The sequence below is a fragment of the Eleutherodactylus coqui genome, chromosome 2, assembly GCF_035609145.1.
Source record: "Eleutherodactylus coqui strain aEleCoq1 chromosome 2, aEleCoq1.hap1, whole genome shotgun sequence".
NCBI classification, from domain to species: Eukaryota; Metazoa; Chordata; class Amphibia; order Anura; family Eleutherodactylidae; genus Eleutherodactylus; species Eleutherodactylus coqui.
The window spans coordinates 294,440,787-294,584,965 of NC_089838.1; the positions used below are offsets into that span (position 1 = coordinate 294,440,787).

Consider the following 144,179-nt stretch of genomic DNA (forward strand, 5'->3'; position numbering starts at 1 on the left):
TTTGCACATTAACAGGACAAAATTCACTGCATATCCGCAAAATGAACAAAACAAGCATTTTGTCTCAGTTTTACAGCTTTTTTCTCCTACAGTGTTTGCCGTGCAGGAGAAAAAGTGTGTTCAATTTATTGTGTAGGTTGTATGGATCTGACGATACCAAACATGTGGACTTTTTTTTTAAAACAAAGAGGGGAAAGAGACCCCAATTTCTTTTTAAATTACCGTATATTCCGGTGTATAAGGCAACTGGGCGTATAAGACGACCCCCCAAGTGTCGCCTTATACGCCGGGAATACGGTGTGAGAAAAAAAAACAGTACTCACTTCCCGCGGCGTTCTATGGGCAGGCTGTCGCTCCCTCCTCGTCACCGACAGAGCATTGCTTTCTGGATGAGGGGCTTGAAATCCCCGGCTCTAGAAAGCTAATGCTGTGATTGGCTAACTCAGGCAGCGACAGCCAATGAAAGCCGGCGCTGCGTTAGCCAATCACAGCCATTCAATGACATCATTGAATGGTTGTGATTGGCTAACTCAGGCAGCGTCAGCCAATCACAGCATTAGCTTTCTGGAGGAGGGAGCGATGGCCTGCAGCAGCGCCACAGAACGCAGTGGCAGGTGAGTACTGCTTTTTTTTTTTGGACACCCTTTTTTTTGTATACCCGGCGTATAAGACGACCCCCGACTGCAGAGCAGATTTTTCGGGGTTAAAAGCTCGTCTTATATGCCGGAATATACGGTACTATTTTTTCTGTGTTTATTTTTAAAACTTTTTTTTTAACATTTTTTATGTCCCTGTGGACTTATGATCGCTATGATAATACATTGCAGTACGTCTGTACTGCAATGTAGAATCACTAATAATAGCGATCATTGGCCCTCCATGATTACAAAGCGAAGGGCCGATGATGTCACAGAAGAAGCGCCTTCCCTTTGCGAACCCTTTTACATGCCACGATCAGGATCAATTGTGGAATGTAAGGGGTATAAGAAGGGTGGATCGGTGTTCTCACCAATTTCAGCTGTTGCAGTGGGAGGCCAGTTGTGACTCCCACTGCGGATAGTGTGGGCTCAGCTTTTGAGCCCATTCCATTCCTAGGAGATAAACTTACGTCCTGGTGTGTTAACTACTTCCCAGCCAGGACATAAGTTTACATCCTATAGTGTTAAGGTGTTTAAGTGGTTGTCTGGGTGCGGATGACGTTTTTCTCGCTGTAGAATGCCAGTCTTTTAACAATAAAGATTGGGAGGTTATTTTAACCCGACTCTGTATGCTTTCTGGATGAAGGATCCCATTTACTTGCTGCCTCTCCTGGTGGATGTTTGGAATTTGGAATAGCGGATCCCAGGTGTCCGGGTCCGGATTGGGGCTTGCAAGACAAGTACGTATCTTGGAGAGTACTTCTTATTACGTGGTGTTGCTGTGACTTGTGTGTATATTTGCTGCAACCATAGAGACACATAGAACTGCACAGGAGCTGTATACAAACAGTAAGAGATTGGTAAACAGGAATATTTGTAGAATTGCTTCATTCTGTATTTTAGATGCATTGGATTAATGAAATCCTAGGTTGTAGAAGTGTGTTCACCATTTAGTAAGTTATCCTTCATCTGCTCTGAAGAGTGGAGGCCCTTTCCCTCGTACTGGACCAGCCATACTTCATTATGACACCCTAATGAGTAAAGGCAATGATAAGTCTTTTACACGTTTTGTTCTATGTTCTTCATTAGTTATGTTTCATTCTTGTCAGAATATTACTAATACTATGGTTTAACTAAAAAATGTGTAATTATTTCTTGTTAAAATTTTAAATTTAACAATTTTAAAAATGTTGTGACTTATTTCTCACGCTGCATCAACTCAGATGGTCTGCCTCTGTTGTGGATGTTGTTTGGGACCAAATTAGCTGATAATTGCTATTAAATGTAAGCAAATCTTTCAAAAATTTGTATTTTTCGCTTTTTTTACTTATGGGAGATTTTTTCTATTATGGAATTAGATTTTGCACAATGGACAGTAGAGGTAAAAACACAGCCCCATACTCCAGTATTTCAGCATCAAATGACTTATACTAGCTTATATACCCATTGTCCCGGTGGTGGGACAGTAACTACATATTTGGTCCGTTTGTCCAATAGTAACATTCAGATGTTGACTATAGTGAGGATCATGTTGAAAACCTTGTAGCAACAAATTGGAATGCTCGGCCGCCCCAAATGTTTTGGCTCTGACTTTCTCATGCTGTTTCTGATGCTGTTTCAGGGTCTCTGCAGCCCTCGATGTCCTGGCTCTTTCCCACTTATTCTCAGGCTGGGTTCACATGGGATGGAGATCTTGTGGAATGTCCGTACGGACATTCTATGAGATTTCCGCAGCAGAAAGGCTACTTCAAAGCCTATGCAATTTGGCACGGGTTTTGAAGCAGCTTTTCAGCTTGTTTTCCGCTGTGGTAATATCTCCCCAAAGAGAGTTGGCAGGGTAGGGGGGGATACAGTTGACACGTGCGGATTTGAATTGTCAGTTTCCGCACGACTTGTGCGCAGCGGACTGTTGGCACCGTCTGAACAAGATTTTTGCAAATTTCGGCCACTTTGCTGCTTAGTCTCGGTTTTAAAAACACAGGCAGAATTTCCGTGTGGACCCTCGACGGCAATTCCGCCAAGTGGGAGCCCAGCCTTAAAGGGGTTGTCCCGCGCCGAAACGAGTTTTTTTTTTTTCAATAGCCCCCCCCGTTTGGCGCGAGACAAACCCGATGCAGGAATTAAAAAAAAAAAACGTCCAGTACTTACCCGAATCCCCGTGCTCCGGCAACTTCTTACTTACCTAAGTAAGATGGCCGCCGGGATCTTCACCCACGGTGCACCGCGGGTCTTCTCCCATGGTGCACCGTGGGCTCTTTGCGGTCCATTGCTGATTCCAGCCTCCTGATTGGCTGGAATCGGCACACGTGACGGGGCGGAGCTACGAGGAGCCGCTCTCCGGCACGAGTGGCCCCATTCAGAAGGGAGAAGACCGGACTGCGCAAGCGCGTCTAATCGGGCGATTAGACGCTGAAATTAGACGGCACCATGGAGACGGGGACGCCAGCAACGGAACAGGTAAGTGAATAACTTTTGTATGGCTCATAATTAATGCACAATGTACATTACAAAGTGCATTATTATGGCCATACAGAGGTGTATACCCCCACTTTGTTTCGCAGGACAACCCCTTTAAGTTGTTGGTCATGTTGTTCACTTGTTTCTCTCACTTGCAGTAATTTCACTTCCTTTGCTTTCTGCTGCTCTTGTCCGAATGGTTTCCGTTTTTCGGAGGCATTCCAGATCCAACACACTGAATCAAAAAGCATCTTATTTTACCATATTTTAGATTATACGATATTGAAAATGTGTAAAAACAGTGACCCTCCAGGGTTGGAGCAAAAAATCACTGGAGCAGGGTGAACACCAGATGGTCAATTGAATTTGTCACTGTAGGGTTCAAAACTAAAACATAACTTTTATTGAATATTTATAAAAAAAGAACTTGATGAACAAGTCTCAAAAAAGACACACATAGAACTAAAAGAAAATACTCCTTTGACAGGGTTCCCAGAATTAGTATATAGAACGGAATGACCGTATTCCGGGAAAGAAGATTTAAAGCTATGGATTCTTGTCCAGAGCTTTAAAAGGAGTAGACCACGAATGGTTCAAACAATCAACGGTTTGCTACAGAATTACGTAGTGTAGCTGTAGCCGTTTACTTAAAGGGTCAACCTAGCTATTACGTTCAGATGTTTTCAGAACACCGACCACCTAGAGAAGTCCCCGTAGCACTCCAATTAAGGGGTTAAGGGCGAGCACCCACTGGCGTTTTTTTACCTGCGTTTTGCGTTTTTCCTGCACAGGCATAGAGATAACATGTGTTCCTGTCCACTGGCGTTTTTTTTGCATTGCGTTTGCGTTTTTAACATAGGAACTGTCAGTTGCATATGTGTCCTTATTTTTCTCCTAATGCACCCATGAAAGTCAATGGAAATTAACGGAAAAGCCGCGAAAACGCCGCGAAAAACGCGCGGAAAAATCACGGGAAACGCGGCGAAAACGCTGCGTTTTTTTCCCGCGGAAAACGCAATCGCCAGTGGGTGCTCACCCTAACTCGGTGATGTGTTCAAAAATTAAGAGACTTCACACGTTACCCCAGCCTGGTTTAGTGCACAGGGGTATAAATAAATCCCTATAGGTTGCACTCCAATAAAGACTGAAGGGTTTTCTCAGCAGAAGAAGAAGGTCCAGTCCCTTCAGATTTAGTCCACTGGATATAGATGAATCCCTATGTGGTTATATCTGATAGAGAATGAACCATCAATGACCCATAACGTATTCCAAAATTGATTGGTTCCACTCCAGACTAGGAGGGAATGGGTAATCCATCAATTATATGGAATAGTTGTAAGACGTCGCTTTTTAAAAAAAAAAAAATAATAAAAAAAAAAAAAAATTAATTGAACCGCGTAAAAAAAAAAAAAAAAAAAGCTACGGGGACTTCTCTAGGTGGTCGGTGTTCTGAAAACATCTGAACGTAATAGCTAGGTTGACCCTTTAAATAAAGGGCTACAGCTACACTACGTAATTCTGTAGCAAACCGTTGATTGTTTGAACCATTCGTGGTCTACTCCAGGGTCGGAGAAACAAAGATGGCCGAACAGCTTCTCTGACTACCTGATGCATCGGTAGTCTAAGACACTGCATGCTGTTCTGATTGGCCAGTGCTGCTCATGTGGGCAGTACTGCCTTAGAATAATGATGTATACTAATACGCAGTGTGCATCAGGTAATCAGAGCAGAGATGCAGCCATCTTTAATTCTCCCGCCCAGGTGCGTTGCTTTAAGCTGCTCTAGTAAACTTAAAGCTGTGTTGTGATTGATTGCTAGAAGCAACAAACAGCTGAAGCTTGGCAGTAGTTTAAGGCCGCCTGCAGACGAGCGGGTCGGATCCGGCGGCGAGGATTCTCGCCGCGGGACACGACCCCAACGCCTGCAGGGACGAGCGCGTACTCACCCACGCCCGGCGGCCCCGGCTCTTTCATGCGCAGACCGGAGCCGGCAAGCCCTGCACAGAAATAGGACATGCTGCGGTTTGTTTGCCGCGCGATATTTCGCGCGGCCAAACCGCGGTCGTCTGCATAGGATTGCGTTTGTTAACGCAATCCTATGCAGTCTTTGAGTGGCGGAAATACCGCTGCGGGACGGGGGCGGGGCTAAGTTTCCAGAATTAGACCCGCCTCTCCCCATTGCAAATAGTGCAGAGGGGCGGAGAGGAGGCAGAGAGGGGGCGGGAGCTCAGTTCCTGCTCCTAGCTCTTCCATCCCGATATATGTTCGTGTGAATGCAGCCTAAGGGTATGCTCACAAGAAGCAGAAATGACATGGATTTTCCATAGTGGAAAAGTTGGCGGAAAACTCTGGAGTACGCCCACATCGGAAACGCTGTTAAAATATGCAAATTTGTAGATTTTCCGGCAGTCATGTGATGCGGAGGTGGCATAACACTGGCGGTGGTGCTCAGTAGTTGTCGGTGTGCACCGCTCTCTGGGTGCAGCAGTATTGGGAGTCGAGAGGAGCGCTGCGCAGACGGAAATCAGCTCATTCTAGTGTGAGATGGCCAGAACAGGGGCTGCAGAGGAAGAACGTCCTGCACCTCCCTCACCCCACTCCATTCTAGCCTGCTTAGTAGTGAACACACTAGACTAAGGACCACAGAGGGAGAACCTCTTTTCCCCGACTACACTCTAGCGCTGAGCTGCTGCTACTTCCTGTTATGAGCTACTTCCTGTCACCCCAGAGGCCCCGCCCATCACGTGATATCTTCCTACCAGCAGCAACTCCATTCTAGACATAGCCTGGCGGAAACCCCGTAGCTGTGGAGACGAGACTGTGGGGGTGAGAGCCGGGTGGGAGTTGTAGTCCTAGGAGGCCCTTCCTGAGTACAGTGGAACTACAAATCCCAGCTACTTCTGTAAGATCCTACAGCAGGCAAGTAGTCGGTAGGGCATGCAGTGTCTAGTAGTTCTACTACTAATGTGAAGGGGCGTGATGCAGTCTAATAACAGATAGTGCTGGTGGTGATGATAGCACTAAGGCCTCATGTCCACTAGAAAAATACAATCCGCGCAGATTTCTGCAAGATTCCGCATGGATTTGCTTTAAATGGTATTTGTTTTCATGCGGATATCTGCACCTATTGATACAATGTGGCCGATCTTCGCGGAATCCGCACTAAAATGGAACATGTCGCGTTTTTTTTTCCGCGCGTGAAAAATGCAAATCAATTAAAATGCCGTTTGCAGGTGGAAAATTCCATTTAATTGCCTGCAGATGGCCGATGATCTTCCTGCGGGCAAAGCTTCACCCGCGGGATCCGCATGCAGAATCCGCAATTCAATTTCACTAGCGGACATGAGGCCTAAGGCCCCCTTAATACGAGTGAGTGCGCGTTTGTTTGTGCATGAGCGTTGCATTTTTGCGACATGAACAATGTTTTTTTGCGCACATCGGCGTATTTTACCGGACTTTACACAGAAAATGAAAGCATTCTAGAATTTATTTTTTTTCATGACCGAATTCCGTGCACAAAATCCGTTAATGTGAATGAACCCGTGGAAATCAATGAGTTCTATTCTCTCCGTATCGGTCACACACATTTTTGCGCTTGTGGCGTTGGCCTTAGAGTTGTAGCGTGTTGTTTAACCCTTTCCAATCCATTTATTTTTCCTCATCCATTCTCCCCAGCTCCATTTAAAAATTGGGGAGAATGGATGAGAAAAAATACATTATCCCTTCACCCTCCTGATCTGACAGAATTCAGGAGGGTGTAGGTGCTCACTGCACCGTGGGGGGGGGAATGCAGACGTAATACTTCCGCATTCTCCCTTTAGCCTCCCTGCTTGGCGATCATGTGACAGCTGGGGGTCAGGTGACACTGGCGGTCACATGATCGCTGTCCGGAATCTCCATGCATTACATAGCGCTAATTGAGCGCTATGTAATCTGTAAAGGAGAAGGCAGAAAGGGTTAAAAGGGTTTTTGCCTTCTCCTCGGGGGTCCTCGATAAGGACCAGTGCAGGAGTGCGTCTGCACCCTATGTGTCTGACGATTGGGTGCAGATACACTCCTGCACTGCAGTGTCGGGCCTGCCCCGACATCGGCGCTGTGGAGGGAAATGATGATGTCGGGGCAGGCCTGACATTGGATTAGAAAGGGTTAAATGATGCCATTTTGGGGTATATAATATGGTTTTACATTTTTGAGGGTTAAGAACAAACCAGTTTTGTGGGTTTTGCGTTTAACGATATTTGCCGTGTGGTATAAATGGCGGACTATGTCCCGGTAGTTAGGCTGTATTTACGCGGGTGATATGGACATATGCAATATGGATGGACGCGGCACAAGTCCTATTTATTTATACACCTGGCTGATTTCTCACTTGGATCGAGAGTCTGCGATACAAAAAGCGTAGCGTGTAATATATTTTTGGGGGCGATGTTGCATGTTTTTTTTTCTATAGAAAGAAAAATAATTGTACCGCAGTCGCAGGTAGACACGATTTGTCAAGTGAGGGCAGTGCGATTTATTTTTCCTAGTGAAATAACATGCGATTTTCACGCGGGTGAGAATCACGTGCAGCGATCCATTTTTCTTACAAACGTGGGTAAAATCGCCGGTTTACGGGAATAATATTGGTCCAACTTTCTTGTTCTGATATCGCAGTCACCGGTGTAAATACGGGATTATTCCAGACTGACATATTGATGTTCTTTCCTCAGCACCCTCGGTAAGGTCATCTCGAGTAACTGCCCCTCCGAGGGGGGGGGGGGGCAAGATATCTCTCACTCCCTGCTCCCCTCCGCTGCCTTACCCCAAGCACGCTCGGAGGAGAAGGCAGTTACTCAAGATGAGCGAGGCTCGCGCGACTAACTGACCTTACAGAGCGTGCTGCTCACCTCTAGTCATCAATATCGCATTGGTGGGGATCCACCGCCCGACACCCCCGCTGATCAGCTGAAGGAGCCCCAGCACTTAGCGCCACTGCTTCTTCCCAGGTGTGTGATGTAGCATTCATCAGTCACACGGCCTGAGAGCGGCTCGCCTCAATTCAGGTAAATGGGGTTCAGCTGCTATACCACGTACCACCACTATACCATGGATGGTGCTTAGTACGGTATAGACTGAAGCAGCTGTGACGCTCATCCAGGTGCCACTGGCATTGGTGGGGGTCTCGAATGGTGGACCTCCACTGGTTAGATATTGACGACCAATCCTAATATGTAAAGCCGCTCTCACGCAGGCCTTTTTTACAGCTTTTGAAATGCAATCGTTTAGTCCCTGGATGAGCGAATTCGGGGACCGAGCGATTCTTGTTTGCATGAGCCAATGGCGATCTGCCTGTCTAAACGGGCCGCATGAATGCGAACAAGTTGGTGGTGACGTCACTCGCTCGTTCTAGTAAGTCTGCACACGAAGAGGTTTATATAGCGGTGCGGACTGAAGACTTTTTCTGAATATTGATCAGTCCTACAATAACTTTGTCTCCCTCAGGCTTGCGTTAGATGTGTGGCACTGAAAGGAAGATATTCCATTATAGACCATTTATATATATACTAGCTGATATACCCGGCTTCGCCCGAGTTAATTTGGTACTGGTGTTTATCTGGGGTTCACACGGAAAATCTTCTGAAGTCGTGGTTACTTTAGAGATACCGGAAAAACATATGTTCACCATTTTGCATAGTTCTCTGCGTTACCCAGGAAACACCACGTGGAGGTAACCATGCGATGTTTCCTTCATATAAAATGACATCAGGAAGTGAGAGAATTAGATTACGTACATAAAATTTGGACGCTAATTCTTTTGCGCATAGAATTGAATAATCGAGTTGGGACCCATTAACTTTTCCTATTTATGACATAATCAATGCTCGTGCCAAATTTCCCGTTTCTATGACACCGGAAAGTGAGAAAATTACATTCCGTACGTAAAATTTGGACGCTAATTCTTTTGCGCATAGAATTGAATAATCGAGTTGGGACCCATTAGCTTTTCCTATTTATGACATAATCAATGCTCGTGCCAAATTTCACGTTTCTATGACATTGAGAATTGAGAGATGTAGATTATGTACGTTAAATTTCGACACTAATTCTTTTGCGCTAGAATTGAATAATCGAGTTGGGACCCAATTACTTTTCCTATTTTGGAGATAATCTATGCTTCTGCCAAATTTCATGTTTCTACAACATTGGGAAGTTGGAGAACTTTTGGCGAGTGAGTGAGTCAGTGAGGGCTTTCAGCTTTATATATATATATAGATTGTTTGAATTTAAACTACGCAATAAAGAGTATCTAGGGGAAAGGTCATTCCAGGCGCCGTAGAAAATACTAGATCTAATTTCTGTATGTACTAAGGGACATATGTCAAGATAAGATAAGAGTATCAAGAAGGGCCCACATTTGGCTTAGAAGCTCTACCAAGAATATCAAGATATATAAGCAATAAGCAGTGTCGATAGTATACTGTAAGGCTGGGTTCAGACTTGGCGTATTGCCATCGGAAATCCCGCGGTTTGACCGCAGCCGAAACCGCGAGATTTCCGACGGGAGAACCGCTGCGGAAAAACCCGCGGCGGCTTTGAAGCGGCTCGGCCGCTCGCTCTTACGCTACGGCCGGCGTTCCCGCGGCCGAAGTAAACAATAAATAGACATGCATCTTTTGAAGCTGCGGTCGCCGCAGCCGCGGATTCAGCCAGGCTTACCGCAGCGGATTGGCCGTCTCAGAAATCTCGTCCACATGGCTGGCTAATCTCGAGATTAGCGGCCGCAGGCGGACTTGCCCCGGCGAAATTCCGCGGCAAATCCGCCCTGTGTGAACCCAGCCTAATAATGAAATGTAACATAGTCATGGTGTGTGTGTAATATATATATATAAATAAATTAGTGGGAGAGTCAGCTCAGGTAGAGCGCGGAGTTGCAGTGTGAGCGGCAGTCAGAGACCACAGCAGCAGATAAGGTCCATACAGGCTTGGCCTGTGCTTATTAGAAAAACACAAAAATAAACAAAGCAGAACCTTAGCTTCAGGCACAAACAAAATCCTGCTTATCCAGAACTTAGGCTGCCTGCAGACGGCCGGGTTGGATCCGGCTGTGAGAATTCTCGCAGCGGGACCCGACCCGAGCTCCTGCAGAGAGCAGCGTGTACTCACCTGCTCCCGTGGCCCCGGCTGTTTGATGTGCCGGCTGCGCAGACCGGAGCCGGCGGCTGGGGAGTGAGATTTCTGTGCGGGGCTCGCGTTCCGCGATTTGTTTGCCGCGAGAGATTTTGTGCGACCAAATCACGTCCATCTGCCTAAGATTGCGTTTGCTAACGCAATCCTTTGGCAGCTTCCACGGGTGAAAATTTTGCGGGAAATCCCGCAGCGGAATTTCCGCCCGTCCGCAGGCGGCCTTACTATACAGAGTTCTTCCCTGTCTCAACGTGCAGCTTGCTGCAGCCGCAGAAAAAGCCACACTATATCACACAGTCCAGTTTCTTCCCTGGGTTAGGGATAGAGCGTCCCGTGAGACCAGCAGCGTCCAGCATGTAGCTGCATCAGGCCTCTCCTCTGTCTGCCTCTTTGCAGACTTTATGGGCTAGATAATTACCCAACCTCTACACCTGGGGAGTTTGCCTCTCCCCGTATTAAGACCTGGAGTGGAGGGAGTGGAATGGACAGCCCCACTACCAAGCCTGCCATCCACTCCAAAAAAGCAGGCTCAAACACATTTTTACAAAACCTCTCCAGCAACTCACTTTACTAGAGATTACATTTCATTTCCTTGTATTTCCTTGTGTCTGGGCATAACATCTGACCCGAGGTGGAACCTAACGACCATCCATTACTGTCCCCACTATATACCACGTGACCCTGTTTTTAGTTATGTGCAGGGACACATATGTTAAGATAATATAAGAACTTTTAAAAGTTTTACTGCACAACTTGGAAATATGTCAAGAAAGTCAGAATGTATCCAATGAATGCAATATAATGTCTAAAGTAACCAATCAAATGTTGGATTGAGAACCGTCCAATGATGTCGTGAGACCCCAATATATGGGGGCTATAAATAAAGGCTGCCTGACCCTGGTCACGTAGGAATTCTTTGCTGAATCCATAAACTGTGTGGGCTCTGTCATTTAAATCTTCCATCATGTGATGTCATGGGTCATATGACGTCACTCACAGGTACTCAGCCGTCCTTAAACGGCCATACATTTTTGCCATAACAGGCACGTTGCGCCATCTTGTGTGAGAGTAACCTTGCATTAATTCCTCTCAGTTTTTTTCACCAGTTTGTGACTCCAGGATTTTGTCGGTTACTTCCTTCATCAGACTCATTCCGAAATGCGCTGTGATGTCATTTAAGTTGAGGTGTGATAGATTTCTAAAATGGTCTTGAACAAAAACTGTCTTTGGTTGCCATAAGTAACACAGCTCAGCTTTCATTCCTCACAGCTCTGAGGTAACATGAAAGCTGCGTTGTGATTGGCTGCTATGGGTAGCAGTCATAGCTTGGCTTTCATTCCTTATAGTGCTGAGGTAACATGAAAGCTGTGCTGTGATTGGTTGCTATGGGTAACAGTCACAGCTCAGCTCTTATTCCTCATAGCTCTGCGGTAACATGAAAGCTGTGCTGTGATTGGCTGCTATGGGTAACAGTCACAGCTCGGCTGTCATTCCTCATAGCTCTGAGGTAACATGACAGCTGCGCTGTGATTGGTAACAGTCACGGCTTGGTTCTCATTCCTAATAGCTCTGAGGTAACATGAAAGTTCCTTCACCCGGGGTATTGAGCACAGTGCTGCTGGTCAGGTAATGTCATCTCTTAATCACTTGCGCAGCGGCGCTAAGTACGGACCGCCAGGTACCGGGTGAAGGAGTGCGCCAACAGCCTAAGGCTTTGGAGGTGACGGGAGCGCTATATCTTCTGAAATTAGCTGCGGGTACGCTATTTTGGTTACAGTACTGCTGCGGATATTCTGCCCGTGTAAACATACCCTAGAAATCCACATCTTTATTGGAAACCCGCCATCATACTTTCTGTCTAATGACGACACATCGCAACACTAGGATCGCTGCGGAGTATTCCCCGGGTATCGCTCAACCGCGGGGATAGACTTGTTGAGCATGGACGCATCTAGCGCAGTGTACATGCCGTAGGGGTGTATCTGTGGGTAATGCCCTCCACCCATATTCAGGGTAGTCAGTTGTCAAACGGTCAACTCTGACTGTTCTGTCATCTCTTGTTTGTGGGCCCGATGTATGTCCACCATCAATGAAAGATGCTTCATGTTAGTAATATCCAAGCAAACAACAAGATTACTTGGCCTGATCACTGCCACAATCTGTTTCGGCAAACCAGACCGCATATGAAAACATTGGGGACACATATTGCAAGTATTCACATCTGCGCCCAGGGTTCTGCTTTTCTCATCAGTTTGGGGAGCAGGAAAGGGGAATCCCCGTGGCCGAACGGTTTCTTCTCTGGGCGGAGCCAGACAACGCACCTGGACCCCATTGACTATAATCGGATCCGTCTACTTTCCAACCAACCAGCTGTCTGACTTGCAGTGCTTTTTCTTTTGATACTTTGAGCCGGATCTGTGATGGAACCTCAGGCCGGAGGCTTCGATACAGATGTGAAAGCGCCCTTATAGAATGATGGCCCGGCCGGGCCTAGTTGTGGAACCATAGTAGGGGTAGACAGGAAACGGGGAGGAAGGGCAGGGGAAAGGGGAGGCCTTCTCTCGTGGGGACAGCATCTGAAAGAAATAGAGGCTCTATCTGATGATGTTTTACAGAAATTGTTTTAAGGAGTCTGGAGGTCTACTTTTTTTCAAAGAAGGGAGGGTATGTTTTCTCCAAGGGGGCCAGACTCCGAAATCCATCCTGTCTGTCTGTCATTATTGATAATAAATACCAGGTCATTCACATTTCATTTCCACAAAATCTACAAATATCTTATGCCATGAATGGACGATAGTTCAGTAGCTAAGAATAAAAAGGAGATTGATCTCTGAGAATCGGGGGTAATACTTGCGATACATTTATTGAATAAAGCTTCCCAAGGATCCTTTTGTATCTTACCAAGTAGATCAGGGAATACACTCTGATCCAAAGTCTTAAAACTCGGGGGCCGGACCAGCAGATGTGGAGCATGTTACCTGGGGATGAGTATGCTCGGAAGAAATTTGATGGGTAACCTGATATTTGATTGGTGATTCTGGAAGGAACTAGATACCAGTGAAGTAAGATTTTAACCCCTTAAGGACCCATTTGGATTTTGTTTTTCAATTTTCGTTTTTTTTCTTCCCCCTTTTAAAAAAATCATGTATTTTATTCAACCATCGATTGTAGATATTTGGGGGCTTGTTTTTTGCGTAACGAGTTGTATTTTTCAATGGTACTATTTAATGTACAAAAAAACTCTTAAATTCTAAGTGGAGTGAAATAGAAAAAAGAAACGAAATTCCACAATATTTGGGTGCGTCTTGTTTCTACGGTATCTGTCATTTTGGTTTTTGTATGTTTTTATTATGTTTTTAATCTATTTGTACCCAGGACTGTGACAGTAACCTCTAGAGGAAAGAAGGTTTATACAGCAATATAGAAGGGGGTTCTTTACTGTAAGAGCAGTGAGACAATTGAACTCTCTGCCTGAGGACATAGTGATGGGTTTTTTTGCGCCCTTGTGAGCACAAGATTACAAGAGTTTTGAGTGTCAGGCGGGGCTCACATGGGCTAGTTGGATTCCGCATAGAAAGACCTGCGATCATTCACAGAAAATAATTGCGAATGATCGTGGAAGATCGCAGATACAAACGGTTTTCCATGCAGATGCACACTATGCACGGAGTGTCGTCTGCGCGGAAGAAAGCTCTTTTCCGCGTGGACCATATGCTCCAGCCGGCATTTTGGCTTTTTTTTTTATTATAGAAGTTACGAGTGTTTCCGCTGCTCATATGCAATGTTAATTGTGTATGGGTGACGGAACACTTGTATCCATTGCACTTTGATGGGGGTTGTCTGCCTGGAACACGCGAAAAAATGGAACACTCTGCAAAGCTGCGAAAGTTTGTCCCAATTGGTGCGTATTACCGTGTGTCGTCTGCGTGGGTGCCGACTGCGAACTCCACAATTTAAATCCGCCTGTGTGAGCCTAACAATATTACATGTTATAGTTACTGATTACTTCAGAAGGGTCTGTGATCGGGGATTACTCTGATGACCAGCTTCAGGAAGGAATTTTTCCTCCTAAACTGAGATAAATTTGCATCCACCTCATTGGGGTTTTTATCTGCCTTCCTCTGGATCTACATTAAGAGGCAATAGGCTAAACTGTATGGACATAACGTCTTTTTTTAAAAAACATTTAAAGGAGATGTCCCGCGCCGAAACGGGTTTTTTTTTTTTTTTAAACCCCCCCCCCCGTTCGGCGCGAGACAACCCCGATGCAGGGGTTAAAAAACCCACCCGCACAGCGCTTACCTGAATCCCGGCGGTCCGGCGTCTTCATACTCACCTGCTGAAGATGGCCGCCGGGATCCTCTGTCTTCATGGACCGCAGGGCTTCTGTGCGGTCCATTGCCGATTCCAGCCTCCTGATTGGCTGGAATCGGCACGTGACGGGGCGGAGCTACACGGAGCTACACGGAGCCCCATAGAGAAGAGGAGAAGACCCGGACTGCGCAAGCGCGGCTAATTTGGCCATCGGAGGGCGAAAATTAGTCGGCACCATGGAGACGAGGACGCCAGCAACGGAGCAGGTAAGTATAAAACTTTTTATAACTTCTGTATGGCTCATAATTAATGCACAATGTACATTACAAAGTGCATTATTATGGCCATGCAGAAGTGTATAGACCCACTTGCTGCCTCGGGACAACCCCTTTAATGGATCTGTTATAAACTGAAAGCAAGCCCTAATATGAAAACAAAAGTCCCTACATCCCCTCCCCCCCCATGGGTCACCAGAGGTTGTATAGTGCAAGAGATAATAGTAACAGGCTGTGAGCTTTGCTCTCACTTGCAGCATCCTCCTCCCTTACACAGATGCAGAACCAGGAGGTTAAGCTTTTTCATGCTGCTCTCCAAATCTTGCATCTAAAAGTACAATAAATATTGATTCTGGATGTTACTATGATGCCAGACTTAAGGGGGTTGTCCGATTTACCATTTAGCACCCACTGTACTGAAATAAAAAAAGGAAGTGTACTTGCCTGATCCCTAGTGCCATGATCCTGTACTGCACCCCCGCTGTGGTCCTGGCGTTTGTGCGCTGATGCCAGTAGAACAGTCAGTGACATTACAGCCTCTCACCGCGACCATATTGCAAAACTAGGATGGACCATGGAAAAAGCTTGAAGATACCAAAAAGGATATCTACATGTGCTTCATCGACTACATCAAAGCCTTTGACTGCGTCGACCATGACAAGCTATGGCAGGCCCTACAAGAGCCGAGCGTATCGGCACATCTAGTCAAGCTGATAAAATCACTTTATATAAATCAAGAAGTCACTGTGAGAACACAGTATGGGGACAGATTGGTTTAGGATTGGCAAGGAGTCCAACAGGGCTGCATCCTCTCATCCTTTTTGTTTAACATTTTGTGGAAGTGATCATGTGGAAAATGGTCCTAGACAAAATAGGAAATCGGGGTGACAATAGGTGGAAGAAACATCAACAATCTCTGTTATAAAGATGACACAACTCTGCAGAAACAGAAGCCGGTCTGAAGCCGCTGATATATAAGATTAAAACTGAAAGTGAATACATGGGCCTCTATCTGAATTTAAAGACTAAAAACATGACAACTGCAAAAAATGGCCAAATTCCAATCAAAATTGACAATAAGCCATAGAATGTGTGCGAGACTTCATCTTCCTTGGCTCAAAAATTGATCAGGTTGGAGAATCTATGCCAGAGATAAACTGTAGGATAGCATTGGGGCGAAGTGCGATGCTAAACATGGACAAAATCTAGAAAAGTAGGGATGTCGGCATAGCAACTAGATGCAGGATAGTGCAAACCACCGTATTCCCCGTAGCCATGTATGGATGTGACAGCTGGACTGCGAAGAAAGCTGATAGATGGAGGATTGATGCGTTTGAGCTGGGGTGCTGGCGAAAGCTGCTGCGTATACCTTGGACGGCGAGAGTAACAAATAGAGAAGTCCTGAATCGTATAAGACCCGATATATCACTGGAAGGGAAGATGGCCAGACTCAGACTCATGGAGTTTGGCCACGTAATGCGAGTAGACTCGCTGGAAAAATCTATAATGCTTGGACAGATCAGTGGCAAAACACGACCCGGCTGCTAAAGAACACAATGGCCGATACTGTCAGAGTGGATACTGGATATCACACAACTGAAAGAAGCAGTGCAAAACCGAAAAACATAGAGGGGGCTCACCCTTAGGGTCGCTGAAGATTGTGAACTACTAAACTGCTTACAACAAGCGCCTCTCATTGGTGACCTCATCTGGACCACAGCGGGGCTGTGGTAGGGAGCTGGTAAGTACATTGCCTTTTCTTATTTTCATACAGTGGGCGCTAAACAAGGTATGTTTTGTGTATCCAGACAACCCCTGTAATTTGTATCCCTTTATATCTTAATTGTGGCAAGTGTTTAATATACTGACATATTCAATATATCCTTGGTAGTTAAACAGTTCAAAACTTTTCTTGGCGAGTCTTAGGTTTTAGGCGGAGAAATGCTGTATACTTGTAAGTGCTGGGAGTAATGCCGGGCCGTATATGAGCGGCTGCAGAATATTATTCTCCAACTATGTGCATCGAAGTGCAAAGCTTTTCTATCTAGAACTATCAATCAGGTTAAATGTCAATTTTTTTTTTTCTCATTCAGCAGAAACAGACCGAAACTCAGAACAGAGACATGAAGAAGCGCGAGGTTGCTGGGGATACCGGAGGTAAGTACTTTTGTTTACCGCTGTAATGTAAGTTATGGCAATCATTTACAAAGTGGTTGTCCCACCATATCAACATATCGCCTGTCCACGGACTTGTAAGTATCTGATTGCTGGAAGCCCTAAGGCTTACAACGGTGGACCGGATTCCACATACAGGAGGCCCGCAGCGGATTTAGTCTGTGAGCTCGGACGGCAACCGTGTGTGCCTGAATTTGCTGTAATGCGGAATCTGCGATTGGTGACCGCACGGAGGATCCGTTACAAACCGCGGTCATTGAAAACCATGTAAACTTGTTTCTTCGCTCACACTTGCAGATAAGGATTGCGTATCCCGCGAGCGGAGGAAAAATTGCAGGATGCTCTATTTTGCCACAAATTTTTTGGAGACGATCTTCATTGAAGTCAATGGAGGCTGTCCGACCCGCAGCACATATGCAATTAACATTTTGTATAGGCCACGGGCACCCCTGTCATTACTAAGTGACGGCACGGGAAATGCAGACCTTCAAAAAAAACGGTACTGCACATGACCGACGGCGAGCTTGGCACGGTGATCCGCATTACAGGTGAAGGTACGCAGTGTCACCGGCTGGGCTCACAGCCGGAATCTGCTGCAGGCCTCCTGCATGCGGAATCTGGTCTGCTTGAGTGAGCCCAACCTAACTCTGGAGTTAAGAGGTATTTCATTATGTTTGGTAGTACCATAGAAATGATTGGGGTGGCTTGACTGCCGCTCAGTTTATACAGGGACTCTCAGAACCTTTGTTCTCGTGATTGGTGGCTATTGCAGAGTCAGGAGCCCCAGCGATCAAATATTTAGCACCTATCTGCACCTAATAAGTTCCTAACATGAAACTGGTGTCCATTCCTAGGTGCTGATTGGCCAACTCAACCACCCAAGAAGTTGAAGACCGAAGAGATGACCCTTCCTGCAGCGCAGTAAGATGCATACATAGGGGCCATGTTTAGTTGCACACTGACTAAGAATCGCCTTCCCCCCAGGTATAACACTTCTGTTGCTGTTTTTTTTTTGTAATCAGACCCGAAGTTGTGAACAATTATGGATGGCGAGGTGATACCAGCAAGATGTTCTCGTGTAGCTTATGTCAATATCATACCCCCGACGAGGAACAGATCATGGAGCATTTCAACTCCTCTGAACACAAAGATATCCTTAAACATTTGTTTATCTTCTTTCCCCAACACAGACTGGACTTCCTGCAGGTGAGAGAGAAGCCTATGAATATGTCCTGTGCAGCTTCCCAATCCGGGCAAGGAAGTGGTTAACTGCAGTTTCTGTATTTCTAGGAATACTTTTTGTATGTGAAGGAGGAAATGTCCATGCAACAGAAGAACAGCGACATGCCGCCCATAAGAGACAAATTTAAAGGTATGACCGGATACTCTTAGCTGACACCTTAACTGGGATGCTTTCCTTGATTTCCATTGACGCTCTGATACACAGTAGGGGGATCGCTACTCTTCAATTTGGTTATTTATGTCTCAGTAATTGGCGTAATACACAGAGCCATGGACATAAGTGCCTATACGCAAGCTATGGCTGCAGAGTATCCCTCAGTGTCAGCTGTGCTATCTTTCCTCCTCACACCCAACCATCTCCACCGCACTGAGCTTTGATGTCTGCCTATCAGCTCAGCCTGCAAAAAACAGATCTGATTGGCGCACGGCACTCCTCTAACCCCCTTTACAAGTGCACAGCAACCTCTTATTTGGCACAGGCAGCCTGGCTGCTTTGAGCTACTACTTTTTTTCCTTTTCATATATATAATACATATATATATATACCTCTCCGTGCATTTTTATTATTCCACTTTTGTTAAAGTAACCCTCCAAGAAGATACTGAAAATGCAGATTTTCCCCTTTACTAAGACAGCACTTCTTCCTTAGAGACAGCAGAGCTGTGTCTTCAGAACCAAACTGGGCTGCTGCAACATTTACAACACTATCTGCATCCAGCACTGACCATATTGACAGCAGCATCAAGAGTTAGCTGTTCAATGCGGATCCCAAGCGGGGAACACCGCTGATTGTCTATTGATGACGTAGCTTGAGAATAGGTCATCAATAGAAAAAATTGCTCCATCTCAGACAACCTCTTTAACTTCCTGAAGCACAATGTTATGTGTATTTCTTTGTTATCCGTATCATTGGGGGACACAGCAAAGACTGTGGGGTATGGCTGGTGCCACCAGGAGGCGGACACTAAGGAAAAACGTGTTTGTTCCTCCTAACAGCTATACGCCTCCTGCCAATACTAGGCTAACACAGTTTTAGCTTAGTGTCCATAGGAAGCAGACCTTCTGTTCTGCAGGTCCTTTGCTGTTTGGATCGGGAATATAAGGGGATACAGTAGTTATAGTAGCCCAGACCTTGCTCAGATTGTGTGCAGCTACCATGACCAACCCCAGAGGAGAGGCTCTGTTTATTCCTTCTATCAACTATACGCCTCCTGCCACCACTAGGGTAACACAGTTTTAGCTTAGTGTCCATAGGAAGCAGACCTCTTGTTCTTTGCTGTTTGGACCGGGAATATAAGCTGATACAGTAGTTATAGTAGCCCACACCTTGCTCAGATTGTGTTCAGCTACCATGGCCGACCCCAGAGGAGAGGCTCTAAACTTGGGGCTGGCCATTGCCACCCATTTTGCTTACTCCTGCTGTAATACTAAATTTCCGTGTGGTCAGCCAGAGCCCTTCTTCACAAGCCGTCTATCACTGAGACCCGGCAGTGATCAACACTTAAAAGGCTTCCACTGCTCGGGTACCGAACCGGAATGGCCGCAATCCCTGGCCTTGGCAGTGTCGGACCTCATGAAGGCTTCCAGGCCCATTGAGCAAATGTAAGGTAGGTTGGGCATTCAAGACCTACCTTACATGACTGAGGTTAAGCATGCGTCCTTGGCAGAACAGGCAATGGTCAGATTCCCCATGACTTAAACTCCCTTGCATTCATTGAACTCTTCCGCTTCACTGACGCCCCTGGAGTTGCGTTCTGAGGACCCGTCTAAAGACCATTTCTGTTACGAAGGTGAAGTTTCTATTCGACGAGGAGCAATAGTCCATGTTCGACAGTCTTATCGCGGCTTTGAAGAAAATGCTTCCAATCAAAGATTTAGGCGCCTCTCCGTCTAGAGTTTTTTTTTTTTTTTTCTTTTCAAGTAGCCAAGGTATTCACACTCAGCTTTTCCCATAACGTGGAATTTGCTGAAGTTCTCACCAAAGAGTGAAACATACATGACAAACGTTTTTCTAAGCCTAAACGCTTTGACGTCATGTTTTCCTTCCCAGAAGATTTGGTTAAGAAATTATCTGCCCCTTTGGTCGACCCACCAGTCTCTCGTCAGGTGAAATGTATCACACTGCCAATGGCCATCGCTGCTTCTTTCTAGGACCAGCACAATAGAAGGCTTGAATACTTCATTAAGTCCTGGTTTGAAGCTGCAGTGTCAGCCCTCGTACCGTTTTCGCTTTCTCCTGGGTTAGCAGAACTTCGTCGAAATGGGCAAGATAACTACACTGCGGCATCCTTCCAAGGGCTCTTTCCAAAGACTTGGCGGAGATAGCTCAGCAACTGTCCCAAGCCGGGAAGTACATCTGCAAAGCCTCCTCTCTATGCCCAACCTCTTTCAGTGATTTGCAATCCTTTTGGACCACTTCCAGCTTGTGGCCCTACAGTTTGGGTTGGCCACAGTTCCCTTGCTCTTTACAAAGGTCCTTGTCTCCTTGGTAGCGCTCCTTCATTCCCCTATCTGGACGACATCCTGATCAACTATTAGGGCCAACATCCAGAGTCACTGCATTGTCTTAGACACCCTCGTTCGCTTTGGCTTGATTATTGTCGCTAGATCAATGCATCCTTCTACTTCTGCTGGTGGCTAACTTCCCCCGACTTAATATAGGGTCGATCATTCCTCCCTTTCCAGTGGAAGCTGGTGATCATGGATGCCAGTGTTCAGGGCTGGGGAGGCATCTTCGGCACCTTGATACCTCAGGATCGGTGGTTAGGCTTGATCTCCTCTCACCTGATCAACATTCTGGAACTCAAGGACAACCACTTTTCACTCAATTACTTCACCCAGATCCTGGGTTCGCTTACATAAATAATCAAGGCGGCACCTGAAGCACCACATCCATATTGGAGACTTCCAAGATCCTAGAGTGGATGAAATCACATGTACCAACACTATCTCAGCAGTCCACATCTCAGGAGTGGATATTTGGATCATAGACTTCCTCAGCAGGAAGTGGTTAGTGCTGGGGGAGTGTTCTCTACATCATGATGTGTTCAAGGACATCTATGCCAGGTAGTACACTCCAGACGTGGACCTAATGGTATCCAGTTTCAACCACCAGTTTCCAGCATTCGTATCTCAATCTTAAGATTCCCAAGTCTTGGGTGCAGATGCATTGGCGATACTCTGGCACCACTTCTCTTTCCCTTACATCTTCCTGCTGACTGCATTGGTTCCCTGGCTGCTCAAGTAGGTCAAGTTGGAAGGCCTTCCATTAATCCTCTTCATGTCGGACTGGGTGCACCGAGCATGGTACGTCGACCTTGTCACCAACTTCGCCTCTGCAGCCCAGATGTAATCTTCTTTTACAGGGCCCAGTCCGCCACCCGAATTTAGCGCCTCTGCATTTGGATTCATGGATTTTGAGACCACTGCCTTAGTGGCTCATGGGTTTGCAGACCTCCTCATTTGTACTATGATCAAGGCCAAAAACCCTCCTTGTCCAATAGTCCCATATCCATTACAGGGTTTTGGCTGGTGTGAGTGTGATCATCTGCAGCTTATGCATTTTTGCTTAGCCTACATCCTCTCCTTCCCTCAAGATGGTTTAGATTTGGGGCTAAGCCTCAGCTACTTAAAGTGCCAGGTTTCTGCTCTCTTAATCCTCTCTCAATATCCACTGGCATCAAGCTCACTCTGTTCCCCACTACCATCATTCGCTCACCCCATGGAACTTGAATTTAGTTCTAGATGCATTACAATCGGCGCCCTTTGAGCCGGTGGGTGACATCTCCTTGCACCTTCCATCCAGCCTTCTTGCTACTTTAGGCCCATATCTGAGCTGGCTGCTCTCTCTTGCAGCTTTCTTTTTCTGATGTTTCTCCCGGAGGAGGCAGTGCTTCTTCCAGTTCCTTCCTACTCATGGTGGTATCGTCTTTCCACCTCAATGAGCAAATTATCCTGCCTTCTTTTTGTCCGACACGGGATGAACCGGGAAAAGGTTATATCATGCTATAGAGCTTCTCCTACTGCTTGTGTACAAACTGTTTTAACTTGGTGGCTGTAGGAGGAGCCAACACTCTTTTGCCTTAGTGTCCTCCAGCTAGTCGCAGCAGCTATACCCATGGTCTTTGTGTTCGCTAATGAACGAAACGAAAAAAATATTTTACAATGATTAACAACATTCTTGTTCTTGTGGTCTTTTTCAGGAATAGGTCAGGAACATTACTTGCATCGTATCCAGGCTGCACACTGTCGGGCATGTGAGCTTCTCATCCCAGATGTCCCGGAACTTTTGACGGCGCATATAACATCACCCACCCATAAAGAGAATTGCAAGGTAAAGACCAGCTAGAATACAGAGGTATATTCACACGTGTTAGGGTTGTCACAGACGTTTCTGCGGCTGAACATTGGTTCTGTGTGTCTGAATGGTGCTGTTTCTGTAACTTGTGCCCACAGTTCAGCAAGCTCAATTCAGATGGATAGTGCCGGTCCAGAAATTTCTGCAATAATTTTGCCTCGTGTGAAAAATTTGGCACCTCTTTGGCTGTCATTTAAAGCGGAAACTGAAATCTTCACCTGCCACAAGTTAGCATAGATTTGTGCAGATTTCTGCCACAAATTCTAGTACGGCCAATTCCACACAAGCGTATTTATGGATCCTTGATACGGTTGAGTCTTCCAGCCTGACGGCAGGTTTATTTACCAGAACTTGGAGCATCATAGAAATCTAGGAGACTCTGACTTTGGGTCTGTACACCCAGGGTCACTGCAGAACACTCATCATTATTACTGGTGCATAAATACACCCTTAATCTGTTCTTGTGAAACTGGCCTAAATCTGTTGAGCTGTGAGACCCCACCCCTTTTCCCAATAAGAGCCATAAGGCTTTCACAAATCCCCCTCTTATATTTTTACCTAAAAAAAAGGTCTTATTTAATTAAAATAATATAAAGTAACCCCCCCCCCCCCCATTGTTCGTCTCACCATAGCAACACGTTCTTTCTCGCTCGTTGCATTGGGGGACACAGCCAAGACCGTGGGTATAGCTACTGCCACTAGGAGGCGACACTAAGCACAAAAAAGTGTTAACTCCTCCTGCAGGCTATACCCCCTCCTGCCGACCTGAAGCTAATCAGTTTTTAGCTTAGTGTCGTAGGAGGCAGACGTCTTTGTCTGCGGACTTCTCTTTTTTACTTTTTACTTTTTCTTTTTGATTTTTTTTTCCTCGCGGAATGACCAGGGCATAACGGGGAGGCAGGACTCTCCCCGTTAACCCACCGAGGGCGGCGAACAGAGGTGATATGTAACCCTCTGTTGTCTGCCGGGTCCCCTCAGAAGACAAGGAGGCACACTCGGCCACCAAACTGAGTGTGACCCGCCAGCCATAGAGACCCCCGATATCCACGGTCCAACATCCCTTCCCCACAAAAGGAAGGCGATGGCGGGGAGGATGCTCTGCTGGAGCCAGGCTACCACCACTCGCACATCGGGAGGTAAGTATGCATTTTTCTTATTTTTTTCCCTCCCGTGCATCCCGGCCCTGGCTACCCCTTCTCCTCTCCTCCTAACTTAGCAGGCCACCTCCGTGCCCCGTGGCAGGCTGACGGCTCCCCACCATGCTCCCCGCAGCGTCTTCTCCCCAGTAATCACCGGTCTGCCCCGCGGTCCGCTGCCTTGCCTGCCCCGCGGCCTTGCCTGCCCCGCGGCCCGCGGCCTTGCCTGCCCCGCGGCCTTGCCTGCCCCGCGGCCTTGCCTGCCCCGCGGCCCGCGGCCTTGCCTGCCCCGCGGCCCGCTGCCTTGCCTGCTCCGCGGTCCGCGGCCTTGCCTGCCCCGCGGCCTTGCGTTTCTCGGGCCGCGGCCTTGCGTTTCTCGGGCCGCGGCCTTGCGCTTCTCGGGCCGCGGCCTTGCGCTTCTCGGGCCGCGGCCTTGCGTTCCGCCGGGACGCGGCCTTGCCGTCTCCGGGCCGCGGCCCGGCTTCTCACTGGAGCTACGGCCCTTGCCTCCAGCGGCCCCCAGTACTACTCCGCGGTACGACGTGGGGCGGAGACTACCGGCGGTGCGGCGCTTACCTCACGTGGGTCGCGCTCTCACATCGGCGGCCCGCGGCACGCCGGCGGCGACTCCTGGGGCTCCCTGTCACCCTCTGTGGGGTTCCCACGCAAGGCTACCGGCGGTGGATCCGGGGGAGCCGATTAATCCAGCTCCCGGCTCAGGCCTACACAGGCATGCCTCCGGGGGCGGAGCTTCATCAGCGCGGGCTCTCTCGCCCAATCAGCGAGCTGCGCGCCAAGAGAACAAGCCCCGCCCCCGCTTCCCTACCCAGAGCGGCCATCTTCTCTCCTGGGACTCGTGGTGCCACAGCAGCGTGGGTGGACACAGCCTGGACAGCCAGAACCCCTGTTGGACCGGGTAGGCTCTGCCCTAGCGGCAGCTCTACTGCACATCTCCCCTGCATTATTCCCCCTGCAATTTTTTATTTTTCTCAGCAGAGGCAGGTTGCGCAAACCACGCGCTGCACTATGTCCGACTCCAGAACTCAAGAGTCCAGACAGGGGACAGCCAGAGCGACGCGCTACGTTTTCTCTCGCTGTAACACTAAATTTCCTTGCGGGTAGGTAGAGCCGTACTGTAATGACTGTATCGCTCCTAGGCAGGCGCCCGTACAACCTAATACAGGCCCCCCGCCCATGCAGCCCTCACCCTCAGCAGAACCTGAGTGGGCCCGCTCCCTGGCGCAGGCAGTCTCTAACCTTACGCTTGCGTCTACCGCAATATTGGATAGGCTGGACCGCGCGATTCCCCCTGGGCCAGACGTGCGCAGCGAGGATGACACCGTCAGAAGAGACTCGTCTCGTGCTAGACCACGGAAGCGTATTAGACGACCAGGGTCTCGGGACTCCTCGGGATCTCCGGCATCACCGAACCGTGCCGACTCTCCCGGGGCGACTTCTATCCCACCCTCTAGGGAGAACAGTGAAGCCGAGGCCGAATTCTCAGACTACCTCTCGGACCTCGACGTCGAGGACGAGCAGTTGCCTAGCCTCTCCGAGACGGTAGACAGTCTGATAGTGGCGGTGCGGGACACTTTCCAGCTCCAGGAGCAACCCTCCTCTGCGCCAGCGCCGTCCTTTTCTTTCCGGCGACCCAAGCGCTTGCCCAAGACGTTCCCACCCCATGACGACTTTGAGGCGGTGATGGATAAGGAATGGAAGTGCCCGGACAGACGCTTCGTAAAGCCGAAGCACCTGGACGTCCTCTATCCATTCTCAGAGAATCTGACTAAAAGGTGGACGCCGCCGCCTACAGTTGACCCGCTGGTCTCCCGCCTGGCGAAGCACACCACCCTTCCCATGGCGGATGCTTCATCACTACGGGATACACGTGACAGGAAGATCGACGTGCTAGCTAAATCGGCCTTTGAGGCAGTGGGGTCTGCTCTTAGTCCTACTTTCGCCTCCACTTGGGTTAGCAGGGCTATCGCCGAATGGGCTAAAGCCGAATGGGCTAAACAACTGCGCAGAGGCATACTAGACGGGTCTGCCCCAGAAGAAATGGCGGACATCGCTCGCCAAATAGAGCAGGCGGGCAGATTCATCTGTGAAGCTTCCTTAGATGCAGCAAGGTTTATGGCTCGAGCATCGGCGACGTCGGTGGCCACACGGCGCATCCTGTGGCTGAAGTCGTGGGACGCGGACGCATCCTCCAAGGGATCCCTGACGAACATCCCCTTTGTAGGACTACGACTGTTTGGAGCCAGGCTAGACGAGATCATCTCAGAAGCCACGGGGGGCAAGAGCACGCATCTCCCTCAAAACCGGCGGAGACAACCACCGCCCCCACGACGCTCCAGTTTTCAATTCCGTTTCTTTCGCCGGAGTAGCCCGCGCGCACCGGAAACTAAAAGAAGTACCCAGGACCAGGCCCAGAAGAGAGGACCATCATTCAAGCCCAGGCCATCATGGCGTACCAAGGCCCAGCCCCCAAAGACCATGAGGGATGGCCCTCGTACAAAGTCATCCGCATGAAAACCAGCCCCCACCCAGGGTGGACAGGGTGGGGGGACGGCTTTCCCGATTCGCCGCGGTCTGGCTGGCACAGATATCGGACGCCTGGGTACAGGAAGTCATCACGGAGGGCTACACAATAGAATTCGCCAAATACCCTCCCGACCGCTTCTTCAGCTCCAGGATTCCGGGATCCTCACGGAAGAACGCTGCATTGCTTCAGGCAGTCCAAGTTCTTTTAGATCAAGGAGTCATAGTGCCGGTACCAAGTTCCCAACGATTCACAGGTTTTTATTCAAACCTATTCGTTGTACCGAAGAAGGACGGATCCGTGAGACCGGTCCTAGACCTGAAGAGGTTGAACCAATATGTGAAAGTGCGTCGCTTTCGCATGGAGTCCATTCGAACAGTAATCGCGTCCATGGAACCGGGAGAGTACTTGTCATCGATCGACATAAAGGATGCCTACCTCCACATCCCCATCCGACCGGTTCATCAAAGATTCCTCCGGTTCACGGTCCAAGCCGAACATTTCCAATTCACCGCGCTTCCATTCGGCCTGGCAACGGCACCCAGGGTGTTCACAAAGATCTTGGCGGCAGTGGTATCTCTTCTCCATGCCAGGGGAATCGTCGCGATTCCATATCTGGACGACATAATGATAAAGGCCCCGTCATGGAGGGACAACATGGAGAGCCTCCGCATTACGACGGACACGCTGAACAGGTTCGGGTGGATCGTCAACCGTCAGAAATCGTCACTATCACCGGCTCAGAGCATGGAGTTCCTGGGCCTTCACTTCAACACGATCCGGAACCGGGTGCTGCTTCCAGCTCCGAAGCGGCGCCTACTTCAGAAGCAGGTTCGCTCCTTGCGCGCCCGCCGCACAGTGACTATCCGTTACTGTATGAGGGTGCTAGGGCTGATGGTAGCGGCCTTCGAGGCAGTACCATTTGCCCAATTCCACTCCAGGCCCCTGCAGTGGACTATCCTGTCGAGATGGGACAGGTCGGTGACATCACTCGAGCGAAGAATCAGGATTCCGCCAAAGACGCATCGCGCCCTACGGTGGTGGCTGGATTCCCCACAGATACATCTGGGCCGATCCTTCATCCCCTACTGGTGGCAGATCCTGACCACAGATGCCAGCCTCTCAGGATGGGGAGGAACCTTACAGAACCTGGTAGCCCAGGGAACCTGGACACGACAGGAAGCCCAGTTACCAATCAACATCCTGGAACTTCGGGCCATATTCCGGTCACTGCAACACTTCTCGCAACAGCTGAAAGGTCTCCCAGTCCGGATACAAACGGACAATGCAACAGCGGTCGCCTACGTAAATCATCAGGGCGGCACCCGCAGCAGAGGGGTCATGCAAGAAGACGCGGAGATCCTGGCTTGGGCCGAAACGTATGTTCCCGCACTGTCGGCAGTTCACATCCCGGGGGTGGACAACTGGATTGCCGATTATCTCAGCAGGGAGACGGTCGACCCAGGCGAATGGGAGCTACACCCCGAGGTGTTTCATGAGGTTTGCAAGCGGTGGGGGCGACCGGATGTTGACCTCATGGCGTCCAGGTTCAACCACAAACTTCCGAACTTCGTGGCAAGATCAAGAGACCCCAGGGCAGTAGCCGTGGACGCGCTGGTAGCTCCGTGGACGGGATTCCAGTTTCCATACGCGTTCCCGCCCTTTCCGCTGATCCCCAAGCTCCTCAGGCGAATCAGGAAGGAGGAACATCCAGTAGTGCTCATAGCCCCAGACTGGCCACGTCGGACCTGGTACGCAGAACTCGTCGACCTACTGGCAGACGCCCCGTGGCCGCTTCCTCTGCGAGAGGACCTGCTCCTACAGGGACCCCTCTTCCACCACAGTTTAGCCATGCTACGTTTGACGGCGTGGCTATTGAGGCCGAGGTCTTGAGAGCCCGCGGATTTTCGGAACCGGTCATCAGGACCATGATTAAGGCCAGGAAGCCATCCTCGGCCAAGGTGTACTACCGGGTGTGGAAAAACTTCCTACTATGGTGCGAACAACGTGGATTCCATCCGATGCGCTTCTCCCTGGCGCGGCTCTTGTCGTTTCTTCAGGACGGCCTGGAAATGGGACTCAGTCTGAGTTCCCTTAAGGGTCAGATATCTGCACTGTCCATACTCTTTCAAAGGCCATCGGCTTGGTCAGCCGTGCGTACCTTTCTTCAGGGGGTTGCGCATGCCGCTCCACCGTACCGCTCACCGCTTCCGCCCTGGGACTTAAACCTGGTGCTCGATGCACTGCAGTCGCAACCGTTTGAGCCGCTGAGGGAAGTTCCGACAAGGATACTCTCCTGGAAGGTGGCTCTGCTGGTTGCTGTGACCTCCATCCGCCGAGTGTCGGAAATTGCAGCATTATCGGCAAAACCACCATTTACAGTCTTCCATCAGGATAAGGTAGTTTTGCGCCCGATCCCTTCGTTCCTGCCCAAGGTGGTCTCGGACTTCCATTTAAACAAGGTTATCGTGCTGCCGTCGTTCTGCCCAGCCGCGGTTCACCCAAGAGAGAAGACTCTTCACAGGTTGGACTTGGTGAGGGCTTTAAGAATTTACCTAGAACGGACAGCGTCGTTCCGACGGTCTGATTCTTTGTTCGTAATCCCTGACGGACCAAGGCGGGGCCTGGCGGCCTCCAAGGTGGTCATTTCTCGCTGGATACGTCTGGCCGTGGTGGAAGCCTACCGCTCCAAGGACAAGACGCCACCGTTCCGGGTGACGGCTCACTCCGCAAGGGCGGTGGGGGCTTCATGGGCAGTTCAAAATGGGGCCTCAGCTGCTCAAGTATGCAAGGCGGCGACGTGGACGTCGCTGCATACATTCTCAAGATTCTATCGAGTGCATACTTTTGCCTCATCCGACGCCTCTCTAGGACGGCGAGTCTTACAGACGGCTGTTAACTGACCCCATGGACATGTGCTCCCACCTCAGGAGGGACTGCTCTAGAATGTCCCACGGTCTTGGCTGTGTCCCCCAATGCAACGAGCGAGAAAACTTATAACTATGAATACTTATTTAGCACAAAATTATTGAAGGGGTTTTCTGAGCTTAAATAAAAAAAAAAAACGAAAGAAGGTAGAAAAAGCGCTGTCAATGAAGTCCCCACTAGTTTGACCTCCAACACTTCTATGCTGTTCATCACTCACATCTAATCTCCGGTGTTAGTAGGCATCTATGCATGTGACTGCTTCAGGGTTAGTGATTAGGCAAGGGGTCCTTTGAGTGCTGAATAACACTGCTGCAGTCACTAGATTATTTGGACCGGTGACATTGAATTTGGGGGACTGTTGGAAAGATAAATGACTTTATTTCTCTTTTATCTGCCCCTTGTAATTTATTTAAATCTCTCTGAAAACCCCTTCTAAATGTAAAATGCAGTTCAGAAGGACGAAGCACCATGTGCAGAGGGTCTGGACTGTCTTTAGACTCTTTCCATTTTTTTCATTTTGCTTTGTTTTGGCCTTGTGCAAATTTATAAATAAAAAAAACTAATCCCCCCCCCCCCCCCATCATTCTGCACTCAATACCCCATAATGCAAAGTGAAAACAGGATCTTTAGAAATCTATGAAACTGGAAAAAAAATAAGAAATTAGCATTTTGTATTGACATAGGTATTCAGGCCTTTTGGTATGCCACTTAAAATTTTTGATAGTTTTTCTTTAAATGTTTCTACACCTGGATTAGTTTCCACTTGTGAATAAATTTAGTTTATTGGGCATAATTTCAAAACACACACATGATGTCTGTATAAGGTCTTACAGCCCACAATGCATATCAGAGCGAAAACAAGAGATGAGGAAGAAAGAAGGTCCTGCAGAGCTCAGAGACAGGATTATGGAGGCACAGATCTGAAGAAAGCTTCAAAATATTTCTGCTGCACTGAAAGTTCCCAGGAGCCCAGCGGCCTCTATCATTCTTACATGGAAGTAATTTGAAACAACCAGGACTGTTCCTAGAGCTGCTGACCCTCCAAACTAAGTAATCGAGGAAGAAGGGCCTTCGTAAGAGCGGTGACCAAGAACCCAATGGTCACTATGAGGTCCAAAGATCCTGTGTGAAGAAGGGAGAAACCACCATCACTGCAGCCTCCACTAATCTGGGCTTTTTGGCAGAGTGGTCATAAAGAAGCCTTTCCTCCATAAGAGATGCATGAAAGCCACTTGACGTTTGCCAAAAAAACAACATTTGAAGGACTCTCAGACTGTGAAAAACAAGCTTTGAGATTGATCTTTTTGGCCTCAATTCTAAGCAATATGTATGAAGCAAACCAGGCGCTATTCATCACCTGCCCAATACCATCCCAACAGTGAAGCCTGGTAGTGGCAGCATCTTGCTGTGGGGGTGTTATTAGCGTCTGGGACAGGGAAACCGGTCAGGGTTCATGGAAAGCTGAATAGGGCAAAGTACGGAAATTCTCTTAATTGAAACCTGATAGATCGCACGAGGGACCTCAGACTGCGCGTAAGATACACCTTCCAACAAGACAATGACCCTAAGAACACAGCCAGGACAGCACAGGAGGGGATTAGGGACAACTCCGAGAATGTCCTGGAGTGGCCCAACCAGAGCCCTGACTTGTACCCAATCAAACGTCTCTGCAGAGACCTGAAAACGCATCATCTTCCCCCAAGAAGAGCAGCCAGAAGGGGTGTGAAGACTCCTAGGAAGTGAGTGAGGAGACTTATAAGGCCATGCATGCTCCTCTGGGTAATTATGCAAATAAGGCACCCTGCACACGGGCGGAAATTCCGCGGCCGGATTTCCCGCAGAATTTCCGCCCGTGGAAGCTGCCATAAAATTGCGTTAGAAAACGCAATCCTAGGCAGATGGCCGCGGTTTGTCTGCGCGAAATCGCGTGCAGAAAAAAAAAGCGGCCATCTCCATTTCTGTGTCACTCCTCGGCCACCGGCTCCGCTCTGTGCATGCGACGGCTGCCCGCCAGCTGGCACAGGAAAGAGCCGGAGCCGCAAGAGCCGGAGCCGCGGGAGCCGGTGAGTGCTGCGCTGCTCTTTGCAGGCACTCGGATCGGGTCCCGCTGCGAGGATTCTCACAGCCGGATCCGACCCGGCCATCTGTAGTCGGCCTAAGGAAGATGGAATAATACCTCTGCAGTCAGCTAATTTGTAACTGTGCAAGAAAAAAATAGCTGCCCCACTTGTGATTTGTACGAAAGATAAGAAGCATGCAGTGATTTTAGTTTTTTGAAATTTGAATTAATAGAGAAGTTTAAGGAATGTCATCCATGGCGAAGGAGTTTGAACATTATCGGAAAAAGGATCAATTAAAGTGCTCATTCGACATGCTGACTGAAGAGCTGAAGCCTCAAGTTTGAACAAACTGCAGAGCACTGCTGCTATCCAAGGGTGTTGTGGAGTTGCTTGAGAATGCACGTCTGTCCGCACACTGCTGCCCATACCGTTAATACTCTCCAAAAACTTTATTGCGGTGTTAATGCATCCCCCCTATAGTCCTCATCTTGCCCCATCGGACAGTTTGGTACCCTGAAAGAAGCCCTAAGGCCGGCTGCCCACGAGCGTGACGGGCTCCGCCGCGTAATATTACGCGGCGAAGCCCGTCACGGCGCCCCCCAGAGCCCCTATACTTACCAGCGGTTCCGTCTTCTTCGCGCCCGCATCACGCTTCCCCCCCCACCGCCGGCGCGTCACGTGACGCGGCCGGCCGTGTCACGTGACACGCCGGCCGCGTCATATGACGCGCGGCGGTAGGCGGGAAAGCGTTTTTTCACACTATCTTCCGCTGTGTTACAGCGGGAGATAGCGTGAGCGGACGGCTTCCATTGACTGCAATGGAAGCCGTCAGCGCGTACACCCGCGGCAAATAGAGCATGCCGCGGGTGAGGACGGGAGATTTCACGGTGCGTAATTCCGTGGTGGAATTACGCACCGTGTGCCCTGAGCTATTAGGTTCAATAGAACCTAATAGCTGCGGGCTGCGCAGCGGATTTTCGCCGCGTATTACGCGGTAGAAATCCGTTCGTGGGAAGGAGGCCTAAGAGGACAAAGTTTCAGGTCTGCAGAGGTGAAGACAGCGATGCATTCGTGGCTCTCAGCTCAGCCTGAAACATTTTTAATGAAGGAATACGAAAAATTGAGTAGATTATGTAGAAAAATAATGTATTTGTCTTTTCTGAAAGTTGATTAAAATAAACTTTACAGCCAGTGACGAATAATTTTTAACTCTCCATCATATTAAAGCATATTGTATAAGCAATCAAACAGCCGCTAGTTCAAGTCCAATATGGAGACTAAAAAGTTAAATTCTAAACATTTTTTTTAATTATTAAAAATAAAATCGTAAAAGTTAAAAAAAAAAAATCCTATTTTTTTTTAAGTGTTTAAAAGAAAAGATCCCCCTCAAAATACACATCTGTTATCACAGTGTCTTCAAAAGTCCAAACTCTTAAAATAATGCATTATTTATCTTGTCAACTTCGTAATGAAAAAAGTGTTGCAAAATCTTAGAATTTTCATTTTTTCCCCCCCCTCAAAAAAGAGATCAAAAAGTCATGTGAACCCCAAAATGGTACCAATAAAAACAGGCCCTCACAACTCTATTGGCATAAAAAATGTTTCATAATTTTTTTAAAGAAATGTTAAATGTTATTTTTTAAAAGTACGAAGTGCAACTAAACTCTTATGAACTTGTTATCACGGTAAGGGCGGGTTCACATCTGTGCAGGAATGCCACTTTCCTGCTCTGTTCAGGAAGAGGAAGGGGAAATCCCCGCGGCCGAACGGGTCAGTTTCTGGGGGGAACTGAACGTTGCTGAGCGGACCACATTGACTATAATGGGGTCCGCCTGCTTTCTGCCCTGCTGGCCTTTTTTGGACAGAAGAAAAAGCGCTGTGTGTGTGCGTGTGCGCGTGTGTGTTCCAACCCAGATGTCAAACCAGCATAATTGTGCTGACCCAAAGAAGAGTTATATCATTTTTTTTAAGTGGAGAGAAACAAACAAATTAAAAAAAAAAAACTAATTTCCCAACAGGTTCATTGAGCCTCTTGGGGTATTTTGTGTAGATGTTTGTTTTTCCTTTGTTACCTCCTAGGGGGTGATGTTGTGCCGGAGGTTTTACTTAGAGACAGGCATAGAATCCCGCTCCCAGCACTAACTGTGACTGACTTTCTTACTTGATTCCTAAATGTTGTGCCTTTTATGTCTCTCCACCAGACTACATTCAGGACCATAAAGATCAACAGCTATGCAGTAGCTAAAGAACTCTTCCTGGATGAAAAAATTTTGGAAATGTTGAAAATATACAGCCAGGTGAGTGACGGACTTGTCGTCCAGATGGAGTTGCTGCTGTATACAGTCCTGGAGTTCATGTCAGACTGGGGTGCATAGGGCTTACCAGTAGAATTGACAATGGGGTTCACACTACATCTACTGCTAATATTACTTGCTCATTTTTAGATCTTCAAGCCTTGATTATATTTAATCACTTTTTTGCATTGATGTAGCCACCATTTTTTTTTTTTTTTTGGAAAAAGGGATTGTTGTTTTTTGGTTTTTTTTCAGTGCCAGATGTGGGCAGGAGGCAGGTTTTGTCGCCACTCAGGGTTGGTTATGGGTACCATGGGCTCTGGACTTATTGGAAAGTACAGTCTCATAATTTCGCCACAACTTAAATACATCGCTGTAGTGCATAGATACATTAATAGAAATAATGCAATTTCATAAATACTGTACTAGGACCAAGCTTTGTACCGATATGATAACAGACCCAACACCGATAGTAATAGAACCATGGTCAATAATAAGATTCACTAACAGAACCAAGCTCAATGTTCCCCGAAGTCCTGAGTGGTTGTAAAAACGTTATAATTTTAAGCATACTGTATTTAATTTTTTTATTTGTTTGTTTTGAGATGTCCTGGAAGTCTCCGGGGTATTTTTTGCCCCCTCCATCATGAATACCTTTCAATTTTTGAACCATAAAGAGGGACAACTTTTAGCAGCATGGCAATGTTTTCCTCATTAGGTCATGCCCTTTTTACACCATGTCCCCTCACAGTAATAGTGCCTGTTAGTAACCGTGCTTCTCACTGACCCAATTACAGTGCTAGTATACCTCTAAATAATAGTAGATAGCAGTTCTACACACTGATAGTGATTACAGTGCAGTTACTGCCAGTGATCACTGGTGATGTTTCCTCTGATTGGTGATGTCCGTTTTTGTTTTTCTTCTCTCTAGTCCCAGACCACCATGAAGACTTCTTCCATCCACTAGTGATCTCTGTACACTCTCCCCATTCTGTCACTACACCTAATGCCTTTCTCGGTAACCACCCAGAAAGTAATGGTGACCTCTCCCCTTTATAATAGCCCCACCTCTCACTGCTGAGCCCGCACTTCCACCACCAGGCCTTGGCAACACTAATTCCTTAAATAAGCAGTAGAGCCATCATCATCACACTTACAGGGCTGCCTAATAGTGTTCTCCATACACATCATAGCTTGACTATTTTCTCCAGATGCTACTTTCATCACTGTACATCTGGAGCCAGGGGAAGGAGTTGAGCTATGCCGCATGGGCACACAATCGGGCCATCCTATGAGTATGAAAAGTGTTATGCAGATGAAAGGCGTTAGTGGAGTAGGGGCCTGGTGGTTGTCTTTACAGCCTGAAGTAAGTCAGGACATGCTGGAAGGTATAGTTCCACAAAATGGCGTACTACAGAGCACTCAGTGGGCTACCTGTAATCCATGATTTGCAGACCTGATAGGTCCTAATAAGTAAGAAAACTTCCCAGTAATACTAAGTCAGCTGCAGATTTCAATGAATAACCGGATCATAGCTGGAAACTTACAGGCCTTGTATTGTCTTTCCAGAAACAGAAACCCATTAAGGAAATAGTAGCCTGTTTATCGCAGGTTAACAGCACAGATTACGACGTCCTAGTCGCTGAGGAAGATGATGATGATGATAGTAGTGATGAAGATGCCATTGCCAATCCAGTGGTTCCTTGTGACCGTAATGAAGACTCCATTGCTGAGGCCAAGGCTGATCCAGAGGTTCGTGGTAACCGTAATGAAGACTCCATTACTGAGGCCAAGGCTGATCCAGAGGTTCCTGGTAACCATAATGAAGGCTCCATTGCTGAGGCCAAGGCTGATCCAGAGGTTCCTGGTAACCATAATGAAGGCTCCATTGCTGAGGCCAAGGCTCATCCAGAGGCTCCTGCTACCCATAAAGAACACGCCATTGCTGATGCCAAGGCTCATCCAGAGGTTCCTGGTAATCGTAATGAAGACGTCATTGCGGTTGAGAAGGTTGATGCAAAGGTTCCTATTATACATAAACAAGGTCCTGCTCACGAGAACAAAGGTAATAAGGTGCTTTTTTCCTGATGAACCAGAGATTTGCTCCAATAGACGAGGGCCAATTCATGAGATCGGCTCTTGTCTACCTAGCCTTGATACAGAATGATTCAGACTTTTTGTGGGATGAAGAGTTGTTCATGTGATCATTCGTCCCCCATAGAGAATCATTACTGTCAGCGGTACATTCTCCAGTCACACAGGAAGATTTACAGCCGACAACGATGATTTAATATTTTTTTTCAGCTGCACAAAAGATGCGGTCAGCCAACAAAGAAGAATTTGCTCATTGGTTGCCTGATCAAGCGCAGCTTTACACACGCCAATAATAATGACAGAACCCCTTTAATTGGTTATCTGAAGACCAGTGATCACGTGGCCCTGGTGTTGGTGACGTCAATGCTGACTCCCTGCACTTGGAAGTGAAGACAAATGGGGACCAGGAGCTACAGGGAAGGAGCGTGTGACTTTTGGAAGGTTTGAACAGTACGGCCACCTGCACACGGGCAGATTTGCATTGCGGAGTCCGCGGTGGGCATCTGCCTCCAGACTCCACAGCAAATACTGCCCCATAGCATGCTATGGAAATCTCCATGAGTGGAAATCCATTTGTGATATTTTTTGTTTATTTTATTTTCCTGCTCACGGGGGAGAAATTGTACCATGCTGCGCTTCTGTGCTGGCTATGCACAGACAGCTTCCATTCAAATCAATGGAAGCCATCCGTCCCCGCGGCACTTCCGCAGTGAGCCTAACGCTGGTGCCTACTGCGCAAGCACGACGGAGTGCCGGCCGGCACACCCGTAGCGCAGAAAGAGGACGCTGGAGAAGTACACAAGGATCACCGGCCGGGCACCGGGTCGAATTCCGTGTCAGGAATCCCACATGCGGGGTCCGACTCGCCCATGTGCAGGCGGCCTATATTGAGCAGCTTTAAAAATAAATACATTGACCCTGCATAACTTTAAGGAAATCCCATTCAGCACTGGTATACTGGGACAGTTGAAGAGGAGGAGCAAAAGGCCATGTACACATTACGATTGTCGCGCAAAATCCATTCAAATTAACGAAAAAGCCATCGTGCACTATTCATTTTTGTTGTACTTGTTCAATTTCAACCAGCATAAAAATCATCGCTTATTCGCGCATTTCTTGCTGAGTTTCAAATTTCCCTGCTCAGGGTTTCGCGAACAATTGGCAGTGACATTTCCCCCTATCGTGCGCTCATCTAGAAGACATTTGTCCCATGTAAACGTAGCGTTGGGGGCCGCTGAGGCCCTGTGATGTCCCTTATCTCTTAGGGTCCTGTTACACGGAACGACTGTCATTGAACTACGGCGTAGCAGGCCAGAGATCGCTCTGTCCGCCTGTCCGCCTCTGATCACACTAAACAGGCCTTTGTTCACACAAGCCGATCATCATTTGATTTTAATGCCTATAGAAACTGAACAATGAAGGAATTATTGTTCGCCGTCCAGTCACTGCTGGCATTTACACTGAACGATTATTGTTCAGGTTCCCGCGATCCAGTGAGATTTTGAAAAGGGCCGTTACTGAATACAACTTTCATCTGGAGCAAGGAATGCCCTTTACAGTTGGTCTGAGCCCAATTGCCCCCAGCAAGATGGCCGCCTTGTAAAAGTGTGCAAACGTGCTTCATGCGCTAATGTTTCAGAGTCGTATAAATGGGTCATTTTAAATAGAAGCCGGGCCACTCATCATCTGATTGCTGCATTTGGCCATTTGTTTTCTCTGTAGTAGCTATTAGGGAAAGGTACCATTAAATGCCAGCTATACAAATGAGTGGCTAATCATGGGATGCATGGGCACGCCATGTCTGCCAGAACAGGAGCTGCTCTTACATACCAGCTCTCTGTAATGGCACATCAAGGGGAATCTGAGTGAGAACCTCCCTTTATGTGGTTTCCACATGCTATACAAAAGGGTTATTTTGAGAATGTAGTGCTCCAGAAATGATTAGTGGGAGAAGCCGACTTGATCACGAGTGAGGGGGGTGATGGTTATATGACATGACGCTATGTGTCAGAAAAGCCCAGGAAGTGGAAAGAAGCGGAGGTCTGTGGTGTCACGCCATGGCTTTTTGATGAATGATGGAGGATTTGATTAAATCTGTGAGGGACCTTGTGGTTAGCAGAGAAGATGGCAGAAAGGTTACAGGCCTGGCGGGGTGAGATCCATGGCCGTTTTCTGGCCCAAAGACTAAGACTACTGGAGTGCCTCAGCCCCAGTCCTGTCAGGAGAGCTCGATGCCGTAGTGTCTTTGTATTACAGGCAGGATGACCAAGTGGAGCTGTGGCCAGGAAAGTTGGTGCCCAGGGTGCCAAGAAGGATACACAGCCGGAGAAACAGTAGGGGAGGCAATGGTTGGCATTTTGGCAGTCCCATGGTCATGATAGAAGAAGGCAAGATGGGAGTGGCAAAAGAACCAGAACCAGGATGATCCACTGTGATCATGAAGTCCGAAGGGTGTTACCAGTGGTTCCTAATGAGCCCTTGCAGAAGGGAAAGTGCCCCTAATTCGGTCTCCATTCACAGAACGAATATTGCTTCTGTGTGGAAGTACAGGAGTGATAGTCTGTGGGATAGTTGTCAGATACTTTTGTGCCCGACAGTTGTCTCATGTAAAGTTACCTCTGGACGGTCTAAGATGGATCAAGAGAAAGGGAAGATGATTGAGTTTGGGGCTATAGACAGCAAAGAAATATGTCTGGTGTATACAGCGGGGAGATATCAACACATACAGCCCAGTAATTATGGCAGGTCGTGGCTGGTGCATGTAGATGGATCACTGTTGATGAGATTCCAGTTGTTCTCGATAATGAGATGTAGCTGTGAAAATTGGGTATAAATGAGCTTGAATATGGCGCACATCCTTTTAGCGTAGGGCCACCACTGAAACATCTCGGTTGCAGTTGAGAGGATAATTACCTCATATGATCTAGACTCTATGCTTCTCTTAATACATCCCAGAATTGTGTTTCCTTTTTTTGATGCTGCATCACACTGTTGACTCATGTTCAGTCCGTGATCTATTAGTGTACCCAAGTCTTTTTCACATGTGCTGCTTAGCCCAATTCCTCCTATTCTGTATGTGCTTTTTTACATTTTTCTTGCCCAGACATAGGACTTTGTATTTCTCCTTGTTACATACCATTCTGTTAGTCAATGCCTACTTTGTACAGGAGCTGCCCAACTTTCCCCTAACAGATGATGTTGCATAAAGGAGGAACGGGACGTTGAATTGTAATGTCTGATCCTTTTGTTCTCTGGGAGATAAGCCAGCACCAGAGCTGTGTGGCTGTGGCTTAACTCCCTAAACACCGAAACTTCATGTGTATGGGGAAAACGGCTGTCATTCATCTGAGCACCTTAATACATGGATGTCCTGAGTCCACCATAGAGGAGGGTCCTGTCCGAATGCCCTAATAGGGTTTCAGCAATTAATCATACAGATGTATAGAAGCAAGTAAGGGTGCTTTTACATAGGAATGACCATTGCTAGTGAATGGAGGCAAACCAGGTCGGGGATCATTGTGGCCTGCCAGCCTGTCTCTATGAACGACTGCCTGTTTACTGTGAATGAACGAACTGCCTGTTTACATGGGCCGATCTGTCGTTTAGTTTTTATGCATGCAGAAACTGAATGACAAACAAATTTATTGTTCCGTCGGGCGTGCGGTCAAAGTGGAAGATAATTATTCAGATTCTCGCTGATAGCAGGAATTTGAATGATTTCTTGGTGTAAAAGGGCCCTAACAGTGTATGTATTTACTATTTATTGCAATATCGTCTTTATCCTCTCTTTTTTTTTTTTTTATTTAACTCCTTTTCTTGTTGTTTTTTTTTTTTTAATATAGGTCATCCAGGTTCTATTGTTCCCTGTCCACCGATGAACATCCCTAAAAATATGCCAAGCAGCAGTACGGTGAACCCCCAACTGATTCCAAAATCTAAGATGACTAATCCTGATTTAACGAATTATAACAGGTAGTCTACTACAACTGAGTTTTCTTTTCAATCTATCCACTTTTCTAGAAGTGGTTTTCTCTATGGACTCCCAATCGTGTCTCCTCATCCAAGTCCATTAATAAAGTTTAAATTGTTTGTGATGTGGGAGCAAGTCTTAGGCGCAGTATTCTTTATCCCCCCAAATTTGCCATCCCTTTGATCTCAGTACATATTTCCAACAGAAAAAATGCACGAAGAACGCCAACATGTTCAAAAATGTACAAACTTTAGTATATTCTCACTAAAGTATAATTACAAAGAGAAAACGCAGAGTGACAATGACATCATTCCAGACTACATGTAGTACTGAAAATATCAGATCAAAAGACGACCACAACTATTGTATGTACCGTCGGAATCCCAAAAAAGTGCAGTTGTGTATTGAAGAGCATTAAATGGAAAAAAGGAATGCTTATAGGGGTATTCCCAATATAAAGAAGTCACCCCCGCTGATTACGGAAATGGGGGTCCTGCAGCAAAGACAAGATGGAATAGCGCAGCTATCGTGCATGCCTGGTGATGCTCCATTCAGTTTCCGTGGGGCTGACGGAAATAGCCGAGCGCTTGTACTCGGCTCCTTACATCAGCTGCAGGGAAATGAAGCAGTTCCGCGCATGAGCGACTGCCCCTTTTTTTCAGTCTGACATCCCTGATAGTTGGTGCAGCAAGTCCGTAGTGATAAGAAGAGGGTGACGCAGACCCCCATTCTCGGGACTGGTGGGGGTCTCAGAGCTGAGCCCCCACTGGTAGTTTTGATCACCTATCTTGAGAATAACCCTTTTAACTCATGTGGATAGATGTCGCAGATTGATGTCCTCCCAGATGCTTGTTTTGCCCCCTGTAGCCTTTGGGATTGCTGGCATATACTGTGAAGCCACTATTGAAATGCCACCTAGCCAAACTGCTGCATCTCTCCACATGTATTAACCCCTTAGTGACCAAGCCTGTTTGCGCCTTAATGACCAGGCCAAATTTTGCAAATCTGACATGTGTCACTTTAACATGGAAAAACACCAGAAAGGTTTTGCATATCCAAGCGATTCTGACATTGTTTTTTTGCCACATGTTGTGCTTCATTTAGGCGGAAAAAATAGACCGATAGAAATTGTGTTTATTTATTAAAAGCGCCAAAATTGGGAAACTTTTGAAAAAATCGTCATTTTTTCACATTTCCAACTGCAATATCTTAAATATGTGCAAACATAATATAGAAATTTTTGCTAAGATTTATATTTCCACCCGTTTACTTTATTTTGGGCGCACATTGGAAAAACTTTAGTTTTTTTTTAACCATTTAGGAGACGTACAAATTTAACATTACTTTTTAGCATTTTGAGGAACACTTTGTTTTCCTATACCAAGCCAAGATTGGAAAGGCTCACGAGTGTCAGAATAATAGATATCCCCCCAAATGACCTCATTTTAAAAACTACACCCCTTAGTGTATTCACTGAGGGGTGTCATGAGTATTTTGACCCCACAGTTTTTTTTTCAGCAATTAATTCAATTTAGAGGAGAAAAAGTAAAATTTCATATTTTTGCAAATCTGTCATTTTAAAGACATATTTTTTTCCTATAGTTTACATGAAAATGAGGATTTACACCCCAAAATGGATACCCCTATTTCTCCCGTGTTCAGAAATATACCCATTGTGGCCCTATTGTTATATCTGAGTCCACAACGGGGCCCAAAATGAAAGGAGTAGTCAGTGTCTTTCAAAACAGAAATTTTGCTTGAAGTCCTTTTAGGCCCCATAGCACACATGTAGAGTTCTTGAGCGCCCAAAATCATAGAAAACCCCCACAAATGACCCCATTTTGAAAACTAGACCCCTTAAGGAATTTATCTAGGCGTGTACTGCATATTTTGACCCCACAGTTTTTGAATGAATTCAAACCAAGCAAAAGGAAAAAATTGTGGTTTTCGTTTTTTTTGGCAATTCTGTCATTTTAAAAACAGCTTTTTTTTGTATAGCACACATATGAAGGAAGACTTGCACCCAAAAATGGATACCCCTGTTTGTCCTGTGTTCAGAGACATACCCATTGTGGCCCTAATCTTATGTCTGAATACACAACGGGGCCCAAAATGAAAGGAGCGACCGGTGGCTTTCGGAACACAAATTTTGCTTGAAGTCCTTTTAGGCCCCATTGCCCACTTGTAGAGTTCTTGAGCGCCCAAAACCATAGAGAACCCCCACAAATGACCCCATTTTGAAAGCTAGACTCCTTAACGAATTTATCTAGGGGTGTACTGCATATTTTGACCCCACAGTTTTTGAATAAATTCAAGCAAAGCAAAAGGAAAAAAATAGGATTTTCATTTTTTGGGCTATTGTGTCAATTTAAAAACAGTTTTTCTTGTACAGCACACATATAAATGAAGGCTTTCACCCCAAAATGGATACCCCTGTTTGTCTCGTGTTCAGAAACATACCCATTGTGGCCCTAATAGACTTACAGGACCCATCGCTAGGCCTACAATGAAAGGAATACCCGTTGGATTTCAGGGTACCACTGAATAAATTTCAGGGTCCATTGCCCACTTATAGAGCCATTGAGCGGCCAAAACTATAAAGAACCCCCTCAAATGACCCCATTTTGAAAACTAGACCCCTTAACGAATTCATCTAGGGGTGTACTGCGTATTTTGACCCCACAGTATTTGAATGAATCTAAGCAAAGCAGAAGGAAAAAGTTACGATTTTCAATTTTTTTGGCAATTTTTTCAATTTAAAAACAGTTTTTTTGTACAGTGCACATAAGAATGAAGACGTTCACCCCCAAAATGGATACCCCCGTTTGTCCCGAGTTCAGAAACATACCCATTGTGGCCCTAATCTACTTACAGGAAGCATGGCAAGGCCTATAAAGGACGGAACACCTGTTGGATTTTAGGGCACAACTGAATAAATTCCAGGCCCCATTGCTTATTTGTACAGAATAAAGATTGACTCCCTAAAAATTCCCCCCCCCCCCCCTCCGCGCCCTTTTTGGCATTCGCAAATCTTAGATAAAAGTAAAAATGTGAACTGTGTAGTATTTCCGAAGATAGGGGTAATTACGGAGGCTGGTTGGAATGGGCCCATGGGTCAATAAAACCGGGTATCCCCCCCTCCCCCTCCTCTCATGCTTTTTGGGGGTATTTCGTGACCTCAGTGGTGGGTATGGGGTGTAAAAAGTGGCGCTCTGTGAGGCTTTGTAAGCTTGCTGAGTTGCGGCGGTCTCACACAGAAGGCGCTCAACAAGGTGCTCCTGGAACTGCAGGAAGGCGAGCGTTCCTGGGGCTTCTTGTAAAATACGTATCACAGGTAGCGGTCTGAATAACGCCGGGCTCACGCGGGTGCAGGCGGAATCCGCTTGCGGAGGCCCACAGCGGATTCCATCTGTGAGCCCGGCTGTGACCCTGCGTACGGCTGCGTAATGTACTGCGCATAATTGCCTACTCACACAGGCGGTCATGCACCGTCGCTTAGCGATGACGGGGGTACCCGCAGTCCGTATACAACGTAGTTGCGTATGGGCTGCGGGTATATCCACGACCATGGAGCACAATGGGCTCTACGTTGCATATATCCGCAGTAAAATAGAACCTGCTGCGTTCTCTTTTCTGCGAGTGGATTACGCAATTCCGACCCGCTAATGTGAGCGGAATTGTGTAATCCAATGCGATTGATCTGCGTATTACCGTGGATCAGAAGCATGCAGAATCCGTAATTCCTATGCGGTCATGTGAGACCGGCCTAAGGTAGATCGCTACCTTTTTATCACGTGACCGAGGACCGTTCAACGAGGCCACCCGTCACTGCTCCAGGCTCTCTGTGACCGTTGGTCACTGGGAGCAAGGAGATTTTAAATTTCCTGGGCTCCCCGACTGCTGCGCATGTGTCCGGCTTTTTGCCGGCAATCGCATGTGCAGAATTCGGGAAGGTCCACGGAGGAAGATCGCGTCGGGGTTCAAATACGCAGGCCTCCGGTAAAAAGTTTCATCTCCTCTCACTGATTGCATCAGTGAGGGGAGATGAAACTTCAAATTTTTTTTTTTACTTTTACGTGATCGCCATTATTGGATAATGGCGAACATGTGACCAGGAACCGCTCACTGCGGACCCCCATTAAATCTCCATGCTTTTGGCTACGTTTTGTAGCCAGGAGCAGGGAGAATTTAAATTATCCTGGCAATCCACAGCTTTTGCGCATGCGCCCGCCATTTTGGCGACGGGCGCGTGTGCAGAAGCTGTGGTAAGGTCCGCGGATAAATCTGGGGGCCTTAGGTACGTACTTTCATCCTCCCTCATGGATATTATCCATGAGGGGAGATGAAACGTACGCTTTTTAAACTTTTAAAAACTTTTTTTTATTTTTATTTTTTTTAACTTTTTTACACTTTTTTTCACTTTACATGATCACTGTCATCCATTGGATGACAGTGATCATGTCCCCGGTATAATCTCTCTGCTCCTAGCTACACATGGCAGCTAGGAGCAGAGGGATTTTAAATTTCCCGGGGCTCGAGCCCGTCTGTGCATTGACATCGGGCGCGCATGCGCAGACGGGGATTCAGGTCCCGGGACATCGGGACACCGCTGAGGACTGGGGGTGAGTATTTTCACCTCCCCTCATGGATCCGATCCATGAGGGGAGGTGAAACTGACTTTTTTAAAACTTTTTCGCGATCGCGCTATCCATTGGATAACGACGATCGCGGTACCGGGGACCGCTCACCGCAGTCCCCGCTGACATCTCCTGCCTCCCGGCTACCTACAGGAGCCGGGAGCCAGGAGATTTTAAATGTCCCGCGCCGCCGGGCCTTCTGCGCATGCGGCTGACGTAATGCCGCCTGGCGCGCATGCGCAGAAGATCGGCTTCGGGCCCCGGAGCGGCAGGAGAGCGGGGAGCAGCGTGCCGGACCTGGGTGAGTAATTTCAGCTGCTCCGATGGATCCGATCCATCAGAGCAGCTGAATCTTTAACTTTTGTGTACTTTTATTTACTTTTTTTGCGATCGGCGCTATCCATTGCATAGCGCCGATCGCAATGCCGGGGGGGTGTCCGAACAGCCCGGGATGACAGCTACATGCTGTCAGCTACCTGCGGACACCGACAGCATGGAGCTGTCACGTCCACAGCCCGAGGGGCATTATTCTCTGCAGGAAGCATGTTTTTACGTCCTCAGAGAATAAGGCCCACTTCGGGAGGACGTAAAAACACTATGGGCTGGTCGTTAAGGGGTTAATAATCAAGTGATTGATTGTCAAATGATGCAGAACCCAGAAGCGCGATTTTGACACACACTCCGAGCCCACACACTGTAATAATTCTGCACTCGGTGATCAATTTAACACACTGATATTTTCAGTAATGCATGTAGTGATTATACTACTAATGAGTTTGGAATGGTGTGATTGTCATTTGGTTTTCTGACCACGGACAAGATACGGATCCCCAACACACATCAGGACTAGAAGATCCCAGGGATATTCACATGTTCCACGTCTGATGTTGTGTACCTGATTCTGTGCAGTAAATGTCGTGTTGGGGGCCTTTTATGTTGGAGAAACATGTAAGGAGAATTTGCGTGTTTACTAAGGAGAAGACAATCAGATCTCGTGTAGGAAGCATGGGCCCCTAGGAGAAATACAAATCACACCAGCCTCTTGTGGTATCAAATGATTTCTAATTTATTCAAAGGTGCATGTGGTTTATATACCATAAATGACATCACAGGAAAAGTATCTACCTCCAAGAATAATTAGAATACATGATGGGCTACAACTAAAATGTTTAACATAAGTTACACCTGGCTTACCTTTTAAGGTGTAACTATAATATACAGCGAAACCCTATGATTTCACTGGTAAGGAATGCAAGGGAGGGGTTCTGAGGGACCATCTTATCTTCTGTCTTACCTCCTACTACTCTCTGGTATATAGAAATGATTTCACTAAACCCCTTCACTACTTATACCAGCAGCATGCTGTATCTTCCTAGTCTACAATTTAATAGCAAAAGCAATGAACTGATACATTGATCTACAATTTTCTTAAGAAAACAGGAAAAAAAACTTAAAGCAACGATGAAATCTCATCGCCACTCGATTAAGCAGAAAAAGACAGAATTACCTGTGGCTGAGCATTTCTCTAGTCACGGACACAACATAGAAGATATGAAAGTTATCATACTGTAAGGCAATTTCAAGTCACAAAGCCATAGAAGAATTTGGGACTCTAAATTCATAACTACTTTTAATTGAGGGTTAAACTCTTTACGAGGATTCATGCGTGAGTGGGAAGTAGGAGACCTCTATTGCACAGCTAACACTGCTGGCCTGGTTACTCCCACCCCCACCCAACACCATATAACCTTTTTATTGCAAATTATTCACATCCATGTCTGTCCCTTGTCATAAGTATGTGTGTATAAATATGCATGTCTCTTCGGATCCATTCCATTAGGCTTTGCTGAAGGACTCCGAGGAAGTCCGAAAGTTCGCATAAAATAATGTATTTTTGTTAGCCATCAAAAGGTATCATATCTCCAAGATTACTTGGTTTCTCTTGCTGGGAACAATCACATTTTGTATAAGAAAGTTTTACATTTTTGAGTATGTTGGCATTCCTTGCATATGTTGTATGCATTGGTAATATGTAGCTTGGTCCTGTCTATACATTTAATGGACAGTAGACCCTCAATATTTGTAGCTTTGATGCATGATGGGGGTCTTGTCTCGCTACAATTTTGAATATATCTGATCTCAGTAAATGTATAATGTGTCATCAGCTCTTTCTCTCCAGGTTTCGAGTCCAAAATGACTTTCAGTTTGCTGAGAATTTTGACTTGGATGAAGATGCCTTTTTGGTAGGATCGTATGGCCTGGAGTTTACTAAGGTAACAGGGCTCATTCCTTTCTTGTCGTAGTTGCGTTGTTAGACCTGTTCAGACAGCCGCATACTGCAGGTTGCCAGCCAACAGGGGAAAAGAGCTGTGCAGATAAAAGGGTTTTTCGATGCTCAACGTTTGCCACCTATTCTGCTGGAACCTCCACTGATCACCAGAATGGGAGTTGTATGTCTCCCATATGAATGCAGCGGCAGTCGAGCGTGCATACTACCAACTCTATAGACCCAATGAAGATAGCGGAGTACAGCCATAGGGGCCTCTAGTGGCTCGAATCAATTACAATAGTAAGACTCTCACTTTGGATGTGTTTCTTCTGTTTGTGGCTAGGTTGGGTATATTTCTTATTTTTACTTCTTGGAAGATATCACAAACATTAAATATAAACTTACATCTCAGATCCCTGCTGATTTCGAGCCAATTCTAGGCACTGTGTTGTAGTTTTTTTGTGCAACAGGGGATTTTTTTTAAGCAAACTGTGTAGGAAAAACTTTTAACCCCTTAATGACATGGCCTTTTTTGGTGTTGTGGACCAAGCGATTTTTTTTTTTTGGTATTTTTTCATCTCCATTTTTCAAAAGCCATAACTTTTTTTATTTTTCCGTGGACGCGGCCGTATAAGGGCTTGTTTTTTGCGTGGCGAGCTGTAGTTTTTATCAGTGCCTCTTTTGGGTACATAGACTATATCGTAAAACTTTTATTATTTGTTTTATGATAACGGGGAGAGAAAACGCAGCAATTCTGCCATAGTTTTTTTTTTCTTTTTTTTACAGCGTTAATCATGCAGCATAAATGACACACTTACTTTTTTCTGCGGGTCGGTACGGTTACAACGATACCAAAATTGTTATATATTTTTTTTTAGGTTTTTACACTTTTTTGCAATAAAACCCCCTTATTTTTGGAAATCTTTTTTTTTTTCTCTATAGCTGCATTCAAAGTCCTGTAACTTTATTTTTCTATGTACGGAGCTCTATGAGGGCTTATTTTTTGCGAGATGAGCTGTAGTTTTTATTGGTACCATTTTGGAGGATGTACAGCTTTTTTGATCACTTTTATTGCATTTTTTGGGAGGCAAAGTGCTAAAAATTAACATTTTCCCTCTGTTTTTTAGCGGGTTTTTTTTACGCTTTTTGTCATACAAAATAAAAAGCGTGTTCAACTTTTTGTACACGTCGTTACGGACGTGTCAATACCCAATATGTGGGGTTTTAATTTTTTTTTTTACCTTTTTTTATGCTAATATTAGAAAAAGCATAAAAAAGGGGGTTTTTTTTACAGTTTTTTTTAAACATTTTTCTGTTTTTACGGTTTTATTTTCATTTTTTTTTTTACACTATTCGAGTCCCTCTGAGGGACTTGCAGTACTGTGCCTATGATCGCTGTCATAAGGCATGGCAGAGCTGAGCTACTGCTCTGCCATGCCTTATCGCTTATACAGCGATTATAGACACAGGCAATACAGGACGCCACCTGTTGCCATGGTGACAGGCCGGGCTCTCGCGATGACATCGCGAGAGTCGGCCGGAGACACAGACGGAGCGCGATCCCTCTGTGAACTCTTTCCCTGCCGCGATCTACTTAGATTGCGGCAGGGAAGGGGTTAATAGCGGGGGGGGCGCATCTCCGATGCCTCCCCGCTGTTGCAGCAGGGCACCAGCTGTGACTGACAGCCGGCTCCCGCTGCGGGATAGCGCGGGATCTTATGTGATCTCGCGCTATCCCCAGGACGTACCGGTACGTCCTGTTGCGGGAAGTACCAGGCTCCCAGGACGTACTGGTACATCCTGGGGCGGGAAGGGGTTAAGGAGCTGCATTGCTAAACTATTCTGAGGGTTAATATTGGTCCTGGTAGTGGCTATTTGACAGTCTGCAGCATTTTCCTGAAACGGTCTTGTAGAAATCCTGTAGAGAACGCTGGGTTAGCCCTTTTCTGATTTTGTTCAATTTTTGGGTTATGGGTGGGCTCTACCGCAGACAAGGCAGAGTGGGGGGAAGCTCCTGTTGCAGCCAGACATTGGACAGTGAGCCAGGATGACATGACTAATCACCTAGTATACATTGAGAAGTGGTCTTTTTTATATTTCGTAGTTTTAATTGAAATGTTGTACAATTTCGTATCGTCTGCAAATATTTTGTACAAGATAATTCATCTTTATTTGCATAGCGCCAACTTAGGGCGCCCACCCACTGGCGTTTGCGTTGTTAGTGCGTGAAAAACGCAGCGATTTCGCATCTGCGCGTTTGCGTTTTTCGCGCGTTTTTCGCTGCGTTTTTTTTACGCAAAACGCGGAGAATGTCTCATCCTAAAACGTTGCATAGCGTTTCTATACCAACACACCCTACAGCACCTGTGAAGAATGCCCGCCCTTCCACAGTCTTCAGTAATGTTGTCTGCAAAAACGCCACGCGGCGCGTGCGAATTGCGTTGCGTTGCGTTTTTTCCAGGAGCATTGAAAACCATGGGAGAAGTTACATTAAAAAAAGGAGCCAGAGTGTAAGGACAGCTGCGATGCGATTTTGCGGGGCGGGGCGATTTTAAAAACGCCAGTGGACATGAGCACACTTTATCTCTATGCCTGTGCAGGAAAAACGCAAAACGCAGGTAAAAAAACGCCAGTGGGTGCTCGCCCTTATTCCGCAGCACTTTCAAGCATGGGAGAAACACAGACAATACGACAATTACATGTGGAAATCAGTTATTAGGGACTAAACTGGCTGGGGCAGTAAGGAGGTGCAGGGGTAGAGGTTAAAGCGATAGGCAGGGTGGAAGGTGTGGGATGGGCAGAGGAACAAGGTCAGGAGACTTAGTATGACTCCCTGAAGAGGTGCGTTTTGAGGGCGTGTCTGAAACTTCATGCATTGGGGATTGTCCGAATACCTTGGAGTAGAGCATTCCAGAGGATCGTTGCTGCTCTGGGGAAGTCCTGTAGGCGAGCACGTGAGGTTCGTAGCCTGTTTCCCTGAAAATAAGACCTAGCCCAAGCAGGATTTTTGAGGATGCAGAATGTTTTTTCAGGTTTTTTTTGAGAATGCTTGACCTATAAGCCCTATTCCAAAATTGAACCCTAGCCACAGTTAATAAAAAAGACAATATAAATAGTGTCCAGGCAGCTATACATGAAAAAAAGTAAAATCTATTGGAGCAAAAATTAATATAAGACACTGTCTTATTTTCGGGGGAACAGGGTATTACAGGGGTGTTTTATTCTTAGTGTGTTAGCGGATCGGAGTGAGCAGGCTTGGTGGTGTACGAACAGGAGAGAGGCGATGTACAGTGGTGCGGCACCACAGAGAGCTTTGTCAGAGAGGGGGAAGAGTTTAAAATTCATTCTGCAGTGGATGGGCAGCCAATGCAGTGACTGGCATAGTGCAGAGGTGTCTGAGTAACAGCTGGGTAGAAATTGAGCCTAGCTGCCACATTTAGTATGATTTGAGAGGAAAGATTCTGGTGCGGGGAAAGCCGATGAATAGCGAGTTGCAGTAGTCTACTCGGAAGTGGGTGAGGGCGACCACGAGTGTCTTTAGCATGTCCGTGGTTAGAAACAGACGGATTTTCGCAATATTTCTGAGGTGCATGTGGGATGTTTGGGCCAGAGATTGGATGTGGGGGGTAAAAGAGAGGGCAGAGTCCAGTCTGACCCCAAAGCAACAGGCATGCTGTCTGGGAGTCATGGTGGTGCTAGATACTGATATAGAGATGTTGGGGGGAGGTCGGTTGGAAGGTGGAAAGACGAGAAGCTCAGTTTTAGAGAGGTTAAGTTTGAGAAAGAGGGAGGACATGGTGTTATAGACCGCAGACAGTCGGTGATATTTTGAAGGAAGAGTGCAGAGATGTCACGGGAAGAGGTGTATAGTTGGGTGTCATCAGCGTAGAGATGGTATTGGAGACTGAATTTGCAGATGGTTTGTCCAATTAGGGCTGTGTAGATAGAGAAGGGGACCAAGGACCGAGCCCTGGGGGACCCCAACAGTAAGAGGAAGTGGAGAGGAGATAGAGCCGGTGAAGGAGACGCTGAAGGAGCGGTCAGAAAGGAAGGAGGAGAACCAGGAGAGAGCAGTGTCCTTTAGTCCATAGAGCGAAGCATAGTGAGGAGGAGGTTATGGTCGACCGTGTTAAATGCAGCAGAGAAGTCAAGGAGGATCAGTAGGGAGTAGTCGCCTCTCGACTTTCAGGTCATTTGATACTTTTGTGAGGGCGGTTTCGGTCGAGTGTATGGGACAGTAGCCGAGCTGGAGGGGGGCTGGGAGAGAGTTGTCAGAGAGAAGGCATGTGGGGCGGGAATAGACCAGGCGTTCTAATAATTTGGAGATAAAGGAGAAGTTTGAGATGGGTCAGTAGTTGGCAGCGTCTGTTGGGTCAAGGGTCGGTAGCAGAGGGGATATGATGGAGTGTTTGAATGAGGAGGGGAAAATACCTGAGGATGTTGAAGATGGTGGTGAATAATGACAGCAGGGGAGAGGATTGGAGGAGGTCAGAGGGAAGCGGGTCGCTAGCACAGGAGGTGGAGCGAGCAGCAGAAAACAGTCTGGAGACTTCTTTCTCTTATGTGGGTTCTAATGTAGAAAGTGAGTGATTTGATGCAGTGCTCAAGAGACTGGGATCGGGGCTAGAGTTCTCCAGCACTGAGATCCGTCATGGGGGCCTGTTCTTTGGGGCTGAGGAGGGGAGTTGTTTGGGGTTGTGTGATAGGGAGGAGACTAGGGAGGTGAAATAAACTTTTTGGGCGTGGTGGAGGTTATATGTTTTAAGCATGAATTTGAAGTGGAGAAAGTCTGCAGGCAGCTTTGATTTTCTCCACAGCCGTTCAGCGCACCTAGAGCCCGGATGGATGAAGCGCGTTTGGAACGTGAGCCAGGGTTGCTGTGGCGGACAGCACGGGTTACAGGAGGAGCCACTTCATCCTCAGGGCACGCCTGAGGATGGTAGGGTGGTGTGGTAGTGTTCAGTAGCTCGATTAGGGCAGGAGGGAGGACTAAATGGTCTCGGCGAAATGATGGGTGCGGACAGTCTGCAGGTTCTTAGAGGTGCGATAGATAGGAGGGTCTGGGGAGCTGCTACAAAGGAGGACAATGTACGGCTGCAAATTGACCTAGATAAGCTGGGGGGTTGTGTAGATAAATGACAAATTAAGTTCAATATTGATATATGTAAGGTTATGCACTAAATGGGGTACTGCTAGGGAAAAGTGAGATGGAAAAAGACCTGGGGGTACTAGTGGACTGTAGACTTAACTGGAGCAACCAATGCCAGTCAGCTGCTGCAAAAGCAAATAAAGTCTTGGGGTGCATTAAAAGATGTATAGGACAAGGAGGGGGGGAGGGGCATTATTCTTCCACTATATAAGGCACTTGTCAGGCCTCACATGGATTACTGTGTTCGGGACACCGGTGTCCAGGTAAGATGTTGCAGTGTTTGACAGGGTTCAAAGAAGGGCAGCTAAATTAATAAATGGAATGGGAGGACTGGAATACCCAGAGAGGCTATCAAAATTGGGATTATTTACCCTGGAAAAAAGATGACTAAGGTTCAATCAAATAACTATATATAAATACATTAGAGGACAATACAAGGACCTCTCCCATGATCTGTTTATATCCAGGACTGCGACGGTAACGAGGGCATCCTCTACGTCTAGAGGAGAAAAGTTTCATCAGCAACACAGAGGGGGCCTCTTTAGTGTAATAGCAGTGAGGCTGTCGAACTCTTGCCTGAGGACGTGGTGATGGCAAAATCCATAGAGGAGTTTAAGAGGGGACTAGATGCCTTTCTAGAGCACTATGATATTACATCCAGGGATTATTCTGACTGCCATCATGGAGTCGGGAAGGAATTTTTTCCCCCCAAATGGGCTAAATTGGCTTTTGCCTCACTTTTTTTTTTTTTAAATTTATTTATTTTTGTCTTCCTCTGGATCAACAAGACCGGGGGGTGGAGAGAATCAGGCTGAACTAGAACTAGATGGACTTTGTCTTCTTTCAGCATAACATACTGTGTTGCTATGTTCTAAAATGGGTTAATACACACCAGATTTCTCTTCTGCGTCATAGTAGTGAGGTTTCGTGAGTGGAGCACCCATCTCTGACATCCATCTGCTATAATAGAGCCCATGAACAATGGTTATCTTTCAAAGACAACCCTTTTTAAACATGAGGATGAAGCCTAAAAAGGGTGTGACATGTCTGCTGACCATATATATATTTGTATCATTTTCCTTTCATCCTTTAGAAAATAGGACCGACCTACAGATATCACGCAGAGCAGAAAGGCACGCCTCCTTTACTACATCAGGGTGGTAAAAAGAAGAATAAAGGTACAATTGGGAGATGTATAAAAAAAATTGCAAAGGAAAATTGGAGAGAATTGCTCATAGCATACTGAAGTATTGCAGTATATTGTGACCTGCAATCAGACAGTTGTTAAGCCAAGTTCCCAATGGAGATTAAAAAAAGAGAAATAAAAATAATGGGGTTTTTTTGGTTATAAAAGCATAAAAATGTTTAAAAAAAAAAATTCTAGGGGGCTACGAAAATTATAGAACGCATGCAATCCATTTACGGTCATCTGTAAAGGTGTGCACCTGGTGAATGCAGAGTAACATGGAAGGAAAGCACTGTGCACTTGGTTACTGATCAGATCCACCAAGAGATGCCACTTTGGAAGCCACCAGACCACGTCTTGGTGCCTCAAGGATAATGAAAAGAGTCAGAATGCCTGAAAGAGGCCGTCTGAGAAAGGTAGATCTATCTGTAAGTCTTTTATTAGATCTGGTTTGTGGAGAGCGCATTTTCTGAGATGAGCTGCGGAGGGACAAAATGAAGGCAAGACAATGTCCTCATTGAGATGAAATATCAACACCACTTTAGGAAGGAGGGTACCGGACCACAGGGTCTGGTGTGTGGCTACTGAAGCCGCTGATGCATGAGCTAAGAGTCTGTCCGTTTCCAAGGAGGCTTTGCAGATAAACTGGGCTATCTAAAGTGCAACGTCTGCAATTTTTTCCAGAGCAGAGCTGGAAAGAATACCTCTGCATAGTTGTTTCGCCCATTCAGTAGAGGTCCTGCTGACCCAGGTGGAGGCGAAAACCAGCCTGAGTGCCGAACTCATTGCCTTAATGAAAGTTTTGGCTAGTGAGTCCTGTCACTGGTGTCTTAAAAAAAAAGAAGCAGTGTCTGCCATAGGGAGGGTGGTGTGTTTCACCAAACAGTACACTGGGATAGACCACTGGTAAAGACGACCAGTTTTTCACTAAGTTGTCCGGAAAACGATGCATGAAATCCAGACGCTTTGGATTGGTAAAGCGTTTGTCTGGAATATTCCATTTTCTAGTCAAGGTGTTATCAAACACTCTGGTCTGTGACCTGAAGAGTATTCCTCACTGTGAATATTAGGCTATGCACCACATTGGAGAGTTTAGGAGCTTGTTCTTCATCCATATTAGAATCAGACGGAGACTCGAACAGTTCACCTTCTCAGTAACTATTTTCTCTGGAGGGAGATTCTGAGTGCATTTCAGGAAGGGCTTGGTGAGATGATAATGCAGGGGATCTAGATGATTGCCTTGAGTGAGAAGGCCTAGTTCTCTTTAGTCAGACACGTTTTGGAACAGTTTACGGGTAGAACGGTCCAGTTTTTCTGGAGTTGCGGTAGACGCCCTAGTAAGGTCCCAGACTGCCTGTGCCAGGGAGTGTCCACGTTCTGGTTCGGCAGTCTCTGGGGGCTGGATGGCAGTTGTGCCAGTAGTGTGTATTTATAGCTGCCTGCCAGCCACATGTAAGTTTAATGTTGCAGCAAGAGCATGCATAGTATGTGACTCTAGCTGGACCCTGCCTGGAGTCCTCCACTCTGGAGTCGAATATGGCACTAAAAGCCGTGGGCAGTATTTAATAGAATAATACTGTATAGGTCTACTGCAAGTGGGTACAGCAGGAGGGGCAAATAGAGCAAGGGAACTAGCCACCAAGCAGAGCTTACCAAGTTCGGAGTAGATCTGAGAAGCAATTGACCCAAGAATCCTTGTTGGAGGGTCTGAAGCCTTCTATGAGAAGAGAAGTCCTGGAATCCATAGACCTCTAGACTGGTAGAGTTGGAAGGGATCTCTAGGGTCACCAGGTCCAACCCCCTGCTCAGTCCAGGATTCACTAAATCATCCCAGATATTTGTCCAGCCTTTGTTTGAACACACTTCCATTGAAGGAGAACTCCCCACCTCCCGTGGTAACCTGTTCCACTCATTGATCACCCTCACTGTCAGAAAGTTTTTTTCTAATATCTAATTTGTGTCTCCTCCCTTTCAGTTTTATCCCATTGCTTCTAGTCTTTCCTTGTGCAAATAAGAATAGGGCTGATCCCTCTGCACTGTGACAGCCCTTCAGATATTTGTAGACAGCTATTAAAGGGGTGGTCTCGCGAAACAAAGTGGGGTTATACACTTCCGTATGGCCATATTAATGCACTTTGTAATATACATCGTGCATTAAATATGAGCCATACAGAAGTTATTCCACTTACCTGCTCCGTTGCTAGCGTCCTCGTCTCCATGGTTCCGTCTAAATTCGCCGGCAGCTTGCTTTTTTAGACGCGCTTGCGCAGTCCGGTCTTCTCCATTCAGCACGAGCCGCTTCAGTGTGCTCCCCGCTACAGCTCTTCTGCGCATGCGCAGACGAGCTGTCACTGCTCGGGAGCGCGCTGGAGCGGCCATTCTGTACCTTCCTCTGTTAGAGGAAGGTGCAGAGCTGCCGAGCTGTCCGGAGAAGCCGCCCAGCTGTCCCGCCGTCCAGCTGTCCTGGTAAGTGATGGGCCGGGGGGGGGGCTGCCGCTGCGCCGGGCTGCGCCGGGGGGGGGGGGGGGGCTGCCGCTGCGCCGGGGGGGGGGCTGCCGCTGCGATGGGGGGGGGGCTGTCGCTAGGACGGGGGGGCTGCCGCTGCGATGGGGGGGGGCTGTCGCTGGGCCGGGGGGGGCTGCCGCTGCGCCGGGGGAACTAGCGCTGGGCCGGGGGGGCTGCCGCTGTGATGGGGGAACTAGCGCTGGGCCGGGGGGGGGGTGAGGGGGCTGTCGCTGGGCCGGGGGGGCTGTGATTGGGGGTGGGGGGCTGCGCCGGTTACCTTCTGCCTGGCGGTGGGTGACAGGTCGGCGGTGTTCACTCCAGGGGTCCGGTCGGCGGCTGCGGGGCGTCTGGTTGCCATGGAGACACAGCTGGTAGCGTCTCGGGAGCGCGCACGTCGGGCTACAGCAAGCGATGCGAAAAGAGCTGGCGGCCATCTTGGGAAAAAGTTTTATAAGTTGCTGAAACGCTGGAACGGTAAGTAGAAACCAGCTAGGAAAGTAATTTACAGGGGTAATTAGTAATGTATGTTTAATTAGGGGGACTGGGCAAAAAAAAAAATTCACTGCTTCCTCGAGACATCTCCTTTAAGTCTCCTCTCAGCCTTCTTTTTTGCAAGCTAAACATTCCCAGATCCTTTAACCGTTCTTCATAGCACATGATTTGCAGCCCACTCACCATCTTGGTAACTCTTCTCTGACCTTGTTCCAGTTTTGTCTTTTTTTAACCCCTTAGTGACGAAGCCTGTTTGCGCCTTAGTGACGGAGCCAAATTTTGGAAATCTGACGTGTCACTTAACATATCTTAACTCCGTAAAGGTTTTGCATATCCAAGTGATTCTGACATTGTTTTTTCGCCGCTTATTGTACTTCATTTAGGTGGTAAAATAGACCCATAAAATTTGTGTGTATTTATTAAAAGTGGCAATATTGGGAAAATTTTGAAAAAATTGTCTCTTTTCACATTTTCAACTGTAATATCTCAAATGTGCAAACTTACTGTACAAATTTTTGCTAAGATACATATTTCCATCTGTTCACTTTATTCTGGACGCACGTTTGAAAAACTTTTTCGTTTGTTTTTTTTTAACCATTTAGGAGACGTACAAATTTAACATTATCAACATTTTGAGGAACACTTTATTTTCCGGCACCAAGCCAAGATTGCAAAGGCTCATAGGTGTCAGAATTATAGATAACCCCACAAATGACCCCATTTTAAAAACTACGCCCCTTAGTGTATTCACTGAGGGGGGGTCGTAAGTATTTTGACCCCACAGTTTCTTTTCAGGAATTAATGTAATTTAGAGGAGAAAAAATAAAATTGCATAGTTTTGCAAATACGTAATTTTAAACACAGGATTTTTTTCTATAGTTCCCATAAAAATGAGGATTTACACCTCAAAATGCATACCCCCGTTTGTCCTGTGTTCAGAAACATACCCATTGTGGCCCTAATCGTATGTCCGTATGTACAACGGGGCCAAAACCGGAAGGAGCAGCCGGTGGCTTTCAGATCAGACATTTTGCTTGAAGGCGTTTTAGGCCCCATTGCTCACTTGTAGATCCCTTGAGCGGCCAAAACGCGGAGGACCCCCACAAATTACCTCATTTTGGAAACTAGACCTCTTAGCGCATTAATCTAGGGGTGTACTGCGTATTTTGACCCAACTGTTTTTGAATGAATCAAAGCAAAGCAGAAGTAAAAAATTACAATTTTAGTTTTTTTTAATGAATTATGTGATTTTAAAAACAGTTTTTTTTGGACAGCAGACATATGAATGGAGGCTTTCACCCAAAAATGGATACCCCCGTTTGCCCCGTGTTCAGAAACATACCTATTGTGGCCCTAATCTTCTGTCCGTATGCACAATGGGGCCCTAACTGGAAGGAGCAGCGGGTGATTTTCAGAACAGACATTTTGGTTGAAGGCGTTTTAGGCCCCATTGCCCACTTGTAGACCCCTTGAGCGGCCAAAACGATAGAGAACCCCCCACAAATGATCCCATAATAAAAACTAGACCCCTTAACACATTCATCTAGCGGTATACTGTGTATTTTGACTCCACCGTTTTTAAATGATTCAAAGCAAAGCAGAAGGAAAAAATTACGATTTGCTTTTTTGCCAATTATGTCATTTTAAAAATAGTTGTTTTTTTTTGTACAGCATACATAGGAATGAAGATGTTCACCCCAAAATGTGTACCCCCATTTGTCCCGTGTTCAGAAACATACCCATTGTGGCCCTAATTTTCTGTCTGGATGCACAACGGGGCCCAAACTGAACGGAGCGTCAAACTTTAACTATCTTTTAACTTTTACGTGATCGCCATTATCCATTGGATAATAGCAATCACGTGACCGAAGACCGCTCACAGCGCCCCCCCCCCCCCCCCCCCCCCCCCCCCGTGACCTCTCCAAGCTCTTGGCTACCTTTAGTAGCCAGGAGATTTTAAATTTCCTCTTGCCCTTCCCAGCTTCTGCGCTTGCGTCCGCCATTTTGACGGGCGCATGCGCCAAAACTGGGGAAAGGTCCGTGGATAAGGATCCCGTCTGGGGACCTCGCCGGTGGCCTTATTTAAGTAATTTCACCTCCCCTCACGGATCCAATCCGTCACGGGAGGTGAAAATTGAGCTTTCTTTTTTACTTTTACGTGATCGCCGTTATCCATTGGATAACGGCGATCACGTGACTGGGAAATGCATACCATGGCAGCCCATGAAATCTCCAGGCTCTTGGCTACATTTAGTAGCCAGGTGCGGGGAGATTTTATATTACCCCACCAATCTGCGGCTTTTGCTCCTGCGTCCGCCATTTTGGTGACAGACGTGTGCGCAGAAGCCGGGCAAGGTCCGCGGATAAATCTGGAGACTTTGGGTATGATCCATGACGGGAGATGAAACAAACTTTTTTTTTTTTTTTTTTTAATTTTTTTTCAACTTTTACATGATTGCTGCTATCCATTGGATAGCAGCGATCATGTGACCCGGAACCGCATGCAGCGGCTCCCGGTGACAGCTCCCTGCTCTCAGCTACTCATACTAGCCGGGAGCAGGGAGTTTTTAAATTTCCCGGGCCTCCCGCCTCTCTGCGCACGTGATGTAATGCGTCTGGCACGCATGCGCAGACGCCGGCGGCAGGGCCGAGGAGAAGATGAAAGACGCCGGACGGGGCAGAGGACCGGGGTCGAGTACTCTCTGCTCCCCTCACGGATCCGTTTCGTAAGGGGAGCTGAAACTTAACTTTTTTTAAAACTGCCCATAGACTTTATCGCGTGACCGGGGGTGGGTCCCGCGGCCCTGAATGACAGGTTCATGCTGTCGGCTACCTCCGGTAAACGGCAGCATGGAGCTATCATGTCCTGAGCCTGCAGGGCTTTCATTCCTAGAGGATGCATGTTTTTACATCCTGTAAGCATTAGGCCCAGCAGGCCAGGACGTAGAAAGGCAATGGGGCCGTCACTAAGGGGTTAAAGTGGGGTGCCCAGAACTGGACACAGTATTCCAGATGAGGTCTGACTAAGGAAGAGTAGAGTGGGATAATTACTAGAGATGAGCGAGCGTACATGGTAAGGACAGATACTCGCGTGAGTATTGTCCTTTTCGAATACCTGCCTGCTCTCTCGGGTGCCATCGGGGGTGAGCGCTGTGTTGCGGGAGTGAGCGGGGGGAAGGGAAGATAGAGAGAGAGAGAGATCTCCCCCGCCAGTACCTGAATCTTTGCGGGCGAGCAGGCAGGTACTTGAAAAGGACGATACTCGCTCAAGTATCTGTCCTTACCGAGTACGCTCGCTGATCTCTAATAATTACCTCTCGTGATCTAGATCTAGATTCAATGACGGCATGATAGTTGCCTCCTAAGGTCCCAGCCACCCTTACTTCCTCAACCATTGGTAAGAATTGGGTGTAAGATCACAGATCCTCTTGTTTTCTCTTGGACCTTTTGAAAGATAAAGTTGTCAGCAAGAGCGAATAAAAACTTGTTGGATCCATTCCTTTTACTGGATAGAGATTCCCACCAAATATCTGGATAGTTAAAATCTCCCATGATCACTATGTCATGCTTTGTTGACAGCTTGGCCTTCTGATGTAGAAAGAGTTCATCAATATTTTCTGCTTGTGCAGGTGGCCTATAGTAAATGCCCACAGTCCCATCAAGCCTGCATGAAGCCATGGGTCCCAACAAGCCTGCATGAAGAGGCTGAGGGACAGGTAGAGAGGATGTGGGGGTGGACCTTGTTGAGCCTGAAAGGCATTAGTATCATAGGAAGTAGGGCATGCTGTACATGGATTGGTGGTGAGCATAGGAAGCCCCCCTTTGACATTTTCTGGTATAAAATACTGGTACAACCGCGCCCTGACCAAGCCAGAAGCTTAGGGACGGATTCCGCAAGGGGGGCTCCCGCAGCGGGATCCGGCCCTGACAGCAGCCGGCGTCCTCTTGGACTTATATTTCCTCTTCTTTTCCTGTACTGCAGACAGTCCGACGGCTCGCCGTCTGACATGCGCAGTACTTTTTTTAAAATGTTTTTTACGGAAGGGCCTTGGTCAGACGGCTGCCATTGACTTCAATGGAAGCCATTGTCGCGGAATTCGCGCAAAAATGACACTTGCTGTGATTTTTTTTTTTTTCCCCTCCGTGAGCAAAAATTGCAAATGATTTCCGCTTGTGCAGGAAGAAGTGATTTTCCATAGCATATTGCAAACGGTAATTGCTGCGGATTTGTTGTGCGAACACCCGTCGCGAATTCCGCAATGCAAATTTGTTTGTGTTCAGTCCGCCTTACACTGGCTGGTGGATGTCCAGCGCTGGGGAAGTAGAGGCCGGCATGGTATATAATAATGGGCACCTGCGGCACGGGTCGCAGCTCTGGCACCGGAAGTACGATCCGGCCGTGTAAAAATGCATGCGGCACCCACTTACTGACAGTGAAATACTGGGTGTGAAGAAACTATGGGCTGTATCATGCTCCCAATGCGAGGGGGAAGTTTTGTAGGCCAAGCAGTTCTGGCACAGATCATCTGCTGTAGAAAGCTGGGACCACCAAGGAAAGAGCGTTCTGCTAGCTGTGGGGAGCTGGAGTAGATCCTTCCCGCCTGCCGCCGACCTCATGATCCCTGCTGAACATGTGAAAATGTACCCGAGTTGGCAAAGGGTAAAAATAGGCAGGACTGTGGTCGAGAGACTGTTACCCTGAAGTGAGGGCCGTCTTTGTAGTTGGGTGACCCCACTCCCTGAGGCAAGTCAAGTTCTTCACCTGCCCATGAAAAGGCAACTGTACCCCTAGTGAGAGGATGGGGGTTGTAATGGCCAAGAGGGATGATGGGGAATATTCACCTCTTTGCAGAATGGGGTAGATACCCTTTCATCAAGAAAGAAGTGGATTCCACAACTCCAGCAGTGTACATCCCTTGTACTTACCTGCCTTCAAAGGAGATGTCTCACGCCGAAACGTTTTTTGGTTTTTTTTAATAGCCCCCCCGTTCGGCGCGAGACAAACCTGATGCAGGGATTAAAAAAAAAAACAGATAGTACTTACCCGAATCCCCGCGGTCCGGCGTCTTCATACTTACCTTGTGAAGATGGCCGCCGGGATCTTCACCCTCGGTGGACCGCAGGGCTTCTGTGCGGTCCATTGCCGATTCCAGCCTCCTGATTGGCTGGAATCGGCACACGTGACGGGGCGGAGCTACGATGACGACGCGGGACCAGCTCTCTGGCACGAGCGGCCCCATTCAGAAGAAAGAAGACCGAACTGCGTAAGCGCGTCTAAAATCGCCAGAAGAGGCGATTTTAGACGGAACCATGGAGACCAGGACGCCAGCAACGGAACAGGTAAGTGAAATAACTTCTGTATGGCTCATAATTAATGCACAATGTATATTACAAAGTGCATTAATATGGCCATACAGAAGTGTATAACCCCACTTGCTGCCGCGAGACAACCCCTTTAAGGAGGATTAGAGTGCTCTGGTGAAAGGGGAACACTGGCGCTTGAATGTGCCTCCTTGTCCTTGTCAAGCATAATGGTTAATTCTGTTCGCCCTCCTTGTTAGGGGATCGAAGAGAGTTCTGGCTCTCTGTATTCCCTTTAATCCAAGAGGTTCTTGAAGAACGGCGAGAAACAGGTTTGCCTCCTATAGACATTAAGCAAATACTGGTTGGCTTGGTACCTGCCGGCGGGGAATAGTTAGCAGGAGTGGCTAACACTTTTTCTGCCTCCTAGTAGCTATACCCACGCTCTTCAGCTGTGTCCCCCTATGATACAAATGAGAAAATACATTATCCCACACGGTAAACGCTGTTAGAAACAAAGACTGCACAACACCAAAATTACACTCTCTTGAGCACCTCTTTTGGAAAAAGCGATCAAAAAGTTGTACGTACCCCAAAATGGCACCAATAGAAACTCCAGGTTGTCCCGACAACAAAATCAAGTCCTCTTACATAATCATCGATGGAAAAATACAGTTATAGTAGATAGAAAATGGCAACAAAGTAATTTGCTAGCACAACAAAAAAAAAATAGAATCTGATGACCAACAGAATGAAGTTAGCATGTTATTTTTGCTGCACCAAGTACAGCGTAAAACAACACAAATGCATCTAACAATCCAAAGCAGCAGAAAACTACTAGGATGAAAAATGCCTGTAGAAAACAAAGAAAAGTAGAATGTGAGAACTGACAGTGTATTGACTCGTTATACTGCAGAACCAAAGCAATTGGTACTGAAATTCATCAAATGCAGATTAGAATTAGGAGTTGCTCACAGCAACCATTTAGATTACTGTTTTCACTGCATTTTTCGACACAATATCTGGATTTTCCTTGGGTTGCTATGGGCAAACACCTCCACTTTATTTCGGGGAGGAAGGGGGGGGGGGTTACAGTTTTCATTACTGAGGTATTTTCAGATTCTATTTTATCCCCGACAGCTGCAGCCAAGCATGCAAAGAAGCAACAAGTCATCAATCAACCACAAAGTTCAGGAGGTAAGGATCTATATACTGTATTGGCAGGCATAATATGAGGCCTCTGAGAAGGATGTGACTCAAATCTTTCATTTCCACGCATATATTGGCTTGTATTGAGGGAGTGTAATACACGATCATGGTAAGTGCTCCAGAGCAGGAGTTGCTCTTTTGCTATTAGAGCTAGATCCAAATGGAGTAACCCATAGGGCATATGGATTGTTCTAGCAGCAACAAAGTGGTTGGAGGGATTATTAGTGTGTTTCCCTCTGCCCTTCTCCATTATGTAAGGGGTTATCTAGTAACTATTGATAAGTTCTCCTCTGGATAGGTCTTCAATAAAATGTGAGAACTGACAGCATATTGACACGTTATACTGCAGAACCAAAGCAGTTGACACTGAAAATCCTCAAATGGAGATAAGAATTAGAAGGTTGCTCACATCAACCATTCAGATTACGGTTTTCAGTGCATTTTTCGACACAATATCTGGATTATCCTTGGGTTGCTATGGGCAAACGCCTCCACTTTATTGTGGAGGGGGGTTACCAATTTTCATTACTGAAGTATTTTCAGGTTTCTATTTTATCCCCGACAGCTGCAGCCAAGAATCAACAGAAGCAACAAGTCATCACCCAGGCCCTGGATCGCCTGGCTGACCAAGCTACCACAATTCAGGATGTCACTCAGGATATAGGGGAGTCCGTGGAGAAGTTCCATCTCCGCCTTACCCAGACATTCCATAACCTCGGATTCTCTACCCAGATCAAGGCACATGCACAGATGTTGTTATCGGCCTTTGTTATGGGACTTCAAGAGCCCATTAAAAAGGTCTTAATCAAGGCGAGTCCAGAGTACCAGTCCCTCATCATGAAGACCTCTCTCCTAGTAGCAAAAGGCCTGGAATCCCAAGGGGGTCAGAAGCAGACTGCACCGCTTATGCTGACTGTGCCACCGCCTTATGGCCAGAACGTCCAAACTTGTTTCAAGTGTGGGCAACCCGGACACTTCAAAAAGGAGTGCAAGGACCCCAGAAGAGCCAGACCCATGGAGAGCCAACAATGGTCCCAGAATGGTCAACAGCAGCAACCCCAAGACCCTCACAACTGCCCCCCTGGCGAATCATACCCACCACCGCCTCCCCACTCCACCCAAGAACACCTGGACCTCCTGCACTAGGGTTTGGGCAAGCGTGTGTCATGTTCCCCATCTATGGCTGTGTCTTTGATGAAGCCGGATTGTCCTCTTTCCAAAGTGACCCTGCCCATTGAGGGATACCCTACCACTTTCCTAATTGTCACTGGTGCAGTCAGAAGTGTGATCCTTACATCAGACCTGCCTGACCCCTCCTTCTTGTCTAACATAGACGTCTCCTGTGTGGGAGTTGATGGAACCCCCAGATCCAACCCACCCACGCCCACTCCAAGTAGGGCCATTGCCAGATTTGTTGTCTCTCCTATCTGTCCTCTAAACCTTCTGGGAGCTGACGTCCTGTCCAGACTGCATGTAACTATCATCTTCACTGAAGATGGGGAAAATCAGTCTCCTCCCCACTGTCCTCTGAAAACCGCATGGTGCTGTGCTCCCTGCCTATCCTCATGACCGTACAGATGCCTTCCATGTCAAGTATCCCACCGGAAATCCTGAAAAGAATACCTGAACACTTGTGGTCAACCCGTCTGGAAGACATCAGCCACCTCGGGGTGCCACCTGTAATAGTTACTCTAAAACCAGCAGCACCACTTCCCCGGAAACTCCAGTATCCTCTCAAGATATCAGTAGCAGAAGCAATCTCAGAACAAATCAAGGACCTACTCCAAAGTGGGGTTTTTGTCCCCTGCAAGTCGCCCTGCAATATACCCCTCTTCCCTGTAAAGAAAACTCAGAAAGGGCAACCAGACAAGTATAGAATGTTCCAAGATCTCAGAACCGTCAATGAGCCCACAGTGTTGGACAGGCCTATTGTGGCTAACCCTCACACCTTGCTGTTCGGGGTCCCACCCTCGGCTATGTATTTTACAGTGGTGGACCTTGCAAACGCGTTTTTCAGCGTCACTCTGCACGCGTCCTGCCGATATCCCTTTGCCTTTACTTTTGCCGGACGACCGTACACTTGGACAGTAATGCCACAGGAAGCAGAAAACTCTCTAAGTCAATTTTCCAAAGCCATGGCCCTCATCTTGAATACATGGCAACTGGAGAACCCAAATGTTGTCCTCCTTCCTCAGTATTTAGATGACCTGCTACTGTGTGCTGATGACCTCCCCACGGCAGAAACAACATCTGAGTCTTCTCTGCTTCCTTGCCAGTCAGGGGTGCAAAGCCTCAAAACTCAAGTTTCATTGGTGCGCAACGTCAGTTGTGTACCTAGGACACTGCATCTTGAAGGGTACAAGACAACTCGCCCAAGCCCTAGGTACTACCATACAGTAGATCCCATTACCTCAAGAACCAAAAGCACTTCACACATTCCTTGAACTCATCTCCTACTGCAGAGCATGGATCCCAGAAGCCTCTCTACTGATGCAACCTCTGTACGATGCTTTGTAGACGGATCCTTTCAGTCTCTCACCGGAAGCGCTATCAAGCAGGCCATTTCCTCTGCTCTGGCGCTGGGCTTACTGGACTACGACAAGACCTTCAAGCTCTTCGTGTCAGAAAGACTAGGACATGCCACTGGGGTCCTTACCCAGTCCCATGGCAACAGACTCAGGCCCATCAGATACTTTTCTCCTCGCCTGGACCCAGTTGCCAGGGGTGGTCCCTCCTGTTTACGGGCAGTCTTTGCAGCCCAAGCTCTCCTGGACAAAACCTCAGACTTGATCATCGGGCACTCACTGGTACTACTGGCCCCTCATGACATTGCTGCTATCCTGAACCAAACCCAACCCCAAGCATTTTCCAGCGGCCAGACACCTTCGCTTTCCTAATTCTGGACAACGTCCCCCTTCAAAGGTGTACCATCCTCAACCCTTCCTCCCTCCTCCCAATTCCCGAGGTGGAAAAAACCCAACAGAAGAAGAACTTACAGAAGCAGCCTTTTTTTTAAAAAAAAAAAATTGTTTTATTAGCATTTTACAAGACCAATATTACATCTCCTATGTTTGTTCTTTGTCTTTACATAAAAAAAACAAGAATTTCAACAGGTTATTTTTTTATATCCAATAAACAATTGATAATAGAAAAAAACCTTTTCACATGCTGTTTGTGTGCTCATTTTCTCCTCATTTTCTTTCTATTATCTCATATTTATTTAATTTATAAAGTGGAGTGCGAGTTCACCCATAATCCCCAGACTTTTTCAAACTTATCAGGACATCCTCTAAGCTCATAAATCAGCTTTTTGTATGGAATTATCATATCATCATCAATCAATTTCCTCCAGAATGAAATGGAAGGCAATCTCAACGCCATCCATCTCATTGCCACCACTTTCCTGGCCAAAAATAGTGTTTCCCTAATAAATATCTTATCATGATGAGTCCACGCCTCCTCATCTATCAATCCAAACAGTGCTACCCTTGGGTTTAGAGCCAGAGGAACCTAAAAACCTAGACAAAAAGGTAAAGACTTCTGCCCAAAAGTTCCAAACACTGGGACATTCCCACATCAGGTGCCAAAAGTCGGCATTTGGTCGATGACCTCTATGACAGGATGTTACAATACATCTACCCATCTTACACAGTCAAACTGGTGTAAGATATACCTGGTATATAATATATAGTTGTATACGTTTATTATTAATCGCCGGTGACATTTGTAAATGTGATTTCATTACTTCTTGCCAATCCTCTGGTGTCAGTGTGGGAATATTCATTTTCCATTTACCTTAAATAGGCAGTGGCTCACATTCCATTCTGGCCGATAACAAATGTGTGTAGAGTACTGATATTAATCCCTTAGGTCCCTGTGTTTTTTAAAGATACGCACTATTGAATATTTAGAAATTTTGACAGAATTTGGTGGAAATTGGGGGTTCAATGCGTGTCTTCACTGAAAATATCTAAAAAGCTGTAGTTCAGGCATTTGTAAACTCTCACGTAATTGCATATATGACATCACATTGTCCTCGTATATATCTCCTAATATATTTATCCCCAATTAGATCCAGTATCTTGTAGTAACTGCAGTGCGGGAAGGGTGGGATTTCCCCATAAGGGAGTATCTGTCATTACATCATTAAATTGCTGGATATTCCTGGCTGTGTGCCATACTGATAGGGCCAATTTATTTAGAGTTATGAGTCTAGATGATTGTGTATTTCGGATGTTCCAGGAAACCGATCAAATTTTGCCCTGCTACCTCCTTAACTAGATAGTAATTATTTGATGGCATCTCTTCCCAAGCAAACCAGAATCGGAGCTTACACAATTGTCCTGTCAAATAGTACAGTTTGAAATCGGATAACGCCATTCAGGGCCGGGCTGTCAGATCTTTGTAGAGTAGTAAGTTTTAGCTTGTATCTTGATGGGCTCCAGACGAATCTAATAAGGGAATGAAGAGTTTGGAAAAATTTCTCTGAATCTTTAACTGACTTGTTGTAGGGAGTACAAACATTTCGGTGGAATTACCATCTTAATCAAATTTATACGGTCTGCCACAGACAAAGGTAGTCCTGACCAAATCTTTAATTTATCTCTTATGAAGTCATGCAACGGGTTTATGTTTTCAATTATTGTATTTTCATGGTCTTGTACTATATTAACTCCTAGATATTTAAATGTTGAAACCTCCAATAAGCGACTAGTAGATACACAAGGGAGCATAACTGGATTTCGGGCCGTATACATTATTGCTGAATCAGACCAATTAATATATAGTCTGGAATGTTGTGAAAAAAGATTTTATCTCTAAAGCTCTTTTGAGATGAGGACCATATCGTCCGCATACAATCCCGCTGTACTTTATCTGCCTATTGCACACCCGTTACTGTAGGGATACTATGTAAACGAATGGCCAGTGCCTCTATTGCCATTGCAAATAAAGCAGGGAATAGTGAACATCCCTGATGGGTGCCTCGTGACAGTGTAAATTTCACTGATGGTATACTGTTTACTATCACATTAGTTATAGGTGATTTGTATAATAGTCTGATCCATCCCAAAAATCGTGGTCCGAAACCAAAACGAATCAGGCAGGCCTCCAAAAAATTGCATTCCAAAGAGTCAAAAGCTTTTTTGATATCTAATGACGCAATCGCCCAGGGCATATTATGCAGTCTACCTAGCTGTACAATTGTTTGAGTTCTACATTTATTTATTGTAGTTAATTTACCAGGCCTAAAACCCGTTTGATTTCCACAAATTATAGAAAGAATTCTTTTTATTGAGTCTAGTGGCTAATATATTTTAGTCAGTATTTTATGGTCTACAATAAGCAGTGATATTGTTCTATAGGAATCGCATTCAGTGGGTTCCTTACCATGTTTTAGCAACACTATTATTGATGCTTCATAAAAAGAGGGTGGAACGGAGTTCTCTTGATATGTCCGTTGCAGAGTGTCATGTAGTACTGGGGATAGATGATCCATATATTTACAATATATTTCCAAAGGAAGACCATCTGGCCCAGGAGATTTGTTTAACGCCATTTCCTCTATTGCTTGTTGAATTTCTTCTAATTCAACTGGGGCCTCTAGTAGATCCATCTGCTCAGTTGAAAGTGATGGGTAGACAAGGTCTTCAAGATAACTTAAATTATCCATAATCGATTTTATTGCCTGAGGAGGTATATAACTCCGTATAATAATCTTTAAATCTGACCACTATGGATTGAGCATCTGTAAGTATCTGCCCATCAACTCTTAATTTTAAGTACAGAGTTAGATTGTCCATTCTGTATGATGAGGTTGGCCAGGAGATGGCTGGACTGATTACCCATCTCAAAAAAATACGGTTTTGTGAAAGAGTTACCTTTTGGTTTTAACATGCAACTGATGTTTATAAAGACGAGTTAGTGCTAACCAATTTGTTTTGTTGGTGTATGTGGGGTTTGTTGTATATTGTGTTTCTGCATCAGCTACCTGTTCTATCAGGGCATCTGCCTGGGAGGTAGTTCTTTTGATTAGAAGATATAGTTGATCTAAAACCACCTCTAAGATCTGCTTTTAAAGTATCCCATTTTAGTGCTTCCTGAGTTTCTTCTTCTTGTATTTGAAGAAACATAGATATCTGGTTTGGTATTGATCCTATCAATTTTAACCAAAAGGGGTTAAGCTTCCAAATGCAGGCGAAATATTGCCTTGGGAGTTATAATTTGAGAAGGATCGGGCTATGGTCGGATAGCACCTCTAGCACCATGAGTTACTGAAGTTAAATAGAGGTTAAGTTTTGGGGAGCTGAATATATAGTCTATAAAGATCCCCTACCAGGGGAATAACAGGTGTATTCACATGTATCTGGGTTCCTAAAGCACCATAAATCCACCCATCCCACTCTATCAAACATCTGCTTCATGGACAAGTCACGGGTAGCAGCAAGCATTTGTTGCATTTTAAATCTATCCTTAATAGGATCCATAATCTGGTTAAAATCCCCCATACATATAACCTCAGCCAATGGGTATTGATGTGTGAATATTACTGCTACTTGTAGAATATAGGCGTTGTGTGGGGTGATAAATACATAAATAACCTATTGTCTAGCATTAATTTCAGTGTGTACAAACACAAATCTACCTTCGGGATCTTTATGGGTATTTATCGGATTCCATCGTAAAGTATGATGAACTAGGAGAGAGACACCCTTAGAGCATGAGGTATGTAGGGAGTGGCAAGACCACTGAATCCACGGTTTCTTCAAACAGTCTATTCTATCTAAAGTCAGATGTGTCTCCTTTAAACCAATAATATTGGGATTAAATTGTCTAATGTAAGAGAATATTGCCGTTCTTCCAGACCTTGCACATTCCATGTCATACATTTTAGTGACATAAATATATATCCACTCCGGACTGGGATGTCACACAGGGGCCGCTCCTGTATTCTGCCACTGCAGATAGTCACCAGAGCGCACAGATACCACTCGGGTAGCCTCTCACCACCTTTTAGGTAGTCCTCTGTGGCTTCCTCCTCAGGATCTTGCAGGATTTGCTGGTGTCAATTGGGAGCCTAGCTCGCACGTGTCCGTCCATCTTGCCTGCTAGCCACGCCCCTCCACAGAAGCAGACTTTGACTCTGCCACACCCAACGTTGAACATGACTGCTTTGAGATGATGAAACAAGGAACTTCACATCTTCCCACTGTGTTTGAAACACCACTGGAAAACCCAGACCTCACAATTTTGGTTGATGGCTCCAGGTACGCTGACAACCAAGGCAAATACCACACAGGGTATGCAGTCACCACTGAAGACACCATCCTCCAAGCTCAAGAGCTACCACCGGCTAGGTCCGCCTAGGAGGCCGAACTCCAAGCACTGACCTTAGCCTGCAAGCTCTCCAAGGGAAAGAGGGCGAATGTCTATACCAAATCCAGATATGCATTTGGAGTGGCTCACTATTTTGGATTCATCTGGAAGACACGTGGGTTCCTGACTGCAGCCGGTACCCCTGTGAAACATAATGAGGCCATCAGGGATTTCATGAATACACTTCTCCTGCCCACCCACCCAGGTGGCCATACTGAAAGTAAAAGCCCAGGGACGGCTCAACGCTGCAGAAGCACGAGGTAACTACTTGGCGGACATGGCAGCTTAGGAAGCAGCTGCAGTACCATGAAGAATTGGGAGTCAGGTGGAGGCAGAGCCAGTGATGATGGTGCAAGCCCACCCCATGGATAAAAGCTACCTACAAGAACTACATGAGAAATCCAGTCAAAAGGAGAAGGACCTCTGGGGGAAGAAAGGAGCCACAACCAATAAACATGGTCTCTATGAAGTCAACAAGCAACCATGCCTACCTGGATGCCTATACCCAGCCGTAGTACAATGGGCACATGGCCCTGCACACCTGTCTAAGAGACTGATGAATGGCCTTATCCTGAGGTACTACAAAACCTCAGGCATCTCCTCCCTCACCAACAAATTCTGCCAGTCTTGTGCCATCTGCGCAGAGTGCAATCTTAGACGCACCAAGAAGGTCCCCCAGAAACCTGGCCAAGCCCCTGTACCCCTTTTCATAGGATTCAAATCGACCACATCCACATGCCAAAGTGGATGGCAGGTTTAAAAATGCACTGGTAAAAGGGGACATTTTCTCGGATTGGCCGGAGGCCTACCCAGGGACTTGTATGACCGCGAAGACCACAGCAAATAAATTACTCAGTGAGGTGGTGTGTAGATTTGGGGTCCCGGAAGTTATTGAGAGTGACCAGGGACCAGTCTTCACTGCAAACGTGACCAAAGAAGTTTGGGAAGCCCTGGGTGTAAACCTGGCCTTTCACACCCCGTACCACCCCCAGAGCAGTGGGAAAGTCGAAAGACTGAATCGCACCCTAAAGAACAGAATGCTGAAAATGTCCCAGGAGGCTGGCATGCCTTGGCCTGAGAGCCTACCCATTATCCTGTTTAGCGTCTGGTACACCCCCTGAGGAGAGCATTCCTTGTCCCCTGATGAGATCCTGTTCAGGTCAGCCCCCAGACTAAGCTGCTACTTCCCCCAACAGCTCCAGCTCCAGTCTGATGTACTAACCAAGTAAGTGATGTCCCTAGCACAAGAACTAACCAAAGTACATGCCCAGGTGTTTTCTTTGATTCCAGAGCCAGAGGCCAACACGGGGACCCATGATTTACTCCCCGGGAACTGGGAGTAAAGAGATTTGTGAGAAAACACTCCCTTGAACCTAAATACGACGGTCCTTACCAGGTGTTGCTGACCACGGCCACGTCAGTGAAACTAGATGGAAAAAGCTCTTGGATCCATGCCTCCCATTGCAAGAAGGCCCCCGAGGAGGCGACCTGCCAGACATAACCATGGTCGGAAGATCTGGCTTCAGCATGCCCCTCACCCCTAGGGAAATTTAAACTAGGGGACATGAAAGATGCACTAGAATGCAAACCGTCCCCTAGTCCCCCACCAGTGATCACCCCCTCCTGGCCCTCAAGATAGTGACACCAAATAACATGGTGGCCATAGCAGACCCCACATTTAAGGACACTATGGCTGTGGAGACTGGGTACGCTGACTAAAACCTTTGATTTGCTCTTTATCTATTTTTACTCTGAGCATCCATTCCAACCAAAGATGAATAAAATGGCCCCTAACCCTTTTATTTTTTATTTCTCTGAGCAGCTGTTAGGCAGGCAGGGGGATGTATTTATTGCAAGGATTCTATGGAGCACAAAGAGTCTTAGAGGCTGTACTGATGGGCGAGTAAATTATTTATCGCATATCCAATTGAGCATTATCAATTGCTCAGTGAGAGTCTGGTCTTCCATCCCCCAGTGCGTGTAATCAACACTGAGGGGGTGTAAGCTGGCAAGTTCACCAGCCTCTTGTGTACTTGGCTTTATTATAAGTCTGACAGACAATTATTTCCATGTTTAGCTCCACATTAAGTGTAGCGTAGAGGACATTAATACTAATTTTCCTCTATCCCAGCTGCCTGTATTTGGTATACGGGAAATATCTGAAATCTCAGGAAAATTGCGTAATCATCTGATATTTATAGCACTGGAAAAAAAGACACTGTGATACTAGTGCAGAGGGATAGCGGTTCCTGAGGAACTACCGTATCGGTAGAGAAATGCGTCGAACCGAACCGACCCAATAGGAATAATTTCCTGGTTACAATTGACCTTCCATCTCAAAATCAAACCCCTATAGAGATTTCTAACTTGCCTGCGACTCTTACAGGAGAAGTCTTGATAGTAGTGCATTTACGCAAACCATCTGCACATCTATGACTTGTATATGAGAAGTCTAGATGGTCGCGGTTTATGCAAAACCATCTGAATTTCTCACAGATAAGTGAATTAGTGACAGTAGCAGATTTTCGATCGGTCCGACTGCCATCTAATCACGTTAATTGTTCTGACCGCGGTTCTGGTTGTTGCAAGAACCTGCAGTCTGTGTTTGTAGCCCAATAAAAATTTTAATGTATACTAATAAAGGAAAAATGTTAGATATATGTCAATTCTGTGAAGGGCTTTTTTGTTTTGGTTACAATAGACTTTTTCTGCCCCTGTGAATTTATTCAGGCCAGGAGAAGGGATTACGATATACCCAGGGAACTACACATGTAATGCAGCTAGGCAATGATCAGGAAGGTTCTTAGGAAACCAGTGACTGGTATTACTTCTCATATAGCAGTAAGGGAGGGGAGCTGGTACAGAACCAAGTCCAATCATTGGGGGATATTTATCGGCTTTGTAGGGACATGAAATTGAGAACCAAATTGGAGGGGAGTTGGACAGAGGAGTGAGCCCTGGCTAAAATTCTTATGTCTTTGCATATCCTCACCAATGACCTCTCAGATTGGCCGGTAAGCAACTCCTGCAGAAGAAAACGTAGTGTGCCCATGGGAAGCTTTGACCCTTATGTCTACATAGATCCCATTGGTGTTCCAAGGGGGGTATCCGAATTAAAAGCCAGGGACCAAATAAAGGTGGGGTTTGAGTCCCTAAAACCCATTATCACTGTTAATAAAAACGTTGACTGGATAAACTAAATCTACTACAACCACCAGAGGTTCGTGAATTACAGGGCAAAAGGGTTCAAGGCACATGGAGACAGATGAGACAAGTACAAGGATAGGGACAGGGAAAGGTAAAATAGTCATTTTAAGGGGGGATTGTAATAGCCTGTAATAAACTAAGTAAAATGCTTAAAGCAATATCATGCTTGCTAAAATGGCCGCTATGCTGGAAATAGCAGCCAGCTCTCTCCCCCCACCCCCTCCCATCATGCTTGAAACAATGTGCTCAAGATGGCACCTCCGTGCGGGACTACACCCAAGATGATGACGTCAAGATCCTGGAGGAAGAAACCCAATCGGCGACGGACTCTTGCCTCATAACGTATGAGCTATACGACGGCTTTGCACACGTCACAGACATAGTCTATAGAACCTCATGTAACCTGTTAGAATAAAGGAAGTGTCATTCAGCTGAACTACGCGTCAGTGTGATTCTTCTGTTGCATGTTCTGTTCTCCTGAGCTTCAAATAAGGAAGGGGGCAGATATTCATTGGGTACTTTAAGCACCGATCCATAACAGCATGAGGCCTCTGAGAAGGATGTGGCTCAAATCTTTCATTTCCACGCATATATTGGCTTGTATTGAGGGAGTGTAATACACGATCATGGGAAGTGCTCCGGAGCAGGAGTTGCTCTTTTGCTATTGGTGCTAGTTCCAAATGGAGTAACCCATAGAGCATATGGATTGTTCTAACAGCAACAAAGCAGTTGGGGGGATTATTATTGATAAGTTATCCTCAGGATAGGTCCTCAATAAAATGTGAGAACTGACAGCGTATTGACACGTTATACTGCAGAACCAAAGCAGTTGACACTGAAAATCCTCAAATGCAGATAAGAATTAGGAGTTGCTCACATCAACCACTCAGATTACGGTTTTCAGTGCCTTTTTCGACACTATCTGGATTTTCTTGGTTTCTATGGGCAATAGCCTCCACTCTATAGAGAGGGGAGGGGGGGGGGCACCAGTTTTGATTACTGAGATATTTCAGGTTTCTATTTTATCCCCGACAGCTGCAGCCAAGAATCAACAGAAGCAACAAGTCCTCAATCGGCCACAAAGTTCAGGAAGTAAGGATCTATATACTGTATTGGCAGGCATAATATGAGGCCTCTGAGAAGGATGTGGCTCAAATCTTTCATTTCCACGCATATATTGGCTTGTATTGAAGGAGTGTAATACACGATCATGGGAAGTGCTCCGGAGCAGGAGTTGCTCTTTTGCTATTAGAGCTAGTTCCAAATGGAGTAACCCATAGGGCATATGGATTGTTCTAGCAGCAATAGAGCGGTTGGGGGGATTATTAGGCTTAATTCACACGGGCGGACTCCGCAGCAATAACCCTTTATAGCCTGCAATGCAAAAAAAATTTTTCATGCACACGAGCGGAAAATAATTGCGACTCCACTCGCAGGTGAAAAATTGCAGTATGCTCCATTTCCCTGTGGTTCCCTCACGGGCGGCTTCCATTGACGTCATTGGAAGCTGTCCCACCCGCAGCCCATCGGCCATTTTTTTTTTCCCGGACTGGCAATGGATTTTGTGGGAAAAGCAGGTGTTTCAAACAAAAAAAAAAAAATCTTTATTGCGCATGTCTGACGGTGGGTTGTGTGGACCATCCACAGTATAGGTGTAACCCGGGAGAAGAGAGGCCTGCACACACAGGTACACAAGATCACCTGCCGCAGTCATGGCAGGATTCCGTGTGGGATTTCCCATGTGGAATCTGTGCGTGCCATTTGCATTCGGCCTTGGTGTGTATTTCCCGTTGCCCTTCTCCTTCATTGTAGATTAAAGGGGTTATCAAGTTGTTAACTATTAACATGTTATCCTCAGGATAGGTCGTCAATAAAATGTGAGAGCTGACAGCGTATTGACGCGTTATGCTGCAAAACCAAAGCAATTGATACTGAAAATTATCAAATGCGGATTGGAAGTGGGAGTTACTCATATCAGCCTTTCGGATCACAGCACCTTCAGTTTTATTGGCGGTGTTAGTTTTCATTACTGAGGTATTTCTTTTATCCCCGACAGCTGCAGCCAAGAATCCACAGAAACAACAAGTTATCAATCAGCCACAAAGTTCAGGAGGTAAGGATCTATATACTGTATTTACTGCAACACTTGACTTAATCAATGTGAAATCGTGGCGGTGGGGCTGTGCCAACCTATCTTAAGGGGTTGTACCAGAATTACAAATTATCCCTTATCTGTAGCCTAGTGGATAACTTGCTGATCAGTAGGGATCTCACCTCTGAGACCCCCATTGATCCTAAGAGCAGTGATCCTGGGTCCCCCCCCCCCCCCCACCACTCAACAAGTTATCACCTATCTTTTGGATAGGGGATAACTTGTGATTCTTGTATAACCCCTTTAAGATGCTCATGCACTTCAGTAGTTGGCAGCTGAATGCTCCTTTGGCGGACATCTGTTTTTCCAGAGCCCCATTCACATGTACACCCAGCTCAATGTGTTCTGAGTTGATTCAGCGGAATAAGCTGTTGCCAAACACCTTTATTGGCAGCTTACCTTCCTTGAGAATAAAAGATTGGGCATGTTGGCATTTTACATGCCCGATCTTTTTCCCCCAACATCTTCCAAAAAAAATCTTGATTGAAAATCCGATGCACATTAAATGGTCAGCCATTCCTGCTAAAATCAGCAGGTTCGACAAACATTACCTTACTGTGTATGGCTATCTTTATATTTTTTGCCCGTATTTTGTGCACTTTTCTTTTTTCCTTTAGTCCGTGCAGGTCAGAATCCACAGCAACCGACTCCACCAGCTGTCTGCCACCCAGCAAGTTCAAAAGTTACAGAAGTGAGTATGGATGTTGTTTCTGCGGAGCGGCATTATAGATGGCAATCCAGACCCTTTCGCATTGCCCGGTTATCCAGCATGAAGGTTCTTCTGAACATTTGTTTGCCTGATACTCGGACCTAGTAAAAGTGCCAATAATCAGCTGCTGAATGAATGAGCGAATGCTCACTCGTCAGTTGATCATTGATATTCAGCAGGCATAAAAATGCTTGTTGATTGACGGCAGATCTCCCCATGTGAATGGGAACGTGTACAACTGGCCTTTAAAAACTTCTTTGTGAGTATCCGTGAGGCCAGTTTCACATGGCCGAGAAAATTGTGCAAGATTTGTGCGTTTTTAGACGCACAAATATGAACCCCATTCGTTTGAATAGGTTCAAACACATGAGTGATAGGTTTCCTGCATAGCATCGTATCGCGGTGCCATGCAAGAACACATCGCAGCATGTCCTATCTAGCTGTGAGATCTGCCATAGTTTTCAGCAGTGCCGGCCCTATTGAAAGCAATGGGAGAACTCTGCGATCCTGTGACAGCCGTGACGTACTCTGCCAGTGGAATACCGCAGCGGAGTCCGTCACCCACCCCATCCGACTCCCTCACCTCTAGATCTGCTGAGTGAGTCCCGCATGCGCAGTACAGCACATGACACGCCGTCAGTGTCATGTGACGCGGCCGGCGGGGAAGCGTATTCACGCTTTACTTCTGCTGTGCTACAGCTGAAGCATAGCGTGACGGCCAGCTTCCATTGACTACAATGGAAGCCAGCCACGCGTATTCCCACAGCAAATAGAACATGCCGTGGGTTATTTCACGCTGCGGAACTCCATGGTGGAATTCTGCAACATGAACATCCAGCTATTAGGTTCAATAGAACCTAATGGCTGCAGCGTAACGTCCGTGGGCATTAGCCAGAAGGGATAATATCTTGATTAATCTTATTCAGACGCAGACCAAGACCCAGATTGGAGACATGAAGAAGAGTGAGGCTGCTGGGAAGAACAGTGGTCAGTACTTCTATTACTGCTGTATGATAAGTCAATTTAATGAGTTACTGACATGAGACTGGTGTCCATTTCTAGGTGCTACTGGGTCAACTCCACCAAACCAGAAGCTGAACACAAGCAACCCGAGCCAGTTCAAAGAGACGTAAGAGCTACAGATAGCCGTAATATCTAATACACTCTCCCTAGTTATCAGATAGATGTCCGTCATGGCCATTAGCGTGACAGATGGGTCGTGATGTGCATTTTATAACCTCTTAGTAGAGTTTGGATATTTAGCCCTCCGCTTATCATATACAAACCATATTACCAGTATAAACATTTGGCAGCGTTGTTAGTAATATACCTGCTAAAGGTACGTTGGTCTGTTAGTCGTAGTGTTATATGGTGCCCGTTTTAGTTTTAACCCCCATACATTAACATGGGGAAAGCCCTCCTGAAATCTTACTTTTTTATTGTAGGTTTTGAATTTATATCTCATGTCAATATATTTGGCGCAGTACTCGGTCGGTCTTCTTAAGTCTTTTTTTTTTGTTAAACAATCTCTTTTTAATAATTTTAGTAGAAAAAACATCATCCATACATCTAGATAAAATCTTTGAGTATACAAGTGAGTCACGCAGGACTCTAACACTTATATAGCATATAATGAAGAAACGAGGCCATGTATATCATTCCTATGACAAATATATTTACTCTCCTATTGCGGACACAGAGGTCTGGACCTTAAACTTAAGTCTATTTTTAACCCCTTAGGGCAGTGATGGCGAACCTTTTAGAGACCGAGTGCCCAAAGTGCAACCCAAAACCCACTTATTTATTGCAAAGTGCCAACATGTCAGGGGCGGGGCTTATCACAACGTATGATTTTACCCGTCATTCTAAAAAGCAGAGAAAAAGGAAAAAAGTCCTCAGCGCTCAAACCATGCAATGGAAATAGTGAACTGAAGAGAAATAAGTATTGTAACTTACTTTACGGAGGCGCCCTGTACACAGGCGCCTCCTAATCCAGAGTAGCGTATCAAGTGATGGAGGGCACCAGCGGCGATGAAAGGTTCCCCGGTTTAATATCAAAATAAAACACAATATACAACGCGTTTCGGCCTGGGGGCCTTTTTCAAGTATATACAGTATATAAAAAGCATTCTTATATGTAGAGTTACATGAAATTACCTGATAAGCGGTGTATGGGTATGCAAGTGTGACTTCCGGGTTCTCTGGGAGGGGGTCGTCACGTGATGCTGACGCCTAGCGTCATGACGTGTAGTCACGTGACTTGCGTCATAGAAAGATTGCTGGTCTCGTGATTCGGACGCGTCACATGACGTGGGCGTGGTAACATACTATCGTGATTGCGTCATATAGTGACGTGTTTAATCATGTAGTCTCTTGATGCGCCCCTAGGACGATGCGCCGCTAGGTATAATGTGATAGTATTGAAGTGCTGTACGAGTCCGGCAATTACTTCATGACGTACAGTCACGCGACCATACTTCATTACACAAAGCGCCAACATCACGTGATATCCCCGGTGAACCCGGAAATCATATTCAATGCACCCCTCAAGAGACCACATGATTAAACACGTCACTATACGACGCGATCACATGATAGTATGTTACCACGCCCACGGCCGCGTCATATGTCTTTTATTCACCTGGTCTGCGGCGTCTGAGTCCCTCGTGCTGGTCTCCAGCGCTGCGGCAGACTGTTGTGTCATCTGCTCTGACATATCACTCTTTCTGGTGACGGGGCTTTAAATTTCCCCCTCCAGGAAGCGAGTGCTTTGATTGGATGGAGCGCCGCTGGGGAAACACGGTAGTAGGTCTTTTTTTTTTTGGCCTTACATATGTCCAACCAGTTCAGACTATTAACCCCCAATGTTCATCCAGAGGAAGGCAAAAACCTCAATGAGGTAAAAACCAATATCTCCCTTTTAAGGGGGAAAAATCCCCCCTGACTCCAATCTGGCAATTAGAATAATCCCCGGATCACCACTCCTTCTGAAGTTATTAGTGATTAACATATAACAAATGGATCGCTTAAGAAAGGTGTCCAGGCTTCTTTTGTACTCGCTTATAAAATTTGCCATCGCCACATCCTCAGAAAGAGCGTTCCTTAGTCTCAGTCAAGGACCCCCTTCTTTGTCGGTGTAGAAACCTTCGTTCCTCTAGATTAGTGTTTCCCAGCTCCAGTCCTCAGGGACCACCAACAGGTCATGTTTTCAGGATTTCCTCAGTGTTACACAGGTGATGGAATTATGGTCAGTGCCTCAGCTGTTCTTACTAGAGGAAATCCTGAAAACATGACCTGTTGGGTGTCCCTGAGGACTGGAGTTGGGGACCCCTATTCTAGACTATGTTACGGTCACATTCCTGGGTATAAATAGATGATGGGAGAGATCTCTGTATTGTCCCCTGATATATTTATACATAGTTATTAGGGCTCCCCTTAAGCATCTTTTTTCTAAACAAAATAATCCCAATTTTGATACCCTCTCTGGGTATTGTAGGCCTCACATTCCTTTTATTACTTTAGTTGCCCACCTTTGTACCCGCTCAATCTCTGATATGTTCTTCTTGAGTACCGGTGCCCAAAACTGTCCACAATATTCCATGGGTGGTCTGACCAGTGATCTGTAAAGAGGAAGAACAACGTTCTCGTCATGTGCCCCTAGACCCATTTTGATGCACCGCATGATACGATTTGCCTTGCCAGCAGCTGCCTGACACTGGTTGCTTCAGTTTAGCTTACAGTCCATACCACTGTTTCCCAGTGGCTTCCCATTCTGTGTGTAATGGTGACATGTTTCCTCTGCCCAGCTAGCTGTAGAACTAAGGGAAATCTTTCCAAATTTACTTTTAACTCCTATCATTAATGTTCTAATGACAGATGCACTAGATCACAGATGGGACAATAAGACATTTTAGAGACCTCAATAGAAAGCAGTCCAGAAGGTAAGGCTCCAAATCTCCTGCCTGGTCATAACGCTTGTTTTCTATTTTTTTTTTTTTCTGTCTTTTCTCAGGCCCAAAAATGTGAAAAATGATAGATGGCGAGTCGGTTTGAGCCATATGTACTCATGTGGTTTGTGCGAGTATCGCACCCCAGATGACTATCTCATCAAGACCCATGTAAAATGTTTTTTGCACAAACAAATCCGAAGCTATCTGTGTAACTTCTTCACCAAGCAAAAAGTGGACTTCCTGAATGTGAGAGAGAAGCCGATGAAAATATCCTCTAACGCTTCTCTATTCTGGCAAGGAGGTGGTTAACTGTGGTTTCTGTATTTCTAGAAATACATTGTGTATAAGCGAAGAAAAACCGCCATGCAACGGAAGATGCTCAACATACAGTCCCTCGATGACCAATGTGCAGGTAAGACCGGATCCTCATAGCGGATGTTCACGCCACGGCTCTGCCTCCTCCTGCAGACCAACGGAGCAGTATTACTCTCCGATCTACCCCTACTCAGGATGGCGAATGCCAAGTCAATGCTGCCCGATCAACCTCAGCGTGATTCTGGGCCTACTGATGTCAGGGTAAATTCTGCGTACAGCACCAATCAGGCCCACCCCAATGCCCTGCTGCCGGCGGTAAAGAAGAGACACCACACACGGAGGTCTGGTATAGTTCCTCACACGGGGACATGACTGCGCACTTTATTACAGATTACATGGGATCTTATACCCTTTGGTCTCATCACTAGGAATGGGTAATGGTCTCATTGGCTCAAATTCACCGCATAACCATATATGGGAAGTCCGGATTTCCGGCTGAGACACTGATGATTACATACGTAGTTGAACAGTCGTTATCTAGATATGGCGCTTCTGGGAAAACAGCCAAGCACGCGGCCTTCGTGTCTGGTTCTGTATCATCTCTGAATTTCTGGACACATCTCTCTCGGCCTTGCATACTTTTGGAATATCTGATGTAAGGCGACATATAAGTTTTTCTCATTTTAACTTTGAATAGAACTTGCATACAGGTATAAAAGCATACAAAAACATATGGCAATATATACATATACCCTCACACTGAGACCTGTGGTACCTCCCATACTGGGAAGAGTACTTGCACAGGGATTATCTGCTATTATGTGCGGTACGAGATTTACACCCAGCTAGAAGTTATCTTGTCTTACGAACAACGGTTCTCGAACTAATTGCCAGCATAGCTCCAGCATTGCTGAGACCTGCGGTACCCTTCATTTGGAAGTACTCACACAGGAAGTCTCTGGACTCATCACTCCTCAATCTCCTTGCCTGTCTGTAGCTCCCCTGTTGCCCCTCCTGCAGTTCCCTGCTGGCAGCCTACTGCAGTGTCTGTGTCCAGGATGACACACGGATAGGGCCGGCCACAGCCACATACTATGTGCGCTCTGTCTACAGTCGAGATTACATCCAGCCGGAGAATATCCCCTCTTATGAACGACAGTGTTTGAACTAATTGCCAGCATGGCTCTGACCCTTGCTGAGATCTGTGGTACCCTCCATGTAGAAGGGGTACTCGCACAGGAAGTCTCTGGACTCATCGCCCCTCAGGTCTGTTACAGACGGGGTTGAGCCTTGCCTAACGGCTAGCTCACTGAGGGGTGCCGCCTCCGGTTCTCTGCAGGCAGCCTTGGCACAGTGTCCGTGTCCAGGATGACAGGCGAGAGACACGTGCCATGTGCACTCTCTATGCTGTAACGAGATTGCATTCAGCCGTGTTCTAACTGTTATCAGCAGTACTCCGGGCTTGCTGACATCTGTGGTATTTTCCAAATGGAAGGAGTACTGTGCAGAAAAAGTCCACGGACACATTGCTCCTCTTCTCCGCTCCAGAACGGAGGAGCCTTTACTAATGGCTAGCTTCCCTATGGTGGCTTGTCTGCAGTGTCCTTGTGGGCAATTTTAGTGCTTTCCCCGCTTACAGGATGAGACGTCGACTGGGGCCGCCATGAGCCGCATACTATGTGCGCTCGCACCACTATACGGGATTGACATCCAGTCAGTCAAAGAATATCTCGTCTTGTTCTATTTAAGTATAGTGGTAGGCCGAGGGGTTAGCCCTCTGACAGGGTGATTTGGAGGCAATTGATCCATCTACTAGCTCCCCTCCAATCAGCTCTGACATGCTGATCCACTATGGGTCCGGTCGTTCTCCTGGTGGCCTCGGAGCCAAACCAACATCCAGTGCTTTCTAGGAGGCCTGTGCTGCTATCTCAGTCAGTCTTGTCCATATGGACGTGGGTCACTCATGTCGTCGGTGATGCATGAGTGGTCCCGTTTAGGTGGAGTCCACCACTGACGCTACATTTGGCAGCAAAATGGGCCTCGCATTCTTCCCTATTAGGGATGTTAGGACTGCTGCCGTTAGGAGTACTCTGTAGTCAGAGCGGTCTACGACTTCACTCTTACAGTGTTTCTTCACATGGCCTTCCTACGCAGGTAAGAGCTCCATCTGGAAGACAAAGCATTTAATCAGATGGAGTTAGTAGCATGCTTTAAAAGTCCAGCGCCATTTCCTTCTGCAAGGTTGTTTGCAGTAGACCGTGAAATGGTATACACTAATACTGATTTCAATTCTTAGCACTCGCCCTCCCGACTCTGGAGGCTTCCACAAAGGGACCAACGTGACACATGTCTGGGGGTAATTTGGCAGTTATGCCACGTTTTATGATGCCTGGTTGGAGTCATGCAGTGGCAGTGACATTTTGGTAGGAAGCCATCCTGGCTTGACAGACGCTTTTTTCCTAGGCCTAGACTTCTTCAGGGTCCGTGGGCTTCATGCAGAAGGTGAAGTCTGTGGCCATTGTTATAGACTAAGAAGGCTGATACTAATGGTATTTTGCAGCCATGTGTCTCCATCTCCCACTCCCTCTGGTAGCGGTAGCTCCCATGCATTCACTTGGGGTGCTTCCTACTAACCCTTCAACAGCAGTGCTGTTATTACGGCAACCTGCCTAGCTGGGTGTTTACAGTCTGGACTCCAGCGGACCCTGGCATTCAACTAGATCGCTTGTTAGAGGGCCCCCAACTCTTTAAGTTTGATCCCCCTTTCTGATGGTGCTGATGTCACGTCCAGTCTACTCGTCTCTCTTCTAAGTGGGAGGCGCTATCAGTCAAAAGTTTCTTTGTCATCAAGAGGGTTGTTATCACCCTGTTGCATGTTGCCTCACTGCATGTGGTATCTTGGCCCGCAATCATGAAGACTAGTCCCATGGGACAAGCTGGTCACAAATGGGCTCAGTCGTAATTCACAAATCACCCTGGCTCTCTGCTGGTGCTCCCGACAACACAAGTGGATCCTTGGGTTTCCGAGGTGGCTTCCTCGCACTGGCGCTACTTCGCGGCAGTGCAGGGTTACCGTGCACAGACATTATATATTCAGGCTGTATTACGGTACATATTTCTCGGACAGCCGGTGCCTCGATGTGATCTTTTTTTCCGGTGGGGGGGATGGGACCGTTTCTCAAGCCCCTTTATGCTCCATCTCTAAGCATGCTGGATGCCTTGGCACCCAGTACCCCTTGGGTACTGCTATGGAATGTCCCAAGGTCAAAGCTGTGTCCCCCAAATGAAACAGACAAGAAAACTCAATTTTTGTAAGAACTTACCGTAAAATCTTTTCTCGTCATGTTTATTGGGGGACACAGCACCCACCCGATAAGAGTTCTTTTTTGGTCTTCAAATCATTCTTTTGCTGCCTTCCCCTGGTCAGGGTGACACTTTTTTTGTTTGTTTATGGTCGCACTAGCGCTAACTCAGGCGGGTCCTTCTTGAGGGGTCTTTCTTCCTGGATCCTACATGGTTCCATTTATTCTGCTGCACAGTTTCTATTGACTTTATTATGTTGGTTTCGCCTCCTGCTTTTATACAAACTGATTTAGCTCAGTGTCTGCAGAAGGGGTAGAGTTGGTAGGGAGGGATGAACTCTATCTTTGCTTAGTGTCCACCTCGTGGCAGCAGCTACAGTGGGGAAAAAAAGTATTTAGTCAGATACCAATTGTACAAGTTCTCCCACTTTAAAAGATAAGAGAGACGCGTAATTGACATCGTAGGTGGACCTCAACTATGAGAGACAACATGAGAAAACACATCCAGAAAATCACATTGTCTGATTTTTTTAACGAATTTATTTGCAAATTATGGTGGAAAATAGGTATTTGGTCACTTACAAATTAGCAAGATTTCTGGGTCTCAAAGACCTGTAACCTCTTCTTTAAGAGGCTCCTCTGTCCTCCACTTATTACCTGTAGTAATGGCACCTATTTAAGCTTGTCATCAGTATAAAAGACACCTGTCCACAACCTCAAGCAGTCTCACTCCAAACTCCACTATGGTGAAGACCAAAGAGCTGTCGAAGGACACCAGAAACAAAATTGTAGCCTTGCACCAGACTGAGAATACTGAATCTGCAATAGGCAAGCAGCTTGGTATGAAGAAATCAGCTGTGGGTGCAATAATTAGAAAATGGAAGAGATACAGGACCACTGATAATCTCCCTCAATCTGGGGCTCCACACAAGATCTCACCCCGTGGGGTCAAAATGATCACAAGAATGGTGAGCAAAGATCCCAGAACCACACGGGGGAAACATAGTGAATGAACTGCAGAGAGCTGGGACCGACGTAACAAAGGCTACCATCAGTAACGCACTACGCCGCCAGGGACTCAGATCCTGCAGTGCCAGACGTGTCCCCCTGCTTAAGCCAGTACATGTCCGGGGCCGACTGAAGTTTGCTAGAGAGCATTTGGATGATCCAGAAGAGTATTGGGAGAATGTCATATGGTCAGATAAAACCAAAATAGAACTGTTTGGCAGAAACACAACTCATTGTGTTTGGAGGAGAAAGAATGCTGAGTTGCATCCAAAGAACACCTCACCTACTGTAAAGCATGGGGGTGGCAACATCATGCTTTGGGGCTGTTTCTCTGCAAAGGGACCAGGACAACTGATCCGTATACATGAAAGAATGAATGGGGCCACGTATCGTGAGATTTTGAGTGCAAACTTCCTTCTATCAGCAAGGGCACTGAAAATGAAACATGGCTGGGTCTTTCAGCATGACAATGATCCCAAGCACACCGCCAGGGCAATGAAGGAGTTGATTCCTAAGAAGCATTTCAAGGTCCTGGAGTGACCTAGACAGTCTCCAGATCTCAAACCTATAGAAAACTTTTAGAGGGAGTTGAAAGTCTGTGTTGCCCAGCGACAGCCCCAAAACATTACTGCTCTTGAGAAGATCTGCATGGAGGAATGGGCCAACATACCAGCAACAGTGTGTGCCAACCTTGTGAGGACTTACAGAAAACGTTTGACCTCTGTCATTGCCAATAAAGGATATATAACAAAGCATTGAGATGAACTTTTGTTATTGACCAAATACTTCTTTTCCACCATAATTTGCAAATAAATTCGTTAAAAATCAGACAATGTGATTTTCTGGATGAGTTTTCTCATGTTGTCTCTCATAGTTGAGGTCTACCTATGATGTCAATTACAGGCCTCTCTCATCTTTTTAAGTGGGAGAACTTGTACATTTGGTATTTGACTAAATACTTTTTTCCCCACTGTATGTTGTGGGTTTTTTTTCTTTTCCTTTACACTAGTGTGCCCCGAGCCTTAGAGACATGCCTTCCATTTACACTTCTGGTTTCTCATTGCGATTGGAGTTGAAAGTGTAATAGAAGGCTTCGCTACCATTGATTTCAATGAGAGCAAAGCCCTCTATTTTATTTCCTGCTCTGACCCCGATGTGAAACTTTGGCTTAGCTGCACTGACAGCAGGCCAGAGCATAAGCTGATTGACGGGGAACCCAAGCAGCAGACGCATACTGATCAACCATTGATAACCTATACTGATGCTAGGTCATCAATAGTAAATGCCCAGAAAACCCCTTTTAGCATAGGTAGTAGGTTTCGCTGCAGATCCGCACCAAAATTTGCTACATATTTAGCAATGCAGATTTTGGTGGAGATCCATTTGGTTTGGATTTTGACATTGTTTATGCCATCAATTGAAAAGGTGAAGTCTGCTGCTGATCTGTGACAAAATCCGCACCAATACTGTAGATTTTCCACTATAGAAGATCCTCACCAATTCCGCTACCAGTGAACTTGCCCATAAAGGGGTTATCCTGGACTTTTGGGATCCTTTTTCTATGGATGATCTATTCTGAGTATACGTCATCAATAGATGATCCCCACTAATGAGCTGATTCCTAGCACCGCTGTCAGTACGGACATCACAGGAAATTGATTGCATTGTTCGTATCGTAGTGGGCAAGTTAGGTAGTACCAACACAGGTCTCATTGAATTCATCTATTCACTCCATTATATCACTGTAAACCATATTTTTATCAAATTTTTGTGGTTTTACTGCCTTAACAGTAAGATTGTTCTTGTGACACATAGCTACCAATCAGAAAGCATACAAGAGAAATCAGAATGATTATGTTGTAACTGAAGAACCTTCAAACCTTGGGACAAAACCGCAAGGAGTGAATGAGATCATGTAGAAATCCAGCAGGGTTGGATTTCTGCCAACTTGTGGGTTACAACATGATCACATTGACTATAATGACATTGCGATCTGACATCTGTGAAGGCCTAGTCTTATGCCCTGCAGACCCTTCTTCTCTGTCTACAGTGTTATTTATTGTATTTCCATCCCTTTCAGGAATAGGGACTCAACATTTCTTACATCGTGTCCAAGTCGTACACTGCCAGGCATGTGATGTCCTCATCCCAGATGTCCGAGCTCATTACGCATCGCACGTACAATTTAAAGGCCATCGAAAGAAGCGCAAGGTACAAACCAGCTAGATCCATAATGACCGTACCGTGAAGTGATCATTATAGTGCTTATCCTATATCAGTGATGGTGAACCTTTTAGGGAACTAGTGCCTAAACTGCAATCCAAAACCCACTTATTTACTGCAAAGTGCCAACACGTCAGGGCGCGGGGCTTATCACAACGTATGATTTTACCCCCATTGTTCTAAAAATGACCAGGCCGCTTCAAAATAGACAGTGTGCAGATTTTGACTGCTTTTTGGATGCGCAAATGCTGCAGAATGTCCTTAGCGGAAATTTCGGTGGAAAATTCTGCAGCACTTCCACATTTAAAAAGCAGTCAAAATGTGCAGCCCCCAGCAGTAGTGACAGCAACAGCCCCCAGCGGCCCCCTGCAGTAGTGACAGCAACAGCCCCCAGCGGCCCCCAGCAGTAGTAGTGACAGCGACAGCCCACAGCGGCCCCCAGCAGTAGCAGTGACAGCGACAGCCCACAGCGGCCCCCAGCAGCAGTAGTGACGGCGACAGCCCACAGCGGCCCCCAGCAGCAGTAGTGACGGCGACAGCCCACAGCGACCCCCAGCAGTAGTAGTGACGGCGACAGCCCACAGCGACCCTCAGCAGCAGTAGTGACGGCGACAGCCCACAGCGGCCCCCAGCAGTAGTAGTGACGGCGACAGCCCACAGCGGCCCCCAGCAGTAGTAGTGACGGCGACAGCCCACAGCGGCCCCCAGCAGTAGTGACAGCGACAGCCCACAGCGGCCCCCAGCAGTAGTGACAGCGACAGCCCACAGCGGCCCCCAGCAGTAGTGACAGCGACAGCCCACCAGCGGGCCCCAGCAGTAGTGACAGCGACAGCCCACCAGCGGGCCCCAGCAGTAGTGACAGCGACAGCCCACCAGCGGGCCCCAGCAGTAGTGACAGCGACAGCCCACCAGCGGGCCCCAGCAGTAGTGACAGCGACAGCCCACCAGCGGGCCCCAGCAGTAGTGACAGCGACAGCCCACCAGCGGGCCCCAGCAGTAGTGACAGCGACAGCCCACCAGCGGGCCCCAGCAGTAGTGACAGCGACAGCCCACAGCGGCCCACAGCAGTAGTGACAGCGACAGCCCACAGCGGCCCACAGCAGTAGTGACAGCGACAGCCCACCAGCGGGCCCCAGCAGTAGTGACAGCGACAGCCCACCAGCGGGCCCCAGCAGTAGTGACAGCGACAGCCCACCAGCGGGCCCCAGCAGTAGTGACAGCGACAGCCAACCAGCGGGCCCCAGCAGTAGTGACAGCGACAGCCAACCAGCGGGCCCCAGCAGTAGTAGTAACAGCGACAGCCCACAGCGGCCCACAGCAGTAGTAGTGACAGCGACAGCCCACAGCGGCCCACAGCAGTAGTAGTGACAGCGACAGCCCACAGCGGCCCACAGCAGTAGTAGTGACAGCGACAGCCCACAGCGGCCCACAGCAGTAGTGACAGCGACAGCCCACAGCGGCCCCCAGCAGTAGTGACAGCCCACAGCGGCCCCCAGCAGTAGTGACAGCCCACAGCGGCCCCCAGCAGTAGTGACAGCCCACAGCGGCCCCCAGCAGTAGTGACAGCCCACAGCGGCCCCCCAGCAGTATGACAGCCCACAGCGGCCCCCCAGCAGTATGACAGCCCACAGCGGCCCCCCAGCAGTATGACAGCCCACAGCGGCCCCCCAGCAGTAGTGACAGCCCACAGCGGCCCCCCAGCAGTAGTGACAGCCCACAGCGGCTGCCCAGCAGAAGTGACAGCCCCCAGCAGCCCACAGCAGTAGTGACAGCTGCAGCCCCCAGCGGCCCCCAGCAGTAGTGACAGCCCCCAGCGGCCCCCAGCAGTAGTGACAGCCCCCAGCGGCCCCCAGCAGTAGTGACAGCCCCCAGCGGCCCCCAGCAGTAGTGACAGCCCCCAGCAGTAGTGACAGCGACAGCCCACAGCGGCCCCCAGCAGTAGTGACAGCGACAGCCCACAGCGGCCCCCAGCAGTAGTAGTGACAGCGACAGCCCACAGCGGCCCCCAGCAGTAGTAGTGACAGCGACAGCCCACAGCGGCCCCCAGCAGTAGTAGTGACAGCGACAGCCCACAGCGGCCCCCAGCAGTAGTAGTGACAGCGACAGCCCACAGCGGCCCCCCAGCAGTAGTAGTGACAGCCCACAGCGGCCCCCCAGCAGTAGTAGTGACAGCGACAGCCCACAGCGGCCCCCCAGCAGTAGTAGTGACAGCGACAGCCCACAGCGGCCCCCAGCAGTAGTAGTGACAGCGACAGCCCACAGCGGTCCCCAGCAATAGTGACACCCCCCCCTCAGTGGCCCCCAGTAATAGTGAGACCAGCCCCGCCGCTGTCCTGTATGCCGGAGCCGCTGGGCAGGCTCTGCGATACCTGTTCCTCCGCTCCTAGCCTCCCCGGCCAGCGCTCCCAGCCACGGGCCATCTGCTCGCAGTCCTTCGCCCCCAGCCGATCAGAAACTGGGGGCGTGAATCAGTCAGGTGACAGGTGTATTATGTCACGACCCCTTACTTCCGGTGGCGACACAATACACCATTGCCCTCCGAGGTGACATCGGGGGGTGGATCCCGGCTGCACACTGATGTCACAGTGTGCGCCGGGATCGGCACTGCTAGCAGCTGAGTGAATGCTGGCAGGGAAGCTGTGGCCCCTGTCGGCATTCACAAGCAGTGAGCGGCCGATGGCGGCACGTGCCAGTAGGGAGGGCTCAGTGTGCCATAGGTTCGCCACCACTGTCCTATATGGTGCACACCATTAAAGAAAAACTATGAGAGCTGGTTTTGATCAATCCTGCTTCCCAAAAACTGCTCCATAGATGGGAAAATAAAAATCTACAGGTCTCTGAATATAGCAATGAAAATTATTTTTCTATGAAAAATGCTTTTTTTGTGTGTAAAAGTAATAAAAACAAACCATTAACTGGTAATTGCTGTAATTGTACTGTGCTGTCAGTTATACAGCATGGTGAATATTATGCGTATAAAAAAAAAGGGGAAGGTAAGTATTAGAGGTGTGGCTCCTTTTTGTTCACCTCCGCTGCCAGGACAGTTTTTTAATTTATTTATTTTTTTGCTCAGATGACAGACGGGAACTGAAGAAACTTTTGATTGCCACTATTTATCCCTTTTACATACCATGGTCAGTGCAACTGTGGCATGTAAAAGGCTGAGAGAGGGAGGGCGTGCACTCTGTCAGCCATCAGACCCCCGCGATGTGATTGCGGGTTCCAAATGTGTTGCTATGGCACCCGGAGGCTTGGATATATCCTTCGGATCTGCTAGCTGCGGTAATATTACTGAGGGGCTAATATTAATTTTATTACCTTGGCTACGGTGGGGTTAATATTACTGTGGTTACTGTGGGGTTAATATTATTGAGGGGGTTAATATTACTGTGGCTACTGGGCGGTTAATATTACTGTGGGGTTTATATTACTGAGGCTACTTTGGGGTTAATATTACTGAGGCTACTTTGGGGTTAATATTACTGAGGCTACTTTGGGGTTAATATTACTGAGGCTACTTTGGGGTTAATATTACTGAGGCTACTGGTCACTATTACTGAGGGGGTTAATATTACGGAGGCTACTGTGGGGTTAATGTTACTTGGGCTACTGTGGGGTTAGTGGTACTTGGGCTACTGTGGGGTTAATGTTACTTGGGCTACTGTGGGGTTAATGTTACTGGGGCTACTGTAGGGTTAATGTTACTGGGGCTACTGTGGGGTTAATGTTACTGGGGCTACTGTGGGGTTAATGTTACTGGGGCTATAGTGGGGTTCATGTTACTGGGGCTACTGTGGGGTTCATGTTACTGGGGCTACTGTGGGGTTCATGTTACTGGGGCTACTGTGGGGTTCATGTTACTGGGGCTACTGTGGGGTTCATGTTACTGGGGCTACTGTGGGGTTCATGTTACTGGGGCTACTGTGGGGTTCATGTTACTGGGGCTACTGTGGGGTTCATGTTACTGGGGCTACTGTGGGGTTAACGTTACTGGGGCTACTGTGGGGTCACTATTACTGAGGGGGTTAGAATTTATTTCTTTATTAATACCAAAGATTAAAAAAGCAGGCCACCAATGATCCTCCCTAGGTGAAGGGGATAGGACCCAACACATTCACACACTTAGAACTCAGACAAAAGCAAAAGAGAGCCTAGTACCACTTGGCGCAAGATGGCCACTCAGGTGGGATGGCTAATACAGATATTTATGCGATTATCACAATGCAGTAGTAATCAAATCTGATAACTATGCATATCAGGACATATAGGTTAATAGGTTAAGAAAAAGAGATATCCACTCTAGGCTAACTTTAATTTTTTTTTGTATACTCGATATGTATACAATGTTATTAGGGTTTGGTTTGACGCGTTTCCCTACGATATCAAGTAATTCATCAGGAATCACCCTATCCTTAAAGAAAGAAGAATACCAATAAAATAAACCCCTATTGTACTTCTATTGCCCTATGTAATAGGCATAACTAATCTTATGTCTGATCAGTTCTTGAGGTAAAACAGCTGGAAGTCCTAGTAGAGTATAAGTAAGAGAGGCGGGCTACAAATCTCCACCAATCGTTAATGGTCCTGAATAATATAGGTATAGTTAGCCCAATCTCAAGTACAGTCAAATTAGGAACAGAGGAGAATACTATAGCATGATAATATAACAAAGCTTTCTCTCCTCCCCCCTCCCTCCCATCTAAATAGGCTAGCTCTTAATTATATTGTTGCGTCTCTCCAAGACCTGGTGCTACTAGGACCCCTCCTCCTTGGCTCGCTGAAAATATACACTACCGTTCAAAAGTTTGGGGTCACCCAAACAATTTTGTGTTTTCCATGAAAAGTCACACTTATTCACCACCATGCGTTGTGAAATGAATGATTTGTATTTGAAATAACATTGTTTTTACATCAAACTTTGCTTTCGTCAAAGAATCCTCCTTTTGCAGCAATTACAGCATTGCACACCTTTGACATTCTAGCTGTTAATTTGTTGAGGTAAGCTTGTGAAATTGCACCCCACGCTTCTAGAAGCATCTCCCACAAGTTGGATTGGTTGGATGGGCACTTCTGGCGTACCATACGGTCAAGCTGCTCCCACAACAGCTCAATGGGGTTCAGATCTGGTGACTGCGCTGGCCACTCCATTACCGATAGAATACCAGCTGCCTCCTTCTGCTGTAAATAGTTCTTGCACAATTTGGAGGTGTGTTTAGGGTCATTGTCCTGTTGTAGGATGAAATTGGTTCCAATCAAGCGCTGTCCACTGGGTATGGCATGGTGTTGCAAAATGGAGTGATAGCCTTCCTTATTCAGAATCCCTTTTACCCTGTACAAATCTCCCACCTTACCAGCACCAAAGCAACCCCAGACCATCACAATACCTCCACCATGCTTAACAGATGGCGTCAGGCATTCTTCCAGCATCTTTTCATTTGTTCTGCGTCTCACAAACGTTCTTCTTTGTGATCCAAACACCTCAAACTTGGATTCATCCGTCCACAACACTTTTTTCCAGTCTTCCTCTGTCCAATGTCTGTGTTCTTTTGCCCATCTTAATCTTTTTCTTTTATTGGACAGTCTCAGATATGGCTTTTTCTTTGCCACTCTGCCCTGAAGCCCAAAATCCCACAGCCGCCTCTTCACTGTAGATGTTGACACTGGTGTTTTGCGGGTACTATTTAATGAAGATGCCAGTTGGGTACCTGTGAGGCGTCTGTTTCTCAAACTAGAGACTCTAATGTGCTTATCTTCTTGCTTAGTTGTGCAACGCGGCCTCCCACTTCTTTTTCTACTCTGTTAGAGCCTGTTTGTGCTGTCCTCTGAAGGGAGTAGTACACACCGTTGTAGGAAATCTTCAATTTCTTAGCAATTTCTCGCATGGAATAGCCTTCATTTCTAAGAACAAGAATAGACTGTCGAGTTTCAGATGAAAGTTCTCTTTTTCTGGCCATTTTGAGCGTTTAATTGACCCCACAAATGTGATGCTCCAGAAACTCAATCTGCTCACAGGAAGGTCAGTTTTGTAGCTTCTGTAACGAGCTAGACTGTTTTCAGATGTGTGAACATGATTGCACAAGGGTTTTCTAATCATCAATTAGCCTTCTGAGCCAATGAGCAAACACATTGTACCATTAGAACACTGGAGTGATAGTTGCTGGAAATGGGCCTCTATACACCTTTGTAGATATTGCACAAAAAAACAGACTAGTCATTTACCACATTAGCAATGTATAGAGTGCATTTGTTTAAAGTTAGGACTAGTTTAAAGTTATCTTCATTGAAAAGTACAGTGCTTTTCCTTCAAAAATAAGGACATTTCAATGTGATCCCAAACTTTTGAACGGTAGTGTAAATGATAAAGAAAATAAAGAAAAATCAAATATAGCCTGCAGCCTACCATCCAGGCTACAGGCTATATTTGATTTTTCTTTTTAGGGGGTAATATTACTGGGGCTACTGTGGGGTTAATATTACTGGGGCTACTGTGGGGGTAATATTACTGAGGGGGTTAATATTACCAGGGCTACTGTGTGGTTAATATTACTGAGGGGGTCAATATTATTGGGACTTATGTGGGGTTAATATTACTGAGGGTGTCAATATTACTGGTGCTACTGTGGGGTTAATATTACTGTGGGGCTAATATTACTGGGGCTACTGTGAGGGTAATATTACTGAGGGGGTTAATATTACTGGGGCTACTGAGGGGGTTATTATTACTATGGTGTTAATATTACTGGAGCTACTGTGGGGATAATATTACTGAGATTAATGTGAGTTAATATTACTGGAGCTACTGTGAGATTAATATTGCTGAGGGGGTCAATATTATTGGGGCTTATGTGGGGTTAATATTACTGAGGGGGTCAATATTACTGGTGCTACTGTGGGGTTATTACTGCGGGATTTCATTCCGTAACATGTTGATTATAAATTGTAATTTATATCAGTTGCCTATCAAGTGCTCCACCGTTCCTCCCTGGTTTTTTTTTTGTTTTGTTTTTATTATTATTATAATGACAGAGGTAAAAATCATATATTGATAAGCCACGCCCCTAAACCATCCCCTGACCACACTCTTTGTCCCACTTTGGGGCTCCACGAGAAAGTTTGGCTCCAAAAAAGGGCTCCATGGCTGAAAAAAGCTTGGGAACGACTGCTCTAAAAAATATGAAATAAAAAGCATTCAAAATGTTATATGTTCTGAAAAATAAGGTAAATCCAAAAAACAAACCCCATAGCGCTCCGTCGATATAAAAATGCTATGGCTCTGGGAATGCGGAAACACAAAAGCAAATTTTAAAAGAAGTATTTTTTGCGTACAAAAATAACAAAACCTAAAAAAGTTTATAACATTGGTATCGCGGGAATCAAGCTGACCCAGAGAGTAGTGTAATCACATTATTTGTTTTGCACAGTAAAAGCCATAAAAATGAAATTCAAAGAACAAATGACGCCCCCCCCCCCAATAATTAATAAACGTTATACATTACATTATATGTACCCAAAAATGATGTCATTAGAAAATGCTTGTCCTGCAAAAAACAAGTGACAATGAAAAAAACTGAAAAATTAGTTGTTCACTGCAGTGCAAACAGACTCCGTCTAAAAGGGGTTAACCTCTTGGAGTGTTGTGTAGAGCTTTTGTGTTTCTCTTTGTTGCCCCTAGTTGGCGATATTGTTCGGGGAGTTTTGCTCAGGGAATGGCGTAGAATCCTGGTTCCAGCATCGGACTGTGATTGATCATTTCTGCAAGACTTTCTTACCTATTTCCTAAATGTTCTACCTTTTTATGTATCCTTTCCAGGCAATGGCCAAGGACATAAAGCTCAACAGCGTTGCGGTAGCAAAACGACTTTTCCAAAATTACGAAGTTTGTCAATTGCTAAAAGCATACGAACTGGTAAGTGACGGCCGAGTCCAGCTGTTGGATGTGGACGTGCGGAGTGGTTGTTGGAAAGATATATAAGAATGTTACTAGCTGCAGGTTTCAAGGAGTACTAGGAACATAACTGGAAGCTTACTTCTCTTTCCAGGGAAACGATCCCTTTCAGCACTTACCAGTCTGTGAATCACAGGTTAGCAGCACAGGTGAAGTCCAAGCTGATGACGTTGATATAGATGATGAAGACTCCATTGCTGACAGTGATGATTCAGAGGTTCCTGCTCATGAGACTCAAGGCTCCCATAATAAGAAGTTTCCTCCTGTTGAACCAGATGATCGTACCCGCCACCTCATCGACGACTGTAATTATTGATGGGGCAGTTCAAGAGGAGGAAGAAGAGGAGGAGGAGGGTATGGCCGCTGAAGCTCCATAATGACATTTGTCTCTTAGTGTACGGCCACATGGGGCTTGTATTCCGTACTGCAGTTTCTGTTATGAATTTTACTACAATTCTGCAGCAAAATGGACAGAGATTCCGAAATAAAGGATTTCACACTATACATTTGCAAAAGGTGAAATCCAATGTGAAAATCCGCAGCATATGCCATAAATGACTGATAGATGTGTTTCCCACCTCTGGGACCTGCACCTACTGTATTCAGTTAAGTCGCCTACCATTGACTCAGTCCCAGCTAATCTCCTCTTGCCTGTGGTGGCTGGGATTATTGAAACACCCAAACTTGGCTGTACAATGCTGGTTCCGTATCCCTATAGTGGTTTAATAGCTGAGCTCACTGTGCTACTCTGTTTCTCTAAGTCCTGTTTCTGTGAGTTGGGAGTTATGGAAACTGTGTAGCTTGCTGTGCTGCTTCCCCAATTCACCTCTATGGCAGTTTCGAAAATACTGTAGAACAGTGAATTCGGCTGTTTTCGTAATCCCAACCACTGGTGGCCATGGCTTACAGGCAGGTATTCCCATTTCAGCCAAAATTGACTGAAATGAGAATTCCACGTGGATTCCTTACACAGTGTGTGAATGAGATTTTGTAAAATTTCATCCACTTTGCTGCTGATTTTCCGCCCTCTATTCCACCTTCATCTGAAACAAGGAATGTCCCTTATATAACCAATGTATAGGTATGAACTCCTCAGTCATTGCTCCGACAAGTTAGCTGCCTACTACCAGAGAGTACAACCACTTCATACCCTTGGTACCAGGGTGACTTAAATAGGTTCCCTTTCTGAAGACAATCCCAAATAGAAGCTGGGCCGGTGTTCCTGTGATGGCTATGTCCGGATTGCGTTTCCTGTGCAGTGGCTACTAGGGAAAAGTAGCATTACATGCCAGCTAAACAGATCAATAGCCAAGCCTACAATGCATGAGCATGCCGGGTGGGCCAGAATTGGTGCTGCTCTTACATACCTTAGCAGTTGTCTAATGGTACATGGACGTGGGGACCTGAGCTTCAACCTCCCTCCATAGAAACGGTTTATTCTTGTGAAACAACCTCTTTGATGAGCTATCCTCATAGTCAATGATTATCAATTATGTTTATGGTCGGCCTTCTTTTTAGATCTTCCTCCTGTTGGTTCATACCGTCTATCTACCTTGTTGTCAAAATATAATGAAGCTGTAGAGTTTCTGTGGAGTATCATATAAGGAGCCGGTATCCAGATGAGACAATGCCTAGTGTTAAACATGGAGACATGTCATAAATTTTGTCAGTCACCCCTTTAAGGACCAAAATATATACATAAAAAAGAAAATGACCCAAAGCCTACGCCAAACAAAGCCATCGCCGTGTGCCCCCTGTAATCCAAAACTATGCCCCCTGTATATCAAAACTTCCAAAGCAAAATAAGGAACCCATTCCCATACTTTATTTTAGCCCAAATATGCTAATTTAAAAAAACATTTTCTTAGCTTTTTGCCCCAATTAAATTAAAGAACATGAAAAAAGTCAGTGAAAGAAATATCCCTTTATGTCACTGGGAAAAAACGCAGCAAAAATAATTTTCGTAGCTGAAGGAAAAAAAAATAGGGCAGTAAAATCCCTAAAAGTTCCTTCAGAACAGCCTGGTCCTTAAGGGGTAAAGGTTACGATCCCATTTAGGTCTATGCCACGGCTATCAAGATTAACTTGGAGATATCCGAGTGTAGAGGGCGTAAAACTGTCCTGGTAAATGACACATCAGCTAAAAAGGAATAAGAATGAAGACATCACTGTTGTTTGTATGAACGTAGTGTCATTTGCTTCATTTTGAATTATATTTCTTGTAAGTCTGAACTGTGAAGTAAAAATCCTAAGTTGTTTGGTGAAGTTTTTGGTTTATTTTATACGCCGGTTTTACAGCCTGAGGGGGTGAAGAAGCATGGCACAGAGATTCCCGGTGGTGCTTTTTGTACTCTCCTGTCATGCGCTGCCTCCTCATGTCCTCCCCAGGAAGAACACCACGCACACAGGCCGCCACCAATTCCAAGGGGGTCCCGTGTCCCCCCCCCCCCCCCCCGTCCTTCTCACATTGTGGTTACTGCACGCCGTGGAGTGAGGAGAAAGAGACTGAATGGAGCGCAGGTCCTGAAAGTGTGTTTGCGCTCCACTCATTTTCAATGGAACTATGGAGATAGTTAAGCAGCAAGCGCTCTGGTATTTTTCAGCCCCTTTGAAATGAACTCCATTCACTGTGATGTTACTGCAGGGGAGAATCATCCCCATACTGATAGGTAGAGGGGGACATGGAAGGCTCTTTTTCAGGATTGGTGGGGGCCTCCGCAGCGAGACCTCCACTGATGAGCAAGCTTTCCCCTATCCTATGGGAATAACTTGTAATTCTGGTACAACCATTTTAAGTTTAAAGGGAGACTGACTTTTTCCCCACAATAAGGGCAGACGTGAAGAAATCTCTGTCTTGGATACACTGAAATTTGGAACTTTTTGGAAGAAATTGAGCATTACATGCATTTGAACTTTCTGAATACCTCAAGGAATTGTTTTTATTTTAAACATCTTTTGGGTTTTCTTTTTTTAATGTATTTTGTATCTTTTTAAGGTCTCTGGCACACCAGTGTTTTTTAGAATTTGCTTTGTTGCAGCATTTTTTTTGCAGATGTTGGCACACGGACCAAATGCCAACCAAATACGGAGCCGCATGGAGCTGCACGAGGATGAAAAAACATTTTTTTTCAGACCTAAGGCCTCATGTCCACGGGGCAAATCAGGCCCGCTCCGGATTCTCCATGGAGAATCTGCAGCGGGTCCCTCCTGCCCCGCGGACATGAGGGCTGAAAATAAGAATAAATGAGAATAAACTCACCTTCCATCCGCTCCGTTTCTTCTCTTCGCCGCGGCGTCATCTTCTCTGCGTCGCGGCCGGATCTTCTTTCTTCGGCTCGGCGGATGTGCATGATGACGTCGGTGACGTGCCCCGCGCATGCGCCGGACCGAAGCAAAATGATCCGGCCGCGACTGAGAGAAGATGGCGCCGCGGAGAAGAGAAGAACCGGAGCGTGTGAGTAAAATCAGATTTTAGGTCTCCCGCGGATCCGGACGGCTTCCATAGGCTTCAATAGAAGCCCGCGGGAGCCGTCCCCGCGGGAGACCCGCATGAAAATGGAGCATGGTCCAGATTTTTTCATGCTCCATTTTTTTTTAAATCACTTTTATTGACGATCCGCGGGTATTTATCTACCCGCGGGTGGTCAATGCATCCCTATGGGATGCGGATCCGCGTGCGGGAGAAGAGTTAAAATCCGCTGCAGATTTTAATTCTTATTTTGCCCGTGGACATGAGCCCTAACACAGAGGTTTATTTATTTTTTTAATCAATCTTTATTGAAAATTTTTTAAATATCAGTGCAAATACAGGGTTACAGGACATTAAGCTAAAAATAAGTGCATAGTGCTAAAGTTGCCCCTTGGGGTAATAAACTGATACAGATTAGACATCAGAAATCCGCTAATACTTCAGGATATGGTCTGAGAAGGCCAAACAATGCAGGCAATTCTGACTACTCAGATGTATACAAAATAATTACTCAACATAGAAGAAAAGTCAAGGACTAAAATGGAAAAAATAAAACTGTAGTAAAAAAAGAGAATAAAAACTGAAGAAAATCAAAGAAAATAAGAAGAGGGAGACTTCCGGAAGGGGAAAGAAGACAGAGGATAGGGAGGGGTGGGGGGTACATGCTCTCAACCTGGTCTGGGGAAAAGGCAAGCTCTGTGTTCCGAGAATAGGCTTAGTCTCACCCCATACAACGCACGTGCGTCAACCTTGCAGCTCAGAGATCTTTCCTCAGAGTCCGTCATGGGTCCCAAAGTTGCAAAAAATTCTTCTGCGTACCCCTCGACCAACTGGTGAGCTCTTCCAGGCTGTATACCTGATCCACCTTCTCAATCCATTGCTCCCGTATAGGGGGAGATTTCTGTAGCCACAAGCATGGGATCAGTGCCTTTGCTGCATCAATTAAGAATGCAACCAATTTATGTCTCAACTCTGTGAAACAGAGTTGAAGGTTTCCAAAGAAACACTATTTCGGGAGTGATTTTCATGTCACCAGAAGAGAGTTTCCCCAGCACCGCCTCCACATCTCGCCAAAAGGGGACTATCGACGGACACTCCCACCATATATGAGGAATGAGCCAACCTCTCTATCGCATCTCCAACATCTATTATGTGGAGCGAGTTTTTATTCAAAAAGCCATTGAGGGGTCTTATACCACCTCACAAGAAGTTTATAGTGGCTTTCCTGGGATAAGATACAGGGAGAGTGTCCGAATGCAGTCTTCAGGATTAGTTTGGTATCTTTTACCGAGAGTGAGGTATGTAGTTCCTTATCCCAGAAAGTGAGGAAGGCGGGTTTAGAATCAACTGGTGGGGTGGCAAAGTTTTTCTGAAGAAATGCAATTTTCCTACAACTCTATTTCCTCTCTGCTATGATTTTCTCGAAAGGGGTGAGGGGTCTAGTAGATTTGTGAAGTTTCAAAAACTCCCCAAACCTCCTAGTTATATGTGCCTTCTGTATAAAGGAGAGGGTCGGGTTGGGCAGAAAAGTTTGCAGTATTTTTTTCAGGATTCAAATGTGCTAAATTTTGTAGGTCTTTGATCAGGAATCCCTCAAATTTCCTGCACAGAATAGCTGTACAAGGGACTTCTGCATTTCCAAGGAGTCTGGTCATTACACCGAGGGGGGGAGGGGGGAGCTGGGGAAGGCTCAAGGGCAAGGGAGACTCTTAAGGTATCCCAGATCTCACAGGGACCTCGAAGCAGGGGATTAAAATCCTTTCATCTGTATTTAGTTTTTGTAGGCAACCAAAGATCCCCTACCAGAGACACACCATGTGAACCACTCGCCAAAAAATGAAGAAGTTTGTCCTTCACCGGAGCAATCCACTCCAACCAGTAACTAAGTTGGGAGGCCATATAGAAGTCATGCACGCACGGCAGGTCAATCCCTTCCTCAGATCCCCTCCTTTTCATTAAACTGAAAGCTAATCTAGGTCTCTTCTGTCTCCAAACGTAACCAGTAAAAATTGTGCGGAGCCTTTTGAAGAAGCTCCCGGGGAGCGAGATAGGCACCATACGCATTTTATAGAGAATTATTGGGAGGATGTAAGATTTTAGGATATTTTTCCTTCCAAACCACAAAATAATTGGAAGGTCGTATGACCTCAACAGATTTTTAACCTTTGTAATAAGGGGTTGGAAATTGGAAGAAAAAAGGTCATCTGGCTTTTTTGTTAGTTTGACCCCTAGGTAGTCAATTGAGGTTTCTGACCATGCAAAAGGAGAGTTAGCTTTTATTATCCTGCAACATTCTGCGGGTATAGAGACATTCAAAATAGTAGATTTTCCAAAATGTATTTTGAAGTTAGAGAACGAGCCAAAATCATCCAAAAGGGAGGTAAGCTTTGGAAGGCTTTTTTCAGGATCTGTGACTTAGAAGACTATGTCATCCGCAAAAACAGCCGTAGAAAGTGATCTCTCTCCAAAGCTTAAGCCCGGAATATCCACATCTTGTCTGACCTTTTTGGAGCTGGGGCTCCAGGGCGAGAATAAATAGAGAATGGCAATGAGGGCAATCCTGGCGAGTTCCATTCCGTATGTCAAAAGGGGGAGACAGTATGTCATTAACTTTTAATCTGGCGTATGGATTAGAGGACAGCGAGAAAATTGCAGAGATAAATTCCCTGGGAATATTAAACTGCATGAGAACCTCTTTCAAGCACTGCCAGTCCACCCTATCGAAGGCTTTTTCTGCGTCTGTGCTTAAAGGGTCTAGGGAAATATTGTGTGTCTGTGCATAGCGTATGGCAGGAAGCAAACTCAGACTGTTGTGCCTCCCCTCTCTCCCTTTTACCAAACCACTTTGCTCACTATCAATTAGATTTGGGATGAAATCCTGCATTCTTGCCGCCAGCAGTTTCACCCACAGCTTTATGTGAAAATTAATAAGGGAGATAGGTCTATAGCTACTACAGCTTTCAGGATCCTTATTCTCTTTATGAATCAAAGTGATATGAGCCTTCTGGGATTGTTTTTAGAGCGTTTACCCTGAAGAAGGGCATTGAAAAGTTCTGTAAGTCGGGGTACTAGGGAAGATTTAAAGGTTTTATAGTAGCTTAACCCCTTGAGTGGCAGGTTTCCTACCACCCTGTCGTGCCCACCAGGGCAGGTTTTTAAAAATGGTCTAATCATTGAATTTCAACTAGTTTTGCAGTTGCGTCTCAAGAGCCATAACTTTTTCATTTTTCCATTGACACAGCCATATAAGGGCTTGTTTTTTGCGGGACAAGTTGTGATTTTTTAAACAGGGGGGAGGAAAAAAAGAAATGGGGAAAAAAGAAAAAAAGGGACCATGTCATTAAGGGGTTAAATAATGTATTAACTTCCTTCTCTGGGTCATTACGACGCACATGGATACCACATGTGTGATTGTATTTTTGATTGTTTACAAAGTAAAGGGAGACAAGTGGGTTTTTTTTTTTTTTTTTAATAATTTTTTTACTTTTTTTTTTTTTTTTTATTTAAAAAAAAATTTATTTTTTTTTGTCCCTTTAGGGGACTTCCACAGGGACCCATCAGGACCCCTGATCACATTCAGGGGGTCCGATGGTGACAGCCCTTTACATGCTGCAGTGACAACCCTTTACATGCTGCAGTCACATAGACTGCAGCATGTAAAGGGTTAACACAGCAGAGATCAGAGGTTTTCTCTGATCTCTGCTGTAAGAGCTAGTACCTAGCTGTCCTCTGACAGCTAACAACCAGCTCTCCCTGCCACAGAGACCATAAGCCGATGGTCTCTATGGCAACTTGTAAACAAAGCAGGACATTGCCGACATGTCGGCAATATCTTCTGCTGGTTTTTCAAAGCCCTTGCACTGCTCTGTGTGGGTCTGTGCAGGCAGAGCACACTGTCACAGCTTGTGGCATTGTGCTCTGCAGCTCCCATAGTGATACATAGCCCGGAAATCTTCCGGGCTATGTTGCTATGAGCAGTGGAGCTCGTCCCCGGAAATTTTCCGGGCGTGCCACTCAAGGGGTTAATGGAAGGCTGTCCGGACCCGGGTGTTTCCTGGAGGACAGGAGTCCAGTATACTCTCCACCTCTGCAGCTAAGATAGGCATCAGAAGCGTATCAGCCTCCTCCTTCCTAAGCCTTGGTAAAATCAAGGAACCAAAGAAGGAGTTGAGTCTATCTCCACCCCCCCCCCCCACCCCCCATTTTCCAGCGGTAAATAATCTTTAAGATTATACAATTGGGAGTAGAAATGCTGAATTCTTTAGCGATATGAGAGGTTAAGGTCGCCGTATTGCCTGAGTGAGATTTTATGGATTTAATAAAATTTCTAGCGCTGGCCTTTTTAATCATAGCGGACATAAACTTACTCCCCCGATTGCCCTGTGCGTACACTACTTGCTTAAAGTAGAGGTGTTGCCTATTAAACCTAGAAGTCAAGCAGAGTTTCAAGTCTGGGTGCATTCCCACGAACGTATATCGGCTCGGTTTTCACGCCGAGCCGATATACGTTGTCCTCGTGTGCAGGGGGGGGGGAGAAGGATGGAAGAGCCAGGAGCAGGAACTGAGCTCCCGCCCCCTCTCTGCCTCCTCTCCGCCCCTCTGCACTATTTTCAATGGGGAGATGCGGGGCGGGGTTAATTCTCAACACTTAGCCCCACTCCTGTCCCGCCTCCTTTCATTGCAAATAGTGCAGAGGGGCAGAGAGGGGGCAGAGAGGAGGCAGAGAGGGCGTGGGAGCTCAGTTCCTGCTCCTGGCTCTTCCATCCCCCCCCCCCTCCTGCACACGAGGACAACGTATATCGGCTCGGCGTGAAAACCGAGCCGATATACTTCATGGGAATGCACCCTAAGGCCGCCAATTTGACTAGATTAGCTTTAGATTGGGAAATTTTTGCTACTTGTTCTAGCTTGGCTAATTGAGAAAGTTTATTGTCAATTTTTTTTTTTTGTAATAGTTTCTTTTTCCTTGAACCCAAGGCTATCAGGTGCCTTCTTATAAAGGCTTTGTGGGCCTCCCACACAGTCAGTGTCTCTAAGTCATCTGTGGCATTTAATTGAAAATATTTATCCAAGTATTTTTCAATATAGCATCTGTCATCTAGTAGGGAAGAATTTAATCGCCACCTCCACTCCCGAGGAGAAGACTGCATACCATGCTCGAAGCGCTCAGCTGTATACAAGCTGAGTGCTCCGTGAACAGCTGTGAAAAGAGAACACAGCACTGCAGCTGTGTTCTGCATACCCTCCTCGGAGTGCTCGGCTGTATACCAGCTGAGTGCTCCATGAACAGCTGGGGTATAGAAAACACAGAGCTGCAGCTGCGTTCTGCTTACCCCCCTCGGAGTGCTCGGCTGTATACCAGCTGAGTGCTCCGAGAAAAGAACAGCTGGATGCAAAAGACAAGCGGCCCCAATTGTCTTCTGCATACCCTGCTTGGAGCGCAAAGTGATCACTCAACGTTTGAGCGATCACCTTGCCTGGAAATGCACAACACGATTATCGCTCAAAAGTCACTCAAAATATATCTTTTAAGCGATAATCGTGCCTAATAGAGATGAGCGAGCACCAAAGTGCTCGGGTGCTCGTTGCTCGAGTCGAACATTCCGCGATGCTCGAGGGTTCGTTTTGAGTAACGAACCCAATTGAAGTCAATGGGCGACTCGAGCATTTTTGTATATCAGCCATGCTCCGCTAAGGTTTTCATTGGGGAAAATCTGCAAAACTCAAGAAAGTGATAGAAACGACACAGAAACGGATAGGGCAGGCGAGGGGCAACATGCTGGGCTGCATTTCAGGTTCCCAGGTCCCACTATTCAGCCACAATAGCAGCAAGAGTGCCCCCCCGTCCCCCCCCCCCAACAATTTTTACTTAGGACAAACCCTTATTAGTAATCCACACCTTAGCTAAGCACCACACTACCTCCAACAAAGCACAAGCACTGCCTGCGGGCCACACCCCTGCTTCTTCTCCTGGGTTACATGCTGCCCAACCCCCCCGCACGACCCAGTGTCCACAGCGCACACCACACTCTGGCCTCACAGCCACACCACCCTCATGTCTATTTATAAGTGCGTCAGCCATGAGGAGGAACCGGAGGCACACACTGCAGAGGGTTGGCAGGGCCAGGGAGCGACCCTCCTAAAAAGGGGCGGGGTGATAGCTCACAATGCTGTACAGAAGCAATGAGACATCCAATCCTGTGCCACCTCCGTCAGGAGCTGCAAACGTGGGCATAGCAATGGGGAAACCATGTGCCACACAGTATTCATTCTGTCAAGGTGTCGCATAGCTCAATCCACACTGCAAGGGGAAAGCCGTCAGCGCTCTGCCCCCTACCCAAGTCAGTCCGTGTCTTTGTGCCAGACAGGTCAAACACCGCGATGGGAACTAATTTTGCACCAACAGCATAGGTGGGTCTGAGCAGCCAAACATGGCAGACTTGCACCGCGCCCACGACATAGGCCTCGGCCCACAGATTCAGCAATCCTAGGCAGGAAGCGGACTTTCACTGCACCCAGGACATAGGCCTCTGCACAAACCCTCAGCAATCGCGGGCCTACAGCGGACTCCTATGCTAGCGTAGCTGTGCACGTCTCATTAGCGCTGTATTGCTCCTGTAGTTTGTCCTAATGCAGTGCCGCGGATAGTAGAGCTAATGTCAGATTAAATACAGGTGGACTTCGGCCCACACTGCATGCCCCAGTCTGACCGGGGTTTTTTTTTATAAATAGTCACAGGAAGGTACAACTCCGCAATGGGAATTCCGTGTGCACCCACAGCATGGGTGGCTCCCTGGAACCCACCGGCGGTACATTAATATATCCCATTGCAGTGCCCTGGACAGCAGAGCTAACGTAAGATTAAATGCAGGTGAGCTTCGGCCCACACTGCATGCCCCAGTCAGACTGTGGTTTTTTATAAGTAGACACAGGCAGGTACAACTCCCTATTCTGAAGTCCGTGTGGACCGACAGCATGGTAGGGTCCCAGGAAGCCACCAGCGGTACATAAATAAATCCCATTGCATTGCCCAGCACAGCTGAGGTAACGTCAGATTAAATGCAGGTGGGCTTCGGCCCACACTGCATGCCCCAACCTGACCGGGGTTTTTAATACATAGACACAGGTAGGTACAAATCCCCTATGTGAAGTCCCTGTGGACCCACAGCATGGGTGGCTCCCTGGAACCCACCGGCAGTACATAAATATATCCCAATGCAGTGCCCAGCACAGCTGAGGTAACGTCAGATTTAATGCAGTTTGGCTTCGGCCCACACTGCATGCCCCAGTCAGACTGGGGTTCTTTATAAGTAGACACATGCAGTTACAACTCCGTGTGGACCGACAGCATGGGTGGGTCCCAGGAAGCCACCGGCGGTACATAAATAAATCCCATTGCATTGCCCAGCACAGCTGAGGTAACGTCAGATTAAATGCAGGTGGGCTTCGGCCCACACTGCATGCCCCAACCTGACCGGGGTTTTTAATACATAGACACAGGCAAGTACAAATCCCCTATGTGAAGTCCCTGTGGACCCACAGCATGGGTGGCTCCCTGGAACCCACCAGCGGTACATAAATATATCCCATTGCAGTGCCCAGCACAGCTGAGGTAACATCAGATTTAATGCAGTTTGGCTTCGGCCCACACTGCATGCCCTAGTCAGACTGGGGTTCTTTATAAGTAGACACATGCAGTTACAACTCCGTGTGGACCGACAGCATCGGTGGGTCCCAGGAAGCCACCGGCGGTACATAAATATATCCCATTGCAGTGCCCTGGACAGCAGAGCTAATGTCAGATTAAATGCAGGTGGGCTTTGGCCAAGAATGTTTTCATAGTTGGAGGAGGAGGACGGGAAGGTTTTTGAGGCAGTACGTATCCTGTCCCCGTGTCCGTGGTTATATGCACCTTCCCAGTGACCGCGTCGCTGAAAAGTTGTCGCGCCTGTGGAACCTAGTAGCGTGGCCTCGCCACCATCATTTCTTTGGGAAGCCTCCGTTTTCACTACCCTGTAACATTGCAGTAGCAGCAGTATAGGCAGAGCCGAGAATTAGTAACATTTCAGCGGTAAGAGTATGCACAAACCCCTGTAACATTTCATTGGCAGCAGTGAGGACAGACCCCACTAACATTTCATTTGCAGCAGTATACACAGACCCCAGTAACATTTCAGTAGTATCAGTATAGACAGACCCCAGTAACAGTAACGTAGAAGCAGTATGGGCAAAGCAGCAGATTCACATTTCCCTGGCAGCAGTGTAGGGAGAGCATAGTATTGGTAAGATTTCAGTAGTAGGAGTATAGACAGGCCCCAGTAACATTAACGTAGAAGCAGTATGGGCAAAGCCTACTATTAGTTACATTTCTGTTATAGCAGTATAGACCTGCCCCAGTAACATTTCCGTTGAAGCATTATGGGCAGAGCCCAGTATTAGTAAAATTACAGTAGTAACAGTATACCCCAACCAAGGTAACATTTCAGGAGCAGTAGTATCGGCAGACCGAAGTAACATTTCTGTTGCTGAAGTATAGTCAGACCCCTGTAGCATTACTGTGGCAGAAGTATAGGTAGGCAGCACAGAGTTACATTTCTGTAGCAAAAGTGTAGGCCAACCACAGACACAGTGGTGTACCATGAGTGCAGGCGAAGCGCAGAAAAATTACGTGGATTACATTGGCGGCGAGGGCCCGAAAAATTGTTGTACCGACAGTACAAATGTACCCCAGAAAAATTGCCCATGCCCAACCCAGAGGGCAGGTGAAACCCATTAATCGCTTAGCGTACTGTGGCTTAATTTTTAACTAGGCCTGGAGGCAGCCCAGTCTAAAAAACAATTGGTTCAGGTGGAAGTTTCAATGCTTTAATGAGAATTGAAACAGATAAATATTATTTAGAAAAGTTATATGAGCCTTTTGGCCCACAGAAAAATTGCCCGTTCGCGGTGATTACGAGAGGTTTCAGGAGGAGGAGCCGGAGAAGGAGGACGAATACCATACACAGATTGACAAAGTTCTTTAGGTAGCGCTGCTGTCCGCTGGTGGAGAAGAGAAGTCTGGGGAAATCCAGGCTTTGTTCATCTTTATGAGTGTAAGCCTGTCGGCTCTGTCAGTTGACAGGCGGATACGCTTGTCCGTGATGATTCCCCCAGCTGCACTAAACACCCTCTCTGACAAACGCTAGACGCAGGGCACTCCAACACCTCCAGGGCATACAGCGCTAGTTCGGGCCACGTGTCTAGCTTTGACACCCAGTAGTTGTACGGAGCAGAGGCGTCACGGAGGACGGTGGTACGATCGGCTGCGTACTCCCTCACCATCTTCTTACAGTGCTCCCTCCGACTCAGCCTGGACTGGGGAGGTGAGAGACAGTCTTGCTGGGGAGCCATAAAGCTGGCAAAGGCCTTGGAGAGTGTTCCCCTGCCTGCGCTGAACATGCTGCCTGATCTCCGCGCCTCCCCTTCTACTTGGCCCTCGGAACTGCGCCTTCTGCCACTAGCGCTGTCAGATGGGAAGTTTACCATCAGTTTGTCCACCAGGACCCTGTGGTATTGCATCACTCTCAAACCCCTTTCCTCTTCGGGAATGAGAGTGGAAAGGTTCTCCTTATACCGTAGGTCAAGCAGTGTGTACACCCAGTAATCCGTAGTGGCCAGAATGCGTCTAACATGAGGGTCACAAGAAAGGCATGCTAACATAAAGTCAGCCATGTGTGCCAGGGTACCTGTACGCAACATATGGCTGTCCTCACTAGGAAGATCACTTTGAGTATCCTCCTCCTCCTCCTCCTCCTCCTCAGGCCATACACGCTGAATGGATGAGAGGCAAGCAGCATGGGTACCCTCTGCAGTGGGCCCACCTGTCTCTTCCTCCTCAGGCTCCTCCCCCTTCCCCTCCTCCTCCTCCTTCTCCACGCGCTGAGATATAGACATGAGGGTGCTCTGACTATCCAGCGACATACTGTCTTCCCCCGCCTCCATTTCTGCCCGCAAAGCATCAGCCTTTATGCTTTGCAGGGAACTTCTCAATAGGCATAGCAGGGGAATGGTGACGCTAATGATTGCAGCATCGCCGCTCACCATCAGGGTGGACTCCTCAAAGTTTCCAAGGACCTGGCAGATATCTGCCATCCAGGCCCACTCCTCTGTAAAGAATTGAGGAGGCTGACTCCCACTTCGCCGCCCATGTTGGAGTTGGTATTCCACTATAGCTCTACGCTGCTCATACAACCGGGACAACATGTGAAGCGTAGAGTTCCACCGTGTGGGCACGTCGCAAAGCAGTCGGTGCACTGGCAGATTAAACCGATGTTGCAGGGTGCGCAGGGTGGCAGCGTCTGTGTTGGACTTGCGGAAATGTGCGCTGAGCCGGCGCACCTTGCCGAGGAGGTCTGACAAGTGTGAGTAGCCTTTCAGAAACCGCTGAACCACCAAATTAAAGACGTGGGCCAGGCATGGCACGTGCGTGAGGCTGCCGAGCCGCCACCAGGTTACGGCCGTTGTCACACACGACCATGCCCGGTTGGAGGCTCAGTGGCGAAAGCCAGCGGTCGGTCTGCTCTGTCAGACCGTGCAACAGTTCGTGGGCCGTGTGCCTCTTCTCTTCTAAGCTGAATAGTTTCAGCACGGCCTGCTGACGCTTGCCCACCGCTGTGCTGCCGCACCGCGCGACACCAACTGCTGGCGACATGCTGCTGCTGACAAGTCTTGATTGCGAGGTAGAGGTTGCGTTGGAGGAGGAGGAAGGTTCAGTGGAGGTTACATACACCGCCGCAGATACCAGCACCGATCTGGGGCCCGCAATTCTGGGGGTGAGTAGTACATGAGCGGTCCCAGGCTCCACTAAATTCACCCAATGTGCCGGCAGGGAGATATAGTGGCCCTGCCCGCCTGTGCTAGTCCACGTGTCCGTTGTTAAGTGGACCTTGCCAGTAACCGAGTTGGTGAGGGCACGTACAATGTTGCGTGAGACGTGGTCGTGCAGGGCTGGGACGGCACACCGTGAAAAATAGTGGCGACTGGGGACAGAGTAGCACAGGGCTGCCGCCACCATCATGTTTTTGAACGCCTCAGTTTCCACCAGCCTGTAGGGGAGCATCTCCAGGCTGATCAATTTGGCTATGTGGACATTTAAAGCTTGAGCATGCGGGTGCGTGGCGGCGTATTTGCGCTTTCGCTCCAACGATTCTCTTAGCAACAGCTGGACGCTGCGTTGAGAGACATTGCTGGATGGGGCCGAGAACAGCGGAGGTGAGGGTGTGGGTCCAGGCCAGGAGACGGTCGTGCCAGGTTGGGGCCCAGGGGGAGAGGCAGTGGCGCAAGCTGGAGGCGGTGAACGGCCTTCGTCCCACCTTGTGGGGTGCTTGGCCATAATATGCCTGCGCATGCTGGTGGTGATGAGGCTGGTGGTGGTGGCTCCTCGGCTGATCTTGGCGTGACAAAGGTTGCACACCACTGTTCGTCGGTCGTCCAGCTTCTCCGTGAAAAACTGCCACACTTTAGAGCACCTCGGCCTCTGCACGGTGGCTTGGCGCGAGGGGGTGCTTTGGGAAACAGCTGGTGGACTATTCGCTCGTGCCCTGCCTCTACCCCTGGCCACCCCACTGCCTCTTCCAACCTGTCCTGCGGCTGCAATTGCCTCCCCCTCTGAAGACCGGTCCTCAGTTGGATTATCACACCAGGTGGGGTCAGTCACCTCATCGTCCAGCGGCTCTTCCTCCAAATCCTCTGTGCGCTCCTCCCTCTGACTTACTGCCCTTACTACTACCTCATTGATAGACAACTGTGTCTCATCGTCATCGTCCTCCTCACCCACTGAAAGCTCTTGAGACAGTTGCCGGAAGTCCCCAGCCTCATCCCCCGGACCCCGGGAACTTTCCAAAGGTTGGGCATCAGTCACGACAAACTCCTCCAGTGGGAGAGGAACCACTGCTGCCCAATCTGGGCAGGGTCCCGAGAACAGTTCCTGGGAGTCTGCCTGCTCCTCAGAATGTGTCATTTTCATGGAGTGAGGAGGCTGGGAGGAAGGAGGAGCAGCAGCCAGAGGATTCAGAGTTGCAGCAGTGGACGGTGTAGAAGACTGGGTGGTCGATAGATTGCTGGATGCACTTTCTGCCATCCACGACAGGACCTGCTCACACTGCTCATTTTTTAATAAAGGTCTACCACGTGGACCCAAAAATTGCGATATGAAGCTGGGGACCCCAGAAACTGTCCTCTCTGCTACTCCCGCAGCAGCCGGCTGCGATTCACCTGGAGCAGGAACTCGGCCTATGCCCACACCTTCACTTGGGACTCTGCGTCCTCGACCGCGACCGCGTCCACGTCCTCTGCTACTACCCCTACCCCTCAGCATGCTGGATTAAGAATCGAGCAGAGACAGAGCGGTGTAAAAATGTTTGTGAATTATTGCCGCGCAGTTGCTGGCTGCCAGCGGTAATATAACGATAAATGAAGCCAGGGATAAATTATAAGGAAGGCTGCACGCAGGCCTAGCTCTGAACTATGCAGTTTGGATGGACGTAAAGTCCCACAGGCCATGCAGGCACAGGCACTGGGTAACCGTTAGCCGTAAAAAGGAAATTTTTTTTTAATCTCCTTAATTTACTCTGCAATGCAGGCTGAGGCTAGGCAGTGTGTATTGCACTTTCAATCTATGTGCGTCGGGCAGACCGTGAACGTCTGAGACAGCACACGTATAACAGAGCGTTGTAGAAAATGTGCGGTTTCTTGGCGTACAGAGGCAGACTGCAGTGAGGCTACGCGAAGTGCAGACAGATAAATATTTCTAAATGAAGGCTGCACGCAGGCTAGGCTGTGCAATGCAGAGGTACTAACTCTCCCAGCAACCACGGAGTTCAATGCATACAGTCACAGTTTGCCCTAAGAAGAACCGTTGGGGTACTTGTAGACAGGATTCTAGACTACCCCTGTCCCTGCCTGACCCATACTGCCCCTATACTGAAGTATAGACTGCAGCCTGAGAACGCTACAGCCTGCACGCCCGATATATATAAAGAAAAAAATTTGTGCAAAACTGCTCACAGCAGCCACAACAGTAATGCACTAGGTGAGCTGTGGCCCTAAGAAGGGCCGTTGTGGTTCTTGAAGACGCTAACACTGTCCCTATAGCAGCAGCAGCAGCAGCAGCACTGTCCCTGATCTCTCTTAGCGTGTGTCTGAAGCGAGCCGCGGGCGGGGCAGATTTAAATACTCGGGGGTCACTTGATCTCGCCAGCCACTCACTGCAGGGGGGTGGGATAGGGCTGGAACGTCACAGGAGGAAGTTGTAATGCCTTCCCTGTGTTTCTATTGGCCAGAAAAGGGCGCAAATTTCTCAGGGAAGGAAATGTAATGGAGTCGAGTGCCGCGTGGTGCTCGCCTCGAGTAACGAGCATCTCGAACACCCTAATGCTCGAACGAGCATCAAGCTCGGACGAGTGCACTCGCTCATCTCTATTACTAATATGAAAAAGCCAGAAGATTGTCGCATCACCTTTTGCAGTAAGACTCTGGACAGTATCGGACGTCTCCAGAATATGGTTTTCCGGGCTTTTCAGGTCCTTATTTTCCACGAGGGTTTTGTACAGCTTCATCATATATAAGGGAACCTTGACTCCTTGAGGATAGCTGCTATATCTTGGAAGAGCTCCCGGTGGTAGAAATGGTTTCCCTGATACCAAAGGAATGATTAGAATTAGAGATGAGCGAACGTACTCGTCCGAGCTTGATGCTCGGGCGAATATTAGGGTGTTTGGGATGCTCGTTACTCGTAACGAGTACCACGCGATGTTCGGGTTACTTTCACTTTCATCTCTGAGACGTTAGCGCGCTTTTCTGGCCAATTGAAAGACAGGGAAGGCATTACAACTTCCTCCTGTGATGTTCCAGCCCTATACCACCCCCCTGCTGTGAGTGGCTGGGGAGATCAGGTGTCACCCGAGTATAAAAATCGGCCCCTCCCGCGGCTCGCCACACATGAGGTCTGACATAGCTGAGGGAAAGTGCTTTCTTAGTGGAGCTGCTATAGGGAGAGTGTTAGGAGTCAGTGTAGGCTTCAAGAACCCCAACGGTCCTTCTTAGGGCCACATCTAACCGTGTGCAGTAATGTGTGGGCTGCTTTTTTGCAGTGTTGCACCCGTTTTTTTTTTTGGTATCTCGGCCGTGCAGAGCATTGCGCCCTGCATTAATACTACAGGGACAGAAGTGGTGGTTAGGCAGGGAGAGTGTTAGGAGTGATTGTAGGCTTCAAGAACCCCAACGGTCTTTCTTAGGGCCACATCTAACCGTGTGCAGTACTGTGGAGCCTGCTTTTTGCAGTGTTGCACTTTTTTTTCCCCCAAATCGGCCGTGCAGAGCATTGCGCCCTGCATTAATACTCCAGGGACAGAATTGTGTAGGCAGGGCCAGAAGACGTATATTAGTCATTGAATATAGGCAGTGAGCCTTTCCTTAAAAAAAAAAGGGCAGAAATTCTATTTGGCCTGCCTCTCACAGTCCTCAGCGTTCTGGGTACGTGTGTGCTGGGTGTACAACGTAAAAAAAATCATACGCAGCTGGCTAAGTTTAACAGCCGGCTTGCGCCAATTTATTTCCTGCCTGTGAAATCACCGCTCTGCTGCAGTTAATAACAGTGCAACACTGCAGTTCTGTGACACACTGCAGGGCCACAACACATATGTTATTGATTGAATATAGGCAGTGGGCCTTTCCTTCCAAAAAAAAGGTCCAAAATTCTATTTGGCCTGCCTCTCACAGTCCTCAGCCCTCTGGGTACGTGTGTGCTGGGTGTACAATGTAAAAAAAATCATACGCAGCTGGCTAAGTTTAACCGCAGGCTTGCGCCAATTTATTTCCTGGCTGTGAAATCACCGCTCTGCTGCAGTTAATAACAGTGCAACACTGCAGTTCTGTGACACACTGCAGGGCCACAACACATATATTATTGATTGAATATAGGCAGTGGGCCTTTCCTTCCCAAAAAAAGGTCAAAAATTCTATTTGGCCTGCCTCTCACAGTCCTCAGCGTTCTGGGTACGTGTGTGCTGGGTGAACAACGTAAAAAAAATCATACGCAGCTGGCTAAGTTTAACCGCAGGCTTGCGCCAATTTATTTCCTGGCTGGGAAATCACCGCTCTGCTGCAGTTAATAACAGTGCAACACTGCAGTTCTGTGACACACTGCAGGGCCACAACACATATATTATTGATTGAATATAGGCAGTGGGCCTTTCCTTAAAAAAAAAAGGTCAAAAATTCTATTTGGCCTGCCTCTCACAGTCCTCAGCCCTCTGGGTACGTGTGTGCTGGGTGTACAATGTAAAAAAAATCATACGCAGCTGGCTAAGTTTAACCGCAGGCTTGCGCCAATTTATTTCCTGGCTGTGAAATCACCGCTCTGCTGCAGTTAATAACAGTGCAACACTGCAGTTCTGTGACACACTGCAGGGCCACAACACATATATTATTGATTGAATATAGGCAGTGGGCCTTTCCTTCCCAAAAAAAGGTCAAAAATTCTATTTGGCCTGCCTCTCACAGTCCTCAGCGTTCTGGGTACGTGTGTGCTGGGTGAACAACGTAAAAAAAATCATACGCAGCTGGCTAAGTTTAACCGCAGGCTTGCGCCAATTTATTTCCTGGCTGGGAAATCACCGCTCTGCTGCAGTTAATAACAGTGCAACACTGCAGTTCTGTGACACACTGCAGGGCCACAACACATATATTATTGATTGAATATAGGCAGTGGGCCTTTCCTTAAAAAAAAAAGGTCAAAAATTCTATTTGGCCTGCCTCTCACAGTCCTCAGCATTCTGGGTACGTGTGTGCTGGGTGAACAACGTAAAAAAAATCATACGCAGCTGGCTAAGTTTAACCGCAGGCTTGCGCCAATTTATTTCCTGGCTGTGAAATCACCGCTCTGCTGCAGTTAATAACAGTGCAACACTGCAGTTCTGTGACACACTGCAGTGCCACAACACATATATTATTGATTGAATATAGGCAGTGGGCCTTTCCTTCCAAAAAAAAGGTCAAAAATTCTATTTGGCCTGCCTCTCACAGTCCTCAGCGTTCTGGGTACGTGTGTGCTGGGTGGAGAACTTAAAAAAAAACATACGCAGCCAGCTACGTTTAACAGCAGGCTTGCGCCACATTATTTCTTACAGCGTTCTGTTTCTGAATTACTGGTAATACAGCATGCTGAGGGGTAGGGGTAGGCCTAGAGGACGTGGACGCGGCCGAGGACGCGGAGGCCCAAGTCAGGGTGTGGGCACAGGCCGAGCACCTGATCCAGGTGTATCCCAGCCGACTTCTTCGGGATTAGGAGAGAGGCACGTTTCTGGCGTCCCCACATTCATCGCACAATTAATGGGTCCACGCGGGAGACCTTTATTAGAAAATGAGCAGTGTGAGCAGGTCCTCTCGTGGATGGCAGAAAGTGCTTCCAGCAAGCTATCGTCCACCCACAGTTCTGCGCCGTCCACTGCTGCAACTCCGAATCCTCTGGCTGCTGCTCCTCCTTCCTCCCAGCTTCCTCACTCCACTACAATGACACATTCTCAGGAGCGGGCAGACTCCCAGGACCTGTTCTCGGGCCCCTGCTCAGATTGGGCAGCAGTGGTTCCTCCCCCACCAGAGGAGTTTATTGGAGGACGATGACGATGAGACACAGTTGTCTTTCAGTCAGGTAGTAGTGAGGGCAGTAAGTCCGAGGGAGGAGCGCACAGAGGATTCGGAGGAAGAGCAGCAGGACGATGAGGTGACTGACCCCACCTGCTTTACAACGCCTACTCAGGACAGGTCTTCAGAGGGGGAGGCAAGGCCAGCAGCAGGGCAGGTTGCAAGAGGCAGTGCGGTGTCCAGGGGTAGAGGCAGGGCCAGACCGAATAATCCACCAACTGTTTCCCAAAGCGCACCCTCGCGACATGCCACCCTGCAGAGGCCGAGGTGCTCTAAGGTCTGGCAGTTTTTCACTGAGAGTGCAGACGACCGACGAACAGTGGTGTGCAACCTTTGTCGCGCCAAGATCAGCTGGGGAGCCACCACCAACAGCCTCACCACCACCAGCATGCGCAGACATATGATGGCCAAGCACCCCACAAGGTGGGACGAAGGCCGTTCACCGCCTCCGGTTTGCACCACTGCCTCTCCCCCTGTGCCCCAACCTGCCACTGAGATCCAACCCCCCTCTCAGGGCACAGGCACTACCGTCTCCTGGCCTGCACCCACACCCTCACCTCCGCTGTCCTCGGCCCCATCCACCAATGTCTCGCACCGCACCGTCCAGCCGTCGCTAGCGCAAGTGTTTGAGCGCAAGCGCAAGTACGCAGCCACGCACCCGCACGCTCAAGCGTTAACCGTGCACATAGCAAAATTTATCAGCCTTGAGATGCTGCCGTATAGGGTTGTGGAAACGGAGTCCTTCAAAAGTATGATGGCGGCGGCGGCCCCGCGCTACTCAGTTCCCAGTTGCCACTACTTTTCCCGATGTGCCATCCCAGCCCTGCACGACCACGTCTCCCGCAACATTGTACGCGCCCTCACCAACGCGGTTACTGCCAAGGTCCACTTAACAACGGTCACGTGGACAAGCACAGGCGGGCAGGGCCACTACATCTCCCTGACGGCACATTGGGTGAATTTAGTGGAGGCTGGGACAGAGTCAGAGCCTGGGACCGCTCACGTCCTACCCACCCCCAGAATTGCGGGCCCCAGCTCGGTAGTGGTATCTTCGGCGGTGTATGCTTCCTCCACTAAAGCACCCTCCCCCTCCTCCTCCGCAACCTCTGTCTCGCAATCTAGATGTGTCAGCAGCAGCAGGACGTCGCCAGCAGTCGGTGTCGCGCGGCGTGGCAGCACAGCGGTGGGCAAGCGTCAGCAGGCCGTGCTGAAACTACTCAGCTTAGGAGATAAGAGGCACACGGCCCACGAACTGCTGCGGGGTCTGACAGAGCAGACCGACCGCTGGCTTGCGCCGCTGAGCCTCCAACCGGGCATGGTCGTGTGTGACAACGGCCGTAACCTGGTGGCGGCTCTGCAGCTTGGCAGCCTCACGCACGTGCCATGCCTGGCCCACGTCTTTAATTTGGTGGTTCAGCGCTTTCTGAAAAGCTACCCACGCTTGTCAGACCTGCTCGTAAAGGTGCGCCGGCTCTGCGCACATTTCCGCAAGTCCCACACGGACGCTGCCACCCTGCAACATCAGTTTAATCTGCCAGTGCACCGACTGCTGTGCGACGTGCCCACACGGTGGAACTCTACGCTCCACATGTTGGCCAGGCTCTATGAGCAGCGTAGAGCTATAGTGGAATACCAACTCCAACATGGGTGGTGCAGTGGGAGTCAGCCTCCTCAATTCTTTTCAGAAGAGTGGGCCTGGTTGGCAGATATCTGCCAGGTCCTTGGAAAGTTTGAGGAGTCTACCCAGGTGGTGAGCAGTGATGCTGCAATTATTAGCGTCACCATTCCCCTGCTATGCCTCTTGAGAAGTTCCCTGCAAAGCATAAAGGCTGATGCTTTGCGCTCGGAAACAGCCGGGGGAAGACAGTATGTCGCTGGATAGTCAGAGCACCCTCCTGTCTATATCTCAGCGCGTTGAGGAGGAGGAGGAGGAGCATGAGGAGGAGGAGGAGGAGGGGGAAGAGACAGCTTGGCCCACTGCTGAGGGTACACATGCTGCTTGCCTGTCATCCTTTCAGCGTGTATGGCCTGAGGAGGAGGAGGAGGAGGAGGATCCTGAAAGTGATCTTCCTAGTGAAGACAGCCATGTGTTGCGTACAGGTACCCTGGCACACATGGCTGACTTCATGTTAGGATGCCTTTCTCGTGACCCTCGCGTTGCACGCATTCTGGCCACTACGGATTACTGGGTGTACACACTGCTTGACCCACGGTATAAGGAGAACCTTTCCACTCTCATTCCCGAAGAGGAAAGAGGTTCGAGAGTGTTGCTATACCACAGGACCCTGGCGGACAAGCTGATGGTAAAATTCCCATCCGACAGCGCTAGTTGCAGAAGGCGCAGTTCCGAGGGCCAGGTAGCAGGGGAGGCGCGGAGATCGAGCAGCATGTACAGCACAGGCAGTGCAACACTCTTTAAGGCCCTGGACAGCTTTATGGCTCCCCACCAAGACTGTGTAACCGCTCCCCAGTCAAGGCTGAGTCGGCGGGAGCACTGTAAAAGGATGGTGAGGGAGTACGTAGCCGATCGCACGACCGTCCTCCGTGACGCCTCTGCCACCTACAACTACTGGGTGTCGAAGCTGGACACGTGGCCTGAACTCGCGCTGTATGCCCTGGAGGTGCTTGCTTGTCCTGCGGCTAGCGTCTTGTCAGAGAGGGTGTTTAGTGCGGCTGGGGGAATCATCACAGATAAGCGTACATGCCTGTCAACCGACAGTGCCGACAGGCTTACACTCATCAAGATGAACAAAGCCTGGATTTCCCCAGACTTCTCTTCTCCACCAGCGGACAGCAGCGATACCTAAGCAATACGTAGGCTGCACCCGCGGATGGAAGCATCGTTCTCTATCACCATCCAAAACGGGGACATTTTTGCTTCATCAAACTGTGTATAATATTCCTCCTCCTCCTGTTCCTCCTCCTGAAACCTCACTTAATCACGCCGAATGGGCAATTTTTCTTAGGGCCACAAGGCTCAGTCATATAATTTTTCTAAACAATTTTTATACGTTTCAATGCTCTTAAAAGCGTTGAAACTTTAACTTGAACCAATTTTTAGTTAAACTGGGCTGCCTCCAGGCCTAGTTACCACTTAAGCCACATTAACCAAAGCGATTAATGGGTTTCACCTGCCATCTTGGTTGGGCATGGCCAATTTTTCAGAGGTACATTAGTACTGTTGGTACACCAATTTTTTTGTGCCCTCACCTACAGTGTAATCATAGTAATTTGTATGTTCTTCGCCTGCACTCATGGTACAGAAAGGTGTGTGGGGTTGGCCTACACTTTTGCTACATAAATGTAACTGGGGCCTTGTCTATACTGCAGCTACTGAAATGTGAAAGAGACTGTTATCTTCCTAAACTGCTGTAATGGGAATGTTACTGGGGCCTGTCTTGAGTGCTACTATTACTGAAATGGAACTAATACTGTGCTCCCCCTATACTGCTGCTTCGGAATTGTTACTGGGGCCTGTCTTGAGTGCTACTATTACTGAAATGGAACTAAGACTGAGCTCCCCCTATACTGCTGCTTCGGAATTGTTACTGGGGCCTGTCTTGAGTGCTACTATTACTGAAATGGAACTAATACTGTGCTCCCCCTATAATGCTGCTAGTGATATGTTAGTGGGGCCTGTCCCTAATGCTACCGCTGAAATGTTAATAATTCTGGGCTCATCCTATACCGCTGCTAATGGTATGTCACTGGGGTGTGGAAACAGAGGCTTCCCAAAGACATGATGGCGGCGAGGCCATTTCCCACCAACGCTGTTACTGTTAAGGTGCATATAACCAGGGACACATGGAGAGGACACATAGTGCCTCAAAAACATCCCCCTCCTCCTCCAACAATGAAAACATTCTTGGCAAATACCTTTGCATTGGTCCGTCTGGTGGCAGTCCAAGAATTTCACCTTTAACGACACAACAAGAGAACACCACCACCATCCCCCCGCCACGGCCCACTTAATCCTGGCCACATTCCGAAAACCAACTAAATAAAACCGCGCTACTAGGTCCGCAGTCACCACCACATTACCACCAATGAGGTTACTGTTAAGGTGCATATAACCACGGACACGTGGAGAGGACACATAGTGCCTCCAAAACATCCCCCTCCTCCTCCAACAATAAAAACATTCTTGGCAAATACCTTTGCATTGGTCCGTCTGGTGGCAGTCCAAGAATTTCACCTTTAACGACACAACAAGAGAACACCACCACCATCCCCCCGCCACGGCCCACTTAATCCTGGCCACATCCCGAAAACCAACTAAATAAAACCACGCTACTAGGTCCGCAGTCACCACCACATTATCACCAACGAGGTTACTGTTAAGGTGCATATAACCACGGACACGTGGAGAGGACACATAGTGCCTCCAAAACATCCCCCTCCTCCTCCAACAATGAAAACATTCTTGGCAAATACCTTTGCATTGGTCCGTCTGGTGGCAGTCCAAGAATTTCACCTTTAACGACACAACAAGAGAACACCACCACCATCCCCCCGCCACGGCCCACTTAATCCTGGCCACATTCCGAAAACCAACTAAATAAAACCGCGCTACTAGGTCCGCAGTCACCACCACATTACCACCAACGAGGTTACTGTTAAGGTGCATATAACCACGGACACGTGGAGAGGACACATAGTGCCTCCAAAACATCCCCCTCCTCCAACAATAAAAACATTCTTGGCAAATACCTTTGCATTGGTCCGTCTGGTGGCAGTCCAAGAATTTCACCTTTAACGACACAACAAGAGAACACCACCACCATCCCCCCGCCACGGCCCACTTAATCCTGGCCACATTCCGAAAACCAACTAAATAAAACCGCGCTACTAGGTCCGCAGTCACCACCACATTACCACCAACGAGGTTACTGTTAAGGTACATATTACCAGTCTGACTGGGGCATGCACTGTGGGCCGAGGCCCACCTGTATTGTATCTGACGTTAGCTCTGCTGAGTAGGGCACTGCAATGGGATTTATTTATGTACCGCCGGTGGGTTCCAGGGAGCCACCCATGCTGTAGGTGCACAAGGAGTTGAACCTACATCTGTCCACTTATTAAGAACCCCAGTCAAACTGGGGCATGCAGTGTGGGCCGAAGCCCACCTGCATTAAGCACGACATTACCTCAGCTGTGATGGGCAATGCAATGGGATTTATTTATGTACCGCCGGTGGGTTCCAGGGAGCCACCCATGCTGTGGGTCCACACGGAGTTGAACCTACATCTGTCCACTTGTAAAGAACCCCAGTCAGACTGGGGCATGCAGTGTGGGCCGAAACCCACCTGCATTAAGCACGACATTACCTCAGCTGTGATGGGCAATGCAATGGGATATATTTATGTACCGCCGGTGGCTTCCTGGCACCCACCCATGCTGTGGGTCCACACGGAGTTGAACCTACATCTGTCCACTTCTAAAGAACCCCAGTTAGACTGGGGCATGCAGTGTGGGCCGAAGCCCACCTGCATTAAAGCTGACATTACCTCAGCTGTGCTGGGCACTGCAATGGGATACATTTATGTACAGTGGGTGGGTTCCAGGGAGCCACCCATGCTGTGGGTGCACACGGAATTCCCATTGCGGAGTTGTACCTGCCTGTGACTATTTATAAAAAAACGCGGTCTGACTGGGGCATGCAGACACCTTGACAGAATGAATAGTGTGTGGCACATAGGTTCCCCATTGCTATGCCCACGTGTGCAGCTCCAGATGGAGGTGGCACAGTATTGGATTTCTCATTGCTTCTGTACAGCATTGTGGACTATCGCCCCGCCCCTTTTCTGGGGGGGTCGCTGCCTAGCCATGCCAACCCTCTGCAGTGTGTGCCTGCGGTTCCTCTGGCAGACGCACTTATAAATAGACATGAGTGTGGCATGAGGGCAGCTGAAGGCTGCGCAGGGACAGTTTGGTGTGTGTGCTGTGGACACTGTGTCGTGCGGGGGGCGGGGGGGGGGGGGGGGGTTGGGCAGCATGTAACCCAGGAGAAGTGGCAGCGGAGTGTCATGCAGGCAGTGATTGTGCTTTGTTGGAGGTAGTGTGGTGCTTAGCTAAGGTATGCATTGCTAATGAGGGCTTTTCAGAAGTAAAAGTTGTTGGGGGCGGAGACCTACTCTTGCCGCTATTGTGGCTTAATAGTGGGACCTGTGAACTTGAGATGCAGCCCAACATGTAGCACCTCGCCTGCCCTATCCGTTGCTGTGTCGTTCCCATCACTTTCTTGAATTGCCCAGATTTTCACACATGAAAACCTTAGCGAGCATCGGCGAAATACAAAAATGCTCCGGTCGCCCATTGACTTCAATGGGGTTCGTTACTCGAAACGAACCCTCGAGCACCGCGATAATTTCGTCCCGAGTAACGAGCACCCGAGCATTTTGGTGCTCGCTCATCTCTAATTAGAATATATGCAATGATCATCATAGCCATCTTCAATGAAGACATCCTTCCTACAATGTCTTTGTCAGCTTGGCTCAGTAAGTTCAGATTGCTGAAGTGCTTTGGGAAGGCTTACTAAAACCTTCAGTTGTCCTTGCCTTTATATACTGGTGAAGAATGAGGTACCAGAAGAAGAATCACCTGCTTGAGACCAATAGTCTGTGTATTTATCATGCTAATTGAAGTGGGAGTACAATGACTTTAGTGGATTTAACCCAAACTTTGTGATTCTTTTTTCTGTTTATATGAATATAAAACTGCTTTTTAATGTTTGTGTTTTTTTTCTGCTAAATCCAAACTTTGAAGCTTAGTATCTGTTTAGTTTCTATGTGTAAGAATGATATTAATTTAAACAGTCTGATTTGTTTTTTATTCTATTACTTCAATGTCTAAAAGGTAAATGCTTAATTAAGAGAAGAAGACGAATATATTAATTATTGCTCTGTTTTATTATTGTAATTAGTATTTTTTAGTGATATTCTCGTAAAGGGGTTTTGTCATTAAAACAAAACCACATCCCCCAGCTGGTCCCTGCCTAATACAAGCGAGGGCATACTCTCCTTTCCTGGCCGCCATGATGCTAGGAGTCTGGCAACGTAATGCTATAGCTCCTCTTTGGCCACAGCAGTAATGTGCTTCCACCCAACTAGTCTATGCGGAAGCCACCACCAATGCCAGCTCCGGCTGTCAGCTGCATCCTTGGGCCCCAGGAAAGGAGAGTATGCCCTGGTTGATCATTTCGGCAGGGCCCAACTAGGGGACAAGGTTGTTTTAACAAAACCCCTTTAGCGGTCACTTCACATTGTCCATAGCAACTTGACCACATTGCCTGAATACAAGTTAGGCCGCCGGCACATGGGCAGGATTCCTGCAGCACAGTTTGACTCGATGCCTGGCCATTGACCCCAGCTTACCTCTCCTGCAAATGTGCCAGCCGGCCCATTACAGAGGAGTACAGGGCAGTACAGAGGACGCTGTGCTGTCGCTATGGCAATTACCCGGCCTCCTCTGCTGCGAATGTGCCGCAGTTGAGAGGACGCTGTGCAGTCGTTATGGCAATGACGCGACTCCTGCGGACATTCTGCAATGGTGATTCTGCTCGTGGGGGGGAAATTCGATTTCCACTCGTAGGCAAGAAATTGCGTTTTCCCATAGCATGTAGAGATGAGCGAGCACACTTGTTCGAGCATTAGGGTGTTCGAGATGCTCGTTACTCGAGACGAGCACCACGCGGTACTCGAGTCAATTCCATTTCCTTCCCTGCATGTTTAGCGCCATTTTTTAGCCAATAGACATGCAGGGAAGGCATTACCACTTCCTCCTGTGACGTGCCAGCCCTGTCCCACTCCCCTGCAGTAAGTGGCTGGTGAGATAAAGTGACCGCGGAGTACTTAAAGCGGTCCCGCCCGCGGCTCGCCTCAGACACACACTGGAAGAGCATAGGGAAAGTGCTGCTGCTTATTCAGGGAAAGTGTTAGTGTAGGATCCTGTCTACAAGAACCCCAACGGTCCTTCTTAGGGCCACATCTGACCATGTGCATTACTGTTGTGGCTGCTGGAAGCAGTTTTGCACAAAAAAATTTTTTTTCATCTCGGACTGTGCAGGCTATTACAGCTATAGTGTTCTAAGTCTGCAGTCTGTAATACAGAGTATAGGGAAAGTGGTGCTGAAACAGGGACAGTGGCAGTGTAGGATCCTGTCTACAAGAACCCCAACGGTCCTTCGTTGGGCTACCTCTGACCGTGTGCATTTTACAGGCTGGTGGGAGTTGTAGTGCATCACTATTGCACAGCTAGGCCTGTTTGCAGCCTTCCATATAATTTTTTTCTGGCTGCAGTATGCGTTACAATACCGCTGTCAGCCTCCAACTGTACGCCAATAATTCCATAATTTCTTACACTGGTCTGTGTCTGCCGTGAACTTCACGCACAGCGTACGGCCACAGTCACTGATAGAGGGAAAATCATATACAGGCTATATAGCCTGTATTCTTTTTTTTAAAAAATTGAAAAAAAGCTCCTTCTTAGGGCTACCTCTGACCATCTGCATTTTACAGGTTGTCTGGTGGGAGTTGTAGTGCATCACTATTGCACGGCTAAGCCTGTTTGCAGCCTTCCATATAATTTTTTTCTGGCTGCGGTTTGCGTTAGAATACCGCTGTCAGCCTCTAATTGTCCGCCAATAATTCCATAATTTCTTACACCTGTCTGTGTCTGCAGTGAACTTCACGCACAGCGTACGGCCACAGTCACTGATAGAGGGAAAGTCATATACACGCTATATAGCCTGTATTCTTTTTCAAAAAATTAAAATAAAAGCTCCTTCGTTGGGCTACCTCTGACCGTCTGAAATTTACTGGTTGTCTGGTGGGAGTTAAAGTGCATCAGTATTGCACAGCTAGGCCTGTTTGCAGCGTTCCATATTCTTTGTTTCTGCCTGGAGTTAGCATTACAATACCGCTGTCAGCGTGAAAGTGTACGCAAATAATTCCATAATTATTTGCACCACTCTGTGTCTGCTCTATTCATAATTCACCATGCTGAGGGGTAAGGGTTGGGCTAGAGGACGTGAACGTGGACAGGGAGGTCCAAGTGAGGGTGTGGGCACAGGCTGAGTTCCTGGTCCAGGTGAATCGCAGCCGGCTGCTGCGGGATTAGAAGAGAGGCAAGTTTCTGGGGTCCCCAGCTTCATATCACAATTTATGGGTCCACGTAGTAGACATTTATTACGAACAGAGCAGTGTGATCAGGTCCTGTTGTGGTTGGCAGAAAATGCATCCAGCAATGTATCGACAACCCAGTCTGAATCCTCTCGCTGCTGCTCCTCCTTCCTCCCAGCCTCCTCACTCCATGAAAATGACACATTTTGATGAGCAGGCAGACTCCCAGGAACTGTTCTTGGGCCCCTGCCTTGATTGGGAAAAAATGGTTCCTCTCTCACCTGAGGAGTTTGTCGTGACGAAGCCCAACCTTTGGAAAGTTCCCGGGGGCCGGGGGATGAGGCTGGGGACTTACGGCAACTGTCTCAAGAGCTTTCAGTGGGTGAGGAGGACGATGATGATGAGACACAGTTGTCTATCAGTGAGGTGGTAGTAGGGGCAGTAGGTCCGAGCGAGGAGCGCACAGAGGATTCGGAGGAAGAGCCGCTGGATGATGAGGTGACTGACCCCACCTGGTTTGCTAAGCCTACTGAGGACAGGTCTTCAGAGGGGGAGGCAAGTGCAGCAGCAGGACAGGTTGGAAGAGGCAGTGGGGTGGCCAGGGATAGAGGCAGGGCCAGAGCGAAGAATCCCCCAACTGTTTCCCACCTCCTGCACCCCCTCATGCTAAGCCACCGTGCAGAGGCCTAGGTGTTCAAAGGTGTGGATGTTTTTCAGTGAGAGCGCGGACGACCGATGAACAGTGGTGTGCAACCTGTGTCGCGCCAAGATCAGCCGGGGAGCCACCACTACCAGCCTCACCACCACCAGCATGGGCAGACATATGATGGTCAAGCACCCCACAAGGTGGGACGAAGGCCGTTTATCGCCTCCGGGTCACACCACTGCCTCCCTCCATGTGCCCCAACCTGCCACTCAGATCCAACCCTCCCCTCAGGACACAGGCACGAGTGCCTCCCGGCCTGCACCCACACCCTCATCTCCACTGTCCTCAACCCAATCCAGCAATGTCTCTCAGCGCTGCGTCCAGCTGTCGCTAGCGCAAGCGTTGGAGTGAAAGCGCAAATACGCCGCCACGTACCCGCACGCTCAAGTTTTAAACGTGCACATTGCCAAATTGATCAGCCTGGAGATGCTGCCGTACAGGCTTGTGGAAACTGAGGCGTTCAAAAACATGATGGCGGCGGCGGTCCCACGCTACTCAGTCCTCAGACGCCACTATTTTTCCCGGTGTGCCGTCCCAGCCCTACACCAGCACGTCTCCTGCAACATCAATCGTGCCCTCACCAACGCGGTTACTGGGAAGGTCCACTTAACCACGGACACGTGGACAAGTGCTGGCGTGCAGGCCACTATATATCCCTGACGGCACATTGGGTGAATTTGGTGGAGGCTGGGACCAAGTCAGAGCCTGGGACCGCACATGTCCTACCCTCACCCAGAATAGCTGGTCCTACCTCAGTGCTGGTATCTGCGGCGGTCTATGCCACCTCCTCTAAACCCTCCCCCTCCTCCTCCTCCGCAACCTCTACCTCTCAATTAAGAAATGTGAGCAGCACGTCACCAGCAGTCGTTATGGCGCGGCGCGGCAGCACAACGGTGGGCAAGCGTCAGCAGGCCGTGCTGAAACTACTCAGCTTAGGAGAGAAGAGGCAAACGGCCCACGAACTGTTGCATGGTCTGACAGAGCAGACCGACCGCTGGCTTTCGCCACTGAGCCTCCAACCGGGCATGGTCGTGTGTGACAACGGCCATAAGCTGGTGGCGGCTCTGCAGCTCGGCAGCCTCACACACGTGCCATGCCTGGCCCATGTCTTTAATTTGGTGGTTCAGCGGTTTCTGAAAGACTACCCACACTTGTCAGACCTCCTTGACAAGGTGCGCTGGGTCAGCACACATTTCCGCAAGTCCATATGGACGCTGCCACCCTGCGCACCCTGCAACATCGGTTTAATCTGCCAGTGCACCGACTGCTTTGCGACGTGCCCACACGGTGGAACTCTACGCTTCACATGTTGTCCCGGCTGTCTGAGCAGCGTAGAGCTATAGTGGAATACCAACTCCAACATGGGCGGCGAAGTGGGAGTCAGCCTCCTCAATTCTTTACAGAGGAGTGGGCCTGGATGGCAGATATCTGCCAGGTCCTTGGAAACTTTGAGGAGTCCACCCTGATGGTGAGCGGCGATGCTGCAATCATTAGCGTCACCATTCCCCTGCTATGCCTGTTGAGAAGTTCCCTGCAAAGCATAAAGGCTGATGCTTTGCGGGCGGAAATGGAGGCGGGGAAAGACAGTATGTCGCTGGATAGTCAGAGCACCCTCATGTCTATATCTCAGCGCGTGGAGGAGGAGGAGGAGGAGGGGAAGGGGGAGGAGCCTGAGGAGGAAGAGACAGCTGGGCCCACTGCAGAGGGTACCCATGCTGCTTGCCTCTCATCCATTCAGCGTGTATAGCCTGAGAAGGAGGAGGAGGAGGATACTCAAAGTGATCTTCCTAGTGAGGACAGCCATATGTTGCGTACAGGTACCCTGGCACACATGGCTGACTTTATGTTAGCATGCCTTTCTCGTGACCCTCGTGTTTGACGCATTCTGGCCACTACGGATTACTGGGTGTACACACTGCTTGACCCACGGTATAAGGAGAACCTTTCCACTCTCATTCCCGAAGAGGAAAGGGGTTTGAGAGTGATGCAATACCACAGGGCTGTAGTGGACAAACTGATGGCAAACTTCCCATCTGACAGCGCTAGTGGCAGAAGGCGCGGTTCCGAGGGCCAAGTAGAAGGGGAGGCGCGGAGATCAGACAGCATGTTCAGCGCAGGCAGGGGAACACTCTCCAAGGCCTTTGCCAGCTTTATGGCTCCCCAGCAAGACTGTCTCACACCTCCCCAGTCCAGGCTGAGTCGGAGGGAGCACTGTAAGAAGATGGTGAGGGAGTACGCAGCAGATCACACGACCGTCCTCCGTGACGCCTCTGCTCCGTACAACTACTGGGTGTCAAAGCTGGACACGTGGCCCGAACTCGCGCTGTATGCCCTGGAGGTGTTGGCATGCCCTGCGGCTGTCGTCTTGTCAGAGAGGGTGTTTAGTGCAGCTGGGGGAATCATCACGGACAAGCGTACCCGCCTGTCAACTGGCAGCGCCGACAGGCTTACACTCATAAAGATGAACAAAGCCTGGATTTCCCCAGACTTCTCTTCTCCACCAGCGGACAGCAGCGCTATCTAAAGATCTTTGTCAATCTGTGTATGATATTCGTCCTCCTTCTCCGGCTCCTCCTCCTGAAACCTCTCGTAATCACCGCGAACGGGCAATTTTTCTGTGGGCCAAAAGGCTCATATAACTTTTCTAAATAATATTTATCTGTTTCAATTCTCATTAAAGCATTGAAACTTCCACCCAAACCAATTGTTTTTTAGACTGGGCTGCCTCCAGGCCTAGTTAAAAATTAAGCCACATTACGCAAAGCGATTAATGGGTTTCACCTGCCCTCTGGGTTGGGCATGGGCAATTTTTCTGGGGTACATTTGTACTGTCGGTACAACAATTTTTCGGGCCCTCGCCGCCAATGTAATCCACGTAATCTTTCTGCGCTTCGCCTGCACTCATGGTACACCACTGTGTTTGGGGTTGGCCTACACTTTTGCTACAGAAATGTAACTCTGTTCTGCCTACCTATACTTCTGCCACAGTAATGCTACAGGGGTCTGACTATACTTCAGCAACAGAAATGTTACTTTGGTCTGCCGATACTTCTGCTCCTGAAATGTTACCTTGGTTGGTGTATACTGTTACTACTGTAATTTTACTAATACTGGGCTCTGCCCATAATGCTTCAACGGAAATGTTACTGGGGCAGGTCTATACTGCTATAACAGAAATGTAACTAATAGTGGGCTCTGCCCATACTGCTTCTACGTTAATGTTACTGGGGCCTGTCTATACTGCTACTACTGAAATCTTACCAATACAATGTCTCCCTACACTGCTGCCAGGGAAATGTTTATCTGCTGCCTTGCCCATACTGCTTCTACGTTACTGTTACTGGGGTCTGACTATACTGCTACTACTGAAATGTTACAAATGCTGTGCTCTCCCTACACTGCTGCCAGGGAAATGTGAATCTGCTGCTTTGTCCCTACTGCTTCTACGTTAATGTTACTGGGGCCTGTCTATACTGCTACTACTGAAATCTTACCAATACAATGCTTTCCCTACACTCCTGCCAGGGAAATGTGAATCTGCTGCTTTGCCCATACTGCTTCGATGTAAATCTTACTGGGGCCTGTCTATACTGCTACTACTGAAATGTTACCAATACTATGCTCTTGCTACACTGCTGCCAGGGAAATGTTTATCTGCTGCTTTGCCCATACTGCTTCTACGTTACTGTTACTGGGGTCTGACTATACTGCTACTACTGAAATGTTACAAATGCTGTGCTCTCCCTACACTGCTGCCAGGGAAATGTGAATCTGCTGCTTTATCCCTACTGCTTCTACGTTAATGTTACTGGGGCCTGTCTATACTGCTACTACTGAAATCTTACCAATACAATGCTCTCCCTACACTGCTGCCAGGGAAATGTTTATCTGCTGCTTTGCCCATACTGCTTCTACGTAACTGTTACTGGGGTCTGACTATACTGCTACTACTGAAATGTTACACATACTTTGCTCTCCCTACACTGCTGCCAGGGAAATGTTTATCTGCTGCTTTGCCCATACTGCTTCTACGTAAGTGTTACTGGGGTCTGACTATACTGCTACTACTGAAATGTTACAAATGCAGTGCTCTCCCTACATTGCTGCAAGGGAAATGTGAATCTGCTGCTTTGTCCCTACTGCTTCTACGTTACTGTTGCTGGGGTCTGACTATGCTCCTACTACTGAAATCTTACCAATACTATGCTCTCCCTACACTGCTGCCAATGAAATGTTACAGGGGTTTGTGCATACTCTTACCGCTGAAATGTTACTAATTCTCAGCTCTGCCTATACTGCTGCTACTGCAATGTTACAGGGTAGTGGAAACGGAGGCTTCCCAAAGACATGATGGTGGCGAGGCCACGCTACTAGGTTCCACAGGCGCGACAACTTTTCAGCGATGCGGTCACTGGGAAGGTGCACATAACCACGGACACGGGGACAGGACACGTACTGCCTCAAAAACTTCCCCGTCCTCCTCCTACAACAATGAAAACCTTCTTGGCCGAAGCCCACCTGCATTTAATCTGACGTTAGCTCTGCTGTCCAGGGCACTGCAATGGGATATATTTGTGTACCGCCGGTGGGTTCCAGGGAGCCACCCATGCTGTCGGTCCACAGGGACTTCACATAGGGGATTTGTACCTGCCTGTGTCTATGAATTTAAAACCCCAGTCAGGTTGGGGCATGCAGTGTGGGCCGAAGCCCACCTGCATTTAATCTGACGTTACCTCAGCTGTGCTGGGCAATGCAATGGGATTTATTTATGTACCGCTGGTGGCTTCCTGGGACCCTCCCATGCTGTCGGTCCACACGGAGTTGTAACTGCATGTGTCTACTTATAAAGAACCCCAGTCTGACTGGGGCATGCAGTGTGGGCCGAAGCCCACCTGCATTAAACCTGACGTTAGCTTTGCTGTCCAGGGCACTGCAATGGGATAAATTTATGTACCGCCGGTGGCTTTCTGGGACCCACCCATGCTGTTGGTCCACACGGAGTTGTAACTGCATGTGTCCACTTCTAAAGAACCCCAGTCTGACTGGGGCATGCAGTGTGGGCCGAAGCCCACCTGCATTAAACATCACATTACCTCAGCTGTGCTGGGCACTGCAATGGGATATATTTATGTACCGCCGGTGGGTTCCAGGGAGCCACCCATGCTGTCGGTCCACATGGAGTTGTAACTGCATGTGTCTACTTATAAAGAACCCCAGTCTGACTGGGGCATGCAGTGTGGGCTGAAGCCCACCTGCATTTAATCTGACATTACCTCAGCTGTGCTGGGCAATGCAAGGGGATATATTCATGTACCGCCGGTGGGTTCCAGGGAGCCACCCATGCTGTCGGTCCACAGGGACTTCACATAGGGGATTTGTACCTGCCTGTGTCTATGTATTAAAACCCCCGGTCAGGTTGGGGCATGCAGTGTGGGCCGAAGCCCACCTGCATTTAATCTGACGTTACCTCAGCTGTGCTGGGCAATGCAATGGAATTTATTTATGTACCGCCAATAGCTTCCTGGGACCCACTCATGCTGTCGGTCCACACGGAGTTGTAACTGCATGTGTCTACTTATAAAGAACCGCAGTCTGACTGGAGTATGCAGTGTGAGCCGAAGCCCACCTGCATTTATTCTGACGTTACCTCAGCTGTGCTGGGCAATGCAATGGGATTTATTTATGTACCGCCGGTGGCTTCCTGGGACCCACCCATGCTGTCAGTCAACACGGAGTTGTAACTGCATGTGTCTACTTATAAAGAACCCCAGTCTGACTGGGGCATGCAGTGTGGGCCGAAGCCCACCTGCATTTAATCTGACGTTACCTCAGCTGTGCTGGGCACTGCAATGGGATATATTTATGTACTGCCGGTGGGTTCCAAGGAGCCACCCATGCTGTGGGTCCACAGGGACTTCACATAGTGGATTTGTACCTGCCTGTGTCTATGTATTAAAAACCCCGGACAGGTTGGGGCATGCAGTGTGGGCCGAAGCCCACCTGCATTTAATCTGACATTACTTCAGCTGTGCTGGGTAGTGCAATGGGATTTATTTATGTACCGCCGGTGGCTTCCTGGGACCCAACCATGCTGTCGGTCCACACGGAGTTGTAACTGCATGTGTCTACTTATAAAGAACCCCAGTCTGACTGGGGCATGCAGTGTGGGCCGAAGCCCATCTGCATTTAATCTGACGTTACCTCAGCTGTGCAGGGCAATGCAATGGGATTTATTTGTGTACCGCCGGTGGCTTCCTGGGACCCACCCATGCTGTCGGTCCACACGGACTTCAGAATAGGGAGTTGTACCTGCCTGTGTCTACTTATAAAAAACCCCAGTCTGACTGGGGCATGCAGTGTGGGCCGAAGCCCACCTGCATTTAATCTGACGTCAGCTCTGCTGTCCAGGGCACTGCAATGGGATATATTTATGTACCGCCGGTGGGTTCCAGGGAGCCACCCATGCTGTGGGTGCACACGGAATTCCAATTGCGGAGTTGTACCTTCCTGTGACTATTTATAAAAAACCCCGATCAGACTGGGGCATGCAGTGTGGGCCGAAGCCCACCTGTATTTAATCTGACGTTAGCTCTACTATCCGTGGCACTGCATTGGGACAAACTACAGGAGCAATACAGCGCTAATGAGACGTGCACACCTACGCTAGCATAGGAGTCCGCTGTAGGCCCGCGATTGCTGAGGGTTTGTGCAGAGGCCTACGTCCTGGGTGCAGTGAAAGTCCGCTTCCTGCCTAGGATTGCTGAATCTGTGGGCCGAGGCCTTTGTCGTGGGCGCGGTGCAAGTCTGCCATGTTTGGCCACTCAGATCAATTTTTTGTTCATGTCTTGGGCTTCCTAGAACCCACCTATGCTGTTGGTGCAAACTTAGTTCCCATCGCGGTGTTTGACCTGTCTGGCACAAAGACACTGACTGACTTGGGTAGGGGGAAGAGCGCAGATGGCTTTCCCCTTGCAGTGTGGATTGAGCTATGCGACACCTTGACAGAATGAATACTGTGTGGCACATGGATTCCCCATTGCTATGCCCACATTTGCAGCTCCTGACGGAGGTGGCACAGGATTGGATGTCTCATTGCTTCTGTACAGCATTGTGGGCTATCGCCCCGCCCCTTTTAAAGAGGGTCGCTGCCTGGCCCTGCCAACCCTCTGCGGTTCCTCCTCATGGCTGACGCACTTATAAACAGACATGAGGGTGGTGTGGCTGTGAGGCCAGCGTGTGGCATGAGGGCAGCTGAAGGCTGCGCAGGGACATTTTGGTGTGCGCTGTGGACACTGGATCGTGCGCGGGGGAGGGGGGGGGGGGTTGGGCAGCATGTAACCCAGGAGAAGAGGCAGGGGTGTGTCTCGCAGGCAGTGCTTGTGCTTAGTTGGAGGTAGTGTTGTGCTTAGCTAAGGTGTGGCTTACTAACTGTCTCTCTCTCTCTCTCTCTCTCTCTCTCTCTCCTGCATTTTGGGCTGTGCCTGTAGAGTGTGTGTGCCTGCGCTGTAAATATGGAGTCTGATCGTGAAGAAATAGTTCTGGGGTGGTTTTGTCACTGCTGTTTCTGCGCTGCGGGCAGGAGGGGTCAGCAAGGCTCACAATTATTCTTCGGCTGGCAAACGATTCTGAGAGGAGGCGCAGATTGTGGCGCTTTTGGGTGCACCCCCTGCTTCACGAGTGGCAGTGTCTAGGGCAGTGATGGTGAACTTTTTAGAGACCGAGTTCCCAAACTGCAACCCAAATCCACTTATTTATTGCAAAGTGCCAATAAGTCAGGGGGCGGGGCTTATCACGATGTATGATTTTACCCCGTCGTTTTAAAAAGAACAGGGCTGCTTTAAAATAGACAGGGTGCAGATTTTGACTGCTTTTTGGATGTGGAAATACTGCAAAAGGTCCTCAGCGGAAAATTCTGTGGAAAATTCTGCAGCATTGTCGCATCCAAAAAGCAGTTAAAATCTGCACCCTGTCTATTTGGAAACAGCCCTGCCTATTTCCACCACATGTAAACATACCCCAGCAGTAATAATGACACCCCCACCCTTCCACAGCGGCCCCCAGTATAATAGTGACACCCCACAGCGGCCCCTAGTAGTAATAGTGACATCCCACAGTGGCCCCCAGTAGTAATAGGGACATCCCACAGCGGCCCCCAGTAGTAACAGGGAAATCCCACAGCGGCCCCGAGTATAATAGGAACATCCCACAGCGGATCACAGTGTAATAGGGACACCCCACAGCGGCCCCCAGTATAATAGGACATCCCACAGCGGTCCCCAGTGTAATAATGACATCTCATAGCAGCCCCCAATGTAATAGTGACATCGCACAGTGGCCGCCAGTATCATAGTGACCTCGCACAGCGGCCCCCAGTATAATACGGGCCATCCCACAGCAGCTCCCAGTATAATACGGACATCCCACAGCGGCCCCCAATATAATACGGACATCCAACAGCGGCCCTCAGTGTAATAGTGACATCGCACAGTGGCTGGCCCCCAGTAGTAATAGTGACATCCCACAGCGGCCCCCAGTGGTAATAGGGACATCCCACAGCGGCCCCCAGTGGTAATAGGGACATCCCATAGTGGCCTTCAGTAGTGATAGGGACATCCCACAGCGGCCCCCAGTAGTAATAGGGACATCCCACAGCGGCCCCTAATAGTAATAGGGACATCCCATAGCGGCCCCCAGTTGTAATAGGGACATCCCACAGTGACCCCCAGTAGTAATAGGGACATCCCACAGCGGCCCCCAGTATCATGGGGACATCCCACAGCACCCCCAGTAGTAATAGTGCCATCTCACAGCGGCCCCAACTATCATGGGGACATCCCACAGCGGCCCCCGGTATAATAGGGACATTTCATAGTGGCCCCCAGTATAATACGGCCATCCCACAGTGGCCCCCAATATAATACGGACATCCGACAGCGGCCCACAGAGTAATAGGGAAATCCCACTGCATTCCGCAGTGTAATAGTGACATCGCACAGCGGCCCTCAGTGTAATAGTGACATCGCACAGCGGCCGGCCCCCAGTAGTAATAGTGATACCCCACAGCGGTCCCCAGTGGTAATAGGGACAGCCCACAGTGGCCCCCAGTGGTAATAGGGACATCCAACAGCGGCCCCCAATGGTAATAGGGACATCCCACAGCGGCTCCCAGTAGTGATAGGGACATCCCACAGCGGCCCCCAATAGTAATAGGGACATCCCACAGCGGCCCCCAGTAGTAATAGGGACATCCCACAGCGACCCCCAGTAGTAATAGGGACATCCCACAGCGGCCCCCAGTATCATGGGGACATCCCACAGTGGCCCCCAGTAGTAATAGGGACATCCCACAGCGGCTCCCAGTTGTAATAGGGACATCCCACAGCAGCCCCCAGTATCGTGGGGACACCCCACAGTGGCCCCCAGTATCATGGGGACATCCCACAATGGCCCCCAGTAGTAATACGGACATCCCACAGCGGCCCCCAATAGTAATAGGGACATCCCACAGCGGCCCCCAGTATCATGGGGACATCCCACAGTGGCCCCCAGTATCGTGGGGACATCCCACAGTGGCCCCCAGTATCATAGGGTCATCCCACAGCGGCAGCCCGTATCATGGGGACATCCCACAGTATAATAGGGACATCCCACAGCAGCCAGCCCCCAGTAGTAATAGTGACACCCCACAGCGGCCCCGAGTAGTAATAGTGACACCCCACAGCGGCCCCCAATAGTAATAGGGACATCCCACAGTGGCCCTCAGTAGAATAGGGTCATCCCACAGCGGCTCCCAGTGTAATTTTGTCAAAAAAGTGGGATGAAAATATGGATTCCCGTTTGCAACGTTAGCTGCAATATTCTACCTTACCTGACCCTGCCCTGATGCGTAGGATTGCTTTATCTAGCTCCGTATCCGTTTTTTTTCCCTTTAGGTTTCTCTATTTCAGTCACACATGCTGGCTTTTTGCTTTGACCATTTTTGTATTTTTTTTCTGAGGGAATGGGATGGGTGGGGAAGTTGCACACGACAGTGTGCAAAGTGTTGTGTTTGCAGCCCCCCTTGTACTTACACTGTCCGTAACTCCACTCCTTAAGTGTGCTCTGTTCTATAGAATGTACCTTATAGATCCCTGCCCGCCCCCCATTTTTGCAGTCTTGCAAGCGTCTGTGGACTGCATTGTGTTTGGGGCAATACATCATGTCTTTACAGATTTGAGGTAGAGGGTCCCTTTTAGGAAAATGTTGAGACTAGCTAGGGACAGATTTCTTAACTTTGTTTCCTAAGTTGTGTCTTTTCTCTTCTGTCCAATTTCCTGGCAACTGGGAATTCATATGTCTCCCTCCACTAGAAGTTCCGGAGTGGTATTGCAACCATCTCTGCCGTGGTCCCAGAAATATGTAATTGCCTCTAGGAGCGACTCGTCCCACAAGTCATGGCTATTCCCACGCAGCAAGGATGGCAGGAGTTAGTGAGGGGGTTTGGGGAGACAGCGCAGTTTCCCAACTGCTTTGGAGCCTTGGCCGGAAAGCAAATACGTGTCCAAAAGCCACCACACCCAAGGTCCCACTATTTCAACTATCACCATTTTCAACCTTTTTTTTTTTTCTTTTAACACAATTATTGGGGAGGAAAAACACATAAAAATAAATATACCCATGAAAAATGTTGACACCCCTACCCTTTTTTTCCAGCCATATTGTCTAGATAGTGTAGAGACCACTTGTCCTGCATAGAAAAGTGAACCACGTTGTCTGGCCACTCTTACTGCCCTAACTGTCTGCAATGTTCCTACCATTTTTCCACAAAAAAAAAAAAAATACACTGGCTTATTTTTATTGTTGCCCCAAAAAGAGGCACAATGTCTTATTATTCAGCTAATAGGCGACGTCAAGGTCCCTTTAGTTTGCCAGCGGCATTCGCTTTGTGGTAACTGGGCTTGCATAGCCCATCTCCACAAAGACATTGATGTGATTGGGTCACAGGCACTGTGGCTTTGCCAATCACAGCCATTCAATTTTGTCGTTTTCTGCATGGCTGTGATTTGTTCAGAATGTTAGCACATATTGTCTGAGCCACGGCGTACGTAATTCAATCACAGCAAGCTGTTGCTGGAAGTGTGGTATTCTACCCCCGTTTACAGGAAGCAAATTTTCTCTCTGCCCCGATGATTAGACAGCAGTCTGCCGCAGCACGGCAGGCCCGTGTGAGGGAAGCAGATGCTGTCTGCAAGTTGAGTTCCCCCCCCAGGTACAACCACACCACCCTCATGACTATTTATAAGTGCGTATTGGATGAGGAGGAACAGGAGACACACTGCAGAGAGTTGGCAGGGCCTGCCAGTGACCCTCTTTGAAATTGTGGACAATAGCCCACACTGCTGATGAGAATTGCTGATAAATTAACGTACGATCATAATTCCATTTCCATGCCACCTCCGTCACAAAATTGTCAGGAGCCACAAATGTGGGCATAAACGGGACTCAGGTGCCAGCACTTCCAAACATCTCCACATTACAGAAACGCATTTTTAAACTAAAGATTGGTTTGAAGTTGGAGGTGTCGCCAAAGTAGCTACCACAGGTATACAGTGACCCTGTGAAAATCTGATTAAATCCGTTATGCTTCCTGTGAACGTTCCAATCCAGTATCTTGGCTAACTGTGGTAACACAAGAGATGATACATGGTGACCAGCGCTGACCCCCAGAGATGCGTCAGTGGACATCCGAAAACAGGCAGTGTACAATGAGTTGTCCTGTTATACAGCCGGGATGCTTGCGAATGCCTTGCGCGCACTACTGGTCCCAGGCAGCCAAACCGCTGATGCACACAATAAGAGGAGTAGTAGTCCTAGAAAGGACTGTTGGGTTACAAATATTCCAATCCCATGCCACCTTCGTCCTAAATTTGTCAGGGGCTACAAACATGGGCATAAAGCGGATGCTAGAACTTCTAACCATCAGCACAATTCAACAACCCATTCTTAAACAAAAGATTGTCTTGAAGCTGGAAGTGTCGCAAAAGTTGGCAACACAGGTATACAGTGAACCCGTGAAAATCTCATTAAATCAGTTATGTTCCTTTGATCGCTACAAGGACAGCATGAACCGTAAAGAAATTGGAGTGGGCAAAGAAGGACAATTCATTCTGTGTATGTATCAGATAGCAGAACACCACGCTGGGAAACCTTTGTGTACCCAGAGTATAGGCGAACCCCTGAAACATTTCTGTACCAAGTGTATAGGCGAACCCCTGAAACATTTCTGTACCAAGAGTATAGGCGAACCCCTGAAACAATTCTGTACCAAGAGTATAGGCAAACCCCTAAAACACTTGTTGGCCAAGAGTATAGGCGAACCCCTGAAACATTTCTGTACCAAGAGTATAGGCGAACCCCTGAAACAATTCTGTACCAAGAGTATAGGCAAACCCTTGAAACATTTGTTGGCCAAGAGTATAGGCGAACCCCTGAAACATTTCTGAACCAAGAGTATAGGCAAACCCCCTGAAACATTTCTGTACCAAGAGTATAGGCGAACCCCTGAAACATTTCTGTACCAAGAGTATAGACAAACCCCTGAAACATTTCTGTACACAGAGTATAGGCAAACCCCTGAAACATTTCTGTACCAAGAGTATAGGCGAACCCCTGAAACATTTCTGTACCAAGAGTATAGGCAAACCCCTGAAACAATTCTGTACCAAGAGTATAGGCAAACCCCTAAAACATTTGTTGGCCAAGAGTATAGGCGAACCCCTGAAACATTTCTGTACCAAGAGTATGGGCGAACCCCCTGAAACATTTCTGTACCAAGAGTATAGGCAAACCCCTGAAACATTTCTGCACCAAGAGTATAGGCGAACCCCCTGAAACATTTCTGTACCAAGAGTATAGGCGAACCCCCTGAAACATTTCTGTACCAAGAGTATAGGCGGACCCCAGTAACATTTCTGTAGCAAGAGTATAGGCGTACCCTAGTAACATTTCTATAGCAAAAGTATAGGCAAACCCCTGAAACATTTCTGTACCAAGAGTATAGGCAAACTCCTGAAACATTTCTGTACCAAGAGTATAGGCGACCCCCTGAAACATTTCTGTACCAAGAGTATAGGCGACCCCCTGAAACATTTCTGTACCAAGAGTATAGCCGACCCCGTGAAACATTTCTGTACCAAGAGTATTGGCGACCCCCTGAAACATTTCTGTACCAAGAGTATAGGCGACCCCCTGAAACATTAGTGTACCAAGAGTATAGGCGACCCCCTGAAATATTAGTGTACCAACAGTATAGGCGAACCCATGAAACATTTCTGTACCAAGAGTATAGGCGACCCCTGAAACATTACTGTACCAAGAGTATAGCCGACTCCCGGAGAAATTAATGTACCAAGAGTATAGGTGAACCCCTGAAAAATGTATTCACTAAGAGTATAGGTGAAGGCCCGGAAAAATTGGTTTGCTATGAGTATAGGCGATGCCTTGAAAAATTGGTTTGCTATGAGTATAGGCGAAGGCCAGAAAAATTGGTTTGCTATGAGTATAGGCGAAGCCTGGAAAAATTGGTTTGCCATGAGTATAGGCAAAGCCCGGAAAAATGTGAGTACCAAGAGTACAGGTGTACCCCTGAAAAATTTGTTTACCCACAGTGCAGGTGAAACCCTGAAACATTTTTTTAAAATATAGAGCTTGTAGTTGCTTAATTTTCTAACAGAGCCTAGAGGCAGCCCTCCGAAAAAATTACTTTTAACAGAGCCTTTTGGCATTCTGAAAAATTGGCTGCTCAGTGTGATGACATGCTGGTTTAGGAGGAGGAAGATCAGAGCGGGATAGACCAAGCAACTTCTCCCCTTTTTTGGGATGATAGAAGGATGCATGGTTCTCCTGTTCCAGTTGAAAGAATCTTTATGTTCCACTGCTTACCATCGGTGGAGAAGAGAGGTCTGGAGAAATCCAGCCTTTGTTCATCCTAATGAGTGTAAGCCAGTTGGCGCTGTCAGTTGACAGGTGGGTATGCTTATCCGGGATGATTCCCCCAGCCGCACTAAACACTCACTCTGATAAGACGCTAGCAGCAGGGCAGGCCAGCACCTCCAAGGCATACAGCGCAAGTTCGTGCCACGTGTCCAGCTTTGACACCCAATAGTTGTATGGAGCAGAGGGATCATGGAGGACGTTGGTACGGTCGGCTATGTACTCCCTCACCATCTTTTTAGTGTTCCCTCCGACTGGGGAGTGGTGACACAGTCTGGCTGGAGAGCCATAAAAATGGCAAAGGCCTTGGAGAGTGTTCCCCTGCCTGCGCTGCACATGCTGCCTCTTTTCTGCGTCTCCCCTGCTAGTTGGCCCACTAAATTACGTCCTCTACCACTAGCGTTGTCAGATGGGAACTTTAGCATCAGCTTTTCCACCAGGGCCTTGTGGTATTGCATCACTCTCGTACTCCTTTCCTCTTCGGGAACGACAGTGAAAAGGTTCCCCTTATACCGTGGGTCGAGCAGGATGAACACCCTGTAATCTGTGTTGGCCAGAATGCGTCTAATGCGAGGGTCACGGGAAAGGCAGCTTAACATGAAGTCAGCCATGTGTGCCAGAGTCCCAGTACACAACACATCGCTGTCCTCAATAGGAATGAAAGACTTTCATGATCCTCTTCCTCTTCAGACCATACACGCTGAACAGATGTGAGGGAAGTACCATGGGTACCCTCTGCAGTGTGGGTAGCAGTCTCTTCCCCCTACTCCTCCTATACGCACTGAGAAACAGGAGTGAGAGTGGTATGGCTATCAACCGCAATATTGTCATCCCCCATCTCCTGTTCTAACCGCAATGCGTCGGCCTTTATGCTTAGCAACAAACCTCTCAGCAGGCAAAGCAGCAGGATGGTTACGCTGATAATGGCCGCATCGCCACTCACCATTTGTGTAGACTCCTCAAAGTTTCCTAGGACCTGACAGGTGTCTGCAATCCATGCCCACTCCTGTGAAGATCTGTGGAGGCTGACTACCACTCCGACAGCCATGTTGCAGCTGGTATTCTGCAATGGCTCTACGCAGCTTGTAAAGCCTGGTCAACATGTGCAACGTAGATTTCCAGTGCGTGGGCATGTCAGACAACAGTCGGTGCACTAGCAGCTGGAAGCAATGTTGTAGTGTCCTGAGGGTGAAAGCATCTGTGGTGGACTTCCTGAAATGTGCGCACACGCAACGCACATTGCTGAGCAGGTCAGACAAATGGGGGTAGTTTTTCAGAAAGCGCTGAACCACCAGGTTGAAAACGTAGGCCTGCATGGCATGTGTGTGAATCTGCAAAGCTGCAGAGCCACCACCAGGTTACGCCCATTGTCACACATGACCATGCCTGGTTGGCGGTTCAGCACGGCCTGCTGACGCTTCCCCACTGCAGTGCTGCAGCGCCTCGAGCTACCGACTGCAGGCAACGTGCTCACATATGGTAATTAAGAGGTGGAGGTGGTGGCGGAGGAGGGGTGGTGTTTGGAGGGGGTGGCAAAATACGCCGGAGAAACCATGACCGAGGTAGTGTCAGGGAAAATTCTGCGTACAGCACCAATCAGGCCCACCCCAATGCCCCGTTGCCGGCGGTAAAGAAGAGACACCACACACGGAGGTCTGGTATAGTTCCTCACACGGGGACATGACTGCGCACTTTATTACAGATTACATGGGATCTTATACCCTTTGGTCTCATCACTAGGAATGGGTGATGGGCTCATTGGCTCAAATTCACCGCATAACCATATATGGGAAGTCCGGATTTCCGGCCTGAGACAGTGAAAGTTATATACATAGTTGAACAGTCGTTATCTAGATATGGCGCTTCTGGGAAAACAGCCAAGTACGCGGCTTTCGTGTTCGGTTCTGTATCATCTCTGAATTTCTGGAAACATCTCTCTCAGCCTTGCAAACTTTTGGAATATCTGATGTAAGGCGACATATAAGTTTTTCTCATTTTAGAATTGAATAGAACTTGCATACAGGTATAAAAGCATAAAAAACATATGGCAATATATACATATACCCTCACAAACCCTCCTAAAAACTTAATATGGAGATCAAGCACCAGACCTTGCACTCTTCCTCGGTCGCCTCTCCCTTGCGTCAGGGTTTCTCCACTGCCAATAAGTCCCTACTCCTAGGAGGGGGGATCCCTACCTCACCTCAGAAGAAGGCCATGGATTCCCTGGGCTCATTTCCGGGCATCCATACCCTCTATCTGTACAAGTTAACACCCCACAGGGTGCGCCCTCGCCGGAACCTAAGGTCTTTTGCACTATCCTTAGGCAAATGGGAATTCCACTGACAATTCATCTTAGGAGATCGGGGCAGGCGCAGTACTAGTACATTTCTCCATTCTTCTGGTAACGTACGTGGTTGGCATTATCGGAACTGGCTCTTCATCTTTTTCAAACAAGGGAAATTTTGGTGTCACATTGTCTAGTCCCTTACTCATACTGTTTTTGATCAAAGGGATAATACACATACAGGAAATTACATACCCCACCTCTTTCTGCTAAAATCATATCCAGGGCCTCTCTATTTTGGAACGCAATGGATGCAGTGGGCCCTAACTGGTCAGCTAACCCTTGCAAAGCATCCCTGGTGTTGTTTACAAACCTCTGCTGATTGTAATAGATATAACTCATCCAATCTACATTATTATTAACAGTGACAATAGCAAATAGGGACTCAAAACTTGCTTTAACCTGATCTCTAGAATTAAATTCGTCTGGCACCCCCCTTGGCACTCCTATTACATCTATGTGTACATGTGGATCAAAGTTACCACCTGGAGCGTCAACTTCTCTCTTAGCACGATGCGGTGTTGGATTCTCACCCTCAGTGTACTCTTCATATTGCCCATTTGATTGTATTAATTTGTTCTGATCCCTAAAACAGGGGGCTAGTGTACAGTAGTCAAAGGTGTGTGTTAGAGGAATTGTACCACATTATAGCATGTAAAGGATATGCAGGATCATGAGTTCTTGCAGTGCGAGGTGTGGATCCTAGTGGGCTTTCCTTCGAGCTTGACTGCAGTTGGGGTGGTGAACAACATCTGGTAAGGACCTTTTAAACCGGGTTTCTCTCTCAAACTTTTTCACATAGACCCTGTCACCTGGTTTCAGATTGTGACACTCATCTGTAGGACCTGGGAGAAAAGCAGAGACTGCAGAATGCATTATTGACAATTCCTTGGAGAGGCCTATGACAAAATTAACAAGAAAATCCTTCCCCAAACTCTGCTACTGTGGCATGTACCCTCCGGAGAAAAGAAAAAACTAATGGAAGACACTCAATTCAAAATTTGCCCATTTTCTTCATTGCCTTTTGTATCTACTTTCCCACTACTCCGCGGATGGTAGGGTGTGTGAAAAGCCTGGGATATACCTATAGCAGATATGATGTATTGCTTTATTTCACCTGTGAAGTGTGTACCTTTGTTGACTCAATCACTTCCGGTACCCCGTATCTGCAGATTACCTCATTCATGAGCTTCTGTGCAGCTACCTGCTTATTTACTTTAGTAACAGGGTAGGTCTCTCCAACCTGAAAAGAAATCAACAACAAGCACATATTCATACTTCCCAACAAGTGGGAGCTGAATGTAGCCAATTTGCAATCCCTGAAATGGGTAGAGTGGTCTAGGCAAGTGTTATGTGGCAAATTAACTTCTGCCCTGTTGCTTACGGCAAAGATCATGCAAAATTGGACAAATGATGCAGCAGCTACAGAAAACCCAGGAGCCACCTGTCCTTGTTCAAGCGTCGACATCATTGCTGCTTTGAGAGGTGCGTCTTTCCGTGCGTCAGCTGGGCCATCATGGGGCACAGGGATCGTGGTGGGCAAGTGCTGTTGACTGTTCACCATACACCATCCTGTTTCTGCTGCTCCCATATTTAGTCCATTTGTCTTTCTCTTTCTTGCTGGCTTGTAACTGTAAAGTCTTTAGCATATCAAAGTCCAAGTTTTTATCAAAGTCCAAAGTTGTTAGTCAAAGTCCAAAGTTATTGTTAAATTCTTCTTTTCTTCCATTGCTTGAGGGCCGCTGCCTTTGCTGTGTGGTCTGTGATCGCGTTGCCTCTTGTTTCTCCGGTGTAGGAATTGGTGTGAGCTTTCCACTGTCAGGTAGAAGTAAGTAGGGTCTCCATGAGACTCTGCACTGCCGCACCATTCTTAATTGGCTGTCCTGCTGACGTAACAAGCTGTCTGGCCTTCCATTCTGGGCCGTAATCATGAGCTATGCCAAATGCATACCGGGAGTCAGTGTAAATGTTTGCCGTCTTACCTTCTGCCACTCTACACGCCTCAGTGAGGGCCTTCAGTTCCGCTTCTTGTGCTGCGACATGCAGAGGCATTCTGCTTTTAGGACATCTTGTTGTGTGACCACTGCATATCCAGTGTGGAGTCGTCAATCACCCTGGGACCATCTATAAAAAACAACTCAAAATATGCATTGTTAACAAGGGCTTTCAGTAACTTTTTAAAACTTAAATTTTCTTGTTGCATCAATGCTTGACAATCCTGCTGATATTCTATTTCAAAAAGATCAGAATCTTGTAGCAAAACATTTAAAAATGGCTGATTTGCAATACCTAGATCACTTATGCCTTCTCCTCCCCCCCCTTTGAACCAGGGTACTCAATTGTAAGAAGAGTAGCCGGGTTTAAGTAGTACAACATTATAAAAAGATTTGATGGATGCAGATAAGGCCTGTAAGATGTTAGCACCAATAACAGAGACATGAGTTACATCAGGGCAGAATAATCTACAAACATCTATTAATATTGGAAATGTGATATCCTTTAAGCACATTCATTATTAATCTGATCCTGCCTGCAATGTCTTATCAAATTTGAGAGAGAAAAAAAAAACAAAGAAACTTTTACTAGCTGCTCAAGATCCTCACCCCCTCCCTTGCGGACAAGAGGGATGAAACATTACGTCCTTTACATCATCTAGCTCCACCCCTTCGATACTGGCTGCTTGCGTCTTTTTTCACAACTTCATTTAAGCTTTACAGTCTAAGCATCCACATCACAACCAAGTAAAGTCTTATGCATGGGGGGGACTTTTATCCCCAGTCAATATCTGCAGCACACATTTTACATTCATCACAGCCTGAACACTGGGCATTAACTCTCATCCATCCATGTGCTCAAGTCTGCCCCGTCACCCCCATTGAAGGTGTACCAGTACATACAGATGCACAGACAAAAACAGTTTGACAAACAAACATACATCAGTTGAAAAACATTGAGGTGAGTGCTATTTTTGACAAATTATGTGAAAAAAAATTTGCTGAGTGACTGAGACATTCTATCTTTCTTATTTACTGAAACTATTATGTGTTATATTAAACGCTGATATATTTTAGAATGTGTGGGTATCTTTCAGCCCCCCTTGTGACCCTGAGCTTAGAGTGAATCTGAAAGCCCCCACCTTTGCAAAATAACTGTTATCTCTGCCTTGAGAAGCTACACAGACTGCAGCTTCAGGTAAACAATCCTTCTCCCACTTAAAGCAAGCTCAGTTAACCATTTGCACACATATATGTACATATATACACACATATATATCCACCTAGTATGGATTATACATATTATACACCTTTT

General features: G+C 47.6%; 1 protein-coding gene across 14 annotated transcripts; it reads left to right on the forward strand.

Moving 5' to 3' along the window:
- The first annotated feature begins 5,552 nt into the window (after positions 1-5,552).
- Positions 5,553-96,843, forward strand: LOC136612724 (uncharacterized). 14 transcript variants are annotated; one of them, XM_066593330.1, is made up of 22 exons: positions 5,586-6,013; positions 16,941-17,004; positions 17,877-17,943; positions 18,045-18,228; positions 18,313-18,394; positions 22,467-22,597; positions 33,489-33,584; positions 35,151-35,646; positions 39,518-39,647; positions 46,462-46,555; positions 52,794-52,878; positions 62,304-62,381; positions 74,010-74,066; positions 75,031-75,087; positions 75,744-75,808; positions 76,762-76,822; positions 76,898-76,964; positions 79,848-80,031; positions 80,116-80,197; positions 86,491-86,621; positions 94,444-94,539; positions 94,673-96,843. In XM_066593330.1, the coding sequence occupies exons 2-22, from the start codon at positions 16,971-16,973 to the stop codon at positions 94,892-94,894; spliced, it is 2,499 nt and encodes an 832-aa protein (XP_066449427.1). In that variant the 5' UTR covers positions 5,586-6,013; positions 16,941-16,970; the 3' UTR covers positions 94,895-96,843. The 14 variants fall into 14 exon arrangements, with proteins under 14 accessions (XP_066449433.1, XP_066449434.1, XP_066449427.1 ...); XM_066593326.1 differs by having other exon boundaries at positions 5,587-6,013; positions 16,944-17,004; positions 75,744-75,817; XM_066593327.1 differs by having other exon boundaries at positions 5,587-5,996; positions 16,944-17,004; positions 75,744-75,817.
- The last annotated feature ends 47,336 nt before the right edge of the window (positions 96,844-144,179 follow it).

Excerpts from the sequence above, each read along its gene's own strand:
- LOC136612724 (XM_066593326.1), top strand. The coding sequence starts at position 16,971 with ATGAAGAAGCGCGAGGTTGCTGGGGATACCGGAG. Across the intron at positions 75,088-75,743 it reads TCAGCCACAAAGTTCAGGAG|TCCGTGCAGGTCAGAATCCA; the intron begins GTAAGGATCTAT and ends TTTTTCCTTTAG. Across the intron at positions 94,540-94,672 it reads TGCTAAAAGCATACGAACTG|GGAAACGATCCCTTTCAGCA; the intron begins GTAAGTGACGGC and ends TTCTCTTTCCAG.